This window comes from Tubulanus polymorphus, chromosome 7, assembly GCF_964204645.1.
Source record: "Tubulanus polymorphus chromosome 7, tnTubPoly1.2, whole genome shotgun sequence".
Lineage (NCBI taxonomy): Eukaryota > Metazoa > Nemertea > Palaeonemertea > Tubulaniformes > Tubulanidae > Tubulanus > Tubulanus polymorphus.
The window spans coordinates 14,879,003-15,019,325 of NC_134031.1; the positions used below are offsets into that span (position 1 = coordinate 14,879,003).

The 140,323-nt window shown below is 39.6% G+C and overlaps 9 protein-coding genes across 13 annotated transcripts; 3 read left to right on the forward strand and 6 right to left on the reverse strand.

Annotated features, from left to right (window-relative positions):
- Positions 1 to 15,215: 15,215 nt before the first annotated feature.
- On the reverse strand, positions 15,216 to 15,848 carry LOC141909187 (protein PERCC1-like). The gene has a single exon (XM_074799572.1). It carries the CDS (start codon positions 15,846 to 15,848, stop codon positions 15,216 to 15,218), a length of 633 nt encoding a protein of 210 aa, XP_074655673.1.
- Positions 15,849 to 32,946: 17,098 nt separating this feature from the next.
- Positions 32,947 to 57,809, reverse strand: LOC141907966 (SUN domain-containing ossification factor-like). Of its 3 annotated transcripts, XR_012619562.1 has the most exons (17): positions 57,663 to 57,809; positions 56,269 to 56,326; positions 55,717 to 55,896; positions 53,216 to 53,442; positions 46,741 to 46,869; positions 44,544 to 44,875; positions 43,594 to 43,780; positions 43,000 to 43,107; positions 42,540 to 42,648; positions 41,602 to 41,932; positions 41,082 to 41,237; positions 39,660 to 40,992; positions 37,921 to 38,137; positions 36,913 to 37,132; positions 36,072 to 36,133; positions 34,342 to 35,370; positions 32,947 to 34,180 (listed from the first exon to the last, which is right to left on the reverse strand). XR_012619562.1 is itself a non-coding variant. In XM_074797694.1 (16 exons), the coding sequence occupies exons 1-16, from the start codon at positions 57,749 to 57,751 to the stop codon at positions 34,435 to 34,437; spliced, it is 4,674 nt and encodes a 1,557-aa protein (XP_074653795.1). In that variant the 5' UTR covers positions 57,752 to 57,809; the 3' UTR covers positions 32,947 to 34,434. The 3 variants fall into 3 exon arrangements, 2 of the variants coding, with proteins under 2 accessions (XP_074653795.1, XP_074653796.1); XM_074797694.1 differs by having other exon boundaries at positions 32,947 to 35,370; XM_074797695.1 differs by lacking the exons at positions 53,216 to 53,442; positions 55,717 to 55,896; positions 56,269 to 56,326; positions 57,663 to 57,809 and adding an exon at positions 47,899 to 48,933 and having other exon boundaries at positions 32,947 to 35,370.
- Positions 57,810 to 72,000: 14,191 nt separating this feature from the next.
- On the reverse strand, positions 72,001 to 75,273 carry LOC141908260 (small ribosomal subunit protein uS13). The gene is made up of 5 exons (XM_074798218.1): positions 75,232 to 75,273; positions 74,688 to 74,786; positions 74,053 to 74,139; positions 72,904 to 73,097; positions 72,001 to 72,168 (listed from the first exon to the last, which is right to left on the reverse strand). The coding sequence occupies exons 1-5, from the start codon at positions 75,232 to 75,234 to the stop codon at positions 72,090 to 72,092; spliced, it is 462 nt and encodes a 153-aa protein (XP_074654319.1). The 5' UTR covers positions 75,235 to 75,273; the 3' UTR covers positions 72,001 to 72,089.
- A 72-nt stretch (positions 75,274 to 75,345) lies between these two features.
- LOC141908028 (vacuolar protein sorting-associated protein 52 homolog) lies at positions 75,346 to 84,112 on the forward strand. Its single transcript, XM_074797808.1, has 19 exons — positions 75,346 to 75,371; positions 75,603 to 75,678; positions 75,790 to 75,842; positions 76,215 to 76,290; positions 76,375 to 76,442; positions 77,447 to 77,560; positions 77,653 to 77,714; positions 77,795 to 77,945; positions 78,037 to 78,137; positions 78,258 to 78,390; positions 78,643 to 78,700; positions 78,861 to 78,991; positions 79,090 to 79,245; positions 79,908 to 80,026; positions 80,818 to 80,941; positions 81,017 to 81,220; positions 82,003 to 82,180; positions 82,990 to 83,108; positions 83,303 to 84,112. Exons 6-19 carry the CDS (start codon positions 77,450 to 77,452, stop codon positions 83,447 to 83,449), a joined length of 1,794 nt encoding a protein of 597 aa, XP_074653909.1. The 5' UTR covers positions 75,346 to 75,371; positions 75,603 to 75,678; positions 75,790 to 75,842; positions 76,215 to 76,290; positions 76,375 to 76,442; positions 77,447 to 77,449; the 3' UTR covers positions 83,450 to 84,112.
- A 6,039-nt stretch (positions 84,113 to 90,151) lies between these two features.
- On the reverse strand, positions 90,152 to 100,738 carry LOC141909013 (TAR DNA-binding protein 43-like). Of its 2 annotated transcripts, XM_074799338.1 has the most exons (6): positions 100,401 to 100,738; positions 99,566 to 99,625; positions 98,635 to 98,801; positions 97,519 to 97,674; positions 95,832 to 96,252; positions 90,152 to 93,736 (listed from the first exon to the last, which is right to left on the reverse strand). In XM_074799338.1, exons 1-6 carry the CDS (start codon positions 100,639 to 100,641, stop codon positions 93,639 to 93,641), a joined length of 1,143 nt encoding a protein of 380 aa, XP_074655439.1. In that variant the 5' UTR covers positions 100,642 to 100,738; the 3' UTR covers positions 90,152 to 93,638. The 2 variants fall into 2 exon arrangements, with proteins under 2 accessions (XP_074655439.1, XP_074655438.1); XM_074799337.1 differs by lacking the exon at positions 90,152 to 93,736 and having other exon boundaries at positions 95,210 to 96,252.
- A 320-nt stretch (positions 100,739 to 101,058) lies between these two features.
- Positions 101,059 to 119,914, forward strand: LOC141908689 (lysophospholipid acyltransferase 5-like). The gene is made up of 13 exons (XM_074798830.1): positions 101,059 to 101,165; positions 102,128 to 102,235; positions 103,749 to 103,855; positions 104,358 to 104,489; positions 104,785 to 104,892; positions 104,981 to 105,054; positions 106,821 to 106,929; positions 112,570 to 112,656; positions 113,833 to 113,999; positions 114,071 to 114,218; positions 114,714 to 114,872; positions 114,973 to 115,079; positions 115,574 to 119,914. Exons 1-13 carry the CDS (start codon positions 101,060 to 101,062, stop codon positions 115,593 to 115,595), a joined length of 1,434 nt encoding a protein of 477 aa, XP_074654931.1. The 5' UTR covers position 101,059; the 3' UTR covers positions 115,596 to 119,914.
- Positions 119,915 to 122,108: 2,194 nt separating this feature from the next.
- Positions 122,109 to 128,946, reverse strand: LOC141908231 (acetyl-coenzyme A transporter 1-like). Of its 2 annotated transcripts, none has more exons than XM_074798167.1 (9): positions 128,766 to 128,946; positions 127,119 to 127,786; positions 126,829 to 126,983; positions 125,858 to 126,048; positions 125,097 to 125,281; positions 124,078 to 124,198; positions 123,845 to 123,953; positions 123,663 to 123,769; positions 122,109 to 123,038 (listed from the first exon to the last, which is right to left on the reverse strand). In XM_074798167.1, the coding sequence occupies exons 2-9, from the start codon at positions 127,742 to 127,744 to the stop codon at positions 122,844 to 122,846; spliced, it is 1,689 nt and encodes a 562-aa protein (XP_074654268.1). In that variant the 5' UTR covers positions 127,745 to 127,786; positions 128,766 to 128,946; the 3' UTR covers positions 122,109 to 122,843. The 2 variants fall into 2 exon arrangements, with proteins under 2 accessions (XP_074654268.1, XP_074654269.1); XM_074798168.1 differs by having other exon boundaries at positions 126,829 to 126,979; positions 127,115 to 127,786.
- A 125-nt stretch (positions 128,947 to 129,071) lies between these two features.
- LOC141908750 (cytochrome b5 domain-containing protein 1-like) lies at positions 129,072 to 131,183 on the forward strand. The gene is made up of 4 exons (XM_074798933.1): positions 129,072 to 129,269; positions 129,357 to 129,433; positions 129,820 to 130,038; positions 130,764 to 131,183. The coding sequence occupies exons 1-4, from the start codon at positions 129,149 to 129,151 to the stop codon at positions 130,992 to 130,994; spliced, it is 648 nt and encodes a 215-aa protein (XP_074655034.1). The 5' UTR covers positions 129,072 to 129,148; the 3' UTR covers positions 130,995 to 131,183.
- Positions 131,184 to 131,412: 229 nt separating this feature from the next.
- Positions 131,413 to 138,677, reverse strand: LOC141908708 (uncharacterized). The gene is made up of 8 exons (XM_074798859.1): positions 138,610 to 138,677; positions 136,604 to 137,353; positions 135,351 to 135,536; positions 134,126 to 134,470; positions 133,564 to 133,687; positions 132,891 to 133,126; positions 132,030 to 132,156; positions 131,413 to 131,947 (listed from the first exon to the last, which is right to left on the reverse strand). Exons 2-8 carry the CDS (start codon positions 137,348 to 137,350, stop codon positions 131,808 to 131,810), a joined length of 1,905 nt encoding a protein of 634 aa, XP_074654960.1. The 5' UTR covers positions 137,351 to 137,353; positions 138,610 to 138,677; the 3' UTR covers positions 131,413 to 131,807.
- Between the last annotated feature and the right edge of the window lie 1,646 nt (positions 138,678 to 140,323).

Below are 140,323 nucleotides of genomic sequence, written 5' to 3' on the forward strand. Positions count from 1 at the left end.
GTGGCTAGCGTTCTCGTGTGCGGGATCATAACTTTACAATCTCAACCAGAGGGCGCTAGTTTATTCACGTTCAAAAACATCTCCGGTGGACTATGTGAGGTTTATTCGCAGGCTAATGGCAATAGAAAATCGGTTGCTATCGACTGGGCTGCAGCTGCTGAGGGCGATAGATTTCAAATCATAAAATTCAACAATAACATCAACACCGCACCAAATACAAAATCGACTCATCCGTCTGCTGTTTCCGCAACAACCAGTGCGTTGCCATCGACTACCAGTGCGTTGCCAATGACGACCAGTGCATTACCATCACCAATGTTTAAAAATATCAATGGTTTGTAGTTTAACCCTAGAAATCTTAGAATGTTTGATATTTTGATAATTGTACCATTCTACGATTATTTAGTAATGCTGAGTGTCTTTTAACGTATGTGAGGTGCGCGTATGTGAAGTGTGCGTATGCGAGGTGTGCGGTATGTGAGATGTGCGTATGCGAGGTGTGCGTATGGGAGGTGGGCGTATGAGGGGTATACGCGTATGCCAGGTATGTGCTATGTTAGATATGCGTATGCGAGGTGTGCGTATGTGAGGTGCGCGTATGTGAGGTGCGGTATGTGAGGTGTGCGTATGTGCAGAGGTGCGCGTATGTGAGGTGCGGTATGTGAGGTGTGCGTATGTGAGGTGTGCGTATGCGAAGTGTGCGTATGTTAATGTGTGCAAGAATGTGTATGTGGAGTGAGGGGTCGGGAATGAAGCTTTTAATGGCTTTTGTTCCTCGCATATTGTTACACCGTGTCCGTCTATCTACCTGTGATCAGATGTTTCGCTATCTTCAATCTCTGTACCAATCATTCATGCAAATAAATCTAATTAAATCAATATCCAAAAAGCAGGCATACGTCTTATTCTTACTGATCCCGGAGGCGACAGGGCGAAAAAAAGGAAAGAAATAATCTCATTAAAAATCGATTCGTCTTTTATAAGATTTTACAAGATTATTTCGTTCCCAAGAAAAAAAAATTATTTTTCATCATGTCACCTCTTGGGCTCCGTATAAAAATTTTTTTTTCTTGTTCTATATTTGTGTAGATTGCGTCCGTCTGAAACATGGATGTTATGTTTTCGATCTGAGACCGGTTCAGACCCGAGACGGAGCGGCGAAAATGTGCGAAAACATAAACATGAAATTAATCGTTACTGAAACATTTGATGAGTTCCTGGACGTGAGAAAATACATTAAAGATAAACTTAAACTCAGTAAGTACGAATATCCAGTTGATAAAATATTTTGATTATTTCATTACTCATTTTTTTAGAAAAAAATTTCAAATGATAGAACTACGTATATCTAATGCGTATATCTAATTGATAGATACAAACTATCAGTAAGTAAAGGTTTTTGATAAAGATATCTCGAATACGATTTCATTGATAAAAAAGGAATCTAAAAGTGTTCATTTCACACACACATACACAGAAATAGCACGATTTTTACAGGGTTCGATTTTTGGACGGCTGGTTATCTGGATACAACGGATAAGACGTGGAAGTGGGCACCGGACGGGATTGAATTCAGTTTTGAAATAGTAAATAATGCATGGGCGCCCGGACAACCATCAGGGGGCGCCACAAACACTGCCGTGCATTTCTTTTACGGCGGGAACTGTTTTTTCGACGACGACTCCCCGAAAAATTATAAATCCTTTATTTGCGAAATGATCGGCGGGTGAAATCACTTAACAAAGCGGCCATTTTGGATTGTTATGAGTGCGGATGCACGACTTGGTTGGCAATAGCAACTGACGATATATTTTTCCCCCGAGTGTCTCGTGATTCTGACGCACGTGATCGAAGATGCCGGAAGCCACACGCGACTGTAAGACAACGATAGTTTTGGAAACAACTATATAAATTACTTTTTTTTTCTCGCTTTTTTGCAAATTCTCATTATTGAAATATCACTGAGCGGAACTTTCTGCGCTCTCCCGGTATATATGTATATGTATATGTATATGTATATGTATATGTATATGTATATGTATATGTATATGTATATGTATATGTATATGTATATGTATATGTATATGTATATGTATATGTATATGTATATGTATATGTATATGTATATGTATATGTATATGTATATGTATATGTATATGTATATGTATATGTATATGTATATGTATATTTTATAATTATATATATGTGTATATATATACATATAATTATATATGAAATATTATGTAACTTTGACCATAAACATCATTATTGTCATTAATATTATCTGTACGAGCGCAAACCACCAAATTATTCCTATTCAATAATGATTAATCATGATTGTTTATTCTATGTTTGGTATTGTTTTTGTATCGGTGTAAAAAATTCAAACATCGTTTAAGATGAGATTTCCATGTATGTCGAGGGCAAGCCCTCTATTCGTATCAGTTGGACGTTGTAAAATCAAGCATTATTGGTAAAACATTATGTAAGAGGTACTATCAACCAATAGATTTTACTTCATTTTCGTAATATTGATTACATTTGAGACGTTACATCACGCAGACACGTGATAGGGTGTGGCTAGGTGGATCTTCAGTCTTCAAATATCCAATTCATCGATAATTAGCATTAACAGTAAGTACTTGAGAACTATTGGCTTTAGACGCATTAGTGGTCAGTGATAGAGGTCATTGGTAGCGGTTAAATCAGAGGTTACAGTGACTTGTAGGTCACCATCAACTCATGTACTTCATTCTAATCAATCATGTGATTAGGAACCGTTTGAGAAATTCGAATTTTGATTATTATGGCTAAACAGTTCACATTGTTTGTTTGAGGGAAATTAAATATAACTGAAATTTAGAAAATAGGAAATTTCTTATGTTTTGTGTCTACTGTTTCATTTCGTAAAATCTGGTAAGCTATTCAATCAAATCGAAAACACCGAAAGCATTCTTTTCGTGTTCGTTTCTCGTTGGGAATTTTTCTTCTCATTCCATCCATCTCGCTTTTGTATCATATTAATCATTTCTTTGTTTTTTGGCTCGGTCCAAAGTTGTTACAGCCTGTGGGCTCTGTGACTGCACCCTCACTTATCGATGTTAACTCGGCACCTATATTATTCATTTCATTTTTATCATTAAGTAAAAAATGAATTAAATTGAAAATTAATTAAGAATTGAGAATTTTCTCTTTTTCGATCATCGAAATTATTCGGATAAGATAAAGTCACATGGCGGAAACACAGAGACATTTTCAAATGTCATATCGACATCAGTGATGTTTAAACCAATCCGAGAAAGCGCCGCGGTCAAGAACGAATGCGCGGTAAATTTTTTGTAGAGCTACGACAATTTCCACCATGTTTAACGAAAACACGAGTATATCGAAATGTATCGGTAACGTGAGGTCGCTTGCGCGCCTTTGACATATATCATTAAATATATAAAAATTGACTTTGTTTCTCGAAGTATAAATAAGCGCCGCGAGAGACACAATGAACGTGTGCGCGATACCTAGAATGGATTGATATCCGTTCATCTTCAGTAATTACTAGATGCATCGGTAATTACTGTAATTAATTACTAATACTAGGATAGGACGAGATGTAACCGCATGTGACTACAATTTCTAAGATTACATAGAATCATTGACATCTGCAATAAGACACGCGTGTCCGACCTAACTTTTAACCTTAAACAGATTATAGATATATATATATATAATAACGGCGACCCGTGGTCAGTACTGTGTGGCGTTGGAACAATGATCAACCGCAATCGCTGTAAAGACTCGCCTAACCTCACGTGTACGTATAATATGTATGCGTGTGTGATTGTTACAGTACTCACGTGGCTGTGTCTGTTGTGTCTCCAGCGCGGCGTACGCGTGACCAGCTCGAACTAATAATGATTGCGATAATGTTCTCGGTTTCTGTCGGATGTATTAGCAACCTTGAAACCGTCTCTTCTAACTGGCTGCTTCGGTGAGAGATAGGAAAGCCAGGTCGTGGCACCTTTGATTTTTATGGTTCTTCCAGTACAACTAAAATATCCGGCCCGCGAATTGTCATCGTAATTTCATCTTCTTGGCATATGCAAGATTGAGCATGCAACAGTCGCTCCATCTCAAACGCAGTGAACAGAACAGTTTTCATAAGTTGACTTCGTTTTCAACTCAAATCTGCTGAGGACTACTTGCAGAGGTACACATCTATACCGGTAAGACTTCTCAGTTTTATGCATTGTACAACTGAAAATCAATTCACTTAAAAAAACCATCGCTTTGTGGATTATTAAAAATTTCAGCTTTAATATGGTATTTACGTTAGAATTAAGCCAAAATGCCAGACATCGCATTTCATAAATGTCCATTGTCCGTGTTTTGGGTAAAGTAATCAAACAAAATTGGAATCAGTTTTACAAAAAGAAGTTTTTAAAAAGCAATTTCAAGCAATCAAACTGACATTTTAAGAATTTTCGTAAAATGAATCCAGGCCATATAACTTGTTTTTACTATCCAAAAGCTAGTACAACCGGCTTGACACAGTATTTGTTACCTAGAGCTATCTATGGTCTACTTGTTTAGAACGTCTTTTTGCTGTCTATGTACGAGACCCGGGTTGGAGCAGCCCGGTTATCAGATGTTACAGTCTGTCCGTTTAGTTATCGCTTCAAATCTGTCTTGAAACGAGAAAGCCATAAACGTGTATATTACTTTGTCCTTAGAAATCTTGATCTTGAATAGAAAATAAAAATACTTGAAGTTTGGGGTGAAAAGTTTGTGGTTGATTTAGTTTACATGCAACACAGCAATATTTCAAAAGTTCATTAGTTATATACTCAACTTGAATTAATTAATTTTCAATGCGTTAACTCAGAGTCAAAAATACCTAAAATTTGGAACTGGTTACAGGGTCCAGGATCCAGATATATCGCTTTTTTACGCTACGCAGGAGCGGATTTAGGGGGAGCACCGGGGCGCGGTGTTCCCCCTAAAAGTGTCAGGAAATGTTATGAAATACTTTTTGCGCTCTTTTGAAAAGAAGGATTCTCATGTAGGATTCAATGGTCTCAATATACTATTTGTAGTAAATAGTGACTGTGACGAACACACAAAATCCTAGGAATTGTGATTAAGGCCGGCTGTTTTCCCGATTGGTGCAAGTGTAAATGTGTCGTTTTAAAATAAATATCCAGTTCTTAATAACTATTGCAGGTTTAGAAAATTGGTTTTCAGTTATTTTTGCTTTAAACTGAATCATAACTTCGAGATGAGACTAAAATATATCGGGCGGGCTTCAATTTTCAAAATTCTTCTGGGGACATCACCTCCCGGGATCGTCCATGGGTCCCAGCCCCTCCCCCGAGTGAACTCCTGCATACTCCTGCTATGTTTAAATTCCATTTTAGACGAGTCACCTTACTTAGCAACAGTTGAAATCCACTTAATGTTACTAACTTGCGTCAGAGTCAATTAGCAGAACATACGTCTGTTACATGTGACTGTTACGTGCGAGTCACGACAGTGACTTCAGTCGCTCACGCGTTTATAATTAAAGTTACAGCGGGTGCGTATCATTTGTATCCGCGGCCGTTAGATTTGAAATAATAACAGTAACTCGAAAACTATTCAGTTCTTTTTTGAATTTTCATAACTGTAAAAAAAAACAACCAAAATCTGTTCATGATGAAACAAATGGGCTGCGTGGTGACGTGTGACATTGTCCGCCTCGTCACCGCTGGGAAAAACATTTTAAAAATTAATTCCAAGCTGAAGATTTTTCTATGTTTCTTAGAAATCTGCTCAGGGCATAAATTCACATAGTTTGCCCTATTCTGTTCAGACCTGTAACCAGTTTCACAGTACTAGATCTAGTTCCACAGTTCTGAATCAAGTTCCACTGTTCTGGATCCAGGATCCAGTTCCACATGTTGTGGACCCGGTTCGACAGTTCTGGATCCAGGATGAAAGTGCGACTCAGATTTAGAGATAGTTCACACAACCGCGTGGAACTGTGGAACTGGATCCACGATCAATGTTTAAAAGCCTTGGAGTAAAATAATTATCGAGAATCGTAAAATTCCGCACCGCAACCGTCTCTAATTGTGAACATAATGTAGGCTTACATATACGTTGAGAATAGCGACCAAAGCGAACTTCGGGTTTCCTAGCTCGACTTTGAACTAATAACCGAAAGCACTAACTACATTTCACAATGTCGGCGGCCATCTTGAAACTAGGTCTGAACTTGGTTTGCACAGGCCAGTGGCTGTCGTAAGGCAATAAGTTGATAAACCCACAGTAAGAAAAAAACTAAAAGATATAGTTTTACGTTTCAATTCAATTCTATGGGCCATTTTCAAATTTTCAAATTCTCATAGTTTTTTCCTCTTACCGTGGTTTATTAACTTACTAGGTCCGAACTACAGTGCAGCGTCCGTGCTCAATCCGTGATCGACTATATCCAGACCATACTCCCGACTAACGGACGTTCGATTACACTTAGTTTGCAAATGAAATAGTCGACTACCGAATTTGTAGGGTCATTGTGGCTGCTTCATTAGTGCGTATTGAAATGATCCAAGTTACATCACCTCCAAAGATCAGTCTAAAACCAACTTAGTTCTATAGGCAATCTAACAACTTAAGATCAGTCTTGATATTTAAGACCATATTGGACTTAAGTCACGACCGTGCAACTGGGCCCTGGGGAAAATTATTCTTGACGCCAAGAATGGTTTGATAAACTTGACGGTACGTGTCACTAAGGTTATGAAACCAGGATTCATTGGTGTTGATATGATTAAGGAGTAAACATAATTCCCAAGAAATTTGTTTGTTCGCTGCGTGAGGATTCATAATCTACCGGACAAACATTATTTTTCTGACTGCACCGTTTTGACAGGTACAAGTCATTACACTTTTGGTTTTAGTTCCGCCTAAATTAAATCGTTTGAAGGAACCAAACGTTATCTAAAGAAATATGTAGATCTAATCCTAGAATGCCGTTGTGTGTTTCAATCATTTACCTCCACCCCTCTTCCCCTCCTCCCCTCCTCCCCTCCTCCTTCTTTCCCTCCTTCCCTCCTGTCCTCCTCTCCTCATACATGGTCAGATACTGTAACATGTTCCGGGAGCGAAGGCAATGAATTTAATTTCGCCGGTCAAATTTTCGTATCTGTCAAACTTCTTTAGTATCGATCAACAAATTCGCGATCGACGAACCCGGCCTAACTGAGCAAAACAACTCAATCGTCGGTCGAACTTATGTAAGTTGGAGTCACACTTACGTTCCAAAGTCTAACTCGCTCACTATAAGTATTATCAAAATTACATAAAGAGCTCTTTATGTATTTTTGGTATTATTCAGTAGGAATTACTTCCAGCAGGGAAGTGTAACTAGTACACTTCCCTGCTTCCGGTACCAGGTACTCTTTAGTAGGGGTTAATTAGGTTCGTAGTTAAGTTTCTCGCATCTACATTTCCCGTCAAGTCACGTAAAATTACGTTCATAGGTTTCTCTGCACCCAGTTGCGCGGGTTTTGTATCATCAATTTTGTATCATGTGACTGAGTGGAAATATGTAAATAGTTTCATTAACGACGAAACAAAAACTGTTTTATTTGTAAAAGAAGATAACGTTGATTTAGAAGTTAAGAACCGCGACATTTGGTATCGTGTGGAATTGATAATTAAATTTTTCGAAAGTCGTCAATACCTTTTTCTCTAAAATTTTCAGATTGTTCGATCTTAATTTGTCTCCACGAGAATGGACAATATCGTCGCTAAGCAACGTCAACAATGGGAAGTCAATTCATCGACGTCGTCAAATTTGTTCTATTTCTTCAAAATGAAACGTCACCGGTCGACGTGTTCCGAACAAGCCAGTTCTCCGCTAGTCGCAGAACAGACTACCGCGGAAGCGTGCGGCCCGCCTTCGCCAGACGGTACAAACTCCTCGCCGGAACGAAGATCGCCCGTTAACAGTCAAATGAGCGACAATTCGATAGATAACGATAGTTTTCCGTCAAATGTTAGTTCTACAGGTTCCTCGTCGTCTGGTTACGAGAGCGCCGGCTCTTCAGTCATGGACGCTTTGTTCCCTGCGCCAAACTCAACATCGCCGGCGACCGCGAGAGGCAGTTTATCGAAACAGATCGACAACAAATCTCCTGTCAATCACGCCGAGCAGGAGGCGGGGCTACGCGAGAAAAAACGTTTTCAAGAATTCACCGAAACGGTGCGTAAAGATATCACGTCGATTCAGATGCCTGTTTTTTCGCCCATGCAGAAATCTATGGACGATATCTTCCGCCAGCCGTTACCCCTCGAAATCCCCCATATGCCGTCCTTACCACCTCAACAGAACACTCTCGTTACAAATTACGGATTCCGGAACGATATGAAATTCAGCCCGGGTCCGCGTCATTCCGATTCGATCTTCAGCCAGAAACGAATCGATCAGTTTAGACCGGTCTCGCTGCCCGAAACTTTCCGCTCGAATCCATCGTCTCAGATAATGTTACCAGTACAGTACAATATGAGAAATCCGATTGAGACAGCAACAGATTCGAATCAGTTGGAATCAACTGATAAAGATCCCGATGATTTAGAATGCGGAATATGCGCGGACCGGGCTACCGGACTTCATTACGGGATCGTCACTTGCGAAGGGTAAGCTTCAAAAACGCCCTGATACCTCAATGGGGACAAATCTGAATAGGCCCATTTGAAAAAAAGTTGAATTTTCGATGGAGCCTCCATCGACTTAAACGTATTTCCGACTAGTAAAGCCCCAATCAGTCGCTTGCCGGTTCAGACTGATTTGAATATTATTTGAATGAACATGAATTTCCCAATAATGCACTTCGATTTAAGGAAAAAAAAAAGATAAATCCGACCGCCGAATCACACAACTACCTGTCATTCAATTTCCGATTTCAAAATTTGACCACCTGTTTCGCTTCCGGCAGTTGCGGTGGGTTTTGTAAGGGACACCAAATCAAAAATAAAATCAAACGAAATCTACCAATCAAATAAAAAACAGGGTCAATTCCTATTTTATGACCAATCCGGAATGCGTACGATTGAGACCACCTGCATTACTGTGTAAAATCAAAACCAAAAGTAACATAAGGGAATGATGTAAACTATTCTCGGTTTGTTGTGTAGGGTTGATTATAATTTCATTTCTAGCGATCCTTTCATTCTGGATTCCAGAACCGACATCTGTAGGGAATTTATTTCAACTCGAGCGAAACCTTTACACAATCACATTTATTCATTTATTCATTTATGTATTTACAGATGTAAAGGGTTTTTCAAACGAACCGTTCAGAATAGACGCATTTACAACTGTTTGTCAGGAGGCTGTTGTCAGATCGATAAGTTCCAGCGCAATCGCTGTCAATATTGCCGTTTCAAAAAGTGCCTTAAAATGGGAATGGTGATTGCAGGTAAAAAAAAACCTCGATTCGATTTCAAAACCAATCCCCTGTTCAGTCCCGTTCCGGTGGGTGTGACTGGTGGGTTTCTAATCCAATCAATCAATCGATCAATCGATCAATAATTCATTAATTTAATCAAAGAAACAGTTGGTAGAATTCTCCCATTTAAAGAAAAAAATCTCGCTTCATTCGGTCAGCATAAACCGGCATTTCTGGGGCTCGATTCTACTAATATTCCGCCTCTCCGTTTCAGCGGTACGCGAGGATCGTATGCCTGGTGGACGCAACTCAGGAGCTGTTTACAACGTACAAAAGGTAAATAAACCACAATTGATAATGACGTTACGATATCCTGTATTGGACCCTTTTGACGTCATGAAGTCTATATGGGCCAGATTACGTCGTAGATTCCACCTGATGTAGGGCCAAAGTCCAGATTTACATCGTGGCGTCACTGTACAATACAACATCCCTAAGTCTTGAGGGCTTTGAGACATCCACCGTCTCTCGATGCCTATGACTTTACGAAAATCTTAATGACGTCACCACACATTTTGCGTTTCTATTTTAGGTTAAATATCGGAAACATAAAAAGAAGATGGCGAATAAAATACCGAAAATGGAGAGATATTTGAGAGAAACAATTCCTGTCATATCGTTAGAATCACAGGTAGTTCATAACGGTCATTCTCGTCACGTGTTCACACCGTCCCGCCACCTACATCAACATATCTACTCAGGCAATAAGGGAAACAACGCGGTAGCGGATATTCTCAATCCCTACAACCCGGCGCCGGCTTGGGCTACTTCCGGTCAGCACCGCGCTGCAGGTGTCCGTCAATTGTCACCATCGCAACAACAAAATCAACTCGTCAATTACTGTTTCAGTCCGCGGCCGACTTTTCGGGCGCCCTCTTCTGGTCAATATCAGTACGAATCGATCGGACGCTGTGGAATACAGGAAGAACCAATGGACTTACACGTCTATTAGTCTCCTGGACCCAGTTCCACAGTTGTCAATTAAGATTTGACCCCGAGTTAAAACATTGAAAATGAACTAATCTTAACTCAGAGTTAACTCTAACCCACAACTGTGGAACCGGATACAGTAAGCTGAGTGTTCTGGTCAAAAATTACTTTTTTGTTGTTTTATTGTTTTCTTTTTGTTGAAATCCTGTTATCGTCGTCATGGCGACGTATAGGTAACGGGTGGATTTGTTGTATTGTTTGAATATATTTTGATTCATGATTTTCCACGTTGTCTATTTTCGGGGAACAAACCTGCGAAACTTGGAATAGATCTCGCCTAGTATAAAAAAATCAAGTAATGTTTCAATGGAGAAGGTGCTAAAAAGAAAGTATTTGGGGGCCCGGGGCGGTAGGCGCGGGTGGGGGCTTCGTGAGAACAATTACCTAGATCATGTAGCCGATAGGCCTCAGACGTTATTTTATGATTCATCTTCGCAAAACGCGGTATCGAATCCCTTTGTGTCTAATCGTTGGCTCGTGACTGTTTTCTGAATTCAGTTCTTATCTCTTGAAAACCTTTGTGTCGCCAGTTAAGTGTTGACACCCGCCTGGTGTATTTTAAGAACGATGTTGTACGGTGTTCATTAGTAAATGGCGCAGAATTCATCGCTAATATTCAAAAATGAATGTATACCGGCTGTACACTTTATATGATTTAAACTTGATCTTTGTTTATGATTAGTCTGTGTACAAAAAGTGTCGTACTTTATCAAGAACAAAGGGATTTACGAAAGTGATATTGAATCGAGGGAGTGATCTGAGAGATTGGCAGCAATGGGGAGTGGAGAGGGGGGAGCGTGCGACTAGTTAACTAGTGAAAATCGATATGCAGACTGAAAGTCTTCGGAAAATTATTTTTTTGGTTATTTCCGTTAAAATCATAGTTTTGGCCGATGTTTGACTGAACAGCCAAAGTCAGAGAAAGTCATCTCAGTTTAAACAGCGCATAGTAAGAGTTACTGCTGCTCATCACGTGTGCCTAATGTATCGCTAATCACGTTCCCTGTACACGTGCAGTCAGTAATATATACATTTATACAGATGATATTATATAAATACATCGTTAACCGGATGTCATGCGTGTCTTTTTCTTTACGTCCGGACTAACACGGCTCTTAGAAATCCTTTTGATTACTAGTGACTCGGGAGTCACGTGACAGGATTTTGTTTTGTTATTGCGCGAGTTGATTATAGTGTCTCGATTGGACTCTAGAGGGAGCGCACGCGCGCACATGACTGTCACGTTGTCTGTCGTGTGTGTCGATTGATCACGTTTTTCTTACACACGCCGTCGACAATCAAATTCGTTCAAACGCGTGACAACTTTTGATTATATCGATGACCAGGGAGCGACCTTTAACTAACTCGATCCCGGTCAATACAACTTCCGACCGTACATGTAATTCCAAATACATAATTAACAGTGATGACTAGTGAAAACCTTTGCGAGTCGCGTCTTCTTTTAAAGATATATGATTAAAGTCTTCTTTAAGGAGACGAAAATTTGACGTTACATCATTTCGGTTTTTAACTGGTCGATTCTTCCACCTGGCAGTGAGACTGGACAGTGAACTAGGGGTTTACGGGGTATGGGGATTAGGGCTTGAGGGTTAGGGGGTTAAGGGTTAGGGGTTTAGGATGTATGAGGTTAGTATGTTAAAGGTTTAGGGGATTAGGGCTTGAGGGTTAGGAGGTTAGGGGGTTAAGAGGTAGGGGGTTGGGGTTAGAGGGGGTCGGTGGCATCCCAACGACCTTGATATATATTTTACAGTATTTCCTTGAAAATGTTGAATGTGCTGACATGATGATGGCATGTTTCGAGCCCACTCACACACACACTCGCGGGACCAGCTTTTTTAACTATGTGGTTTATTTCATTCACAATTTTGAATGTAGATCCATGAACGCGTGTATGGTTGGTTTTAAGCCAATATAAATTGTTCAAAACAGTGTATTGTGATACCTGCTCCTGTGAAACCAGTTTCACATTTAAACGTATTTAACTGTGTTTTTCATTCATTCCTAATTTATGTTAAGTAGATATTAGCAATTCTTCTAAAACTGTGAACCCTGCTGATCGACATCCGAGGCCCGTTGCTCAAAATTTGCTTAGATTTTTAGATGGATCTAATTGCACGCCAATGATTTGAGATTTCATTCAGTTAACTCATTTCAAAATTAGCGGATTTTAACTCAAAGTTACTCAAAAGTTAGTTTGAGTTAATCAGTGGATAAATGCCATAGTAACGATTTTACCGACGATTGAATTTACATCGTCAAGGCCCGTACCGAGCTTTTTTGAGGGACAGTACTATTTCAACAAAAAGAGCACTTTTTACCATAACTTGGGGCATTTTTCTATTGAAAAAGGGCAGATCTTAAATATGAAGGGCCCCGGGTACCTGAAAAAATCACTGTGAATGGAAACTTTTCATCTTCCAAAAAGAATACATGAAACTTGTACAAAATTTCGAAAAAATCTTGACCGAAATTTTCTCTTACACTGACCTCTTGAAGGGCACTTTGAATATTTTATGGGGTAGTGCTACGCCCGAATCCCCGACCCTCGGTACAGGTCTGGGTAACATTGGTGCTGTCCACCAGTTAACTCTGGTCGACCTGGTTCCACTTACTCATTGAAAGTGAATTCTATATTTCGATTCGCCAGTTAACTCTAAATAAACTATCTTTAGCCATTTTTGAGCAATTGACCCGTGGTGATTATTTTAGATAATCTTATGTAATATAAATGAGAGAACGTACAAATGATATAAAAACTGTGATCCAAATGATAATGTGCTCTGTTAGTAGGATGTTGAGTATCTCTGTTGTTAACGTTTGTTATCAAAAAACTTAATTGTTGTTTTTGTTGTATGGGCATTTTATTGAAAAACATGATAAATAAAATAATTGCCTTATTTGTATTGAATTTGCGTGTTATTGTTTGTTCGTTTCACCCCACCAACATCAGCAGAGGCTGAGTCCGGTTGTCGATGGTTGCCCAGTTAACGATGGTTCCCAGGTTTTCGAGGATTCCCCAGTTCAGTTGTTGATGATTCCCCAGTTGCCGAGGATTACCCAGTTCAGTTGTCGATGATTCCCCAGTTGCCGAGGATTCCCCAGTTCAGTTGTCGATGGTTCCCCAGTTGTTAAGGGTTACCCAGTTGTCGAGGTTTCCCCACTTTACGAGTTCTCGAGGGGATGGATCAGTTTCTCAAAGCTTGTTAACAGCGTTTGGCATTGAAGATTCCCATTAGATATTTTGTTAAGCCGTTACACCATAATTTGGCCAGTGATGATGTCTGTTTGTAGCCTACTGACCGTCTCCAGGTCCTCACATATTGTTGAATTAATTTCACACGATCGATACTAATAAAGCCTTGTTTTTGATCGCTAAGGAAATGATGCTTTGTTTCTCATTTCTGCTTCGATTAGAACTTGACCCGGCCAGCCGCCTATCTACCATGTATACATTACTTTTTGAAAAATCATGATCAAGCTAACACACAGACCGGCAGCTATAGAAATGAACTGGTTACAAGTCTCATTGCATTCTACAAAACGACGCGGCCGATTTGGAGAAACAAGGTATCATTTTAGCCTAAGAGTAAATCATTTTTTAGAGTAAATCATTATCTGCACTCCATAAATACGTTAGAAACTATTAAATCAGATTCATACTTTCTTGGATACCAGTTAGTGAAGGCAAAAATAGCTAAACATTTTCATTGACTAGTCAGTGAAAATCCCGCCACACCGTTTTGTAGCATCAATTCATCGAGCCACACACGCTCATCTCAACGACTGGCGCGCACATTTTTAGGACTCATCGTCGGTCCCGATGGCCTCGAATGGTTGAAAGTGTTTAACTTGCCAGGTTGCTGGTTCGAGTCCCGTGTATCCGACAACTCAATCATTACCTAGTTCATTTTCACCTAGATCGATCTTTTAGGATTCATATATGGCGCAATTAATATTCTACATTCGAAGATTCTATTACAATTGAATCTCGAAATCCGGTATCGATGATGTCCTTATGCGCGCTTGCGACACCTGGTGGATTTTCGCTTGCTTCAATCGTTACAGTACAATACAATACAATTAACTATATTTGAAAAGAAAATGTTATGTACCGTACATACAATATACACACATTACATGATATGCCATCCTCGCTTGCCGAAGGTCCGGTATCGCTTCCCGAACTCGCTTCCACCAGCCCCCTGGCCTGGCCTCACGACGCGTGGTTTCATTACTGGCGCTTATGCGTGTGACGTCATGATCAACTTGCGAAATACTTCCTAGAGCTCGCTAAAACGTCTGCTGATTGGTCAATCTAACGGGAAATCCAACAGATGCCTGCCGTTTGTTACAAGCGCTGTGATTGGTGCGACAGGATTCTGTCGGCTAGTAACCACCCCAACGAGCCGCGAGGTCAAGGGGTTCGGATCGCGGGAAAAGGCATTAGCTTAGTGAGTTCGAATCCCTTGACGGTTGAAGACGACGCTATTACAGGCTCAGCAAAACCTTAAAGGCTGCACAACATTAGCACCTTATACACGGGGAAAATACTCACACAAAAACCGAAAACAAATTGAACAGACTAGAAAGCACTTGGAAATTAGTGATTGGTATGAATCAAAGTCATTGTGAATTCTGGAGTCCCCTCATTTTCGGAACACATCTAGAATGTCGTTCAATCAGCAGATGGCGCGTTCCGCCACGTGGTATGTGTTTCTAATATTGCGAAATTGCCCACATTTCCAAAATATCGTTCAGATCCGGTGACCCGTAGTCAGGATAGAATCCCCCGACACCGGCACTGCCACCGATAGTGCGCGCGCATCTCGTAACGGCCGTCGTCGTCTGCCTGTTCGGTTCCTGCCAGAAAGACGACGGAAATCTCCGTTCGTTCATTGGTCGATATGTGAATCGTTTGGCCGTTTGGAAATCGAATAATTCCCCGAGTGGTCCGAGGCCTTTCTCCGAGTCGACCTGACCCGTGTACGCTAATTCCCTTTTAACCTCGCTTGCCGCAGCTATATCGTTATCGTCCGTTTTACCGTTGGCTATTTTTAGAATTTCGGCGAAATAAACCTCTCGTCCGGATCTGGCCGGTTGCCAGGTATCTTCGTATATATCGCACGTGGCCACGCCGGGGTTCGAACCCAACCCGTTATTTCCACCACCGCTGAATATATGGCGTATATTGCGAGTCACGTGATCGGCGAAATCCAGTAAATCGTGCGCGGCCTCGTTCTCGACGCTTTCGTCGTCGGAAAAAAATTCATTATTTTCAGATCCGAAATCGTCTTCAAAATCGTCAACTACAATATCGTGTTCCCCGGGAACTCCGACAAATCGCTCCATTTCGCCTTTGATCGCATGAGAAAGAAACTTCACCGAATAAGTACCAAAAGGGTTGATCGTGTCAGTTACTGCTGCTTTTAGACTGAGATATTGTCTCCACAAATTCCGTGCAAAATTTCCAACAAATTATGCTCGACAATTATAATAGATCTATGGGAGGTAACCTTTAATGTCCGCCAGGCGACAACATCAACTTCGAAAAGGATTTAAAAAAAACAGAGTTCGTTAAAAGATATGCTGTAAATTAGATACTTTTCCCCTCGGTGAGAATTGTATCTTTTTAGAAACAACAATCATTGGAGAAGACCCGGCCAGAAGTGTGGCTGTTTTGCCGGAAGTTTGTCTGTTTTATATCTGAAGATTGAGAGCACTGAGAAAAACTAACCTTCAAATAATTTTAATAATCAGATCCGATTTTCAGATGCAGAGAATCATCTCGAACCAGGAACCTGATGTGTTACCGCCGCCAGTGTATAACGGCGATTCAAATCGCACTAAGTTTATTGCGAGGAGGAGAGATAACTGAGTTGTTAAGCGGTGCTGTTTGTGGTCGGTCGTGGTGGATTTTAGCTAATATTTGCCTGGCTCTTAGAATCTGAAGTATTTCGGTAATAATCAGCGGGAGACCGCATGTATTTGTTCACACACGCGCGAGAGAGAGAGCTAACAGCCGCAGCGACTGCGTCACCGTAAAATCCCCCTGCACACTAGCAATAACAAGAAAACTAACTTGAAGGTTTGGTGGCGCCTTGAAAAATATCATTCATTGTTGTCGACAATTCAAGAATAATAATTACAATGTCTCAAAATGTATCAGAAATAAAATAAGAGTTATGAAATATATTTGATTACAAAATAAACGCCGAAATTCACAATATTGTAATTGTAACTTTGAACGGTGTACGCGTGACCAGCTCGAACTAATGATTGCGATAATGTTCTCGATTTCTATCAGATGTATCTGCAACCTTGAAACCGTCTCTTCTAACTGGCTGCTTCGGTGAGAGATAGGAAAGCCAGGTCGTGGCATCTTTGTTTTTTATGGTTCTTCCAGTTCAACTGAAATATCCGGCCCGCGAATTTCAATCGTAATTTCATCTTCTTGGCATATGCAAAATTGAGCATGCAACAGACGCTCCATGTCAAACGCAGTGAACAGAACAGTTTTCATAAGCTGACTTAGTTTTAAACACAAATCTGCTGAGGACTACACGCCAATATCGATGACGTAGTCAGGCGCGGATCCAGACTATCGCACATACATCACGTGCGGTAGTCGCAGTTTTCAAATGCCCCTAGAAAATTTTTGTTTCGGGATAAAAGTGAATAAAAGGGCACACAATTTGTGCGCCATAGAAAATAACTGCCTTTCTTTACCTGGCCTAAAGCAAAATGTGAATGAAAACAAATTGGCCAAAATAAAAAAAGGCAATCTAAGGCATTTTTCTTTACTCAAAAGGGCACTATTCTAAAAGAGACATTATTGTTGCTCAAGTATAAATCTAATCGAAAAGGGGCATATTTCGCAAAAATCTAAAAAAAGGCACAAGCAAATTGAATGTGAAGGCAAATTAAGTGGCGTGATACCAATAAATGGCACTCAAACTCACTCGCTGGGTATTACTGGTCCTTTTCAAAGTTGGTGCCCTTTTTCCACTGTGCTGTAGTCACTGAATGGACCTGGATCCGCGCCTGGAGAGGAACTGGCAGGATAGAATCAGTTGTTTGAATGCGTCGATGCACGCTAGTATGACTGGTAAGCGACGATCTATCTCCAGTTGCAGCCAGTTGCTCATGTTCTACTTTTGAGCAACTGGTTATACTCAGTCACGATCATATATATCCGTCGATGTAAGCGCTCCATAATCAACCATACATGGTTGCAACTGACAAAAACAAAGCGATATGACAAGTGGGATGCCCTCGAGAATATTTGCTAGATAACACATCTCAGTTGCCGTCGATGTTGGATCTAGAGACTGGCATAAGCCATGCAGTTGCTTGTTCATACAAGATTTTCGATGCGAGCGGGGTGCTTGTTAACTAGCGACCCGATATGATCAGTCGCTAGTTCGATGAACGCTATAGGCTCTACCTAGATTAGTTCCAGGGAATCTTCTAATACTGCAGAATCAATTTGTATCTCGGGACCCACGGAGTTCATATATATAACAGTTTTAATTTCTCCAGAAGTATGGCAACTTCAGTCGGAGTCCACTTGTACAATTCGACGTAGTCGAGGCCAACTAACTAAATATTTTGGCCTCAGGGCTTAATGTTGAACGTGTGTGGAACATATATGATATTCAATTTTAAAGAATCGTACAAATATAAAATACTCGATTTTCAGAAACAGCTGAAAATGTAAATACGCGAAAAATAATGATAATTTGAATCGACTTTACACTCGAAAATAGGGATCTGTTTTACAAATAACTAACTCTGAAATCGATTCAATTTTGCGAACTCTGAAATCGATTAAATCGGATTCTACTGTCAGATATAATATCGCATTACATTAGAATTAGGCATCTACTGTGAAAAGTATTACCGATTTTTCTCCCTTTTTTTCTGAGCTGGAAATACAAAAGTTCTGACAAAGTCTTTATTCATCCTTTCATAAAGTGAAACAGTGCTCGAATCGTTGAAGTCATCGAGAATGAGAAGGTCGTCATTGGTAAGTAATCATAATTTTACTGAATTCTAAGAGTCACCGAGAATGAAAAAGTCATCGTTAGCGATTTATCATAATTCATCTGAGCCCTAATCAAAATTTTACTGAATCGTTGTCAGTTGCCATCAACGGGTTACTTTTTATCACTTCAGTGGGGCTGGTTTAGTCTCAAACTTTCTCCAAAAAGCCTCGGATATTAAGATTTAATTGGTTGTAGTTGAATCAATACTGGACTAGAGTCTTGTTCTAACTGTCTAAAATAAAGTAATATCTCCCATTGTGACTTCTAGCCAGCATACCGTGTTATTTCTGCTTCTTGTGTATTCGACAGTCCCTAGCTGTCTGTCTTTCTGGCTGCATTGCTGTCAGCATGTCAATACAACTATCTGTCTGTCTATTTGTGGTAGCAGTCTGTTTTTCTGCCCGATGAATCATCTGAACAGTTTTTACAGTGTTTCATCTCTCAGACCTACTGCTTGTCTCTCCACCCAACCTCCTGACCAATGGATGTTCAGCTGATCAGTCTAAAGTTCTTGCATTTTCAGAACCCGAATTTAAACGGCTGAGTTCTCACAGGGTCTACTGGTTCAATTCGACAAATGTTGGGATGACGTAAAAGGTTTTGATTGCATAAGGATCCGTTTCAATTCATAATCGTTTTACGGAATCGATTTAAAAGTCGACTCTATTGTAAAACCGATGTCTGGTCTCAGGTGTCAGTGTTGGGGTAAAGATGAAATGTAAAGTACACTAGAATAAAATCGAATAATGAATTGCTGCACTATCATTTCCAGATATTTTTGAAACTTATCAACAAATATCATATGACATATGAATTGGTCATTGATCAGACGAATATTGAATATATATAATGTTTATATATGTTTGTCAGCGCTATTCATACTCCGCAATTCTTGACGTTTTGTGTGAGTACATTTAATGAGATTTTATTTGGTGGACACACTCGACTTTGACGACGACGACGCAAATATTCTGGAAAAATCTTGCAGCGTTCAAAGGAAAAGGTAATAAGTTAATGATTAAGGGTTTTCATCCGTTAGGCAGAATTGAAGTTAGAAGGACACGCCCCAGAAATCCCACAACATGGCATCCACGCGGGCATGGGAGATACTTTCCAACGTAAATACCGTCAATCTCTTCGAAGATTTTGTACTCCTAGGCAAAAAACTAGTCCTTTTCAAACTAGTTGTTTCACCATTGTGTCATTACGCGTGGGTCTATCGTTACAGATGAACTACTTCCTAACCCTTGGAGCCGTACTGCTGTTGATGTCGTCATATGTGACGTCATGCCCGATCGTTAAAGGTAGTAAGTTTCATTGTTAATATTATCAGTTATATGCAGTTTGTACGAATCGAATTTTGAACAACTAGCTAACTACAATCTCACGGGTCCCGCATATAAAATATCCATAGACACCCAAAGCGTTGTATTGTTAACCTGACGATATCATAACGATGGTCAAAAATAATCTTATATTTACATGAGAGATGATGCCCGAAATTTGGCAAACAAACTATGACGTCACGCGGTCAACTTCATTGTTGCAGCCAGGTGGATTTTTGTCACGTGACAGCTCATTTGTGCAGACAAACGCTCGAATCCATACGTTTCACAGTTGTATTATTATTTCTGTATCAATTTGTTTCTAAATTATTTGACTTTCTTCTGGTTTTGTTGTTGCGCTTTTCCGTGAAATAGATATTGAAATTGATGAAATATGCTAATTCGATGGTATGAGTAATTTATATAACAGATTGCGATAGTTTCAGCATCCCAATCCTTGCATCTCAACCTGATTTCTATGATCAATATTTTTCGCGGTAAAATACATTCTTGGCAACTTACCAGCTTCCGGGCAAACTTCGTCCTTTTAGCTAACCTAGCATTTTGATTAGTCACAAGGTCATCCGCCAGTTGGCTTCAACTCTTACCAACTGACTCGTCATTTGGTTTTACTTTCGTAGTTACGATAATATTCGTTACACATTTTATAATTTAGACGACGACACGATTACAAGTACTGTAACTACTACACCAACTGCTACTGGAACTACCGAGACTACATCAGTAACTGATACTGAAACTACCGAGACTACATCAACAGCTGATACTGAAACTACCGAGAGTACATCAGCAGCTGATACTGAAACTACCGAGACTACATCAGCAGCTGATACTGAAACTACCGAGACTACGTCAGCAACTGATACTGAAACTACCGAAACTACATCAGCAACTGATACTGAAACTACCGCGACTACATCAGCAACTGATACTGAAACTACCGAAACTACATCAGCAACTGATACTGAAACTACCGGGACTACATCAGCAACTGCTACTGAAACTACCGCGACTACATCAGGTAAGTTTTTAGTCGAGAGTTATCTCAACTTTATTTCAACTCGATCAAAATTGTATATCTTTTTTTCAATTAAATGTCGTATAAATATGGTGTCTACAGATCTCAGAGTCAGAAACTGTGCAAATCGTTTCACCAAGGATAAACATCATCCATGATGTGTTTAGGTTTGTTTCCTATGTGGCACTGTGGAACGAACAATTCAAAGACAGCGTGGGTCAAATCCATAAGATTCACTTAGGTCTCTTTCCTATATACATAAAACGTTTGAAATTCGACATAAGTAGCCAGTATCGTCGTCGGGTTACGAACACTGGGATCCGACTAGAGTTTTTATCAGCCGGGCAATCGTGTCTCGTTTTTGATCACCCTTATTGCGATCATATTTTACCATGAACCTCGCCAAAAAAAACAAACTCAAACGATAGTTTGTGCCTAGGGTAATTTATATTAAACTTGTAGAATATTGATAAGACGGCTTATCGCTGCGTCGACCTCATTCAGATCTTGATACAAATAATATCACCCATGCATTACTAACGACCATACCTATTTGTATTTTCATTACCAGAAGGAATGGAAGTTCAATTTGATATGAATGTATTCACTTTCTTACTGAAATAGCAACACATCAGTTCAAATGATAGAAAAATGCTGTCTGTTCTGCCGTGGTCTTTTTTAGACTGCTTTAAAAAGTTCATTGTGATCGCTCCAACAATTATTATTGTAATTATGCAAAAAGTGGTGACATAATGATGTTGTCGAAAAATATGCGGCCACATATTCTTTAACAGAATAATGCACCGGATTCAATGCCGTTGAAAGTGACGTCACATTTGTTACGACTGTCGTAACAAATCCAGTTATCGCATTCGAATGCTATTGATTAAATATCATTAGGAAGTCGTCGCGATTCTGCGCGTTCGTTCATCGATGATTTTTAGCACCGTCTTATTAATAGATGTCGATTTTGATCGTCTCGGGAATTTTCTTAAATGCCTGGACCCAGTTCCACAGTTCCCAGTTAAGATTTCACTCTGAGTTAACACATCGAAAATGAACTAATTTTAACTCTAACCCAGATCAGTGGAACTGGATCCTTGTTGAATATTGATGTTCCATATTTATTCTCACGGTGATCGTGTAATCTTTAATTTATGTTACTTATAGTCTATTCGGTATCACAGTTTGTTTTTCAAGTGTTTTTTTTTCTTTCAACAGATAAACCTGTTAAATATACGTACAGGAAAGGCCCATGGTTAGTATCCGTATATCATTGAGGAAGGTCAATTTACGCTCGACGATATAATTCCCGGCTTGGCATCGTAGTTAATACAACTCGTGGACCTATTTGCTTAGATTTATTTTTCATTATCTATAACTACAGCAGCCTCCGTCTAAACCGGTACCGGTCTATCCGTACAATTCGGCAAAATGAAAACAAGATTTCAGTTTGCTAGTTTTTCAATACAAAATATCGCCTAGTTTGGTATCTATTGGCTCGATTCGGTAAAATTTTGACATCATCATTCCCGTTCATTGTGCGCCTGAACCGGTAAACGGCAAACGGCTCTATTCGTCTACCGTCAACAGTGCTGTATTTTCAAACCCAGGCAACCGCCTAAACTCGGTAGAAAAATGAAGGCCTCAACACTGTACCGTACTGTTTATAAGGCGGAGTCTACTGTATTATGCTTTGCTCGTGTTCGTTATTCTCATGTTAAGTGTCACTCTCGCTAAAGATATTGTGTTGTTTCCGTATTGATAGTACTGATTCGTCTGATAACAAAGCGACAAATCGTATCTTTAATAAACTAGTGTTAATGTCACATCATAGAGTTAGTTTCCTCGTTGTTTACGTTATCGATTTTTGGAATCCCTAAAAAAGGTTATTAACATTGCTATTAAGATATTTGGTATTCTGATGACTGCGCAGTGTCGTCCTGTATCGATCCTCTCTTCAGATTTTACCAATACCTCATTTAGGGAGGATCTATGCTTCGGCGAAGAGGCAATGTTCCGAACGAACTTACTCGAACAATGAGAGGGTAAATGTTAGATCCTATAACCGGCTCGACAGTGCTATGATAACGTCTAAAATCCTCTCGCACGTTCTAGCACGTTTAAGGCCCTAGTAAACAAAAAAACTTAATCAGTTCAATTCATATTAACGGGTTGACCACCACGGGATGCCACCATTATTATCCTTCGGTCTATCTGCCACTAAGAGGCGTATTGATCTGATTACCTACGCCAAATATAAAAACAAACAAACAAACGAATTTAAGTTCGGAATTTTATTTGAAGTCATCTCTCGATTATACCAGCGGAGAAACTGATATCGTTTCTAAACGAGTTGATACATGACTAGTTCTGCCGACAACGTTTTGAACAGGAAGAGTGACACTTTTTCTCAATGCAGTGAGTGACAACACTAGGTGCCAGTTGCACAGTCATGACCTAAGTCCAAAAGTGGTCTAAAAATTATAAGACCGGTCTTAAATTGTTAGATTGGCTATAGAACAAAGTTGGTCTTAGACTAGTCTTAAGTCTAAGCCATGACTATGCAACCAGCCCCAGGCCCGTTATTGACGTAAGTTTCACACCTCTTCTTGCAGAGCGTTAAACAGGTCGCACACATATCAGAATTAGCGCCGCCAGCGACCGCTATCAGAACTAAAACTACCAGATACTGGAATGAAAGCATATTTATAGTAAAAGCTGGATATTTTCTGAGTAACGAACAATATTTCTATTTTTTTAAAAACAATTCACAGAAATTCTGGAAATAATGTATATATGTTCAGATATTTGAATGCATAAATGGTTGGATGACCCCTAGAGACAGTGAGGACTCCGCAATGGCCAAGGCACGTGGGAATTGCAGATATAGTGAAGATCCACCAGGTGTTACTAGTGTGCAGTAGGACATCAACTACTGCAGCAATAGGGGATTCCATTTGTGACAAGTGAGGATCCACCAGGTGTCGCTAGTGTGCAGTAGGACATCAACTAATGCAGCAATAGAGGATTCCACGTGTGGCAAGTGAGGATCCACCAGGTGTCACTAGTGTGCAGTAGGACATCAACTACTGCAGCAATAGAGGATTCCATTTGTGTCAAGTGAAGATCCACCAGGTGTCGTGAGTGTACAGTAGGACATCAACTACTGCAGCAGTTGAGGATTCCACAGTTTTAGAACAATTAATAAACTACCTTGATGACGACATGTTGCTACGATTTTGTAGGTTTCAGATCCCGATCGCGTTTGTGAAGTCGATGCAATGAGTTTTACTGCACGAATACAAATGTGATCGCGGTTTAAATAGAGCGAATTCATGGTAAAACAAAATTGTTGAAATTGTGAAGATGATTCGATTGGTTCTAATTCTATCCACCATTCACACGTACTCAATTCGGTATCGTATTTTACTGACAGATATAAATATCGCATTACATTGAATTCTTTTAGGCAGCTGATGGTGACGATGTTCTCCATTTGTTCCTAAACCCGGTTTCACGAAACAAAAAACTTATCATCGAGAATGAAAAGATCGTCATTAATCATATCGTTTCTGAATCGTTGAAGTCGCCAACATTCTCCACCGTCTTATGGTCTCTTAAAAGCCTAACGTATATCGACAAAGTAGCTCGAGACATTGAACTAGTTGCTGCTGCAAGGCAGTTTTCGGCGTACGCGACTAGGGCGCATCGATTCACACAGGATTCCTTACATAACGGATACTATCAGTGTACATAAACATTATTGTAACGGTTTTTACGGCGTCCAAAAAGGCGTCCGAAATGTTTCCTACTGCGGAACCTCTCATTATGACGAACTCGGATACAATGATTCATCGGATATAACGAATACAGAATTCCGTCCCTAGTAAGAACATTGGTTGGTTTTAAACGAACTATCGGTTATAACGTGGGTCCCGTGAAGTTCGTTGTAACGAGGGTTCAACTGTGGTAGTTTATACAACGTTTAGACTATTGTTGCCCTCATTATAAACATTGATATGAAACACACTGGAGTCCGTGTTGTATTGTAGAATCACACGCTAAGAATAAAGACTCAATCCTAATAGAGGTACACTGAATATTAAGGTGGCTGATTTGGGCCACACGAAAAAAATGTTTCTGTGCGGCTAGAGGAACGATAAAAACATTTCACATTGGCCCGTTTTTTTGTTTTCTCGCTCGACAGTTTTTTTCCTGAGGCCTAAAAACTATCGCGCGACCCGGGTTTAATTGAAACGTCGCAACGTTGCCGAAAACTATCCGCTCTGAAAGAAAACATTGTGTGGACTCGTCTCATCCTCGTTGCAGGAGGAAAGTATCGGATAAGGGGATTGGGTGACAGAACTGGATAAACAGGAACATACTGCGGAGTGTGGTACACGCGAAGGGCTTTCCTTGGATAAAGTAGTCACGCTGAAGGCTATTACCGAATTCCCGCCCATCCATCAACCGGCATTATTAGAAACGCATCGGAAAAGGTGCAATTTCTGAGACGATGAGCGGCGAATTTATTTTTTCTCAAAGCTTTCTGGATCATTGTCTCGATAAAAAGGAATCACCTCTAGTGGGTTAGACCCGCTCCCTCTCACTCCCTAGATCCGTCCCAAAGACATAATTTTGTCACACATCACAAAACGACGAGGCGGGAAGGACGGGGGTTATAGCCCAACGGGTACAGATTATTACTGTGCTCATCCTGTTTTTAAGCCGCTCTTTACAGATCGGATTATTTTTCATTTTACCCCGTTTAATTTCATATTAAATGTTTGAATAATTAAAATGCGATGGATTTGTCGTGAATCGTGTGTTGAGTCTTGCGGTCGTGCTGTTTTTATATTCAGGGCCCACACGATGCCTGAAGCCGTTTTCATCTTCTGATGTTTCCGAACAAAATCGGAGCGAACGTCGTTTTGAAAAGTACGTAAAAACTTCCATGAATCAGCTTATTATTTATATCTCGATAGAAATGTTTTATAACTCATGGAAATTTCGCGCAACAACTCATTTTTGCACGACCCGAAACTCTGGAATATGATGAAGCATGATACAACACGTTTCATGACGATATTCATAAGAGGTTATTCTAGTATATTCATCAACTACGCATTGTTTTGATATAATACGAGGCCTTTTAGATCAGAAATTACAAACAGGTTTTATGTAAATGAATAATGAATTCGGCTGCGTTCATTGGAGATTCAATCTTACACAGTGTTTGAGACATGTTCGATATACTCCGTGATTCAGGTAAGAAATCAAATAATTCGTTATTAATTCAAAGTGTCCAGTTGGTAAGAAAAAGAGAATTATTATTTACATGACGAGAGAGCTGTGGACGAGCTGAGAATCAGTGAACGGGAAAATAAATTGTTCGTGTTTAGGCTTAAAAAATGATACATTGATTCTCCGCAGCGGCCGGGTCACTTCGTAAACTGAAATAGAATCAGTTCATTTCTTTTTTTGTATCTTAAAATAGGGATTGACCCTGTTATTTATTTGCTTGGTAAATTTCGTTTGATTTTTTGATTGAGTGTCCCTTACAGACCCACCACACCTGCCGGGAAACAGGATGTTTGATTTTGAAATCGGAAATCGAAGTACAGATATAGTTGTGTGATCGGCGGTCGAGTTTACATATTTTTTTGTTCATTTTATTAGCTGTCGGGTCTGTTTTTGTATGCCTGGTCACAATAACTGAATAGATAGGCGGTCAACTTTTGCGTTGAGCAGACGAAGAAACAAGGTATCCATTTTTTGCCTTAAGATGAATTTATATGAAGTACCAGTATTACCGTTTACCCGATGAAGCGCTTGTAGCGCAAAATCGTATTTTTAAGACAAATTTAGTTCTAATCATTCAAGATAATATTTGTCTTTTCGTTCAACTATTCGTATGAACTTTCAGTTTTTCCGCCGCCGCCGCCGCCGCCGCCGCTGCTGGTACTCACGCGAATGAATAAACTAAACACTTTTTTTTTAGAGTAAACGGTAAATCCATACACACATCTCATCCGCCGTAACCTTGAGATCCAAATCTTTGACGATCTGAATAGGCATTTCACCTGAATAGTCGTCACTTTACTATTAAAAAAACAACAAATATAACCGCAATTTCAGCTAAACAATTTGTAAATTAAAATACTGTCTATCATAAGATTCATTCTACTATCTATAGTAGACTGCGCGTTAGTCTCAGATCTCAAAATTCTCTCCGGGAATTCCGGGGTAGTTGGAGTGGCAGTTGGAGTGTCATCATCAGATGACTTGGGGTCTGGAGGCACACAGAGCGCAAAATAATCTGAGGTAAGTGGCATGGTAAGCCTGCAGTCTACTGCAGAGAGTTGATAACTTGGAAATAATGTATAAAATGAATTCTTACGATTGATACATTCTATCTAGCTGTTCGAGCGATACAGTTGAATCCGTATACACTAACTGATATCTTCTATCCGATTGTTTAATGACCGAAGTTATGGAATCTGCCCTTATTATTGAAAATATGGATAAATGTGTTAATTTGAATAACGGTTTTTCAGAAATCTGATTGCCGATTGTCGACCTGCTCTCGAGTCGACAATCGGCAATTGGCAATCAAAAACCTGAATGGTCGACTATCAGGTTTCCGATTGCCGATTGTCGATTGCCGATTGCCGATTGCCGATTGTCGACTTCTGAAAATCACTTCACGTGCCTCCTTCTATCGATCTGCGCGTATTAATACTTTTCTCAGTGAACATGTTGGACCCGCAGATCTACTTTTACCTGTTCTGGAGTTGAGCCACAATGGTCAAACAAAGCGAAGTGGATCATTTCCGGTACCAGTTACAATTCAAACGCAATCATTTGTCTGGTGCTAAAATTTGGCAAGGGCCGGGTCCGACGTTTTTGGTCGGGCCAGATTTGGCCCGGGCCAAACAGGCTCGCGCCGATTCGGCACCCGTGTGAACAGTTGTTCCGGGCCAAATTTGACATGGCCCCAAAAATGCTCGTGTGACCGCGGCTATAGAATTTTTCAATCTTGGCTTCGTTATTGTGGGATTTCTCTCGTTAGTATTAGATAATTCTAGTGATGTGTAGTGACGGCCAGTGACGGGAGTTTATTCAAGTCCCCCGTGGGTCGTACGAAAATATTCCCCGGAATGAACGACTTTGTAACAAATGTAATCTAGGCAAAATTGGCGACGAATACCATTTCATAATCGAGTGTCATTTTTTCGAGAGTTTAAGAAGTCGGTACAAACCGCAACAACGGTAGTAAATGTCCCTAACTTACGAAAATTTATGAATCTTTTTACATCACAAGACCCAAACATCTTAAGGAAGCTAGCAGTATTTATCAAAAAAGGTTAGCGGTAAAAATCCCCTTGGTAAAAATCCCCTTGGTAAAAATTCCCTAGGTAAAAATTCCCTAGGTAAAAATCCTCTCGGTAAAAATCCCCAATTCTTCTAAGTAGATAAAAATCTCCCTCCTTCTGAATGTGTAAAAATGTGTGAAGAAAACACATAGCCTCGTCTAGCCATCGCTGGGCATACACGTCTTAATAAAGAAGTTTCCAGTTTCTAGGCGCCATTTTGTGGCGGTCCCGCGAGGTCCCCATTGTTGCGATAATTTGCGCTCATTTTTAAAACATAAGTTTCGATTGAATATCATATAGTTCTGCAGTCCCTAGCTCGACGAAATCAATTTATACACCATTTTAAAGGAAATGAAATGCAGATATTTGCTGGCGATTCTTGGAATTTTTGAACTCAACAATTGAGAACAGTGAAGATGTGAAACCAAGGACCGCATATCTTAACCGTGCGTAAAAGAAATCGCAATATTTATTAATTTTAAAATATCTAAGTATCTCTTAAAGCTATATTTCCAATTTTCACAGAGGTTAAAGAGGGTTATTTGCAGTTAAAGCCTGCGTTGAATTTTTTTAAATATCTTTCCTGACGACTGATCTGTACCCGCTTGAGTTTGAGATTACGCGCAAAAGGGGTCTCCCACTGCGCATTGCAATTTCACTGAACATTGAGATTTGCGACAAGAAATTTTTAAATGCAATTTGATTTCTTCACATTTTCCATGGGGATATTTTGAGATGATAATCCATATCTTCTTTGTACCGTATTTTGGCGGGAGCAATTCGTTAATCTGGTTTCGGGATCCGGTTTGTCCCGCTATTGAAGTGTGAACGGCCCAGTTGAGGAATTGTCGTATACAGCCCGTCCAGCCTAGCGCCGATTTTGTGTTCGGTGAAATCAAACGTTTTAGAGTCGATGGTGAAATGTGCCAGTCAATTTAAACGCTTAGGACATATTTAACACATATCTCTCTCTGGTAATCCCTCATTCTGGGATCATACGATGAATTTAATGAATCTCAACCTTCTTGCTGGAAAACATCGACCAGAAAACCTTACTGATATAAAATTCCAATATAATATTTAAAGGGGTTCATATCTGTCCCCCATTTGATATTCTGTTTTAGGGGGTCAACGTCCAGTTTGGCAACTTTCAGCTGCGCCGCATATTCAAAACTATATAAAAACTTAGATTTTTTTTCTAGTGTCCAACCATGAGTGGTACATTCGGTTGAAACGCAAATTAGGTTCTCAACTAGGCCACATTTGCAACCAACACAGAAAGTCCCCACTCTAACAAGAAATCCTTTAATTTCCCAACGCTACAAAACTCGAATTCATCAAAACACTCAAAGTCCATTTTCAACCATACGAAAATAAAGGTAATATATAACCATCAGAAGCAATATTGATAATTACAAACCAGTATAAAATCTTATTTTTGCGATTTCTTTTCACAAATCTCAATGTTCAGTGAAATGGCGGTGCGCAGTGGGAGACCCCTTTTGCGCGTAATCTCAAACTCAAGCGGGTACAGATCAGTCGTCAGGAAAGATATTTTTAAAAATTCAACGCAGGCTTTAACTGCAAATAACCCTCTTTAACCTCTGTGAAAATTGGAAATATAGCTTTAAGAGATACTTAGATATTTTAAAATTAATAAATATTGCGCTTTCTTTTACGCACGGTTAAGATATGCGGTCCTTGGTTTCACATCTTCACTGTTCTCAATTGTTGAGTTCAAAAATTCCAAGAATCGCCAGCAAATATCTGCATTTCATTTCCTTTAAAATGGTGTATAAATTGATTTCGTCGAGCAAGGGACTGCAGAACTATATGATATTCAATCGAAACTTATGTTTTAAAATTGAGCGCAAATTATCGCAACAATAGGGACCTCGAGGGACCGCCACAAAATGGCGCCTAGAAACTGGAAACTTCTTTATTGCGTGTATAAATGATATGTACGAACTTCATAGAAGAAAAAGTGTTACTGTACATTGTAAATGAAACTGGAGTAACTGTAATTGTATAACTGTAAACCGTTTATTTGTTTGTATCCTGTGCTCGAAAAGAGAAGAAGGATTTTGTGTTTGAATAATATATAGGCCTATCATGTCAACGCGTATATCATTACCCCACGTGTCAACGCGTATATTATCACCCCACGTGCGCCGGGTGACCTCTACGCATTGTAAGTCTTGAGTGTTATGCGAAAATATTATCACTTCATAAACACGTTGACATGACAGGATGCGATAATTATAATCGTGACGCAGCGGATTACCTGGAAAATAATTAAATCATGCACGTATCAAACGTGTTTAAACCGTTGCCAAAACAACTCGCAGAGACCGTTACCCAGTGCCCAAACAACTCGCTTAGGAATATGATTAATGTAAAAATTAGTAGCCCTTTGTCTGGAGTTTTTGGGAGAGAGAATGTAACTACTAGGATGAAAGCAAATAAAGATAGCAAAACGTGATCATACCAGATAATATACGAAGTGGATAGTATTTAATATCTAACCCAAGAGGAAAAGGCAGGCCGGAGAAACCACTGAGAGAAGATCAGCCGGCAGTACAACATCGGTGAACTGTTAGCTGGTTCTACCTGGATGGAGGTTCACCCGCATGGGTGGAGGTCTTCCTGGATGAGGGGGGATCTACCTGAATGGAGGGTCACCCGCATGGGTGGAGGTCTTCCTGGATGAGGGGGATCTACCTGAATGGAGGTCCACCTGCATGGGTGGAGGTCTTCCTGGATGAGGGGGATCTACCTGAATGGAGGGTCACCCGCATGGGTGGAGGTCTTCCTGGATGAGGGGATCTACCTGGATGGAGGTCCACTTGCATGGGTGGAGGTTCCTGGATGAGGGGATCTACCCAGGGGCGGATCCAGACCGTATTAGCCGTATTGCCCAATACGGTCTAGAATTGTTAAGCGCCCTTCGAAATTTCACCGGCAATATTTTTGACGGCATTATTTCAGCAACCGCTAATTCCGTGTCCGTAATCCGGGCATAATTATAAAATTAATCGGTATATACTGCTGCCGAGAAAGTGAGGAGAGGTAATCATATTTGTAAAGCCTTTAATCATGATAAATTAAATAGGGCACTTTCCTTTTGCAAGGGGCACTCATGCTTTAGATGAGGGCACCTTGTCCTTGCCTTTTCAAGGAGGGCTAAAGGGGCACTCGTACTTTAGAAGAGGGCACTATACGCGGAAAATGTTGAAGAAAAGGGCACTTTTTTGCCTAATTTTTAAAATTTTAGGGGCACTTTTGGTTTGGAAGATGGCACACGACATGAGGATAAATGTGAAGACGAGGCAATTTTTGCCGATTGTTAACAATGAAGGGGCACTTAGCCGTATTCTGTATAATTGTTAAGGGGCACTTTTAAAGATTATAGGGGCACTAGGCGAAGTTGGCGACAACCATTCTTTCATGGGTTCGCCAGCTTCATTTTTTATCCGCATCTGAAATCTTGTCTCGAATTCGTTTATTCTGGATTGCTCTGCTAGCCTCTAGAAGCCCTCTAAAAACCTTTAAATGGTACCATATTTTCAAAATTTTCCGGGGGTGGGCCCCCAGACCCCCCTCTAAGGACTTCGCGCCTTCGGCGCTCGCATTGACCTGGATACTGGGTGTGCCCTAAATCAGAAAGCTGCCGTTCAATTTCCTTCCAATACTGTCTACCCATCCCCCTGGATCCGCCCCTGCTACCTGGATCAAGGGATCTTCCTGGGTGCGGTGTCTGTGCCTGCCTGGAAGGAGTTCTACTTGATGAGGAGCAGGTCTACCTCGATCAGGGGATGTACCTGGATGAGGGGATACCTGCATGAATGGAGGTCTTCCTGAATGAGGGGTCTAAGCTGGATCAGGGAATGTACCTGGATCAGGGGATCTTTTCGCAAAGTTCTTACATATTTCAATAAATCAAGGTTAAATTTAAGAAACCGGAACGGGAATTTTTCACAATCTCACAAACTTTTAGTTATCTATAGTGACTTATGATGAAGGTTTGAGGGCAAGTTGATGTAGGACCTGAGGCTGAGGGCACTTACACTTGTAAGTCAACTCACGCCATTAACAGGGGCACTTTTTCGTCAAACCCATGGATTGAGGGGCTGCATCTCGGAGGGGAATGGAGTAAGCGCGACAGCATTCCGGAACCCACCCTGCTGTAGAAGGCTCTGCTGGTGATAGTGTTGGTTTCTCTCGATAGAGAGCACTGCTGTATTCAGGGGCGGATCTAGCTTTTCGGATAAGAGGGTGCTACTTACATATGGGGTGGGGTCCGGATATGCTCCTCCAGAAAATTAAGAAAAATAAAATGTATTCTGGGCACTTTCCTGGTTGAAATTAGTAATGAAATGTGTTCACTATTTCACCATTTTCTAAACAAAAAGACTTGGGTAGAAAATTCCAAGGTCACTCTGCTGAAAAAAGGGGGTGCGTGCAGCCGCCACGCACCCCCCTGGATTCGCCACTGGTATCAATCTAACTTACAACTTGATAGAACTCCATTTAATAATCAATTTTATTTCAGTGTTTAATTCAAGTATGAACATTATCACAGTGAATGTCCCCTCCCCCTAACAGATACCCCTCATCCCCTCCCCTTCCCTGCACATACCCCCTCCCTCCCACCCACAGATTCTCCCTCCCCACACATATTGACTAGATTAAACCTCTATAGTAATCTTTAATTCAGGATTTAATTACTCTCGAGATTAGACTTAAACGTCCAGACCCCTCACAGTTGAGGAGTATCGCCTCGTCCACGGAGCCGTATATTATTTTGTGACCTGACATTATTCTCATTCTAACAATCATTTTGAACAATCAATTCACAATAGTTTATACAACGCACAATTATTCACTTCAACTCACTAACATACAATCACTGATTCTTAACATTCAACCACTAATTCAACAAGTATAATTCATTTATTTGGTATTTTCTTGTAAAGCAGCACTGAGTGAAACAGTATAGTCTGATCACCCGCCTGTCTGTATCCCCGCCCTTCAGCCCGCTCGCCTGTGTCCCCGCCCTCCCTAAGATCTAAATAATGAATAAATTAAACAAATAAATTAAACATGGACAAAGTGTTTAAATAATTGCCAACAAAATTCAATAGTTTTTCCAAAAAGACTTGTCAGTTGCGTTAAGTTGTAACGTAAGTAACTAAAGCAGATACATTAAATATAAAAATCTTTGCACAAAAATATTTGAATTGTCTAAACATTGATAAGACGAAATTGAAGGTGAATTAATTATTGAGAGAACTAAGATAATACATAAACACTAGAACTAACTTTAGAAAATTTTACCAATCATAACTAGTCATAATAAGACTGAACCTGACACCCCTCCGTGTGGCGGGTTTCCTAATAAAACTGAACCTGACACCCCTCCATGTGGCGGGTTTCATAATAAGACTGAACCTGACACCCCTCCATGTGGCGGGTTTCATAATAAGACTGAACCCGACACCCCTCCGTGTGGCGGGTTTCATAATAAGACTGAACCCGACACCCCTCCGTGTGGCGGGTTTCATAATAAGACTGAACCCGACACCCTTCCGTGTGGCGGGTTTCATAATAAGACTGAACCTGACACCCCTCCGTGTGGCGGGTTTTATAATAAGACGGAACCGGACACCCCTCCGTGTGGCGGGTTTCATAATAAGACTGAACCCGACACCCCTCCGTGTGGCGGGTTTTATAATAAGACTGAACCTGACATCCCTCCGTGTGGCGGGTTTTATAATAAGACGGAACCGGACACCCCTCCGTGTGGCGGGTTTTATAATAAGACTGAACCTGACACCCCACCGTGTGGCGGGTTTCATAATAAGACTGAACCTGACACCCCTCCGTGTGGCGGGTTTTATAATAAGACTGAACCTGACACCCCCTGTCTCACGGTTTTCGATAAGACTTAGCCTGACACCCCTCCATGTCGCAGTTTTATAATAAGACTGAACCAGACACCCCCTGCCTCACGGTTTTCGATTAGACTTAGCCTGACACCCCTCCATGTCGCAGGTTTTATAATAAGACTGAACCGGACACCCCCTGTCTCACGGTTTTCGATAAGACTTAGCCTGACGCCCCTAAGGGTCGTGGGTTTCATAACATCTACCGCAATTGATAAGGCAGCGATGAATCATCTTTATAATTGTATTGTTTATGATTTATATTATTACTATTATTATTATTATTATTATTATTATTGATCACTAGGGGGCGCCTGTGTTTGACGCCCGCACTGCCCCGGTACCCGTTATAATCGCTCTGACTGCAAAAATTCAAGTCGTTCAGTTGTTTCCGCGGCATCCGAGGAGAATTTGACGGCAAGGAATTCGTCGTTTTACGTTGAGACAGAGTTCCACCACCGGGGGCGCCACTGGTCGGGTTACGTTGAGACGTTCCACCACCGAGCGCGCCACTGGTCGGGTTACGTTGAGACGTTGTTCCACCACCGGGGGCGCTACTGATCGGGTTGCGTTGAGACGTTGTTCCACCACCGGGGGCGCCACTGGTCGGGAATGTATCGAACGGATCGAGGAATGCATCCGGATCCCAGTCCGTCGTATGTGATTTACGCGCCAAATCAAACTTTTTATCCCAGTCTTTTTTCTTGTTGTACCGAGCGTAATTCTGCCGAGCTGGGCCCGCGCCCCGGTGAGGACCGATATTATCGATATTTGAAACATTCCCGTTAATTTGAACTGAATGATTTTTACGAGGTTGTTTCGATTGTTGCGGATATCTATGGACAGTTTCTGCGGCAGATCTGTATCCGGTTTGTAGTGTATCCCCGCTCTGACCGCTGATTGAGCTGCTATCGTTCTCGAACACCGGTAACATTTCTCCGGTGCTGTATGATTTCTGTAAACCGTGATTCCAATGCTGTTGCCGCGACAACCAACTGTCGTGCTGTTGTGTTCCGAATAAAAGTCCGGCCGAAACGACGCTGGAATTTGTAGCCGATTTCGATCCGCCGGAACCGCTGTTTAGTTTATTTGACGAACGTTTTCTTTTCTTTTTCTTCTTCTCGACGAGAGCGGGCTCCTGAAATACCAAAAACAACAATTTTCAAAAAATAAATCACGAGACAGGTTTATATGGATAATTATAGATTGGATATCCTCGCTTACCAGGGCTCGGTTGCCTCCAACTAGGAATGAAACCCTGGTAAGTGGTTAACTACATAACGTAGAAAAGGAGAGAGTTTGAGCAGCAGGGCAGGAGGGTTTGGGCAGCAGGGCTGAAGAGGGTCCGGGCAGCAGGGCTGAAGAGGTTCTGGGCAGCAGGGCAGGAGGGGGTTTGGGCAGCAGGGCTGAAGAGGGTCTGGGCAGCAGGGCTGAAGAGGTTCTGGGCAGCAGGGCAGGAGGGGGTTTGGGCAGCAGGACAAGGCGTTTTCATGATTCTAATGCAATGATCCCTTTCAAAGCTTACATTTAATACATTTATATGAAATATCACAACAAAAGTAAAAGAATAACAAAGAAAAGGCACACAACTGATGACAGAGTGAGAAGAATGAAGGAGTGAGGGGAGGGGAGGGGGTGAGAAGAGTGAGAGGGGGTCAGAGTTTATTTACTAACCAACGGCGTCCAGAAAAAACTTAAACTTTTCAAAAGAGCAGCATTTTAATAAAAAACAGAGCAATCACAATAAACAGAGAGCCATGAGACTAACAAATGTGGAACTGGATCCATATTCACCCTTCCACCATGCCCCTCATCCCCTCCCCCTGAGTTTATACCTACCCGTTTCTCTGTGAGGAAGAAAGGTATACTTGGCTCCACTATATACAAGTTACTGTCACTACCTGTCATAGGAATAAATAAAAAATTTATAAATTTTTCTCACTAGCAGCTACAGCTGTAGCTCTAGCTACCAGTAGCAGCAGCAAAATAAGGAAAATAAACGTTGTAGCAGCAGAATTTAATTTAGTTTTCAGTCAAAATTAATCACAAAATGTGACTCACAAATCTCAACAGTTTCCTATAAAAAAGGCAGAGTTTCTTGGTCAAAGGATCCTCTCCGACACTGAGCGGGTTGAGGGAGACCCTGCCTGGTGCTCAACCGGTCGAGGTGACCCTGACTGGCACTCGACTGGTCAAGGGGATCCTGACTGGCGCTCAACCAGTCGGGGATCCTGACTGGCGCTCGACTGGTCGAGGGGATCCTGACTGGCGCTCAACGGGTCGAGGGCATCCTGACTGACGCTCAACGGGTCGAGGGCATCCTGACTAGCGCTCGACTGGTCGAGGGGATCCTGACTGGTGCTCAACGTGTCGAGGAGATCCTGTCTGGCGCTCAGCGTCAGAGGAGATCCTGACTGGCGCTCGACGGGTCGAAGGGATCCTGACTGGTGCTCAATGCGTCGAGGAGATCCTGTCTGGCGCTCAGCGTCAGAGGAGATCCTGAATGGCGCTCGACGGGTCGAAGGGATCCTGACTGGTGCTCAAAGTGTCGAGGAGATCCTGTCTGGCGCTCAGCGTCAGAGGAGATCCTGACTGGCGCTCGACGGGTCGAAGAGATCCTGTCTGGCGCTCAGCGGGTCGACGGAAACTCGAATGTAACTCACTATGGGTTAATAGTTACCTGATAGTTTATTATTGATCGATTTAGCCGGTGATTGTGTTAGCGTACTGTCCGATAAACGACGCAGAGTAACTGAACTCGGTTGTGTCGGCATGTTCTTCAACAACTCCTGTAGCTCGGCTCGTGTCGCCCTCTGACGAGACCTCCGCACACACATAGCGATCACAAATATCAATATAAACGCTTCGATTATCATGAAAAACAAATGACTTTCGAGGGCCTAAAAAATACACAAGCAAATATTCACAAACCGATATTACAGACAGAAATTTTTTAATTGTCTTGTAGGTATAGAAATTTTGTCTTGACTCCAGAATCACAGAATAATTCCATTTATCCTGAGTTAGTCAACTAGAGTTCGGTGTAGGGGTAACAGCCTGGTGTGGAACCGGATCAGTCCACTAGAGTTCGGTGTAGGGGTAACAGCCTGGCGTGGAACCGGATCAGTCCACTAGTTCGTTGTAGGGGTAACAGCCTGTGTGGAACCGGATCAGTCCACTAGAGTTCTGTGTAGGGGTAACAGCCTGGTGTGGAACCGGATCAGTCCACTAGAGTTCCGTGTAGGGGTAACAGCCTATGTGGAACCCGATCAGTCCACTAGAGTTCGGTGTAGGGGTAACAGCCTGGCGTGGAACCGGATCAGTCCACTAGAGTTCGGCGTAGGGGTAACAGCCTGTGTGAAACCGGATCAGTCTACTTGAGTTCTGTGTAGGGGTAACAGCCTGGTGTGGAACCGGATCAGTCCACTAGAGTTCGGTGTAGGGGTAACAGCCTATGTGGAACCGGATCAGTCCACTAGAGTTCGGTGTAGGGGTAACAGCCTGGCGTGGAACCGGATCAGTCCACTAGAGTTTGGCGTAGGGGTAACAGCCTGGCGTGGAACCAGATTCATTTAGTTAGACTGTTATCCCTACACCAAACTTTAGTCTTAATTTCAGTGTAGGGATAACAGCCTGTGTCGATCAGTCCACTGTAGCAAGTGGTAGGGGTGTCGTATATATTAATTACCTGTACATACATCCGATCGATCTGTTTAGTAAGATTACCCACATTATCGTGTAACCCGTGAATCTGTGTCTGTAAAGCTGCTATATTCTCTTGCTGTTTTAGATCTCTCATCTCGGCCGACTGAGCCGTTTCCTGTAGTTTCTGAATCGTTTTATCAAACGATAAATGCATGTTTTCGATTTGTTTTTTGTAACGTTGGCTCAATTCGTCCAAATATCTAGAAGAAAAAAAACCAATCATAAATATTTCGTCTTTTCTTCCGACGTTCAAATGAAAGCCTAAATCCAGCTGCAGCCATGATTTGAGTCCAAGAAATGGTCTTTAATCATAACACTGGTCTTAAGTTGTTTCAATTGTGGCTGTAGAACTTAAGTTGGTCTGAGACTGGTCTTAATTACAAGTCATCACCGCTACGCAACTAAGCCTACAATTGATCCGTTATAAACCTAACAATAGTCAACCCTAAATTAAACTTCAAACCAAAACTGTAAAACTGGACTCAGCTGACCTAGAACTAAGTTAAGGATCTATCTTTAAAATTTACCGATATATCAGGAAGCCTCAGGGCCCACTCGCAGCCTCATGATTTAAGTGAATAGATGATTATTATCTTTTATATCGGTTTTAATCTTTAAAATCGAGTTATTTATGCTAAGGGTAGATTTGATTCAGTGTCCCAAACCCACCACACCTGCTGGGAGCGAAAGAAAAGATGATCTTAACAGGCTCGTCGGTAGCAATTTTCAATTGCTGCGGCCAATCGCCAATTTTCGACAGGTTCTAACATGTTGCCGGGACGAAATTTATTCACTTCAATTTCGTCAAAAACGTGATATTAACAACAAATGTTAGTCAGTAAATTGTTGCCATGGCCATCACTACTGTAGTCGCTGCACTTCCATAGCCGCTCTGGTTTAAATAATCTTATGACTGCTTTAGGAGTAAATTGTTAAATCCACTATAGTAGAACGAATGATCTCAAATCTTATGACATAGAACTAACTTCGCATTTTTTTGGCCAAATGAATTATCGTTTAACTGGTATCAACTATAACTGGGGACCACTGTCCCGTTTAGACTGATAACAAACCTAAGGTTCGGCAATTTGATTAATGGTTTATACATTTTTGAGGTCGTTTTGATAACGGTTTGACCCTCGTCGCTTTAGATAAATGACACCTATAATCAAATGGACGGCTTTTACTGATAAAATACTGAACACCTTCTAATATTCTACGTATATAGAAACTACTGTGTTATCGCAAACACTATTCTACCACTGATTCCATTACAACTCTCAATCAGTTTCTCAACGAAATTACTTTCATTGCTTGCTTGTTTTCCCTCTCCATAATGTAAATCAACCATCTTACATATTTTGTTAGTAATAAAAGTTTTTTGTGGAGAAAAAAGATCATATTATCTGATGAAAGCAGCATTTTCACGAGGTAGCGTAAATATCAGAACGGGTCAGTTGAAGTTAACCAGTAGAAACCACCGACACCCCCATCCCCGTTTAGGGACCACAGACACCCCACGACCCCGTTTAAAAGTTATAGACTGACCTTAAGATAAAAACCCACTATCTATTCATTGACGATGATCTCTAGGGTGAGTATATATTTTAGATTGAATAAATAAATTCTTGTTTTCAAATTCTTTTAATCTGTAGATAGTGGGATTTTATCTTATTATCCGTTCACCACGTTTGAGTGTGGTTATCGTTCTAATAGACTGACCTGTTGGTGAGAGAGAGATTTGCTTCTAAGTTTTTAATCCGATTGTTCAATCTCATGATGGCCGACTCCCGTTTGACGGGGGGTAGACTGGCGTCACTAGGCATCACTTTCTGTTGTTGGATTTTCTCTGAATCTGTCGCCGCTGCCGATGCTGCTGTCGCTGGTGTATGAACTATATTATCACCGTTGTTAACGTGATTGTTGTTAGTTTCTATGACGACATGTGTACTTTCAACGTTGTTATTTTCGACGGACTGCTGAGCGGATTGCTGTTGGTTCGGTGTCCCTGACTCATCTGTTAAAGGAGCGCGGTTTTTAATATTCTCACTAGATGTCTCTGCTGTCTGCTTATCTATGTTATTGTTCTGGTTATCAACGTTTTTATCTGAATTCAAATCGGCACCATTAAAACTTTCGACCTTGACCTTATTCGCCGCACCGTTATCTGCATCGAGTCGAGCAGACGGATCTGATTGTTTCTCTTTCCCGTCGGTAGATGGCGCCGCTGTGTTTACCGGTTGAGCTGTATTGACCGCCCCATCGCCCGGTTTACCTTCCAGAACTTTAGGCCCGGCCGTACTTATCCCCGCGACTACGCTCGCAACTATGGTCGATTGTTGCGGCGTAGTCGTGGGCGCTGAGCGTACTGACGATTCCGCGTTCAGATCCGTCGTCGACAGCGACGACGATAAAACCGGAGTCCGCGTAATTACAGAACAAATGCCGTCGCTGCACTGATTTACAACAATCGCCGGCTCCCCGGTAACCGTTTCTACGGTATTATCGGCCGCGCGATCGACGTCCGTTTTTTGTGATACAGTCGGTTGTATTCTAGTAACATCCATCCCGCTAGTGGCAACCTCCAACGGCCCGGCGGTCTCGACCAGGTTTTCCCCGATTGTTTCTCTATATCTATTCATATCGTCGATCGAAGGTAAAATCGTCTGCCCGTCGTCAACGACGACCGTTTTAGTAATTGTTGTTTTATCCGGGTGTATATCGGCGTCGGGCATCGCGGGCCCCGCCGGCACGCTAGTAGTGCCCTCTATGTCTCCGGACTCAGTCCTCGGTTTCTCCGAGCGTATTACCGCGTTACGCGTGGCTCTACACGATTTCGGCCGCCATGACGACACGGCCGACAACAGGAAGTAGTAATAAATGCACGAACGAGATCCGAAAAACGGAGTTGATTTCACCGGCTGACATCGAACTGATTCGCAAACGCTACAGCGACTAGTTAAACTGGTCGAATCAGTCGAACTGGTCGAGAGACATGCCTCTATTACAAACACTGCTATACCACCTAATGTATTACAATACAGTTCTGTATTACCTGAAAAATCAATGATAATATAAACTTTTACTCTTAACAACAAATCAGTCTTCACAAAAAATGTACCCGACAGTTAAGCTGCTACTCACCTATATAAACAGCTTGTATATTACCAGTAGGTATTTCTGGTAATGCTCTATTATCAGGGGGTACTATAGGGAACGGTGTCGCCCCCTGGAGACAGGGTAACTGTTTACCGTCAGCAGTACGGTTACACGTCACATTGTTATCCGTGCTCGACGAACCTGCGAATAATCAAACGTAAAAACAATGCCTAAATTAATTATATTGAGGGGCAGTTGAGGGCTCTGTTGTAGGAGTCTGCCGTACACTACAATGACTCTGGGGTAGATTTTTAAGAGGGCAATCTGGGAGACACTATGAAAAGATCTCTGAAAAGGATTTGGAGTGTACAAGGATCTGACTGCCAATCTGCTGCTGCTGCTGTATGTGAACTGTCTGGTATGAAGGGAGGGGTTTATATGAACTGTCTGAAATGAGGGGAGGGGTATATGAAATGTCTGGAATGAGGGGTCTACATGAACTGTCTGGTATGAGGGGAGGAGTCTATGTGAGGGGGAGAGGGAGGAGAAGGGGGAATTTTTTTACCTTTACACGGATCTCTCAGCCGATCTGCTGCTGCTGCCGCTACCGTATTTGCCGAATCCGTCTGCTGCGTCGTTTCTTCGTCGGTTCCTTTTAATACTTTTTTAACGAGTTTGAACATGGCATCGGTGGCGCTAGTGAATATATTCGACGATTCTTTCTCGGTATTCACGGAGGAGGACGACGAGGAATCGGCGTCTGCTGCGAGGTGTTCGTCGTTATTCTCTCCACCGGCTACGTGCTCGTATTCATCCTCCGTGTAACTGATACCGTAAGCTCTTAACATACTCAACGGACAGAAATGTTCCTTTCCGTAATAATCAACTACTTCTATCTGCAACACGTCAAACAGAAAATCGTCAATTATTTATGGTCATGATCCGATTAGTCACTTGTTTCGTAGCTAACGTATTGATGCACTTCGCAAAGATTTTCACAGTCTAACTCGTTCCAATTGCAATCGGATAAGTCATCACATTAATGAAGTCATCTCTATTTTCGGTTCCCAACTTATATTTTCTACTCAATTTTCGAAGAGCAAGTCATCGTTTGGATCATCCTCCCTCAGCAGGGATTCAAACCTGATGACATCGAGACTCACCACGGTACGAAACCCTGCCGCACTAGACCGAGTGCGCAGCAGATGATGTCATTATTAGCCAATCAAAAATCTGGTTTTATTTTTAGCCCGGGTTTTTCTATTTATAGTTTATCCATGAAATTTGCTTCAGCGATAACACAATGAGCGAGCTGATTGGTGCCGCAAGTTTTCCCTGCGTTCCCTGTCAAGCAGCAAGCTTTCGGACTGCCTTGCTGCCATCAGGTTTGAATCCCTGACGGGAGGATGTATTTGGATACGCCCTTACATTACTTAAGTTGTAATTACTTCCTATAAAAATTTCAAATTTTTTTCGAAAAATAAGATCGTAATTCGTTCATACCTTGATGAATTTTTTGTAAAGTTCCTGTCCAGGAATCGGGAAACTCTGAATTTTTCGTTCTTCACGAGCGTAAAACGTCCCCAGAAAATCCCACTCTTTCGTCGGGTATCTGAAAATATATCGAATTTATAAAATAATAAATATTTCAAAATTATCGTCTCAAACTGCTGGTGCTTCTGCAGCTGCAGCTGCTACTGCTATATTTGGGTTGAATAAATACAAAATGTAGCTGTCATAATTTACGTAGACTATCTAATTTTCAAAAATTGATGTTCAAATTTGCAGGGTTTAAGGAATTTTGAGGACCTTTTTGCCTCTGGTTCAAGGAATTTCCATCCATCAGACAAGTGTACTAGACCTAATAATACCCCACGATCTGATCGCTATGAACCCTGGACTTGTTAAAATATTCCATTCAAGAATAAATTCAATAATATCAATAAGAATCATAATGAATTACCGTTCACTGATGAAAACGTGGAATGATTTCGGTAGCGATGAAAACAATTCGAAATTTGCGATTTCTAGAAACTTCAGTTGAATTGGTTCACAAAGTTCAACCACAAACCTGCAATTAAACAATCATCATATAACTGACAACACTACAGCTGTGAGGGAAGATATGGTTCACCAAGAACCCATGCAACACTACAGCTGTGAGGGGAGAGGTGGTTCACCAAGAACCCATGCAACACTACAGCTGTGAGGGGAGATGTGGTTCACCAAGAACCCATGCAACACTACAGCTGTGAGGGGAGATATGGTTCACCAAGAACCCATGCAACAATCTAGCTGTTAGGGAAGAGATGGTTCACCAAGAACCCATACAATACTACAGCTGTGAGGGGACAGGTGGTTCACCAAGAACCCAGACAACACTACAGCTGTGAGGGGAGAGCTGGTTCACCAAGAACCCATACAACATTACAGCTGTGAAGAGAGGTTGGAACCGGATCCAGGACTGTGTAACTGGATCCAAGGAATGTATAACTGGGTCCACACACAGGTCAACAGATTGTCGTGGGCAAATTCAGAATAAAAACGTTCAACTAACCATTTTTTCACATTGCACGGGTTGATCATATATTCATCTTTATTATCGCTGAGTACGTAGCTGCCGTGTTGCGCTTCCGGGTTCGACGTTTGAATCTTAGCTCCACACGACAGAGAGGCGTAGTTCGCGCGCATCGAGTTCGGACGCGTTTTTTTATCACCTCCGACGGACAGATGAACGATCGCATCTACACGGAATAAACAACTTCGTTGGATAAAAATGAAATCATACGTAGCATTGAGATTATAAGAGGTAAGTTGGTTAACACCTAAAGGCTCAGACACGTCCATGCCAATAGACCTATCACCCGAGACGTAATTATACACCCTCGCTATTACCGGTATTCATTTTGCCTAACGTCCACTAGATGTCACCGCTCTTCAATTCAAAACAAACATGGCAGCTCTTGGTTAAGCGGAATGTTAACCAGTGAAAATCGTGAATTTTGTGCAATCAACAGGAAACATTGGGATGATATTAAACTCGAAAAAAATTAGAAGCATTTCTTGGGATAAAGTTGTAAACAGTTAGAGTGAATAGTATTAGTGTTTGCTAGTCCACAAATTTTTAAAGAAAAGAAAATTCTCAACATTTTCCTTGATTTCTAGATGAATAAGTGGCCACCCTGAACGAGGTCTAGAACTGACCCCTGATTTCTAGATAAAGTGGCTACCCTGAACTAGATCTAGAACTGACCGCTGATTTCTAGGTGGGTAAGTGGCCACCCTTAACTAGGTCTAAGACTGAGCCTTAATTTCTAGGTGCGTAAGTGGCCCCCTGAACAGTAGTTCTAGAACTTAAACCTGATTAAGTGGCCACACTGAAATAGGACTAGAACTTAACCCCAATTAAGTGGCCACCGTGAACTAGGTCTAGAACTGATCCCTGATTTCTAGGTGCGCAAGTGGCCACCGTGAAATAGAACTGAGTCGGTGAATATTGTAATTTACCTTCTCGTTTACGTTCCTGCTCTTCAGCTATTTGTTGTTTTTTCCACTCATCAAATGAAGGTATGTCTTCTTTCTCTTGTTTCGGCAAAACGTTATTGTCAGTAGCCGGTGTGGTCGTCATGGTAACCGGTGCATCGACGACCGCTTTTTCTTCCTCCGTTTGTGGTTTAGCCTGCCCGGAGCCCGCAGCTCCCGTGCCCATGGCTACATTATTCTCAGCCGTAGAATCGGTATCAATATTTTGTCGCTGGTCTGTAGACATCACCTGGTCTTCAGTTTTTGGTTTGTTCTCTATTTTTATTTCTCCTGAATTCAGCAGTTCATCTTTACCACTGAAAATATAAAAACAACACCGGCGTTCAGTGTGGAGTCAATATGGGACTCAGGATCCAATTCAACAGTATTCAGTGTAGTAGAGTCAATATGGGACTCAGGATTCAAATCCATAGTAATCAGTGTAGAATCAATATGGGACTCAGGAAACAGTTCCATAGCACTAAGTGTGGAATAAGGCTTTTTACAGTTTCCAGGCGCCATTTTTTTTGGGTACCCGCCGGGTCCGCATTGTTGAATTTTTTGTCCCTATTTTTCCCCCGTTTAATTTTTTTATTTCGTTTATATCTCTGGATTGGATTAAGTTAGAAACAAAGTAAAAATATCGGTGAACTCGGCTAATAATTGACTATTTTATGATATCACCCATTTATAAAGTTAATGCAACAATGCGTGCTGGTGAAGTTATAAACATTGGTATCATCTTCCCGATAATTCAACTTGAATTATTGCTCATCCCATTCAAAAGTTCGTAATTCTTACAAATTTCTATCTACATTTTCGAAGTTTTCAGGATCAATAGACATCTATATATAGTCTTATATACTTTTTACCGTTTTCAATTATCTTTATTAGTTTTTAAGTAATTGCGAGTCAAACTTCCAAAACACGTTTTCCTGGCTTCCCTGCATGCATAGTTACTGAAAATTTTGATTTTAACAAAATAGGACCGGTTAGATTAAATTTCTTGATATAAATATGCAAACGTGATACTCTAGAAAACTTTGTTTCTAACTTAATTCAATCCGGAGATATGAACGAAATAAAAAAAATAAACATACGGACAAAAAATTCAACAATGCGGACCCGGCAGGTACCCAAAAAAATGGTGCCTGGAAACTGTAAAAAGGCTTATTGATTTGACTCTGGATCCAGCTCCACAGCCTTTAGTGAGGAATTGACTTGTGGCTCTGGATCCAGTTCCACACTCTCAGTTTGGAGTCATCCTGAGACTTTGAATTTCAGTCAGTGCTAGGGGCAAATATTTGGAAATGAACTTTAAATCCAAATTCATATCAAAATCAAGAACTATGAAACTAGAGCTCTGCCACAAAATCGATTAATTTGCTATGAAATTAGACCCTCTTTCGATAATTCCCGTAAAGGTTTAATGTTCAAGCATTTTTTTACTACCTTTGGTGCCGATCAGCACTCCCCCGAGGAACCGACCACAACATGCAGGGATATAAACTGGATTGAGCCAGTTGAAACCTCACAGATAGTGTTACCAGATCAAACAACAGATTCCCTGATTGAATATGATTCAAATCTCGACCAAATCAATAATAAACTCTTTATCAGTCAGTTCTATGAACAAGGCAGCAAATCACCTTTCTCTCTCTTAACAGATATAAGTTGTTAAAAACAACTTGAACCAGGGCACAGAAATATAGATATTTACCTATTGCATATCAAAGTCAGGGCAAAAAACTAAGTTCAACAGTTGTGAACCCAGTTCAACAATAAACCTGGTTCAACAGTTGTGAACCCAGTTTTACAGTTACAAACCCATTTCAACAGTTGTGAACCCAGTTTTAGTTATGATTGCAGTTCAAGTTAAGAACCATGTTGAACAGTGTGTTGTGAACCCAGTTTTACAGTTATGAACCCATTTCAACAGTTGTGAAGTCATTTTTAGTTTGGAACCAAGTTCAACAGTTGTGAACCCAGTTTTACAGTTATGAATGCAGTTCAAGTTGTAAACTATGTTGAACAGTTGCGAACCCAGTTCGACGATGAACCCATTTTAACAGTTGTGAGCTCTCAGTTTTACGGTTGTGAACCCAGTCCAACAGTTCCCAGTTGATAAATATTTTACTCTGTAAAGTTAACTAATCGGAAATGATGTAATATTCAATTTTACCTTTTTGATTCTTTGTCTTTTTCATCCTTCTTTGTTTCGATGACAATAGGAGGCAGTATAATCGGTTTGTCGGGTATTTTCTGAGCGTCCGGTATTTCTGGAGATATCGACTCTGAACCCGGCTGCAGTCTGAACAAACAAAGAACAACAATTTGATAAAAAATCAAAATGGTTTGTCCATTAATCAACGCATAAATGATACAAATTCCAAAAATTTCCCAAATAGCTACGAATTTTGATTCAGAAATTCAGATTTCACATTCTCAGAGAGTTGGAGTCTTAAATCTTTATAAATAGAAACTGCCAGTTATTATGAGAAAAAAATGGATCATCGGTTCATCAGTGATACAAGAGGAAAAAACTGAAATACAATGTATGTCATCAGTGGAAAAACTAGAACAGTTACACAAAAAACACATTTATCCTCATTCTCACCAGACACAAACAAAAAACACGGTACGCACACACACACACAACCCTACATCATATACAGGGAGAATCCTACATCATACACAGGACCCTTAGATCACACAGGGAGAATCCCACATCACAGGGAGAACCCACATCATACAAGAACCCTACATCATACAGGGAGAACCCTACATCATACAAGGAGAACCCTACATCATACAAGGAGAATCCTACATCATACAGGGAGAACCCTACATCATACAGGGAGAACCCTACATCATACAGGGAGAACCCTACATCATACAGGGAGAACCCTACATCATACAAGGAGAACCCTACATCATACAAGGAGAACCCTACATCATACAGGGAGAACCCTACATCATACAAGGAGAATCCTACATCATACAAGGAGAATTCTATATCATACAGGGAGAGTCCCACATCGCAGGGAGAACCCCATGTCACATAGGGAGAACCCTACATCATACACAGGGAGAACCCTACATCATACAAGGAGCACACAGGGAGAATCCCATATCACAGGTTGAACCCTACATCATACAGGAAGAACTGTACATCATACAGGGAGAACCATAAATCTAATCATACAGGGAGAACAAACAACCCATTAATACAGGGAAGTTCAGAGAACCCTTAACCCAGTAACAAGGGGCCCCAGAGAATCCTATCAGTTCCGCAAGGAGCCCTAGGTACATAAAAGTACAAGTGACCTGTGAATCTTACCTCTTTGATAAACAAGCGTTAATCAATAATAAAATCAGCGATATATGAACGCCCGTCAACATGCCGTAACGCCACCTAGTCGTAGATCGTGTAGTTACATTGCGTTGTTTCTGACGACGGATGCAGAGAAGGGCGGTTGTTTTTAAAATCTGTTCCGTTTCCGTTCCGTATTGAGACGATATGAACTGATTCAACATCTTACAACATCCGAGCAACGAGCAACGAGCAGGAGCCTCTACAATTAACGAGGGTTTATCAAAACGCAGCGAGGTCCAAGGTCTCTCCGTCCTGGTCCGAGGTCTCTCTGCCCTGGTCCGAAGTCTCACCGTCCCGGTACGAGGTCTCACTGTCCCGGTACGAGGTCTCTCCGCCCTGGTACGAGGTCTCTCCGCCCTGGTACGAGGTCTCTCCGCCCCGGTTTGAGGTCTCACCGCCCCGGTACGAGGTCTCACTGTCCCGGTACGAGGTCTCTGTCCAACTGTCTGTTAGAATTTATTGGTTAATGTAAATATCACAAGAGAAAACATCTGCATATCTATATCTACGTAACAGTATATATATATATACATATATATCACTGATTAATCCTCTCTCAAATATTAACTATAGTTATTCAACGCAAGCATTTCAAGTTGTAATCCTAGCAGTAAATATTCCAGAGCTAAGTACTACGAGTACCCGTGTCGGTACGACAGGACTAGATTATACCGGTTCTACCAGCATAATGAAACCTACAGTAATCGGTTTGCAAAACAGACAGATCACCATCAAACTAGACCTCAATTAACATATAATTGGTAGCGACCACTGATTCTAGTGTCCAGTACCGATACCGCCCAGCTCCGGATACTGACCACTGTCCGAGACGCTGACCGCGCTGTGTGTCTCGTACAGACTACAGTACTAGATGCGACCCACCCGTAGATAACAGTCCCAGATACTGACCAGCCCTATACTGTATCCGGTACAGACCACAGTCCGGACTGCTACGACCGCCTGGTCCCGATGTTAACTACTCCACACGTATACAGAGGCTATAGCAGACGGCACTATGTCATACATTCCTGAGTTTAAAGTTTAACAGATTAAACAGAAATGTCAATGTACAGAAGCCCAGTTTGTCATATCAGTCATCAAAAGTGCGGGCTTTAATACTATCTGATAATCAGGTCATTCTGTACATTAATAAACACGTGATTTATTTCAATGTCAAGTTTGATAACGTTCTCAAATCTATTGTTCTAATCATCCTGAATCATATTTTTATGTTTGCCAATTCGGCAGCAGCCACAGTCGTCAGTAAAAACTAGTTCAATACACAGGGAGAATCCCACATCACATGGAGAACCCCATGTCAAACAGGTTGAACCCTACATATACAATTAACAGCCCCAAAAACTGTTGCTAGCTCCTCTGAACATTCGCCTAAAATTCTTAAAAACACTGCTTAAAAACAACTATTTTTCAACAATCTAGCACAGCGTATTTCACCTTGATCTCTACATTTTTCTGAAAGGCCAGGACCCAGATCTAGTGTTCTCCACAACAGGTTTTAGAGAGGCCAGCACCCCTTTTCATTTTCACATCCACCCCTCTAAAAATGAACCACCCCTTATAAAATATCTGTTGCCCCTACCAGAGTGGATGTCAATATTCCATCTATGCTGATAATTGCTTAGAAATATATTGCGCTAATGTGAAAAATAGAAGATTACACCAAAATCAAGCTTAGATTTTCTGTATCTTTTCGGGGAATCGAAAGCCTCGGTGGCATACACTTAACAATGAATGCAGCCCCTCTAAAATTCCAGCCTATAGGCCTATTGCTTTGAACAGGGATCATTCATTTATTACGTACCCATATAAGTTTCAACCCCCTGTATGCAAGATCAGCCATTTTATTATATGCATTACGCATTGCAATCATCGCTCCCTCTCCCCTAACGCGTACGCAATAAATAAATGTCCCCTTACCATGATTTTGACAAAATTGAAATAAATTCGCCGTGGCAACCTGTAAAAAAATCTGGTATTGGACGTGGCAATCGTAAATTGCTCGTAAAGCGCCTGTTGCCTACTTATTCAGAAGTTAACCCAATCAACCGGTTCTCCCCTCATTTTTAGTTATTCCCCCACACCTGACGACAACCTCTAGTGTCAGTTCGAAACGTCCTGTCCTTTTCAAATTTTTCATTTGAAATAAATTCCCAGGCTTTAAAACATTTAAAGCTTTACCATAATGGGGTTGTTTTTTTCATATTATATTCTTTCAAAGTCTAAAACGATTGATAAACTGTTTGCTAAGTTTTCGTGCTTTGATATTGACTTTCTTACCACGAGTTGTTGGATCAATGTCTATAGTCTAAAGTCCGTTAAGTCGCCCACAAACAGTCAGTCAGACACATACAGTACTCGGTATAGGCTCAGTAGAACCTGTACAAACACACGCATCTAAACGTTAATTAAACACGCTTACGTTAATTGGGGTCTAATTACACCGGCCAAATTAACAAACTAACTAATTAATCTCTAAGCCAACAGTTCGACAGTTAGGTCTTTCTGATGGTGTCAGAAAGATGTCTTCGAAAAATTCATTCTATATAATTTAGATTGAATAAATAAATTCTTGTTTTTAAATTCTTATAATCTGTAGCTAGTGGGTTTTTATCTTATCATCCGTTCACCACGTTTGAGTGTGGTTATGGTTCTACTGTTTGAGAGTCTTGAATCAGAATACTGCCAAGAGTCTTAAGTCAGAATACTGCCAAGAGTCTTGAGTCACAATACTACCAAGAGTCTGGAGTCACAATACTACCAAGAGTCTGGAGTCACAATCATGGTAAGAGTCTTGAGTCACAATACTGCCAAGAGTCTGGAGTCACAATACTGCCAAGAGTCTGGAGTCACAATCCTGCTAAGAGTCTGGAGTCACAATCCTGCTAGGAGTCTCAGTCACAATACTGCTGGGAGTCTGGAGTCACAATCTTGGTAGGAGTCTGGAGCCACAATACTGTTGAGAGTCTTGAGTGACTGGAGTCACAATCCTGCTAGGACTCTGGAGTCACAATACTGCTAAGCGTCTGGAGTCACAATCCTGCTAGGAGTCTCGAGTCACAATACTGCTGGGAGTTTGGAGTCACAATCCTGGTAGGGGTCTGGAGTCACAATACTGTTGAGAGTCTGGAGTCACAATCCTGCTAGGAATCTGGAGTCACAATACTGCTAAGAGTCTGAAGTCACAATCCTGCTAGGAGCCCTGAGTCATAATACTACAACGTGACTACATAAAACGTTTGAAAGAAGTGATCGTGCCATTAGGACCTTAACAGATCAGGGAATCCAACATTCTCTAATATTTCCCTGAACTAGGAGTTCTAGGATTATGTTTTGAGGGATTTGACTTGTTTCTAACTTTCAGTTTCAGTAAAATATATTCATTGTGAAATTGTGTTTATTGAATCAGCATTACACATGCCCTATAAACCCTAGCCTGTGATTGGCTGAAGATGGTCACCTGGTATGCAAATGAGTCAATAGCTGATCACTTAATCTATGTCACAATAACCTTAACCCTAACCCTAGCCCGTGATCGCTCGTTCAGAGCTGGTCACCTAGTAGTATTTAAACAAACAGACCATACTTGAAGAAACATGGCTAAATTTCAACATAAATTGACTAGGATTTTTATTGGTCCTGTTCAGAAGATGAAAACCGAAGTATCATCAGGAAAGCCCAAAATCTGAAACTTATTGATTCGTTGGCTGTGAAGTATTCTAGAGCGTTCAAAATATCATGTGATCTTTCTTTTGATTTTCACTAAGAGTCAGAATTCCCCGATGTTCGCTGATATCTGTTAGAATTATGTGTAGTGAACTGTGATGAGACACACATGTTACACGGCACAGATATAGAGACAGTAGGCGAGGGGGGGTTGTAAAATCAGCAGCTGTCAACAACATTCATTCATTCAATGTTAATTCACAATTGTATGTTTAATTTCATCATTAATCTATATATGGTACTGCGTCAATCATTCAAAATTACAATAAAATTCTTCCTATTAAATTGAACTGAATAAATTCATATTCAAACTGTTGAATAATGTTAGAGTCAGTCGTCATTATCTGTCAGTCTGTCAAATCAAGCATTCGGGCGGTCCATCAGTCAATCAGTCAGTCAAGTTTTCATGACCAGAGATCAGGGGCTGCAGTTGTTCAAAATTTCTCTCAGCTAACCAAAGGACAACAGACAATTCCTGGTGGTTTCACCTCACAGTTAAATCACCGAGACCAGATCCACAAGCAGAAAACAGGGTACACACGAGGAGTAGGCAGGGTGCACGCACTCACTCACGAGGGGTAGACAGGGCACACACGAGGAGTAGACAGGGTACACACACTCACTCATGAGGGGTAGATGGAGTACACACTCACTCACGAGGGGTAGACAGGGTATACATGAGGAGTAGACAGGGTACACACACTCACTCATGAGGGGTAGATGGAGTACACACTCACTCACGAGGGGTAGACAGGGTATACATGAGGAGTAGACAGGGTACACACTCACTCATGAGGGGTAGATGGAGTACACACTCACTCACGAGGGGTAGACAGGGTATACACGAGGAGTAGACAGGGTACACACACTCACTCATGAGGGGTAGATGGAGTACACACTCACTCACAAGGGGTAGACAGGGTATACATGAGGAGTAGACAGGGTGCACACACTCACTCATGGGGTAGATGGAGTACCACTCACTCACGAGGGAGAGACAGGGTACACATGAGGGGTATACAGGGTACACACGAGGGGTAAGACAGTTTACACTCATGAGGGGTATACATGAAGGGTAAACAGGGTACACACTCACACACTCAAGAAGGTTAGCCAGGGTACACACCCACAAGGGGTAGACAGGGTTCCATCCACTGATGCACTCATTTAGTCAACATCACTGATGGTCAAATACCGACTAATTACAATATTCTAACTGTAATAATTGATGCAAAATCATGTGAATAATAGCATCAATTATTTGTAGATTACCCACGCGCAGGCCAAGGCGGGGATTATTAACATTCCACCAGCGCAGGACAGGCGGGGATTACCAACTGATTACCCTTCAGTTAAGGAGGGGATTACTGACTGATTAGTATTTTATGAATAATATTAACATATGAATCCAGTTTTCCTAAATTCCACAATTCCACAGTTGTGAGTGAACTGTTTGACCGATAGATTTAAGTTTTGATTGAAATTTCACCGCAAATCTAACTGGAATATTTAAAGAATAAATGAATATTTGTCAAACCTGTTATTGTTATCGTCTGCTAGCGCCGTCTGCCGCTCCGTCTGACTTAGTTGTTGATCATCGATATTTTGTCCGATTGTTTCCGCCCGGTTTTTTTCTAATTCGTTGTCCGTCGAAACTAAAACGTGCGGATCTAAATTCAATTGTTGCCGCTGTTGTTTAATTTGGTTTAAATCTTCAGCCGTCTGAATTAATCGCGGCTCGATTTGATCGGTTGAACTTTGAACCTGTAAGAGAAATTGAATATTTCCGTTCTTCAATCAGGCCTAATGCAGCCGTCAATCTGCTGTCTGTACCCGCCCGCTTGGACAACCGACGTCGACCCTGTCGATGCCTTGACGATCAGTTTTTGTAAGGATGGCGATAACATCCGAAGGGTGCGGCGTTTGGATGTCGAATGTCCGGCATTGCGAACTAGGGCAGCATGGCGAATGTCACTCGAATATATTGCCATTGAAATGACGAGATGAGTGATGTTAAAATTCTATAATAGTGTCGATGATATTTCTGAATTTAATGAGGACTTCGTGCCACCAGCTATCCCGCTAGATGGCGTGCGTAACAGTGCGACAACCCCGTCAAAATCTAGTCCATTTTCAATGAAACTTCATCTACATTTTTAGCCTCCTTCATCAGAAATTAGGCAAATCCCTCCTCTTGATAAACGCAGATGATCTTAAGGTTCATATTTAAGGTGGTTTTTACTGATCACCATTCAAAGAATTTGAGAAATTATGGATAGACTTTAATTGAATATGAGAAGAAATCCGGTAGTTGTCTGAGTGCACACTCGCGAACCTGGTGAATCCTCACTTGCCACAAGTGGAATCCTCGATTGCCGCAGTCGAACGTAGAGTCCTCATTATGAACAGGATTCAAACCGTACATATACGTGATAACTAAGGTACTGTGGAATTCTGGGGCCAGTTGCTCATAACAGGGTTTCCAGTGGTAAGGCCAGGGTAAAACGAAGTACTAAGAAGGACTTTTTCTACAATTTTAACCCCAAAAGGAAGGCCCAAAAGGGAGCATTTTCGCAATGCCTTTGCCGGAATACTATAGTCGTGTAGACCAGTCATACATTTCAGGGTAATTTCATAACACTTTCCTGCATATTCAATCTTACTGATAATTGAATTACCAGGCATGAGTAATAAAATACTTCAACAGTCGAATTTGCGACAAAATTGCGCGCGAAAATTCTTAAAAATCAAATTTGGAAGGACTTTTTCATCAAAAGGAAGGACAAAGATGATGTTTGTCCAAACTTTTTCCAAAAGGAGAAGGACTTGGAAGGACCGCTGGAAACCTTGTCATAAGTTGTTTAGAGTTAACCAGTGGATAGTTGACATAGTGTCAATCAAAAGTTAATTGTTACTATGGTATTCATCCAACCGTTATCTTTAGCCAACTTTTGAGAGACTGGCCCCTGAAAAATATACAGATAACACGAGTGTGAAGTTTGAAATTGTATCAAATTAGGCATTTTACCAAACACCATTCTATAAATACAAGAAACATTCGGTATCTTTCATCATATTCTCACTGCGAAAATAAATCTCAGTCTAAGTGAGAAAGCCGAAGAGAGCTTCTATGTTTGAAATAACTTCATTGCGATGGATCTTTTTGTTGCTTTTTCTGGCGTAGTTTTGACGATCAGTTTTTACGAGGATAACAATAGCCTGACAATTGTCTGAGGGGTGGGGGGTGGATACAGAACAGCAGATTGACAGCTGCGTTACTGACAACAAGGTCGAATTGTGCTCCGCTCAAAATATAGTTCTGATAGGCCGAATTAATTCAGATTTAATGGATCACCGGGTAAATCTAAGGATCTCGCTAAACAGCTTAAGTTGATTGAAAAAAAAAATTTAATGCTCTTTAGGCACCAATACTTATTGCTAACAACTCGGTAGGTTTTCAATTTCTTTACGAAATGAAAAAGCGCCTGTGGCAAGCTAGTCTCAATCAGTAATACCACTTTCTTCAGATTAATTGAAAACGAACAATGAACCAGATGTTGATTAAAGAGATAAGATCGTTTTAAACCCTGGCGCTTTGCCAATTATTAGAGAGATAGTTAAACAGCTAAACGCGCATACAGGGTTCCCAACGTACCCACAAAAGGTTTCCAGGGCTCCAATCGTACGCAGGGTTCCCATGGACCCAGCGTACGCTGGGTTCCCTGTGTACACAAAGTTCCCATGGACTCAGCGTACGCAGGGTTCCCATTGACCCAGCCTACGCAGGGTTTCCAGGGTTCTTATTGTACAGGGTTCCACTCTACACGCTCTCAGAGAAATTAGTTTTTTTTATCAGATTGAATGTTAAGTGTTCATGAACTTCAAATCAAATGAAATTTTCCGATGCAGCATTTATCCAAGCTAAGGAAAAGATAAGCTTATCATTTATCAAACCTACAAGAAGTGAAAATCAGTTTCAAAATTGTTTTACAATTATTCAGTGGGAATTGTTCTTTGTCCCGTCACCTCCGGCCTCACCTCTAAATGTTTATTCTCATCTGAATTCTGCTGATGTTTCGTTGTTTTTTCCGGATGATTTTGATCTGTTTTTGCCGCGTGTTCTGATGGTATTTGTGGTTGCTGTGGAGACCGCTGCTGCTGCAGTTGTTGGGTTTCAGTGAAAGTTTCAGCGCTGTTCTGAGGTTCCGTTTTTGAACTCTGAATAATGAAAATCAAAATCAAATCATTTATAGATAAACAATTTCCACTTAACCCTACCCCTAACCTACCGCCTACCCTGTCCATATACCCCACCTAGACAATACCGCCTACCCTGCCCATACCCTACCCATATCCTACCATCTACCCTGCCCATACCCAACAAACCCACATTGCTACAATGGAACCTCGTTACAACGAATTATCTAATTATATAACGAATATAGAATTTCATCGCAAGTAACGCAATTTGATTTATTTCATACTGGATATAACGAACTATCGGTTATAACAAACATATTTTGTCTGGTCCCGTGAAGTTTGCTGTAACGAGTTTCTGCTGTATCTCCAATTGACGAAATGTAATTGTACCTGTTGATTGTGTTTGACCGACTGACCGCTAGAAAATTCACTATTGGAGTTTGTATCGCTGAAAATAAATAGCAAACAGGTTTGAGACTGGTGGGTGGAAGAAGCTGACACAAGGAGGATGAACTGTTAACAGAGCTGCCAACCTAGATTTTATCTTTTGCTGACCACATGCCCAAGTTTATCAGTATTTTTCAAAAATTTTCCATTTAGTCCCCAATTTTCAAACCAGAAGACGTTTTAGAAATCAGTATTGAGGTCTTAAAAATCTGTATTAAGGGTTAATAACTAGCAACGATTCTTCTAAAAACCGAACGCCGTTTTTTCACATATTCCGGAACGGTTACAGAAAAATCAGAAAGGTTGGCAGCTCTCTGTTAATAAGTAGTAAGTCAAGTGAGGGGGGTCCTCCTTATTACCGGGGTGACGTAATTTTCCGAGATGAACCGAGATGACATGAAATATAACATATTTATTTATTCCTTATCGATTTTAACACTTGAAATCATATTATATCAGTAATAAATACCTTCTAGAATCATATTTTCCGGATATTTTGTAAAAAAGATTTTGACTTCAAATACGTCATCTCAGTTAGCGATAAAATTTCATTGAAATTGATTGATCGACGATCTCATCTTGGTAAAGTAAAAAGTTATTTTTTTACAAAAATATCCGAAAAAATATGTAAAATATGACTGTAGAAGGTATTTATTACTGTTATAATATGATTTCAAGAGTTAAAATCGATAAGGAATAAATAAATATGTTATATATTTCATGTCATCTCGGTTGATCTCGGTAAATTACATCATCTCGGTAAAGGAGGACCGGTGAGGGGGCAGTGCACCAGATCAGGCATCCAATCATACTTGCTTGCCAGGGGGATCAGTATCGTTCCCCGAGCTCGCTTCAAGCAGCATTAATGGCGTTTTTGCTCATGACATCATCGACTTGCGCAATACTTCCTTTGTGTTGTGCGCTAAAATGTTTGCTGTAGTAGTTTAGTTCGATTTAACGAGAAATCAAACAAAAACCTAATAATCTCGTTTGTGGCAAGTGCTGTGATTGGCCCGACTGGATTCTGGTCAGCTAGGAATGACTCCAACGAGTCAAGCGGTTCCAGGAACGGCTTCCAAGACCAAAGCGAAGTTTGTAACTTTTTTTTTGACAGATAGGTGAACGTGGCACCAAAACCCCCTGATTCAGTCGGGGAGATTAATTCCTTGTTTTTTCACACAAACAATCCACTTCATTCCCAATCTAAATCTGGTGGTTTTAGAGAACACATCAAATTTTTAAATGCGGAGATTCAACAAATCAAAATTCAATAAAATCTAAATTGACAACAAGAAATGTTACTGTTAGTAGGCCTATTGTAGTTGAATATTTTTTACCCTGCGGAGTCTGTGGCACTGGTCATTGTTAGGATTACCACGCACAACCAGCAAACTGCACCCGTTGTTACTGCTATAAATTTCGGCATCTTTTACCGTCATAAACCCATCGAAATCCTCATTAAAACCGTCAATATTTCACTGAATTTAAACATTTTTAACTTTTACTTCCGCTATTCTGCTACGTCTAATACGCATGCGCAGTGGCGTTTCGGTGTATTTATAACCGAATATATCTTAAAAAGCAGATTTTCTTGAATGAAACTTTTCAAAGACTTTGAAAAATTAAACGTTTGATCGAAATTATCTATAGAATACGATAGAAAAAATATCTTATATCGCAAGATTTTAACTGTCAAGTGCTGCCCTTCTACCGATCGTTGGCTGTGAATACTAACATGCCACAGTAGGAATGCTGTTAGACTGGGACGAATGGGACAGGCAACCAGTCTAATCATGCTAATAAGATAAAATCCCACTATTTACAGATTAAAAGAATTTAAAAACCAGAATTTATTTATTCAATCTAAAATATATATAAGACACGACGTTTCGATCTCACCCTAGAGATCATCGTCAGGTGTGAGATATAGACTAAAAACAGGCGTTACAGAGGAGGACAGGTTAATTGAGTAAATTGGTGAGTGAGTAAGTAATTCAGTGTTTGGCAAGGCATGAAGTAATATACTTAGAAAGAAGGGAATTATGCGGAGAGAAGCCATTATTTAAATTGGTACTAATATCTGAGTGACGAGTAATAGAAATCCTGCTGTAATATCAGCAGCACATGATGGTCACCATCTAAATTTCAAAGTAATATATTTAAATCAGCTAGATGATAATTTTCTCAGTTTGTAATTGGGTCCTTCCACGTGTTTGATCTCTCCTGTAGTGTAACGAGTAGGCCTACGTATACCTGTATTCATCGTATTCATGGTACGTTTTTAAAATGTTTTTATTCAATTTTTATCTTGATAAACCCGGGTATGTAAAAACCTTTTCCTTCACATACCACGGAAATGGTAAGCTGTCTCCACTGGTTGCGGCCGCAGCACTGCAGCAATTCTTGAATTCTTGCCACCGACACTACAAAACTGCAATGGAAATAATTCAATGAATTTCCTCCCCGAATGCTACGGGTAAAGTTGTATAATAATAGAAAAATAACAATAATAAATATCTTGATAAACAGCATATATTTTATCGAATTTCCGAAATAAATTTTTTCCTCGACCGTTTGGCGCTGTCACAACCGTTCAGATTACTTCAAGGGAGGATGGTCCAGAAGAAAAGAAAAACTAATCATTTTTCGGCGACTAGTGGGGTCCCACGATCTAAGGTTTAACGTCTTTGAAAAAATACCTCATAAAAGCTGTAATTCCCGAACGGATAAGTGTCCAATTTACGAGCTTTTAAAAATGTCTTGATGAAGAGGACAACCTCAATGGGAGGGCAGGCACCCCGTCACTATCCACCCACTACCGACTAGCCTCTGTTTTTTGTGTTCATGGCTGTATTCGTGCAAGAAGGTATGATTATTGGCTACTGCGTGCACTGCATGGCTGAACAGTTTCCGGTCATTCGGTTCTATTCACAATTGTGAACTGGATTTATCCAGGTACCTGAATCCGATCACTGATGCTGTTTGTGTCCGACTGGATCCCGGTTAAAGACTGGTTGATCTGTGGTTAAATTGTTTTATCCAATTTATACGTCAAATAATGTCAAAAGGTAGAAAGGTCGAGCTCATAAAAAATAAAAATAAATTCTCGCACGCTCGAATTTATTTTCATTTTTACTCACTCAACCTTTCAACCTTTCATCTGAACCCCCATTTATCTGATTACTCTAATAATTCCATATATTAAAAGCGTGAATAGAGTGTTAGCATAACGATTTAGATAAATATATTCAAATATAGATTTCGAATAATATAAAATCAATTTTAAACATGAAAAGTGTGAGTAAAGTGTGAGTAAAGTGCTAGCAAAACAATTTAGAATTTCAACATTAAATATAGAGAAATAATTATAGATATTAATTATAAAAGTGTGAGTAACGTGTGAGTGAAATAATTTATATTTTAAACATATTCTAATATTTATATTTGTATGAGTTAGATCTTTAAATATAAATGTGTGAGTAAAGTGTGAGTGAAACAATTAATATTTTAACATTGAATATTTATATTTGTTGAGGTTAGATTCATTTTAATAAAAATCTTGTTATAAAAATGAACGAAGAAGAACCCAAATTCAAAATCGAAATAAAAGAAACTAATAACTTATTTTCATTATTTAACATTAAAAATTATATCTCAGCAACAAATTTAGTGTATGAAAGACATCGTAAAATTGATAATATTACTGTAATTAATCAAATATTATCAAATGAAACGTAATTAATCACTGAACTAATATATACTTTTGATAATGGCGTCAAAAATCCTAAAATATTTAAAACTGATTTAAATTATAAAGGTAATTTAGCTGGAAAAATTATAAATATTCTTGAAACTCCTTTCAATGAAAAAGATAGTGCTTTAATACTTTCTAAAGGCTACAATGATTTGATTAACTTAAGAACTGAAAAACGACAATTATATTATTTCAATTCTAATAATAAACAAATTATCTATAATGAAAATTCATCTAATATTGGACTTCAATATGAATTAGATAATGAATTTAAAAATATTAATCCTAATGAAAAAGTGTATTGTTATTGTGGTGGCAAATATTTAAGATCACATAAATCAAAGCATTATCAAACAATTAAACATATCAATTATGGAAATAATAATAATTCTATATTGAAATAAGATTAAGCTGTATGTTATAATTATACAATAGTTTAATAACTTGAAATAAGTTAATGAATAACTGTTAAATTGTTAAAATGTTGAATTATTACTGTTGAAATGTTTAATTATTTGACTGTTGAAATGTTAAATTGTTATTTGATTTAATCATTTAAAAGTTTTATATTTTAAAAATGATTATAAAACATTAAATTAAAAACTAGTAAACATTTATTAATTTTTTAATTTTTTTTCTTTAATAAATGGATGTTTCATTCCAACCGAAAGTATTGACTTGAAACATTATTTAGTTGGAGCTTTAATTTAAGCAGCATTATACTTTTATTATGAAAATATCAGTAAAGATCTGATTAACGAAAATATGAAATTAAGTAAGAAATGGAAAAAAATTAAATGGAAATAATCATAGAAATAATAATAATAAAACAGTTATTGAATCAGATTTGTGAATTAATCTAAAAAATAAATGAGTGACAATATACTCAATTTATTACACTTTATTTGCTATTTAAACAGTCAAATAATTAACTATTCAAACAGTCAAACAATTTAATAGCGTGAAACCACGTGGCTTGTTTATCAAATTCGCTAGATACGGTCGGAACAAGTTGATTAATATCGGAACCACTCGCAAAGACTTTTGTGTCATCTGCAAAAATTTTTCTGACATTAATTGAACCTTGGGGCACACCGGTAGATATATTCAAAAGTCGTGATTTACAGTTACCAATTTGAACTGTTTGTTGTCCATTTTCCGAATAATTTCTAAACCAGCATAAAGCTTCACCTTTAATTCTATAAAAATCCAATTTTGACAATAATATTTCTTGATCGACTGTATCAAAAATTTTTGACAAATCCAGATAAACACCGATAGTGGGATTTTTATTTTCAAGATTGTTAGGAATTTCATCGTAGATTTTGATAAATGCCATGGCAGACGAATGATTCTTCCTAAAACCGAACTGGTTGGAATTAATGATAGAAAATTTATCAAAATAACATGGGCGTCCCCTGGTTTGTTTAGGGAGTTCATTTTTAGGAATAGAGGGCCGGGGTCTGCGGTCCAACCCCAGAAAATCTTTGAAAATTTCGTGCAAGCAGGTGCGTTCTGGTGCAATCTGAGGCCGATAGGTAGACTGGTTAGAGGCCGTGCATAAAGTACGTACGCTTGACTTCGGGTATTTTTAACCCCCCCCCCTCCCCCCTTGTACGCTCATTGTACGTTTTTTTATAACCCCCCTTGCGTACATACTTTTAGGGGTAACCCCCCTCCCCCCAGTAAAACAGAATTTTCAGGAATAATGGTTTAAAGGAGGCACAATCCACCCTGATTCAACAGAGTTCCTGCTGACGTTGATCAACGATCTTCCATGGCGACGAAATGAAAGACTAAAAGTGGAGAATTCCCGAGATCCAAATATAATATATTGAATGCAACAAACCCAGGGAGACCGGTTTCGCAATTAAGGCAGTGTTTGCTGTACATTAAAGGAAGACAGGTTTACCCACAGACATAGATGTTTATATTGAAATAATGATCACAATAAAAATAAACTATTGTTTGTTTTATTCTACTACCTATTGAATATAATTATGAACAGATGTATCTATCACGTAAGCCCAACAACGTATTAAATTAAACGAATAAGAGTTCATTCTGCATCCTCCCAACGGCTTATGATCGAACCCCAAACAGTCCAATGTGAATCAATAATCCAACAAACTTCAAGTAATATATTCATTTTATTTTCACTAGACACACTTAGGATCGTCGGCAAACGGGGATATTTGTGAAATTCACATTATGTTTCGTGCACAAAGTACGTACTATTAATATTAACCCTCCCCCCTTGGAAAGTACCGGTATGTACGTTTTTAGCTGACCCCTCCCCTCCCCCTGTACGCTTTTGTACGGATTTTAAGAAGATTTTATTTTGCAAATTTAGCATGCAGACCATGTGCCGATGTTCGTCGACGTTTAAAATTCGTTTGAAGGGCGTTCGTTCGAACTATCGAACCCCCCTAAGGACGCCCATGCAATAAGACATAAGTTAATAATATACAACTTTTTCAAGAATTTTTGAAAGGCAAGGCAAAATTGAGAGGCCGGTAGTTATTGAAATTATTTTTGTCACCACTTTTATATAACGATCGGTTTCTAGCGATCTTTAATTTGTCTGGAACAATTCCAGTCTGTTAACTTAGAAACACACGTAATAATACTGATACTTATGGTGGCTGATAAGGGCCATCGCGTAAAATTCCTGGTATGTAAATGAGGGCGCCAGAACGCCAGAACGCCAAAACGAAAAAAAACGTCCAATTTTCCCTGAAAGTTCGTTTTGGCGCGCCAAAACAAAGAAAATTCCGTTTTGGCGCCCCCGCCAAAACAACGAAAAACGTCGAAATTTCTCTAAAAGTTCGTTTTGGCGCCCCCGCCAAAACGAACTTTCATTTTGGCGCCCCCGCCAAAACGAACTTTCATTTTGGCGCCCCGCCAAAACGAACTTTAAACCACGTAAAATAATTCTATATATACGTAAAATATTTGCATATATGCAAATTTATGCAAATTACACACAAGATCAACGCGCCAAATTGAAAAATAATTTTACTGTGGTTGAATGCTTGTTTTGGCGGGGGCGCAAAAACGGAAATAACCGCGCCAAAACGAAATTTTCTTTGTTTTGGCGCGCCAAAACGAACTTTTAGAGAAATTTCGACGTTTTTCGTTGTTTTGGCGGGGTCGCCAAAACGGAATATTCTCCGTTTTAGCGCGCCAAAACGAACTTTTAGAGAAATTTCGACGTTTTTTTTCGTTTTGGCGTTCTGGCGCCCTCATTTACATACCAGGAATTTTACGCTATGGCCCTTATCAGCCACCATACAAACATCAACGCATTACTTAAATCGGAAAGTAGATTAAAAACCAAATTATTTTTCAAATGTAATGATACCCCATCCTTTCTTATCCCATTTCCCTACATCTGAAAATACTTTCGTATCCGTTCACATGTGGCTGTTGTTATTTTGAATAGCCCCAAGTCTCAGAAAGACCAATGCCCGAAAATTTGAGTTTTAAAATATCCAAAATCTTTGTTCATGCTTCGTACATTAAGGGATAAAATAGAAAACTTTTCCTTACGAAAAGGAGAATCACTATAATATTTACAATCTAAACAGTTCTACGAGATATTGTTAACGTTTGTAGAAAAGTCCATTATAATAATGATAATATATCTTTATTGTCAGAGAATATTCTCGTATGACACATACAAATATAAATATAAGCGGATACAGTTAGTAAAGACATTTACACATACATACAACTGCAAAATCAGTGAAAGTGATTACATATTATGATCTGATTTGATTAACAAGATTAATGAAGTGATTTAATATCTTTTACTTCTTTCAGAAACTTTGATAAATTGATACTATTGAGAGGGTTTCTCATAAATTTGGCAACTTTATATGTGTTATAGTATATATTAATATATTCATAGATTTGTAGATAAACATAGAAATTATACAGCTGTTACTGGTGAATCACCGGTAATAAGGATTTTAGAAGCCTGAACACTGTTCGGACTACCCGAAGATGATGACTGACTTCTTGGCTTTTTTGCTCGCTTCAGCCGAGAACATCCAGGAACGTGCGGGTCAGTTCTTTCGCTCCATCAACCGATATGTACACCCCTGATAACAGTACAATCGAACATCGATCGTACCGCTGATCCATGTGGGCAGAATGTTTTATCACTATCCATGTAATGGAGCCTGCTCTCGTTATCACAAAGTTTCTTTATGTATCTGTTTACGAGGGATGTACCTTCATTCAAAGTCATAACGCTTTTACTTTTCCCTTCCGAGGCAAGACACTGGATATGTTTATATTTGCAGAAGGGCATTGGCTGAGAAGGATATTCACAACTTTCGTCATATCAAGCATAACTTGATCGCGATCCTCTTTCTGGAGAGCTATGTCATTTGTCCCCAAATGTCAAATTAGTCATTTTTATATCCTCGCGAACTAACGACTTGTCAATGCTAAATAGTTGTTGACTAATTTCACCGGCAGTGGCGCCCGATAACCCATTCACACAAGCACTATTTGGAATATCAGTGAATATAAGGCGGTGGCATTTCGAATCGCCGATTATCACACACTTAGGCGATTTAGGCGATTTGGCAGCTGCACACGCTTCAGTTACGGGCGGTTGAGTTTGATCTGGCGTTTATTGGACAACGTTCACCAGTAGAGTTGAAGTCCGGTTCATTGAAAAGTTTTGTCTGAACTTCCCGTAGTCTAGTGCAATCAGTTTTTTGTGTCATTCAGTCTGGCAATGAAAACAAACAATGCCTAATGAGCATTTCGCCGCCAGATGATCTGCAGCTTTGCACTTGAAGCACAATTTCCGCGAGCGCAAAAGACAAGGTGATCGGTACCCCCGCAATACCGGCACTGCGTCTTGTTGTTGTCACAATAAATTCTAACATCGAATTTGTCAAATTTAGTCTCAACTGGAACTATATCTTTTACGTCAATCATCTTTGCATATATTTTCCCATTCAAAATCTCAGTATTTTTTATCCTACCACGGCGAATGCTGCCGTTTAATACTTTGCCGAATCTGGACAGTGTGCGGCGATGAACGCATCAGATAGACCGACCGGAGCATCTTTATGGTTACATTCGTAGTGCTGGGCATTCATCAACCATAAAAATTGTTTTTATCTTCGGATTTCTCCTTACAAATGTAGTCAATGACTCTAGATCGGTGAACGTTATTCTACATTCGCCCATTTTCAGCATTTGAGTATAGCTTGAACATTAGAAATGTTGTTTCCGAGAAAAATAACCACATCATCTTCAGAAAATTTACTCCATAAAAACGCTTTGGAACTAGACAGGGAATCTAGTCAGACGGTAGTCGCACAGCCTGGGACCCTGGTTTTGTCCTCTTTGTACCTGCAACGTCCTGTAATGTCCTGTAATGTCCAAGAAGACCAAAAACACGATGATATTGTTCCGCGGTCCCTTTCTCTATTGTCTTTTTCCTCTATTACAAACTCCGGTCCCTGGCGAGAAAGTCGACCATGAACACAGAAACCCGAAAACAAAGGAATAAAAGGAACCCCGGATTTAGATATGATAATACTCAACTTTTATTCTACAATTTAATCTGAACTTTAGTCTCAACAATTTATAAAATTCCCTACCTTTTAATTTCGAATTTTGTTACAAATCCCGCACACAAGAAGATGCAATTCAACCGGATAGCCGAAAGTTATCTGTTCTATAGTCTTCTAATGCTTCCCCTGAAAATGCTCTCTAAAATAGTTTGCTCTCTTTCGAGGTGCGGCCCCTTTTATACGGCTGCGTCCACACCCAAGAAAAATCCAGAACCCTGCTTGCGGCCAGCCGTAAAAGGGAACGAGCAACCAACGCAGCACCACGACGCAGAGCTGGGGTCCTGATTCCTAGACTTTTCATTCGCTGCTAACTTTAACCCGACCCTCGACGTCATGATACCTGCCGGTCTGCTCTCCTTCTCAACCGCACCAAAGAGATAAGATACTATTTTTCCAACCCTCAAACTCATTTATTTTAACTTATCCAATGAACACAATTCCCATAATGAACGATATTTAATTTTGTCTAAATAGTAATATACAATGTAAGCCGAAATATCATCTTTCTTATTTATATTCTTTATCATTATTAGTACATTCAAATCTAAACACACAAACTCTTATTAATTAAAATAATAAAACTCTTTAATATTACTTTTTAATATTACTCTTTAATATTACTCCTTATTATCGATTTATCAGACTAAGGGTCAGCGAGTGTTTCACAAGTTTATTTCATAATTGCTCATTTCCACGAATTCTTCTCATGACTACAGCGCCGTGATTACCTTCAAATGATTTAGAATGCTCGTCTGATACAAGTATAAATGTTTCAGACAAACAACCATTAAGGCGGATAATGTATAATAGTACATAACGAACAATGCGTGAGTTCTCCCAGGACATGCCAAGAAACCTACGTATGTAAATTGTTTGATCTTTTTGAAAGTACAATTCAGCTGCGGATCATCATATAATAGTTGTTCTTTATTATTGAGGGTCCAAAACCAGAATGATTATTATAGTCTTATTATGTTGATTACAAATATTATTTATAAGATAAAGGCCTACATGATATAGGTTTCAATACAAAAACTAATCTGCCTAAAAGATATACACTGTACTACTAGTTTAGTAAAAATATTGCTTAACTCAAGTTATACGGTTTGCTTACCTGTTATGTCCAAGAAGACCAAAAACACGATGATATATAATAGTTGTTCTTTATTATTGAGAGTCCAAAACCAGAATAATCCAGAACGGTCTATGCTGGACCTTCTTGGTTTTGGTTCCGCCTTCTTGGACCAGGCAACCGATTGGTGGATAGAAACCAAGCTACAGTGGTGTTTACACAGTTGAAAGTTTGCCTAATAGTTTGGTCCACAAATGGACGGACTTTTGGTTAAAGTAGTTTCCTTTAACTCTAATAAAAAATCACTCGAGTCAGATGTCACTTTATATCGGGGTCGTATCGTAAACAAAGGCGCGTCAGCTCTGCTTGAGTATGACTGTTTTGATTTACTAAATAGTTGATATTCAAAAAGTCAGATAATATGAAATTGAATATGATGAATGGTTATTTCATACAGATAAAAATGATGCCTAATATAAATCTTCAATAAAAAAGTAAAAATCGTAAATAATAATTTAGTGTTGTTACACCTCCAATGCACATAATAGTTAACGGTCGCTTTAAATCCATCTTGCAGTAGGTGGACTAGGATATAGTCAAAGATAAACGTATAAATAATCCAAAATTTCAGTGACCGATAACGAATCACAACTTTGCCGCCATTTTGTTTCATCCAAGAAGCTTTATTTCGGCAATTTTTTCATTTTCTAGTTTTTTGACGTCACTTAAAAACCGGCCAATATTGCCCAAACCTCAAAACATAGCAATTTTCGAAAAAGATGCCACCGCGTGAAGTCCGAGTAAAATATTCATGATAACATCGGATGCTTTCCTGTTCGATGCCGAATTAGCTCTAGGCGTAGGATAAACGAAATCGGTTGAAAGCATTGTCTCGATTTTGTCTGGATATTGTATTTTCCAGTAATGATCCATGTTACGTATCATTTCGTGTTTTTCATCGTAGAAACATGATTCTCCGCAAACAGCTGTTGATAAGGCAACTTCGGGATTTTGCTCGTTGATAAGCAATAACGAAATGGACGGTGGCAATTTGTACAAGACGACTAAGTGTTTACCATTGCGACCAGACTCGACTCTCGCTGCCATAATCCTGCGTGGATTGAAGAAGAATCTTTGCGTTCCAGTATTCGTTAACTCGTACATTATATGTGAATCATAATATTGGCAGAAAAGACAATCGACAGGTTTTATCATCGAAATCTGATCTAAATCGTGCCGAGATCTCCGAAGGAATGTTCCGCTATCGAGGCCGGAATTTGATCTTTTAGCGATTTGTAACAGAACTCCCTCCGTTACCGAATTCAGATTTTTCGAGGGGTACAAAACGGATTGTTCATATCTAAACTGTTTATAGAAATTTCGAAATTTCTCCTCGATCTCCTCGCACGAGTAAACAATACCGAGCCATTTATCGATGACGTATTTGTGTTCTTTCATGAAAAAGTAGCGCGCCAGTACATTGCTGTAATCTATCTTGAAGTGTACCAGGAAAAACAAGTATTCACTGTCTGTTTTGTAGACTCCATTTATAACGTGTCTATAGCCATTCTTTATTCGAGGATAGTTTCCATTTGACAGCAATAGCGCATACATTTGCATCAAAATATATTGCCGCATTATTTGAAGCTCCGAATATGCCATGATAATCTTAACGCACTCGGCGGATTCTTTGAATGTTTTGTTTCGACAGTTTTGTATTCGAGCGCGTAACTTCGCGAGGACGGCGACGCCGCTGTAAATCGGAATATGCGAATGCAAAATACCGACCTCGTCGTTGGAAATCGTAGACGTGTTTGCCTCCCGGAAGCCGTCCAAAAATCTCTGCGAATCGACGTATCGGGCTTTGACGCCCGTCGCCTCTGCCATAAGCAACTCATTATTACTTCGCTTTAAGATATCGGAAATCACTACTGACATGCTCGTTTGTTTGTTATTACCTTTGAAAACTAACCCCAAAATTGCATTGACGAATGGAGCCGCCAATGCTGCTACTATGCCTACTTTCGGAGGCAAAATTAACGGACCTAAGTAGCCGACTATCCCTAGCGTTCCGGATATAATATCACTTGGTTCACCGCTTTTGAATTGCCCGATGGTCGATGCTACTCCTGTAAGGCCGATTCGCCAAGAAGACAATTTTAACGCACTCGGTATACTGTTCAGTGACGACTGTAACGTCTTCAGTTCTCTGCCGATTTTATCCACTTCATCTGACCGTAATCCTTTCAGATTTTCGACTTCCGTTTTGATCTGTTGGAGTTGCGTGTTTATGGCTTGGCGTTCCGTTGAAAGTTGGTCTCCGGTCTTGCTCGAGGCCGCGACCGTATAATGCAATTGATACACAATGCATTGGATGAATATCAGCCACACAGATGAATTCATTCTTTTGTCTTTAACTATTTCGTTAGTATTACCTCCCTGAAACGATTGTTTCGCGGTTTCCGATAGGATAGTTCATGTCACATGAATAAATTTCAATCTACTGGCTGGGTAATTCCTATTTCGACATAAATACTTAGTCAAAATAATCAACAAACACGTTTACGTACAAGGTACAGAGTATAAATAACGCAGGGTTTCCCCCAGTACGCCGTGTACTATGGTGGCTGATTCGGGCCATGATAAAAAAAAATTTCTGTACATAGGAACGATAAAAAAATTTCACATTGGACCGTTTTTTTTTTGTTTTCTCGCGCAAGAATTCAAAACTTTTGTTGGTTTTCTCGCGCGAAAAAAAAACGAAACATTTTAGTTTTCTCGCGCGAAAAAAACAAAAAACTTTTATTAGTTTTCTCGCGCGAGAAAACAAAATTTTTGATTCTCGCGCGAAAAAAATCAAAAAACGGGCCAATGTCAAAATTTTGTTACTGTTGCTCTAGCCGCACAGAAAAATGCAATTCAATTCAATATATTAATTTGCATAGAAGAAGTAAACATGTATACATCTACGCAGATTATGATAACAAAGTGGCCACCCGTACGTGACTACGTACGCGCATGCGTGAAAAAAAATAGGGGTTAGGTCAGATGAACTTTCATCAACCCTCCTACTCCCGTATCGCTAACCTGTGGAGAACACCGTACGGTCACGTATTAGTAGCCACAGCGTTATGATAAATTGCCCATGGGCATAATGGTTTACCTTGAAAACTGGAGCTTGTTTGGAAAGGGTATTGCCTAAAAAATCTTTTTATTCATGCGTTCAAAGTTCTATTTCATATGATATTTTATCTTTTTCAAAGATTTTTTTGTTGTAAAATAAGCTCAAAAAGAGGTTATTGAAGGTAGGGAAGCAATCATAATGAAATTCCTTGTTATAATTGTTCATTCTCTGATAGAACTATAAAAAAATCATAATATAGCGATATACACTCAGATATAACAGTAATAATATATAAACGTGAAATGTTTTGATGATACATCAGGAATTTTACGTTATGGCCCGATTCAGCCGGTATCCGGCAAAATGTCCCGGTAAAATATGTCCCAGGAAGAAATGTCCCGGTCCATCATTACTAACTTGGTAATGTAGTTAATTTCACATCCTAACGCCAGAGAACAAACTTGGTAGTACATTTTAATTACAATTCTAACATTTGATAACAAATAATGGCTCTATTTTGATTTAATTATTTGTATTATAAATCGAATATTTTTTTTTCAAATTTTACGTAGTAATTGAAGTAACTGTGCATTAACTGAATAACTTTTCAGAATTTTCTCCATTAATGATGTCATTTTTAGCAACTGTGCATTCAATTCGATAGTAAAATCTTCTTGAATTTGAAGGATCATGTAATGAGTTCACATGTTCTCAATAGGCAAAAAATGAATAAATGCCGAAATTCTAGGCCTATAATTCGCATGGTCACACAATGAATTCTTTTTTATGGTTAGTGTGCAATTTACACAATTAACAAGTTTGTTCTGTGGTGTTATTTCGATACGAAATTTACTAGATTAGTAATCAATAGAGGTTTTTTCTACCTTATGGGACATTTTTTCCCTGGGACATGAACAAAATATTAGATGTTGTGCTTCATTGATGTATCGTTTGTTGGATTTAGACGCTGAAATCACCACGAGATCTTCACTTGAAGTTGAAAGGTAGAGGATTTTTGCTGCCATAGCAATTGCAGTACAGGATATTTTGGGGGTCTCCGGCGCATTTAATCGCGATTTTGAGTGGTGAAACGTTATCAAATGGCCTCCAAGTAGACATATTTAGAAAATATAGGATGTTTAAAATTACTAAAAAATTTAAAACAGATTTCATCGAAATCATTTGGATATTTTAGGAGTTACAGCAGTTTTAAAGCGAAGTGTACGAGTTTTATACGAGTTTCCACCCTTTCCTTTTTATATGTATATAGTACCAGGGATACTGAATGATCTAAGCTACAATTCACCCCCTAACTTCAAATATGAGCCCCTGTGGTGTTTGCGTATAGTACGTTTTCTTCGCTTGCTTCGGTCTTTTCTATTTCATGAATACAGGCGATTCATTGTATAGGCTCGATATCTGTACAGGAATTTACGATTTTCCCAGTACTCGCTGGAATTGACAGTTGAATCATATTCAACGCCGTCTTTTCTATTACGTAGCATCGGTAACATTTTTCACGAATCTAATACTGATCATACTACTTATAATCCTCAACGTCGCTCTTATAGTTTTGCCGAAACAAATTAGTAAAAGTAGACCGCATCTTGACACCCAAGATTCAAAGTTTAGCAATCTCGATCGAAAAGCTACTAAAAATGACGCTCGCTGTAGTCATTTTATTCCAACTTTTAGAGTTTGCTAATTCGCTTTCAAGATGATGGGCACAACCGGTCTCTAATTGAAGATAGAGACCGTTAATGAGTCTACGCAGGTTTAAGAGTATTGCGTCGAGAAGATACACAATATCCATTCCATGTAAGATGGATAACGAGAGAAATCCCACAATGATTCAGACCGAGATTAAAAATTCTTGAATCGAAGAAGAGATTCATTTAGAGCAACGTTTCGGCTATCCTATCGAATTCATTTAGTTGCTCCTTTGAGTTCTATTACCGGTACTTCATCCGAAACTGCACAACGAACAATCCCATACTTCTTTCATTTTTTGTAACCAACTATTTAAACCGGCAACATCAAGGACAGAGAATAGAAACACAGTGAAATCATACTAACAAACCAAACACGAGACGGAACCTAAACCACCACTAAAACAAACCAATTCTCTCTTTCTCTTGATGGTAATTTAATCAGTTTTAAATAACCACAGTATAAACTTCGATCATCATCAGAGATATATTGATTGACAGATTAACCCTTCTTCTTCGACACACCCACAGTTCGGCCGCGCCTACCAGTCGTCTTAGTATGTTGACCACGAACACGCAGACTAGATAAATATAAAATACATTCCGAAATTTAGAAACAATTTTTCAAATAAACGAAAGTGAACATGACCGCCCAAAATATGGCGAGGGACTGTCAGTAATGCGACGACTTTTATTAAGAGTTTTGACTGTTTCTATATTTTCAAAAGGACACCATTAATTCCAGCAGAATTCAATGACGGTTTGGTAAGATCTCAGAGTAAAATACAGCCGTGGAATTGGTTTCATAGCGAAATCAAACGGTAATTCCTGATTTTCATCATAGATCTTCATCCAGTAAAATCGTAAACATGTTCAACCTAAAGAATCTCGACTAAGGTAAGTGAAAAGGTGATGGATCTCAGAGTAAAATACAGCCGTGGAACTAGTTTCATATTGAAATCAAACGGTAATTCCTGATTTTCATCATAGATCTTCATCCAGTAAAATCTTAAATATTTGATTCTACGCGCAAGAAATATTAACAATAAATCGTAAACTTGGATCTCAGAGTAAAATACAGCCGTGGAATTAGTTTCATATTTCATAATTCAAACGGTAATTCCTGATTTTCATCACTGATCGACGTAAAAATCTTAACGATTAAAATATTCGCTCATATTTTTTCGGGTAATGGACAAAAACAGATCTCAGAATAAAATACAGCCGTGGAATTGGTTTCATGTTGAAATCAAACGGTAATTCCTGATTTTCATCACAGATCTGATCAGTCGTGGTCAAAAGATCGTCTTCCTTACCCCCAGTAATGACGAAGGCCTCTGTGAGCGCGGATCTTCTTCATACGTTCTAAATCTTCACGCAGCTTGTTGTCTAAAGCGTTGGACATCACCTGGCTGAATTTACCGTCCTTGATGTCCTTCTGTCTGTTGAGGAACCAATCGGGAATCTTGTACTGACGAGGGTTCGACATAATCGTCAACACGCGTTCGACCTACGGAAATAGAAGAAACAGCTTCAAATACCGCGAACGAGGACAACAAATTAAAAGCATCAAATGAGAATTAAAATGTTTTAGAGCACAAAAACTTCTCGGTCCGGTGCTAGGACTCGAAATAACAAGTTCAACGAAATCAAGATCTCAGAGTAAAATACAGCCGTGGAACTAGTTTCATATTGAAATCAAACGGTAATTCCTGATTCTCATCACAGATCTTGATTCGATATTAAATCTTAAATATTTTCAACCTAAAGAATATTGTTAAACGTAAGGTGGATCTCAGAGTAAAATACAGCCGTGGAATTTGTTTCATAGTGAAATCAAACGGTAATTCCTGATTTTCATCACTGATCTTCATTCGATATAAAATCTTAAATATTTTCAACCTAAAGAATGTTGACAAAGGTGGATCTCAGAGTAAAATACAGCCGTGGAATTGGTTTCATGTCAAAATAAAACGGTAATCCCTGATTTTCTTCTCAGATCAACGTAAAAAATATAAATCCTTATTCGGGTTAGCAAAGTTTTTAATTCGGGTAACAGAATAATACAGATCTCAGAGTAAAATACAGCCGTGGAACTAGTTTCATATTGAAATCAAACGGTAATTCCTGATTTTCATCACTGATCTGACTTGACGCGACTACCTTATCTCGGTGTCACCTTATGTAGCAGGCTTAGTTTTGACCGCAATTTGAGATAAAAAATCGTAGTTTCTCAAAATGAACTATTAATCATTCTGATTCTGCGAGTATTACGATCGATTATACTTGTAACTGATCTCTTAGAAATTATAAAAGTTCAGAAACTACTCTTAAATAGTAATTGTAGTCAGGACTGTGTGTGGAACTGGATCCTCGCTACCCTAAGGCTAAGGTAAGAGAGAGAATGATCAGAGAGAGAGAGAGAGAGAGAGAGAGAGAGTTAAGAGGAAGAGAATGATACCGACCTCATCATCGCTAAGTTCACCAGCTCGTTTCGATAAATCAATATCAGCTTTTTTCAACACGACGTTAGCGTAACGCCGTCCAATACCCTGAAACAAAGCAGCACCACGATCTGTTTAACGACTCTAACTCATTCACACAAACGAGAACATTGATCGAAGAGTGGAGGTATCTGTCCGGGGTCATCCTTATTACCGAGATGACGTATTTTACCGAGATGAAATTAAATATAACATATTTATCTATTCCTTATCGATTTTAACACTTGAAATCATATTATATCAGTAATAAATACCCTTCTAGATTCATATTTTACATATTTTTTTATTTAAAAAAATTTTGACTTCAAATACGTAAACTCGGTTAGGAATAAAATTTCATTGAATTTGATTGATTGACGATCTCATCTCGGTAAAGTTAAAAGTTATTTTTCTTCAAAAATTTCCGACAAAATATGTAAAATATGACTCCAACAGACATTTATTATTGATATAATATGATTTCAATGGTTAAAATCTATATGGAATAAATAAATATGTTATATTTAATTTCATCTCGGTAAAATACATCATCTCGGTAATAAGGATGACCGATCTGTCCGGACTTGGAGGGGATAGAGCAGGGAGAGAAGTCTTACTTTGATGGCGGTCATCGCGAACATGATCTTTCTTCGTCCATCGATATTCGTGTTCATCACACGAAGAATGTGTTGAAACTTCTCAGGTATAACAAGCGCCTAAAAATAACAACATGAAATCAGAATCACCAGATAATTCCACCAGTTCGTTCTAACACAAGGAAGACCACATCGTCATTCTCTTCATTCAATGACTCAAGACTTCAAGTCAAGAGTGGAATATTTCCATTTCTTGCAATTTCAATATTTCTTATCGAATGGCGCAAAATAAATCGAGTACTGTGATAGTGGAATCTGAATTACAACCTAAAACTTCGAATTTTTGTGTCGGAAACAAATTTCGAATAGTTGAATGCATTTTACTTCCGGGATTTTTCACGATCGGTTTTAAGACGTTTATCCGCAGAATTTACGGCGCAAAATCGGTTTAAAACGCAGCATAAATTTCACACAATAAATACTGCTAGTTTTCTGTGAATTTAAGCGCTGATAAATACAGATGGAAGGCGATTATTTTAGAATTAACGTGTAGCTGAATACCCACCATTTTGGTAGCTTGCCGGAAAAGGAAATAAACTGCGCGACGAACATTAAAATCCGGATATGGAAGAGTTTACAGTTCGAGTCCGCCGGATTGTAGTATAATCCATCATGGCGGACGTTGACAGCTCGGCCGTTGCGGATGTAAGTTAGTTGTATATTTACTGTTAATTTGTCATCGCTTCATCAGAAAATTAAACTGTTTTGTTATTTTATTAAAACAAACTTCAATCTTTAATCGAAACGAGTTTTGTAAAGATTCATTATGATTAAAGTAATTAAAATTCAATTAGTCGGCGTTGAAGCCTGGTCTGTGTTTACTCCGCTTTGCTGAGGGTGAGGGAATTTTTCATCCTTGTTTTCTACTATTTTCAGGTGTTAAATGCTGACAATTTTAATCTCGGTGAATTGGATCTGACTTCTCAGGATTTCCTTCTCGATGAAGTTGATGGTAAGTCGACTCCGTGCTGTCAGTGTCACTGTTTCTGTTGATGGAAATACATTTTACGTAAATTTAATAAGGTAATCAAATCTTTGATGTTATGTTCTCCTTTGTCAACAGTTCACATTCAAGAGAATTTAGAAGATGAACTCGTAAAAGAAGCTTTAGAATCTGTGAGTAAAAAGATTGTATCCGGATTCAATCATTTCTGATACGACGGTATGACGAAACATTCGTAAGTGTATCGTAGCAAAATTTTGCTAACTGCTGGGACCATCGAGGAGACGACTGTTGCCCTCTGCTCTTGGTCCATGCAGACTAGTTAGTTACCTAATCATTGGAGCGAAGCTTTTATAATCGGATGGGCTTGTAGAATAACCAACACTTGGGGTTGAATGAAAATGAAAATATCGAATCGTGAAACTAAACCACAGACAGGTTACTGACTACATGCAGACTTGCGTTCCATGTTGCCTTAGTGCATGATAAGATTTTAAAGAAAAATTTGTTTCATTGTTCAAATATTTGCGGATTTATTTTTTCAGGGCGTCGATTTACGTCAGTACTCGAGACAAATAGAATCGGAATTATTAGACGTTGAAAATGCATCGATACAAGATTGTATCTTTTTTTAAATCATTTTGATATGAAACTATTAAGAACAACCTGAAAAAGTTCGGAAAATTCCTTAATTCGATTTTGTAGATATTAAAGAAAGTGGAAATATCGCAAATCTTCATAAACAAATCGCGTCATGTGACAACATTCTAGAGGTTTGTTTCATAAAATCGTCGCTCAGAAAGAGTGGAAATATTTCTCTCTGATCCTCAGTTTGATGTTGAGAGCGGAAATATTTCTCTCTGATCCTCAGTTCGATGTTGAGAGTGGAAATATTTCTCTCTGATCCTCAGTTTGATGTTGATAGTGGAAATATTTCTCTCTGATCCTCAGTTCGATGTTGAGAGTGGAAATATTTCTCTCTGATCTTCAGTTCGATGTTGAGAGTGGAAATATTTCTCTCTGATCCTCAGTTTGATGTTGAGAGTGGAAATATTTCTCTCTGTTCCTCAGTTTGATGTGGAGAGTGGAAATATTTCTCTCTGATCCTCAGTTCGATGTTGAGAGTGGAAATATTTCTCTCTGATCCTCAGTTCGATGTTGAGAGTGAAAATATTTCTCTCTGATCCTCAGTTCGATGTTGAGAGTGGAAATATTTTTCTCTGATCCTCAGTTTGATGTTGAGAGTGAAAATATTTCTCTCTGATCCCCAGTTTGATGTTGATAGTGGAAATATTTCTCTCTGGTCCTCAGTTTGATGTTGAGAGTGATAATATTTCTCTCTGATCCCCAGTTTGATGTTGATAGTGGAAATATTTCTCTCTGATCCTCAGTTTGATGTTGAGAGTGGAAATATTTCTCTCTGATCCTCAGTTTGATGTTGATAGTGGAAATATTTCTCTCTGATCCTCAGTTTGATGTTGAGAGTGGAAATATTTCTCTCTGATCCTCAGTTTGATGTTGATAGTGGAAATATTTCTCTCTGATCCTCAGTTTGATGTTGATAGTGGAAATATTTCTCTCTGATCCTCAGTTTGATGTTGATAGTGGAAATATTTCTCTCTGATCCTCAGTTTGATGTTGATAGTGGAAATATTTCTCTCTGATCCTCAGTTTGATGTTGATAGTGGAAATATTTCTCTCTGATCCTCAGTTCGATGTTGAGAGTGGAAATATTTCTCTCATGATCCTCAGTTTAATTTTTTCCTGATTGTTACAGACAATGGAAGAGATGTTGAACAGTTTCCAGGCCGACCTCGGTTCAATCAGTCACGAGATCCAATCCCTACAAGAACAGTCGGTAGCAATGAATATCAAACTGAAAAATAGACAGGTTTTTAAACGATTAATCGACTTATATCCGTTTATCCCAGAGTTCTTAAAGATTGGTTGATGTATGATTATATAAATGTGTATGTTTTATAGGCCGTTCGTGGTGAGTTAAGTCAATTCGTCGATGAAATGGTGATTCCTGATACAATGATCAGGTTTGTAATCAATTCTACCATTTTCCAGTGGTCTAAACGTCGAATATTTCTATATTCAATTAGTATTTTTTTGTCGGTAGTGTAATTTGTGACACGGCCGTCACTGACCGAGAATTCCTCGAACAACTTCACGAACTCAATCATAAAATCAACTTCGTCAAAGAACAATCGTTTAAAGACTCGCGTTCGAGCCACGACGTTAAAGATACCCTCGAAAAACTGAAACTGAAGGTAACTATTACTCTTACTGTAGTTTCATTAAAATTGAGGATTTTTTATTTATTTCAAAAATAATGAAATTCATCGATGTTTTAAATTTCAGTCGATCGCGAAAATTCGAGAATTTTTGCTACAGAAAATTTATTCGTTTCGAAAACCGATGACAAACTATCAAGTTCCACAGAATACGATGTTGAAATTCAGGTAAGTCTAGATACAGATCCACAGTTCAGGACACAGTTCACAACCAAGTAGCAGTTGTGAAGCCTGTAGAACATATTTGCTGTAGAAGTGAAGACTGAAAAACTGCAGAATATTTTGCAGATTTTTCAACGAGTTTCTGATGGCAAATGAACGTCACGTTGCTAAGGAGATACGCGATGAATACGTGGAAACAATGAGCAAAATTTATTACTCGTATTTTAAAGGATACACGAGTCGTTTAATGAAATTACAGGTCAGTCGAATATGGACAGCACAATCAGTCAATCATAGACAGCACAATGAGTCGAATATAGACAGCACAACCAGTCAAATATAGAAAGTGCAATCAGTCAATTATAGACAGTACAATCAGTCAATTTTAGACAGTGCAATCATTCTAATATAGACAGCACAATCAGTCGAATATAGATCGCACAATCTGTCATTATAGACAGCGCAAGCGGTCAATTACTGACAGCACAGTCAAATATTTGTTTGTTAACAGTATGATGAACTGGCTGATAAAGATGATCTGATGGGAGTAGAAGACACGGCAAAAAGAGATATCCTTTTCTAAAAATACGATTTTTAACTTCAAAACATGGTCCTCTTAATATTACCCTATGTAATTTGCATAAAAGAATTGATGAAGTAAGTGGACGCAGTTCCACAGAGTGAAAGTTTGTAATTTTCGTTTGTATTTCTTTGACGTACAAAAAAAACGTTTGTTCTCGAAACCGACATTGAAGAATCGCTCGACGGTATTTACGTTAGGAGATCGAGGTAAAGTAATCGGCGCCGATTTAGAAGCTCAAGTCATCGTTCCGCACATGTCTTCAAAAAGTGACCAAAAGGTAAAACGAAATGATTTCCGATTAAATTATACGATATCTTTCGATTGGTTTTAGAGATAAAAAAAAGAAGAAATATTCACGTGTTTTGTTCATTTCAGTTTTCGTTTGAAAGTTTATTCCGAAGTCAACATTACGCGTTGCTCGACAACTGTTGTCGTGAATATCTATTTGTCAGCGACTTTTTCATGGTGTCCGGCTCGGCAGCTCAGGATCTGTTCAACTGCATCATGGGAAAAACGCTATCGATGTTTCTCGTAAGTGAATGAAGGAAATGGGACTGTTGTGTTTATCTGGGAATTCTTGTTGCCAAGCAGGAATCCTCGATGTCCTTGGTCCGTTCGTGAAATGTAGTTGCCTTTGAAGATCCTTAGATTATCATAACAAAACACCATTCTTAGTATGATATATTTCGATATGTTTTATTCGTGATGATATGTTCTTACAAAAATGTTGAGGCTCTCTGAGATACGTCTTACCCCTACAAGATCTATAGCTCAACTCTCTTTGTCCCTTTAATCTCTCTCTAGTATCTGGTGGGTCTTGTGATGCAACCTACTTCTGGTTTCCCTCACTGCCACACAGATCCTGTTTACTCAAACCCCCAAATCCTATTGATCCTTATTTCCTGTGACTAACAGTAATCCCTATCTAAAAGTTCTGTACCAAATAACTAGATATCAGGACTAGCTTCTGGACTTGGTTTCCAACAGGTTATTTGTATCAGTCGGGACTCGGTTCTTTGAAACAAGAGTTTTGATCTTACGCTCATTTTGATTGTTGAAACTCATTTGACCAAAATACGACCAGTTCGATGATATTTAGACTGCAGCCACTAACTGTAGGTTGTATCTTCTCTTCAGAAACACATGAATGTTTACACAACTGATTGTCATGATTGAATCTCATGTTATTTCAGAAACATATGGATGTCTATACGACTGATTGTTACGATTGTATTGCATTATTTCTGTGCACGCACATCATATATAGATACAGTGACATCATGCACAAACGATTGGTTCCCGCGTTAGACAAGTAAGTACTCTAATAAGCATGTCTGCTACGAGAGTAACTATTCTAGAAATCTAAAACTACATGACACATGTTCTTTTCATATCAGTTACTTCATGTTTTCAACGAGGACATAAATTCAAACTTAACCGTTTTAAGTCGTAAATTAGAATCAGGGGGCCGGTTGCATATTCATGACTTAAATTTAAGACCAGTTTAAGACCAACGTAGTTCTATAGCCAATCTAACAACTTAAGACCGGTCTTAAGATTTAAGACCGGTCTTAAGATTTAAGACCGGTCTTAAGATTTAAGACCACTTTTGGACCACTGTGTTAAAAGTTGAGTCTAGCTTAAACAAAAGCACATTACGATCTATTGATTAACATATACTATATAGAACCCCGGGATATTGGATCATCTGAAATCAGTCGCAGTCGCATGACCCCGCAGACGAGCGACGAGTCGCTACGATTTCCATGCTATTTCTCTCAGTCGCACTGAAATCGCACGTAAAAATCGCTCGTCTGTGCCGGGCTTAAGCTACTATTCACCCCCTCACTTCAACTACGAGCCCCTGTGACTAGGTTAAAGTTGAGTCTAGCTTATAAAACCACATTGCGGTCTATTTCTTTACATATTTGTATAGTACCCTGGGATATTGGATCATCTAAAATTCACCCCCCTCACTTCAACAACGAGCCCCTGTGGTTGGGATAAATAAAGTTGATTCTGGTGTTTATAAAACCAGCCTACATTCTATGAAACAGATATCACCTGATATTGATTACCGGGTATATGTATTGTATATTACAGATATTGGGAGACTGTGTTAGAGATGATGTTGCCCAGATTTCAGTACATAATGGAATTGAACATTCAGAGTATAAGAGATTGTGACCCTCAGAAACTAGGTCACATCGATACGCGACCTCATTACGTTAGTATCAATCGCTACGAGCAATCTCAAACGGTCGTGGCAATATAAACGTTTGAATTATTCATTTCTCTTTAGATCACTCGCAGGTACGCGGAATTTTCAGCCGCCCTGGTGGCTATCAATGAAACTAGTCCGAACGAACTGGTCAATCGACTGCTCGGTCAACTTCAGTCGGAAGTGGAAGATTTCATTTTGCGGATGGCCGGTGAATTTCCGCAGAGAAAAGAACAACTTCTCTTCCTTATCAATAATTACGACATGATGCTAGGAGTGATCATGGTACGGATATATAAGTTCATTTTCTAAAACAGTAAATCTAGAGTCAAAAAACTTTAACGAAGAACTGTGGAACTGTAGAACCATGGAACAAGGTCTTGGAACTGAACTCCTACCGCACATATACAGGGTCCTTACGACTCCTTGATTCCTTGAAGAGAATTCCTTCTAAACAAAAAATGTTTTTAAACGTCCTTGAATATCCTTGAATTAGAGAAAAATACCCAAAAGTCCTTGAATTGTGAGAAATTGGCAATTGGAAAATGTTTAGGGTTAAGGCCTAGTTATTATACACATTGATTACACCGAATTAAATGGTTTACCAGAGAAAAACAGCATTGATTTAGGGCGAATCTACAGTAATTGGAATATGAAAGTGATGCACACAGTCCTCGAAATTTGAAATTTTCTCCTTGTAAACTCCTTGAATTCTCTGTAGGGACCTTGCAATAGAGAATCCAACACGAATAATCAATTAGATGAGGGCCGAAAAGTTTCCTTTAAGCTGATAATTTATTCATTCGACAATTTAACTTTAACGTGATAGTCATCTTCAGGGGCCGGTTGCATAGTCATGGCTTAGACTTAAGACCAGTATATGACCGACTTAGTTCTATAGACAATCCAAAAACTTAAGACCAGTCTTAAGATTTAAGACCACTTTTGGACATAAGTCACGACTGTGCAACTGGAGCCAGGAATACTGATGAACCCACACGACTCAGAGATTCGATTCTCTGCGGCCGGTTTGTCGCACGCTCACGCTGTATTTTTACCGTTTACAGGAACGTACGCAAGACGAAAGCAAGGAATCGGAAACATTCAAAGAGCAACTCGCCGCTAAAACTCACGAATTCATCGAGGAGATTTTGTCGCCGTATTTCGGCGGGATCGTCGCGTTCGTGAAGGACTGCGAGATCGCTTTAGAGAAACAGAACACCGACATTTTACGACATCAAGAACGTAAGAGTTTCAAGATTTATTAATTGAATGGGATTCCGGCACACACCAGATGGCGCAACAATGCACTCAATTATACGTAGTGAAAATTACAGTAGTTCATTTTCAATGAACTTCGAATTGGATTTTTAGGCTCCAAAAAAGAAATTTTGTCGAACATGGCATTGAATATATATATATATATATATATATATATATATATATATATATATATATATATATATATATATATATATATATATATACAGTAGACTCCGCATACCTCGGAGTCATACACCTCGGAATATTGCATAGCTCCGAACAAATCTAAAATATTTTTCTTAATGCAATTATTTCACAAGTGAAAATCTCCGAGTAGCTCGGAGTTGCATACGTCGGAATATCGCATACCTCAGAATGATTTTTTTATAAATTGAGTCCTAAAATCGTGTACCTCGGAAATTCTGATCACGTCCCGACAATATTTTTTCAAAAACGCATCCCTAGCCTACTGCATTGCATTATTGGAAATCGCATACCTCAGAAAAAATTTTGCAGTCCCAAGAATTCCGAGGTAAGCAGAGTCTACTGTATATATAAGATTGGCATCCCCAATGAGTGTATGGTATAGTTTAACCGATAAACGATTTGCCGATGAGAAAAGTTGACTTGAATTTGATCGAAATGCGGTAACCGAGTAACCACTAGCGAACCTGCCATAAGTGGAATCATTGATTGCCAAAGTAGCGGTACCCCATTAATTGTAGATGTTTGATGATTGTTCATTGTGATTCAATTTTTTTTTCTGTTTGATTTTTTTGCGCCCACGACAGAAAGAGTCACTCAACTCGTGCGCAGTTTCAACGGGGAGTGGAAAAAGTCGATCGAAATTATCAACCAGGATGTGATGACTTCATTTACTAATTTCAAAAATGGAACTCAAATATTACAGGTAAGCTCATTTCTTTCACAATGGAGGCAGGTTTGGGTGGTAGAAGTTCACTCTTGAGGGGAAAAAGGTGTGAGTTCTGGCCACTGTATAAGGGGTAGTGGTTATTTTATCAAGGCATCCTGGACTCATTCCCGAAGTCGACGGTCAATTTTATGTTCCAACTAATGAGTCAAATTTGGTTCCGTTTTTTTTAGGGAGCGCTCACTCAGTTGATTCAATATTATCACCGCTTCCAGAAAGTCCTCTCTCAAGCACCGTTTAAGAACATGTCGATTCGCGGAGAACTGATCAACATTCATCACGTTATGGTCGAAGTGAAGAAATATAAACCGAATTTCTAGTCTATAAGTCATTCCCATTGTCGCGCTGAAATTCCAGCTGATGTTTGTTATTGTTAACTTAGTGCGTTATTTCACGTATCGCAATATCGTATACATGTTTGCAGCTATCAACTTCACCAAGAACCTTACCGAGACAACCACTGCCAGGACTGGGTGAACTATCAGCCTGCTGTCTGGACACGCACCCCTTCAGACGTTCGACAAGACATTCATCATTTAACCGAAAACATGTTTGTCCAGGCGTCGCCACCCCATGGCAGTAGTACCCCTGGGGCCAGTAGATAAATATCATAGTAACAATAGTTTTAATTGTTACTATGTCAACTGGTTAAAACTCTATCCAAAATCAACTGGCCCCAGACGTTTTCTTTGAAAATGAATTAGGGTGTCATGTCATCAATTTTTAGACAGAATTTTTTGAAAAATGTGTTTGTTCAGAAGGTGATCGTATCGAGGGGTGGGTACTTTGAGGTGTGGGCAGATTGACACCTGCGTCTGTTCTCGTTGTTGTCAAGCAGTGACCTTTCATCTAGTTGTCGTTACTGTTGTAACATCGTGAATTGCCTCGAGAACCGTGCTGTACATAATGTGTACAGAAGCTTGTAAATTATTAGTTTTAATCTGTATGTTATAATAGCATATACTAGTAAATAAATAATATATACCGGTATGTATGTAATGAATTGCGGTCGAGTTATGTCTTTATCTAGCGTTCTGTGGTAGCATAAAACACTGAGGTTCTTGGTCAAATTTAACCCCGAACTGGGTTCTGCTCGCTGTGGGAATCCTGACCCTTTTCAGCTCACTCGGGCTGGGGATCCTGGACTGACGGAAAGTTGACCCGGCATATTAGTAGTAATTTAGCTTGAACCAATGATTGGAGGCCCGTGCCGAGCTTTTTGGAGGGGCAGTTCCATTTTGAGGAAAATTGCACATTTTTACCGTGAAAAGCGTAACTTTCCTATTAAAAAAAGGACAGATCTTGGATATGAAAAGCCGGGTACCTTGAATAAATCATTTGAGGATTCCGATTTGATTACTTTCCACTTTCCGAAAAATAAAACGCGCAAAATCGTATCGAAAAATCTTGACCCGAATTTTTTGACACCGACTTTGAAGGCAATTCAAAAATTGTAGGTGCTCGTTTGCTGCCCCCGAACCCTCGCTTGGCACGAGCCTGGGCAGAGTTCCCTGAAACCGATGATAGAAAGAAAGGAAAGCTCACTTTCATTTTCAATACAACAGTAATTGTTTTATTTGTTTTTTTTTACTTGTAAAAGAACTCAAGAAGAAGTTTTACACATCATTCATATTCAACCAATCATGCAGAAAAACACACTGTTTTTTTTTAAATATGTATTTTAATAATAATGAATGTCACTCACTGAATACACAACGCTGTATCGTAAATAGACAGTTAAAAACACCAGCCGAGCAAAACTTCAATAATAATACACACTCAACCCGTATTCAAAACACTATACATCATTACTACCACGCCTGCCTGCCTGACCGACGATAGACACCAGGGGGCGTTTATTACCACTTCCCAGTCCAACAGGGGGCATGCATTTCCACAGTTTATTCTCAATAGAGAACTGTAAAACTGGCCTCCAACAGCTCATGATCCATCATCAAAGTTTGTTTTGAATTTTGAGTAGAAATATTGTGCCAAATTATTTAAACTATCAAGGGCGAGCTTTAGAGACTGGTGTTAGTAGTAAGCTGATGCTGGTGGCTAGTCTAGTTTAAGCCTGGTTTATTTCAGTCGAGAGGTATTAAGTAGTAACAATGCTGAGTGAGAACATACTGAAGTCTAATACACGGTAATTATACATTTATATTAAAGCATTTAATATCAATATCTACTGCACATTCTCCTGAGTACCCCACCCCTCTCTCCCCCTCCCTCATCCCCACACAACACACATCTCTACCAGGAGAAACCACAATCTAATTAACAGTCCAACAGTCACAATTTAATTCATCTATATTCATATTATAATCATTAGTAGAAAATATACAAAATAAGAAAAAAAAAGAAAAAACACCTCAAAATTCAATCGAATATCTATTCATCGCCTCAGAATAAACTCTTCAATTAATCTTTATTCATCGTCATCATCAACATCATCACCACACTTTGTGATTTATTATAAAATTACACATTTACTTCGCCCTCTATATCTAGTTTTAAAAACCAATCGATTCAAAATTGAACGAACTCACTCGCCAGCGCACACACGCGAAGAAGCAACAATTTTATACCACTCTCAATTTCTCGTCTAACAGACTGAAGTCATCATAGTAAAGATACATCAAATTGAATTGAATTAGTTGGGACAATCATTATGCTAATGACTTTTTCGAATGACGACTTACACTTAGGGATCATTCATTTATTACGTACGCATAAAATTTGAAATTTTCAACCCCCCTCCCCCTCTGTACGCAAAATCGGCCATTTTTTCATATACATTAAGCATTACAGTACGCAATTGCACTGACAACTCCCCCTCCCTAATGCCTACGTAATAAATGAATGACCCCTTCGTAACTTAAATGGCAAATAAAAAATAGGACGACTTCAGTAATATGCCACGATTTAGAAAATTTGAAATAGAAGATTTGATGAAACGGCCAATGCCAGTCTGTGCGCCTGCTAGTGCCGTGTATGTGCGTCAACGCATAGTTGTCTTAAATATAATCATATATATATCTATATTATTATTATAACTATTATTATTCTTATTATAATTAACACGTACTAACATACAATCAGAACTGTTGAACACTTTATTAACGTCGAATGTTTTTTTATTTTAAGCACATTTGATGTCATACGGAGTTTCTAAACTTCAAAATTCCTAGGTTAATTCCGGTAACAATGAAACCGTTTTTTTTTCCGTCGCTTCTAATTTTGCGCTATTTTGGAAATTTCTAATTTTTCTATTCATAGTCGAACGTAGCACAGAGTTTCTATACAACACAAACAGAGAATGACGCGACGACTAACGAGCTGCAACTCTCACGCGTTAGTACCGGACTGCAGTAGGTTTTTAACTAGTGAAATGAACTACGAACTACACACAGAATTCACACCCGATTAAAAATTGCGGATTTTTTAAACCATTTGTGCTTTTAAACGAAAAAAACTTACTCTCGGAAAACCATACCACAAACACCGGTCAAACTAACTTTCAGTTTTTGAAAATGGCTCATAGAATTGAGTTGAAACGTTAAGCTACCAGATAGTTTTTCTTTTTATTGTGGGTTTTTGTCTACTAACTTTCAAAAGATCACACGTGTATTATCGAACAAGCTCTTAAGGTAGCAGTACCCCAATAAAGTTAAATTTTCTTCAAATTTATTTTTTTGTAAAATCTAATAGTTTAATATGTTAACTTTGATAATCAATGTGTTTTTAGGGTGAACAATCACTCAAACCATGTTTAATTAGCACTAATTAAAATTAAGCCCTTCTTTTGTTTTATGAAATACCTCCCTAGCAACGCATTTGGCCCTTGGATACGGGTATTTCAAAAAATTATTTTTCAAAAATTCAAAAACCTGGGGTTTGAACCCAATGTGTTCTACCTAGTTTACATATTTCTAAACAGATGGCAGCACCTCCTGGTGTATGGTAGTCCACTGAATGCTGTGTACTAACTAACTTGTCTCAGTTGAAAGTAAATAGTGAACTTTAGCGTCAATTTTTTGTATGATTCAGACAAAATCAAGTGGATTCTGATCTATTACTGGTATTGTAAAGACTATAAAACTATATTATAGTTATAATGGGCGATAAAAAACGTTCTGGCAGGAGAAAAAAACGAACTTTTAGTGGAGCTGCACCAAAGAAAAAATCCAAGATGGCGGCGCCCATGACTCCTGTGGCTAATGCAGCAAGTATCTCAAAAATTGGTGAAAACTTGTCCCAAACACCAGTGAATGACACTGAAAAGTATATCAAAGAAGGGTTCATCCTTATTGACAGTAGTATACTATGTGAAAACTTGTCAAAATTGGTAAAATGTCATCAATGTGGTAGTAGTAATGTGGAATGTCAAATCGACCGAGATGCTAAACAAGGCCTTGCTCATAGAATTTCTTTAAAATGTGACGCATGTGAAGAATCTGTGAGTAGTTTTGAAACTTCCAAAAAGACTGACGAAGGCAAATCTTCTACATATGAAGTGAATATACGAATGGTTTCGTTTGTTCGCGGAATAGGAAAGTCATATGATACCATCACTCAGTTCTCAACATATTTTAACTCTCCGCTACCAATGACAAGAAAAAGCTACCAACGCCTTCTAAAGCGTAATCATGCGGTAAATAAAGCTGTTGCCCTTGATAGCATGAAGGCTGCTGCAGCAGAAGTAAAAACTAAAGTTGGACGTGACTGCACAGTGTCCGTAGATGGTACATGGCAGCGCCGAGGACACGCAAGTCACCACGGCATTGTTTCAGTTATTTCTTCAGACACAGGTAAATGTCTAGATGCTGAAGCAATGTCAAACATCTGTCATGGCTGTGTGAAATGGCAGAATGCCGATAAGCAAAGTGAGAGGTATCTAAAGTGGAGAGCTGACCACAAATGTTCAATGAACCACACTGGTACAGCTAATTCAATGGAATCAGTAGGCGCTGTTCGAATATTTGGGCGCTCCGAACTTTTCAACGACCTAAGATATGTCAACTATCTAGGTGATGGCGATTCATCTGCGTTCAAAACTGTTGCTGACTCGAAACCGTATGATTGTGACATCCAAAAGTTAGAATGTATTGGCCACGTCCAAAAACGCGTTGGTGCCCGGCTCCGAAAACTCAAAACCAATATGAAAGGTAAAAAGCTAGCTGACGGCAAAGGCATAGGTGGTTTAGGTCGTTTGACAAAAATGAAGATTGATGTTCTGCAGAACTATTTTGGACTTGCCATACGACAAAACACAGGAAATCTGATAGACATGCAGAACAATCTGATGGCAAGTTTATACCATGTCGCAAGTACTGATGAAAATCCGAATCATCACAAATGCCCTAGTGGCGACGACACATGGTGTAAATTCAATAAGGACCCAAATTTCAAACACAAACATGGTTTACCAGGTGCCATCCTAGACATCATAGAGCCTATATATGATGATCTTACTGATGCCTCACTCCTAGCTAAATGTCTCCATGGTATGACTCAAAACAACAACGAGTGCCTGAATAAGCTCATTTGGGATCGCTGCCCAAAAGAGATATTTGTGGGTAACCTTGTGATTGAGGATGGTTTATATAGTGCGATTAGTTACTTTAATGATGGTGGATTATCTGTTTACCGGCTTTTAGAAGGGCTTAAACTCAATCCAGGATATTACACAACAATCGGTCTGCGTCGAAGTGACAATGTCCGCATATATCATTCCAGACGAAAAAGTCTGGATGAATCGAAAAGTCGTCGAAAAATTATTCGTGGCAAGAAAAAACACTTTCAGGACACTAAAGAAGCACAAGAGGGCGATACCTACAGTAAAGGTGGACACTGACTCGTTTCAGTAGTGCATTGTACATCATATATTGAAAAATACACTAGAAATCCATTACATTTCCATATTCCCTTGTTTTTAATGTCGATTTTCTCGGAACCATTGGTAGCAATACTTCAAACATCATATCTTTGTCAGTTTTCATTCAATTCCCTTGAAATTTGGAATACAACAGCTTGACTATACACATGAAGGAATGACGAGAGCTTTTGTTGATACTTTTGTTTGAAAGGGTCCTATTTGGCCCATGAATATCTAATTAGGTCAAAAAATTCATGATTTTTAGAAATTTTGGCTTTTTTTCTTTTAGAATTGAAATTTCAAAAAGTTCTCTCGTCAGATCATTCAGGATACTATGATGATTAAAGAGTTTAAATTTCATAACGTTGTGATGAATACTTTTTAAGATATGCTGTTTGACGAATTGCTGAATTTTCTGATATTGGCGGCCATCTTGGATGCTAATTTGCATAATTTATGCATAAATTTTTTTAGACTCATTAATTAATGTGTTGTTATTTCATTGGTATTGATAACTTTTTATAATATCATAAGGCATTCTACTTAAGTTCTGTGGGGTACTGCTACCTTAAGAGGCTAAGTTCATAAATTTTTGTGCTTATTTAAAACTTTCGAAAAATGATCAAACAAGCTTTATGAAAGGCGAAGTTCGGAAATGTTCGTGCTTATCTAGACAATCGAATAAACGATTTTAGATCGGAATTTGAAACAGGACCAGTTTCCATAGTTTGCATCGAATTTTAGATGACATTTTTTCCAGGTTTGGTACGTATGGATTTCGAAGCAGGTTTTATATCCAGAGGCGCTAGCACGGTCGCCGCCCACGACTGCGCGGTTACTACGATCGCCACGGCGATGAACATAGGACGACAATGTCTAAAAACTCAACATTCCACATTCACTTTTCCACGACGCGCTCGCGGCATGTGCCGCCGTTGAGAGAGCGCACACACCGCATAGCGGCGGCACACGCTTGCAAATATATGCGGCACACGTCAATATTTTGCTGCCTTATAATTTTTCCCGAACAAGATTTAACAATTTTTATTTATTATTTCTAATATATATCTGTATATTTATACGAAGTATTTGTATGTATATATATATATATATATATATATATATATGTGTATATATGTATTTGTTGCCTATGTACACCACACGTACACATCAAGCACAATCGTTAATCAAACGCACTACGTTTAAAAAAACCGGAGAAGAAAACACCAAATACGAAACATCTCGAAACGCGCGTCGATTTAAACGGGTTATCAACCGAGTATCGGATGTAAGTTCAGCTAGGTCAAGCGCGGCGCGGCGCATCATATCGGTCAATCAGTCACGAGCTACTCTATTAACGACCGTCCTCATCATTCATAAAAACGACAACAGAGGGCGCCGTCGCTGCTAATCACGCAGTCATCCGTCGCATGGCGAGAACGATTACAATATTAAAACATATTATTTATTTTTATTTTACAACAGTGACCTGAGTGTGCCTACTGAACACGCCCTCACGAGATTTGAGTGAGGGGTGCTCGCGCCCCGCTACTCACATTACCCAGTCAATCTCTACAACAAGTATGCATCAAGTCTTCAGACAGTGGTACCATTCAGAGAGTGCCAGTACGCTGCTATCAGGAGGGAGAGAGGGCGGGCGAGGGCGGGATATGGTATTATAAAACTTGCCATTCTCTTATGTACATAATGCATAAAATACATACACACCGGCAGGGCTAGTATAGGGGATCATTCATTTATTACGTACACATAAAATTTGAATTTTTCAACCCCCCTCCCACTCTGCACGCAAAATCGGCCATTTTTTCATATACATTAAGCATCACAGTACGCAATTGTACTGACCCCTCCCTTCCCCTAATGCGTACGTAATAAATGAATGACCCCCTAGGGGGAAGGGAGTAGTGGAGGGGAGGTTGGTAACATCGCATACCGGCACTCTCTATAAACCTTTACCTCTCATCATCAGCGTTATTCTACATGAGACCACATTGGTTTTTTGCCATATTTTTTTGTCGATACATTCATAGTAAATGCTGCCTTGTTTTAGTGTGAACTGCATACATACATGCAAATAATCATCATCATCAGCACTGCATTTAAAATCATACACTGACGTGTCGCTCGACTGCAGAGATCCACGCGATGCGTCTCTCTCCGGCATTGCGGAGATCCACGCTATTCATGAATCTCTACTGCTGACATCCACCCACACCTGCACACGACCACATTATGTATAATGACTAGTTTATCGGACTTATTTCTCTCTGAACTAAAATAGCGTTTAGATTTGTGATCCTAATTACACCGACATGCCGCGACGCGGGGCACTGAACTCACCGGTGGCCGCACCCGCCAACACCGGTCCCCATCAGCTAAGTACCGTCAAACTCGAGCTTTACAGGCGAGACAAATGACAACTTACACTCGGTTTATTGAATTGCAAATGCAAATTAAGACTCGAAAATTATCCAATCGACGACTTTTAGAAAATCGAATAAAAAATAAAAATTTGGATTCAGAAATAGGGATGATTTCAGAAACGTTAACGACCGATTGACGACTTTTAGTTCATTGAACTACGAATACAAATTGAGACTAAAAATTAGAGATAATGTCAGTAATGTGACGTCTTAACCCGAGTTTGACTATGTTGAATAATGAGAAATCAGGGGGGATTCTCAAAGTTGCAGGTGTTGGGAAGGTGGCAGCACCGTACAGCGCGAAGTTTCGAGATGTTTCGCGCGACGATATAGAACATTAAAAACAGCGAGGTCGTCAGTTTTCCGCCGATCAGTCCATCGTCCCCCAATCATCAATCATCCAATCACCATCAACCACTCAGCCGACATCTCTTCCGTTTTAGAACAGACTCTAATAGCAAGGAATTCATCCAATCAGAACCCGCGCCGTTTTACGTTCGTAAAGACGAAACCCACTCGACGACCGCGCCAGTTGCACTAAAAACCCGTCGTCGCGCGGATTGCGCCTTTAAAAACACGTCTCCCTCGACTACAATCGAGCGTCGCTACGACAACGACGACAATAGTCGAAGGCGACCCAGACTCAGACACGCTTCAATCACTTCAACCAAACAAGCAAATCATAAATAAACCAAAACAATATAGACTCATATTCAAACTTCAAACTTCTGTGAATGCGACTGAGACACTCATTCTAACGCGTATATAACTCACGATCTTTCTCAATGTATTCGTTCGAATATATACATTTCATCTCATCGACTTCGCCGAGAAGTAAAACTCGAATAATAATTATCAATACTAATATAAATCGCCCGATTTAATACGGGCTCGAGTTGGTAGGCTTTAAATAGATCCCGCGACGCCCCCCTCTTCCCCGCTCCCCGACCTGAAGGGGGGTTATCTATATCTAACTATCTATGTTTTATGCTGCCTTCGTTTGGACACAAATTATCGACGTCTTAATCGAAAAACATGACAGTACGAAAATGTAGTTAAAACGACCTCCAATAGGTGGCGGTGTCGAGTAATAACAACCCGTAGTGCGGCGCGTGCTCGCGTCTTTAGTTGGTTGCCGCGGTGATGACGAGTCTGCTTGTCGTCGAGGGCGACGATGATGTTCCTTGCTAGTAGATTTGAACGAGGCTGGCTGCGTCAGTTTTTTTTTTTTTTAATTAAGTACAACCGTTCGCGTGACGCAGACAAGCTAACCAAAAAGGCATTGAAGGACATTCCTGTTATTTTCAAATTCATCATTTCTAATCATCCTAAACCTCTCTCTCTCTCGCTCTCTCTCTCTTATAAATACTCAGTTATTTACAGTTTTTATTTTCTCACACTATTCTCGTCATTCAAATTTTACAATTCGTTCATAATTCCAGTTAATCACCTCATCTTTTTTTTTTATTCATCGCATTTAAATATTTTTATCTTTCTTTTTTAATAATAATAATTCGCTAATAATATGTAAAATGCACATATCATTCATCGTTATCATTATTATAATTACGTATTTTCATCAATATAATATTAACAATATAATATAAAGCAGCACGACACGCGCTGGCATCAGATCTGAACCCGTCTCTTAGGACGCCGTAATGAGCGAAAGGGACCCTGGCGATCGACGCACAGGCGGCGCTTTAACAATAAACCTTCCGTACCCTATTCGCACATATTTATAAATTCTATATTTTTTTTTTCTTTTCAAAGATCTAATTCGTCAATCATTCACAAAAATTCACTGGCACACAGCGATCATGGCTTAAAATCATTTCATTCAAAAATGTTTTTCGCGGATTCTCGAAAGTCAGAAAACAGAGGTCTATCTTCGTACAGCTGATGTTTAAACGAGGGATGGTCGGGTATGAAAGTTGTTACCGCTCGGGGTAAACCTTCGAACCCGGGCGACAACTATCGTGGTAACGACGAGACTGAAACCGTAGTAATAACCGACGCATCGTTTCAAAGTGTTTCCCGAGGGGGGAGGGTGTCGATTCCCCACCCCCACCCCCGCGTACACAAATACGTAACTGGTTTTATCGCTAACAAAATTATTTTGTGCATATTTTTTTTTTCAAATTTTCTAAAATACAATGCCTCGAGTTTGTTTAGAACAGGGTGTTGTTACACTTGCATATCCTCCAATGCCTTAATGACGAAGCACTCACCTCGACTGCCGTACATTGGTTGGTGGGGGACGACGTACCTTCGACAACGAGAGCCTGAAATCAGAAAATCAAATTCACCGTTTTCGTTAGAGAAGCGAGTCTTTCGAACGGGAAACCACGCGATGAAAATTCTCATCGTTTCCGTCTCGGTACGGATTTTTACCGGATCCACAATTTAACGAGAAAGTCAAAATTCGACTTTTCTTACGCAGCAGTCAATGATAACCCCCGCCCCCCCCTCTGTCAGACATTGTCACGTTTTAGATGTCGAATTCGTAACGAAAACACATTTCAAACAACAACAAATTCCTGTCGATAATAAATTGACATCACTATTGCAAATCTAAATTAACACGTTCACTGGCGCTGACGAGATAAATCGTCATGGAGGGTGCACCGTAGATTGCCATGACGAGTTGTATCGTCATCGATTCAATGTCATTTCATAGCGTTATGAATGACCTGGCAGAGGCGAGAAACCAGCTAACAATTGTCTGGCAGTATGGAGGGACTAAGATATTATTTATGTAAGGGTTAATGACTTGAAAGGACTGTGTGTAACAACGCCCAGTTGTATCACGTCCAATCCTTTGATGATCTTACGATCAAGTGAAAACCTGGCGATCTAGGGTCATTGATACGAGAGCGTTTTGATGTCGAATCCTGACAGTAATAAAATGGTAATTATTGCGTCGATATTTTAGTGTCGAGTTCCTGACTAGGGGGGATGCAGGATTGTCATTGACCACTGCGTTTATTGATTAAAATATTTTTAAAAATAATCTTCGTTTCAATCCCACGACAATTCGGTCGACTTGAAAATCTGATTATATTCTTTTTCATAAAGAATTGCAATTTTAGTCTTAAATTTCTTTAACCATATGTTTGAAAAATTTTCCGGGAGATTTTTTGCTCTTTTTTCAAGCGAAAAAAATAATTTGGCAAATCAGAAAATTGAGGTTACGTTATCAGCGAAACAGGAAACGGCGAAATCAATCGTCAAAAATAAAAATTTCTTTCGAACGCATCGATTCAGGATAATAAGAGCGGGTCACTACATATTTACAAACACGAAGAAGAGAAGTCAGGCTCAGGAAAAAGGCACGACTATTTTCCGAAAGATAATGCCCTCGAAATCAGCGAGAGAATATGGCAGTACGTATTATCAGAGCAGAGAAAATAACCATTACACAGTAAAATCTAAATCCACTTTATACTATTTACACATTGCGGACAAAAAACACGTCAATTACTGTCACCTCCGGGGCAGAAGACATTTCACATTATTTGGCAATCGTTCAACTTTCTCGCGCTCGATAGTATTTTGGACAGCTGCCAGTTGGAAATATGTCAAAAATTCACCCGACTGAGCGAAACACGAGTTACTACTATAAAACCGACACAATACGCGCGTTTCTCATTTAACTCCACTTTAAAAGTCAGCGGGTCTCCTCGACGAGATACCCGTACGCCACCAGGTGGCCATGACTAACAATGCAGCAAAAAAATCAAAATCTAGTTCAATTAATTTACATCTACATTTTTAGGTTCCGACATCGGAATATCAAGTTCAACATTATCACTAAGACACATGATAAACTTTTAAGATTAATCTTGAGGGTTCTTATAAAGTCTAGTTTAGCTCAGTTTATTTACTCTCTTACTACATTCAAGCAGTACAAAGAGGGATTTAAATTTTACAAAAAGAAATTAACGAAAGTATTTGACACAGTTAGCCCCACCTGGTGGATCCTCACTTGCCACAGTTCCCCCCGCGCTAAAGGATTTATCGAACAATCAAATTATAACAAATTTCCGAATTGCTTTTCGAAATGAATTTAATTCCATTGGGCGCCTTTACTTTGGTTCGTACCCCAGCCTCCCGCGTTACCGGCGTCGCCCTGGCCGCCAGGCCCGCCCCAACCGCCGGTCAGAAACCCTCCGCTGGAACTGCTACTGCCCTGACTGGCGCCCCCGAAGCCACCGCCCTGATTCGCGCCCGGATTATCCGAGGCGTTGCCGCCCTGACTGGCGAGACCGAGTAAACCCCAGCCGGCTTGATTCAGCGCCGCCGACGCCGCAGCGACCATCGCCGGGTTCAACTGAAACGGACCTACATTCATATTCATCGGATTATTAGCGGCATTACCTGCCCCGCCTCCGCCAGCTGCGTTCATATTCCCCGCCGATATACTAGCCATATTACCACCGGGACCTTGACCACCGCGACCTTGATTCCAGCATCCGCGACTATAGCCGCTCGGTCCGTCGTAACCCCCGCCTCCCTGCTGCTGTTGCTGCTGCTGCTGCTGTTTGCGCATGTCGTTTTTGTCATAGTTTTTCGGCGCCGCCTGGCTGACGTGAACGCTGACGCCTTTGATGATGTGATCCTCGCCGAGTAAGCCCTGCGCGACGTCCGAATCGGCGAACGTAACGAACGCAAACGCTCGGAACGGTTTCGGAATGAACACGTCGATCACTTCGCCGAAATCGCTGAAATACGTCCGCAAATCGTCGGCGGTCATTTCTTCGGTCGTGCGGCCGACGAATACCTTCCTCGGGGCGCAATCCTACAACACACACACACATATATACATCACAAATTGGGCTAAAAAAATTGATGCCTTGTTTCTCATTTTTGCTGAAATTGACCCACCCGGGCCGCCTATCTATACACCCTGTGTACATTACATGTACTTTCTTTTTAACCCTTTCAGTGCTGACTAATTAATACCCTATAGTGCTGGAGATAATTTGAAAATTTTGAAAAATTCCACCGTAGTGTGTTGAATAACGGGAATAGCACTATAGTGAGTCTACACCCTGGCGCGGTATATCGTTAGTTACTAGTATTTCACTTTGTTTGACAGGTGCTGCCATTTTTCAAGAGAGATTATTACTAATTATTAATCAAATCAATACACCGCAGTGCAATGTACTAGCAAAATCCATCATCGATTCATACACTGCACTGGGGTGTAGACGCACTGAAAGGGTTAATCATGATCAATTTCACCATAACAGCTAAAGAAATGAACTCACTACAAATTTTATCACATTTCACAAAATGACCCGGCCGCAGCAGAGAATCAAGGTATCAAGGTTGCCTAGCCTAGAAATAGTAATTCAATTTCTATAGCGCCCTATTCACTGCGATTCAGTGTTCAACGGCGCTTTCTATCGAACTGGTAATATAACCCCCAGCCTTATCACTCTAACCATTTATCAGTCATCTCTCTCTGGGGAGAGAAGTAACATCCGAGCAGCTGCTATAGGCGCCCAGGAGTCATCTATCAGGCCAGGTACCCATTTACTCCTGGGTAGAGAGCGGTAATGAGGATAAGTGTCTTGCCCGAGGACACTACGATAATGCGATAATGTACAGGGTTCAAACCCACGACCTGGCTTCCGAGAGTTGAACGCTCTAACCACTCGCCCTCACAACACTCATATACAAGTTTTCAGCTATTCTCTCGGTATGCAGTTGTGAATGACTGATAATTAACATACTTAATTTTTACTGAATGACGAAAAAACACATATGTGGTTGATTAAATCCACCTACAGGTAACAAGTTAATCTTAAGTCCTGTTTTTGGTTACAGGTTTTAAAACATTTAGTTGTCAATTGACCTCATGAATACAACTCAACCAACAGCTGGGGAAATGATAAAATTGATGTATCCTGCAGGAAAAACTGAATCCTCAATTGTGGAACTAGATTGAGATCAATAATTAATAACTGTCGCAGAGTTTATAATAGTTTGTAGGAAGAGTCTTGAGATTTCTGACCAAATTGCTATGTGAGAACTGCGAGGGGCAGTGAAAGTCTCTTACCTCGTGAGTTCCTACTTTAGAATTCGGTATTCGAACCTCACACCATCGTCCGTCAATCATGTGCCGTTGTTTTAAACATTTCCGTTGAGACTCGTAATCGGCGAATCGTATGAATCCGTAGCCTTTCGATTGTCTCGTCTGTAGATCTCGTTTTATCTACGAAATATCAAAGATACCGGTCGTCATTTTCCGAAATGTCTCAAAATCTAGCAAGTTCAATCGCAGAATTCACTGAGCTCCACGTGAAAGAACCTGGGCTGAATTTACAGCACACTCTATCATCCAGTAACCCGAGAGTGGTGTTAAGTTTTACAATCACAACGCAAGTTTTCGATTTTAAACCTCGTTTAACCTTCAAGAATTCCATCGGTAACTTAACAACAATCCTGAAACAGTTTAATGGGATACCAGCAAGGCTACTGAGGGAAGTGCGAAATCAGCGATAATCCTGCCATAATCAGCCAGGATCGCTTATGGCACTGGGCACCTTTCGATTTCTACATTTCAATTGAAATTGGAGTCAACTTTTCCGATAAGTAAATAAATTTTCAGCAAAATCAATACCATACACTGAGTCAGAAAGCAAATCTTAAGTATATCTATCCGATGACTTTTTTGATAATTTTCGAATTTGCAAGCCTTAAAGTCGAGTTCGTATTAATTTCACTGAAAATTAACTGATTTTCTGAAATTCACTACAAATGACCAAGGGACCGGTTTTATAGACAGGTATCAACTTTAACCCGGGGGCTAACTCAATTCATTTTCAGTCAAGTTAACCCCCGGGTTAAAGTTTATACCAGGTCTATAAAACTGGCCCCAGGGCCCAATTTTAAAACACTGGTACTAACTTTAACTAAATCTAAATCAGTTAAAAATGAATTCAGTTAGCCCCAGGACCAAGTTCCACAGTTGTGAGTTAAAACTCAAAGTTAGTTCATTTTCGATGAGTTGTTGGTAACTCAAAAGTTTAATCTTAACTCGGAACTGTGGAACTGGACCCAGGTTTAAGTTGAACCAGTCTATAAAACTGGCCCCGGTGTTTTTGTTGCGCCATCTTGTTCAGTGCCGGTATATTCCGATTGATGTCCCTCGCTCTTGCCGGTTTACTCATACCTGAACCATAATAACTTCGCCGAACTGCTCAAAGTATTTTCTGACGTCATCCTCGGCGCTCTTCCACGGCAACCCGAGTACGATTAAATCGCTGCATTTCTTCTTTTCGACGCGTTTTGTTTTCGCCGTCGGATTTTCTAAACCGTCGTCGCCTTTTCGTTTATTTTCTGTTTATCGAAAAATAAAGTAAGAACGAAAATTCAATCAAATAAAAAAACAAACAAATTTCTTGAAATATTTTTTTCCGGTTAAAATGAAACACTATAAACAACACACGGATGATGATCATATACAACATTTAGATACAAGCAGCTGATACACAGACCTCCAGTTATAGAAACATTCATTCATACAGCACCGGCAGCTACAGCTACCAGCAGCAGCTACAGCTACCAGCAGCAGCTACAGCTACCAGCAGATTTAACTTCATTCAAATTGAAATCATTCACACTTAAAAATTCTCTATAGAGAAAATCTTAATTCAACTCAACTCGAACCTCATTATAACGACAATTTTCGGGCAACCAGAAATTGGGGACCCAATTCCACAGTTGGACTGGCTCATGAACTGTGGAACTGGCCTCAGAACTGGGGAATCAGGTCCAGCAGCACTGTGGAACTGGGTCCGGAACTGTGAAACTAGGTCCAGAACTGTGGAACTAGATCCTGAACTGTGGAACAGGGCCCGGAACTGGCTTCTAAACTGTAGAACCTGGTCCAAAACTGTCGAAGTGAGTCCAGAACTGTGGAACTGGGTCCAGCTGTGTGGCACTGGGTCCTGAACTGTCGTAATGTGCAAATCGATCACATTTTCATTTTGAAATGAAACCTTTACTGAAAGTCGTTTTATCGAGGTTCGACACTTGAAACTCCTCCCCAAATTCTACACTAAATATGTTTTTCGTATAAATTTGTACTTTTTTTTACGCACCTGTGTGCCCCCAATTATCAATGCAGTACGCCCCTCTGTCATCCCTGGATAACTGGAGCCCTGCAAAAATGGTTAACAACATTTAAAATACGTCATCAGAATACTTCATTTTACACCTGTGAAGAGAATTACGGGCACCGGTTTTATCGATCAGGGCCCAGTTTCACGAAGAAGTTTAAGCCTAAAAACCGATAGGTTTGAATTGTTGTCCTCATTGAAAACATTAAGTAACCAATGGCAATTCCACCAAAAATTTGAGTAAAACTTCTTTTTGTGAAACTGTGCCCAGGTGGCAGATTCACTGGGAGGTTCAAGTAAAGACAGTCCAGTCAATAAAACCAGCCCCCGGATGGCAGTTTGGAGAATATAGCAAAAACATTGTCTTTAGAGTCATTGCATTTTTCTACCTTATAAAATACCTACAACAGTAAAACAGCGTGTAGCTCATAGTAGGTCTGATTGAATCAGTAATAATAGCTACTGAAAAGGCTAGCTACCAATCGGGGTAGGGCTTAAAAGTAACCGGTCAGACTGGTAGCCTAATTAGATAGTGTTCTTAAAATGACTAATTGTGTCAGAGCATCTTCCATCAAAATATAGGTCACGCTGGTAATAAGTAAGTCAACTAAAAGTTGATATTTCAGGGTAGAAAATAGATATTTGTGATCTTCACTAATTGAAATTGATAATTAAACACAAATAATCAAACAATTCCACGATGAAACGGTTACAATTCGAACGTACATAACAAACGGGCCATAAACCTGGCACGGTGCCAATAGTATGTTTACACGATATCTTGAGTAGAATTCGATTGGTTTCGAACGGATTTTACCTTTTGGAAACACGCAGATGAATAGAATACTTCCCCAGCGAGAATCGGGCGGATGGAGCCGACCATCCACCAGTCGGATGCCTCTCATAGCTCCCGTTTCAGGATTACGATATTTCAGCCCGCACGCCCCTGGATACTGCGCTGCCAGCGTCGACAGCGTCAACGTTCCATCCTCTTCTGTCGGCAATTCAATCGGTTCATCGTCATTTTCCTCTTCTGCGACCTGAACGTATTGTAGCATGATTGATTATTTACATCAGCCGTCACTGGGTCGTCTCTCTTATCAAACACAACGCCTTCGAAAATGACCCGAAATATTCGCAGTTTGCGCGAAACAAGATGGCGACCGACGACGCTTAACTGAGCTGCATCATGGGAGATACATTTTCATCCGACTAGAAATATCCTTAAATCCATGAATCAAATTCACATTTAATTAGAGACGAATAATTACTGCAATTAAGATTGTAGATTTGGGTAATTAGTAATGTATGGACTCTTACAGGAGGCGCCAGGGGTAGTGTCGTAAGTCGTATATCTGATCAATCGACATCGTAAGTCTAATCCTAGTTCGGATGTCGTAAGACTAGGTGGCGCCAGGTGACGGTGTAGTGTAGGTGGCGCCAAGTGACGGTTGTACGATACGGTTTATTGAGACGATGGCGTCGACCGTGGATGGTGCGGATATAGGATCCGTCGCTAAATTAGCGACTGTTTTAAGCACGTCGGAACCCGCGCTTAGATTGTTTATATCTCTGTTATCAGGTAACGTCTAGTTTTAATATATTCTCAACAAATGACGGCCTGTGCGACGCTATGAAGGGGATGACAGGCTGAATGTTTATCTCATTGAGACTCAAAAACATCTCTTATGCTATTTTGCCACTTGGGACTGGAACAAATTCATAAATTCTGCCTAACCGGCACCTGTTCTCCTCGCCGTAGAAAAAGAGTATCCACACAATTTTACATGATTTTCTTCCTGTCGGTAAATTCTGAAGTAGCAAATCTTTGCCAGAATCATAGCATGAACATGACATCTTGAAACTAGTGAAAATAAGCGCAAGGCCATGGCGACTATAAAAATCTGATTATTTACACTTTCTTTCAATATGGTATTTTTTCTATTGATACAGAACAACGCTGGTGTTTTTAGTGTCTTGATATCTCGAAATTAGTCTCAGGGCGGCAAAGAATTTGAAATACCGTGAATTCTATTCGGAGTGGATATTTAACCGTATACGGCAAAGTATTTACTTCCGCTATTTTACCGTACATTATTTCTATATATATATCTAGTATTAACTAATAAAAATAACAATAAAATCATTATATTGGGTTTAGGGTTTTGATAGGGTTAGTGTCGAGAGGGTGAAAAGAGGGTCCAGAGGGTTCCGTTTTACCCCTAGGGATAGGATTAGGGTAAGGTGAGGTACTATAGCTAGTTAAAACATTCGGTTGGTTTTCAGCGAGCTCGGTGGTCTATTGGGGACGTTCTGCGAGTCTCGCTCTATCCGCTCTATTTTCTCTAACTCTGTTCTCCACACTTTCCTTGAATTTTCTAAGTCGCGCATGCGCGGCGTAAACCGGCCAATCAGCGACGATGTACACGGTAAAATAGCGGAAATAAATACTCAGCTGTATACGGTAAAATATCCGCTGCCTATTCTATTTCTTTCGACAATCGGATATTTGATAGTATTTTCTATTGATTGATATATTTTCAGCGTATCCACTGTCATTGATTCATCGTTATACTCTATACGGTAAAACGCCCTTCATCCAACATGTCTACTTCGCTTTATTCGGATTCTCATTCATGTATTTCAATTTCGGTAAGTTTTGCGCATTTTAGATTTTAGAATATCGTTTTCTTTTGTTGATACATTTGGTAATTAGAAATTATTTTTAATAGTCGGTTTTCAATCAATTGGTTCAATCGCATAAACCAGCAAATTAATATAAATACTTGATTGAGTCGGCCGACAATTACAAAAAAATGTTTACAAATCTGAATAACAGAATCATGTTAACAGTTTGCCAGTGGCGGCCCGGCTTGGTGAGACGTTTAGGCACGATAGTTTCAGTGACATCTGGTGCCGCTTGTGACACATTTGTAGATTATGACATTCAATTTACAACCGTTAAACTGGTTTCGATTTTGAATGGCCCTTAATATATAGTTCGACTGTAATTGACGAAGTCTTTTTCGAATGGAAATGTGAAATGATGGTCATTAAAATCATTTTGAAATCGCTCTGAAATAATCAATTTACGGTTCTGATCAATTCTCAACAATTAGAGCTATAACTAAGCACTTCAAGCATTTTGAAAATTGCTCTTAAATTCATATAAAATGTTCTAGATCGACTAGGGGTTGATTGAAATCATTGAAGTTGTCACAGTTATGAGAATCATCATGTAAAAATGGCTTTTCAAAATGAAGACTTGCGCTGTTTGAATTAGGACTCAAGAATAGAGTAATATGACGACTTATTCAAATGATGACTTACACTAAGTGAATTGAATTGGGATTATGATTTTGGACTCAAAAATAGAGATGACTTGAGTAATATAATGACCTAGGCCTATCAAAATGATGCCTAGTGAATCAAATTGTGAATGTAAATTGGAACTCATGAATAGAGATGACTTCAGTAATGTGACAACTTATCCAAATGATGACTTAAACTGTTTGAATAAGGACTCAAGAATAGAGCAATCTAATGATCACTTACACTTACGCCTAGTTGATTGAATTGGCAATTAGACTAAAAAATAGAGAAATGATTTCAGTTATTTGAGTGATAGCTTATCCAAATGATGACTTACACAGTAGTTTAACTGTATGACTTACAATGTAGTTTGACTGATTGACTTATACTGTAGTCTGACTGTATGACTTACACTGTAGTTTAACTGTATGACTTACACTGTAGTTTAACTGTATGACTTACACTGTAGTTTGACTGTATGACTTACACTGTAGTTTGACTGTATGACTTACAATGTAGTTTGACTGTATGACTTACAATGTAGTTTGACTGTATGACTTACAATGTAGTTTAACTGTATGACTTACACTGTAGTTTGACTGTATGACTTACACTGTGGTTTGGCTATATGACTTACACTGTAGTTTGACTGTATGATTTACATTGTAGTTTGACTGTATGTCTTACACTGAGTGTAGTTTGACTGTGTGACTTAGACTGAAGTTTGAGATGACTTGCGGGTCTCAACCGCAGAAGGCACCAGTACACCAATAGAACTAGTCCACTTGACCAGTGGTTATACAACGTATCGACTGTGTGGCTGATGTAATACATAGCTGTATTGTAATTTCAGGTATTGATGCAGTAAATAGTATTGTAAATGTGCTCGCTGTATATTTGATACTACGATTTATTAAAGATAGGAAATTATGCGTTGGGATCATTTTCTTTTTTAACATTGTAAGTATTCAATATTACTTTGCACAAAAACTACTTGTGTTTTATTCATTAATTTGCTATATTGAATATTTTTCCTCTCTAAACTCAGATGTTTTCGAGTTAAACTTGGAACACGAATCATCCAATGAATATATTAGAATAGAATTTAATGGAATTCTATTTTCGAACTTGAATTTTCACAAAACTCGAACAAACGTTGACAACCTGGTCCTAAATTGATTCGAGAGTTTGAACCTTATTTGCGTCGTTACGGAACTAAAATGCTCGAAATCGATTTCGAATTTTAAGCCATCATTTTATGAATGGCGCGTTTCAGTAGATCGCGTATAAAGCGACTGTTTCGCGTATAAATTCTAAAATAGTTTGATCTCTCGTAAAATCATCTGAATTTAAGCCGATTTCGCTTTGAAAATTAATACGACATTAAAACCCCAGTCGCAGATGTCGCCAGATGACGAGGAGTAAGGTGATCGTTAATTTTTTCGATTCCGATATATTTCAGGTTTATTTAACTCTGTTGTATTATTTAACCGCCACGAAGGAGTACGATATAAAATGGACGACGCCTCATTGCGTTTTGTGTTTAAGATTGACCGGATTAGTGTTCGATATTTACGACGGAACCAAACCAGAGGTATGTAGGTGGCGACGCCCGGGAGGGGGTTAAGTAGGTCGCGACGCCCGCAATTTACATTCAAATTTCGCTATAAACCAGTTCATTTCCACTGTTTCAATCCTACGGTTTGAATATTAACCTGGAATTCAGGGAAACTGGTTAATAATCCATTATCATCATCGCCGTAGTAACCACAATCGGCGCTTGTTCACTCCCGGGACCGATAAAACTATTTCGATGATTATCCAGAGTCTCTGAACCAATGAAAAAGATACCGGTATTGTTGAAATTTTTTTGGTAATTCATTTTTCAGCACGAATTAACATCGGAACAGAAACCGACCGCTTTGAGAAAACTGCCATCTCTACTCGAAATATTCGGTCACATGTTCTTTTTCGGAGGCGCTTTAGTCGGACCGCAGGTTCGTCAATTATTTCACCCGTATCGAAATGGTGATTTGCATTTTAATTGCATTTTTATTTTTATTTCTCAATTCTCAATGTTTCTAGTTCCCGATGACGCGGTATTTAGATTTCATAAACGGGACGTTATTGGATAAAAAGTCGAATGATTTGCCGCGATGGTAAGCTTGCATTTTATCTTCTCTTTTCGTTATTGAGATGTTAGAATATATTGATGATCTCTCTAAAGTCTTTTTGCTATGTTGAAATTTAATTTATTATTAAGTCTATTTGTGATAATGATATTTGATTATTGAACCTGATGATGACTAGTTTAAAGCAGGCAAAATGTTACGGCATTATTGAGGACTCTAAAGGCAAGCGAGGATCCACCTGGTGTCGCTAGTGTGCATTCCGGCAACAACTCCCGGATTTCTTTTCAGATTCAATTGAAATCTAATACATTAGTCATAGGCGCCTAAATGTATTTTGCTTGGAATGGGCTGATAAGTATTCTACTGGTACTGTTTTATGTGTCAATTAGGTTTTCGTCATGAAAAATGACCCTCAAATTTGGTGATCATACCCTCATAAACCCCTCAAATACCCCTCAAATTCCATATCGATGGTCCTGTAGGAACCATGTTATTTCTCAAATTCTTTGAACTGTGATTAGTAAAATTCACCCTTTATATGATCATCTGAGTTAATCAAGGGCAGTGATTTGGCTAATTTCTGATGTGGGAAGCTAAAAATCCAGATGAAACTTTATCGAAAATGAACTAGATTGTGACAGGGTTGTTGCACTGATTAGCGGGCCATCTTGTGGGATAGCTGGTGGCACGGAGTCCTCATTAACTTTCGAATTTAAACTTTAAGATTTCGTAAAATTTTTCAAATTCAATTATGCGATCTCACTGTGCGGAATTATGATATATTTTACTTCAGAATTAGATATTTGAAATGTAGAGATTTTCGTTCAGAATCTATTTCACAAGCTAGCAGACGTCATTTCCAAAATAATAAGATATATTTCGATATAATGTATCTAAAATATAAACGATATTACATAATATCGTTTAAAACCTAAAAGAGTCTACTTCAAATTTTTCCTCGCTCTCAAATTGTTGTATATTTTCGTTTTTAATTCGAAGTTGAAACGATCAGATATTATAACCTGACAATCTTGATAGATAGAGCGACAATCGCGTATTTGATAAAACCGTTCTTTGAATCAGTTCAGTTCAGATAAACAAATCTTCTATTTGTAGATGATTAAATATTTTCATTCGTGTCGTCAAAAGTTCATCGATTCGTAAACTAGTTTTAAGTCAACTTTCGATCTTTGACTTATCGATGGTCGCGAAAGAAATATCGCATAACTAGAAAAAAAAGTACAGTTGAACCATTTGGGAATGACAGAATTCTTCCGATTTAGGGGGATTCCGGATTAAAAGTCATTTTCTTGTATGTAAATAAACAAAATGGACTGCAAATAATGTTCGGATTAGACCTAGATCCGGATTAAGCTGTATTTACATTTATGGGAATGTAAATAAGATCTCTAAGGAGAGGTGTGGATGAGTGGATAGAGCATTCGACTCCAGGAAGCTAGGTCGTGGGTTTGAACCCTGTACATCATCGTAGTGTCCTCTGGCAAGACACTTATCCTCATTACCGCTCTCTACCCGGGAGTAAATGGGTACCTGGCCTGATAGATGACTCCTGAATGCCGAGTGTTACTTCTCCCCAGGGAGAGATGACTGATACATGTTAGAGTATTAAAACGGCTGGGGTAATAATACCAGAAAATGTAAAGCGCTCTGAGCAGCTTTGCTGGATTTAGCGCTTTATGAGACATATAGTTATTATTATTACTATTATTATTATTATTATTATTATTGATATAAATAATGGTTTAACTGAAATGTGAGTATTTAATTTTCAGCGTAGTACCAGGATTACAGAGACTAGGGGTCGGTATAGCGTTGGTCTCATTCTACCAGATCGGATCGATATATTTTCCCGACGATTTTCTCGTGTCCGATCGATTTGACGTAAGAGCGATTTCGACGAAAGGAAATATATTTGTTAAACGCTTCTATAAATTTCCACCACCGCTGCTTCCCGTACAATCTATATGTGGCAACGTGCAGTGGAATCTCGTTACGACGAACTTCACGGCATCAGAAAATATGTTCGTTTTAACCGATAGTTCATTATATCCAGTGTGAAATAGATTAAATTTTCTTACTCGGGGCAAATTTCTTTATTTACAGTCAACCCCCCCGATATACCACCCGCATTAGAACAGAACTATTTTGGCAGTATAGAGAGTATGGCAGTATATCGAGGGTGTACTACGTATTTGTGTAGAGATGTACATTGAGAAAACCTGGCGGTAGGCGGGGGTGGCGGTATATGGGAGGGCGGTATATCAGGGGTTGACTGTAGTAAAATCACGCTATAAATGAATTAATGTCTAAAAAGTTTATGTGTAAAAAGTTTATTTGAGAATTAGGAATATTTCGGGTGGTCACTACCACCCTTCTTCTGTATGAAATGAAGAAATTTAGATTGAAGAAGGGTGTTGTAGTAACCACCCGAAATATTTCTACTATTTTCATTAACTTATTATGCATTTCTTCATTTATTGTGGGATTTTAATATTATGGTTTTATTACGGATTTTTATTTAGCTACAGCCGATTCATCTAGCAGTATATTTGTTATATCCGATGAATCGTTGTATTTGAGTTCGTTGTAACGAGGTTCCATTGAATAATCATGATTATTATTAGCATGGTAGCATGGTGGCTGTTATTGCACTCTATCAGTGGAACTCTCAGTGTCATGGGTCTCCCTCCCTCCCTCTTTCCCTCCCTCCCTCCCTCCTATCTGTCCCTCCCTCCCTCCCTCGGCCCTTCATTCTGTCTCTCCCTCCTTCCGTCTCCCCTCCCTCCCTCTTTACCTCCCACCCTCCTTCCTTCACTCCCTCCCTCCCTCCTGTCTGTCTCTCCCTCCGTCCCTCCCTCCTGCCTCTCCCTCCCTCCGTCTCTCCCTCTCTCACTCCTTCCATCTCCACTCCCTCCCTCGCTCCCTCCCTCTCTCCCTCTCAGTAAACAAGAGGAATCTATGGAAAAATTATTCCGAAAAGACACCTTTTAAATTCATCCACTTGAATCGGTATAAACAATGTGTTTTATGTGTTTTGTGAGCGATGAATATATGTTCAGGCATTTGTAGCGTTTGAATGCGTGAAATGTTTTTTCAAGGGTGGCTTTCTTTTTTTGCGGTAGAATTGGTTAGATTGAAACTGGTTTAGAATTTTGCTCAGTGTTCGGGTAAAAAAAAAAGAAAATGGAAATTCGAGTAGATTTTATACACCGTTATCGCTTCAAATTCCATGGGAGATTTTTCTGCTAAATTTCAACAGAAAAATAATCTCGATGTACAATGCGAGTGGTTTATGTCAGCATTATGTATTAATAACACAAATGTCTGAGCATGATATTAATTGTTATATGGTCGCCGGGCTGCTGCTGTCACTCTCGCTGCTGCTGCTGCTGCTGCTGCTGCCACTGCTGCATCCATTCAATTTGCTTTATAGTCGTGCTGTATCTTGGCAACAGATTTTGTTTATAGTGTGGACTTAAAGAAAAAAATATACCTTTGTTACGATTGATGGAAAATGTGAATTGAGGGATGTGTGCCCTGGTGGATCCAGGGTATCATCTGTGGGAGGGTCCGGGGGCATACTGGCAGTGGTACCTCTTCCTTAGACTAAAAATATTTTGACAAAATGTTTTGATTTGATTAACTTTCTTTTTTATTGGAGAGCATTTGCAATTATTTTGCAACATCGACTAATGCCCCTATCCAATGTTACAGTGCATTTGAATGAATGGTAACCTCAAAATTTTGACCTGATTCCACTGGCCCCTCTGGAAGGAATCCTCTGGATCCACTCGCCCCCGAGGGAGACAATCACTGCAGCATGTGACAAGCACGGGAGAGGGCTGGGGGTGGTATGGTGCTGATGGCATGCACAGGGGGAGGGAGGGGGTTAATGGCATGCACAGGGGAGGGAGGGGGTTAATGACATGCACAGGGGGAGGGAAGGGGGTAATTGCATGCACAGGGGAGGGAGGGGTTAATGGCATGCACAGGGGAGGGAGGGGGTTAATGGCATGCACAGGGGATGGAGGGGGTTAATGGCATGCACAGGGGAGGGTGGCGGTTAATGGCATGCACAGGGGAGGTGGGGTGGGGGTTAATGGCATGCACAGGGGAGGGAGGGTGGCGGTTAATGGCATGCACAGGGGAGGGTGTATCGTATTGTCTGTGATCACATTATTTTTATTTGCGATTTTTCAGTTTTCGCCACGGTCTGAAACGTCTTGCTATCGGTCTGTTTTATACATTTCTGTTTGTGGTTGTTTTGAATACGTATTTTCCTCAACAGTTCTATTTTACACCTCAGTTTGATGTACGTATTCATCGTATTCATTCCTGCTGCACCTGACTGGTTTCACTTTGGACCGGTTCCATTTCAGTTTTTAAAGTGACAAGTTACCCAGAACTGTGGAACTGAGTTCAGAACTGAGGTACCGAGGTTCAGAAATGTAATACCGAGTTCAAAACTGTAGTTCAGAATTATGGAACTGGATGCAGAACTGTGGAACTCATGTCAAAACTCAAGTATCAAGTTCAGAACTGTGGTACCAAGTTCAGATCTGTAGTATTGCCGTGTTCAGAACTGTTGTATCGAGTCCAGAACTAATGGAACTGGATCCAGAACTGTGGGACTGATATCAAAACTGTAGTACCGAGTTCAGAACTGTGGTACCAAATTCAGATCTGTAGTATTGCCGTGTTCAGAACTGTTGTTTCGAGTTCAGAACTAATGGAACTGGATCCAGAACTGAGGGACTGATATCAAAACTGTAGTACCGAGTTCAGAACTGTGGTACCGAGTTCAGATCTGTAGTATTGCTGTGTTCAGAGCTGTTGTATCAAGTCCAGAACTAATGGAACTGGATCCAGAACTGATATCAAAACTGTGGTACCAAGTTCAAATCTGTAGTACCGAGTTTAGAACTGTAGTTTCGCTGTGTTCAGGACTGTGGTATCGCAGTTCAGAACTAGTACAGAGCTCAGAACTGTGGAACTGGGTCCAGAACTATGGAACTGAGTCCAGAACTAACTAATGTCAAAGCCGTAGTACCAAGTTCAGATCTGTGGTACCACTTTCAGAAATATGGAACTGGGTCCAGAACAGTTTTAATTTTGTTGTGAATTTCTGACCCCAATAACATTATTAATACTTCTAATAATAGATATCCGCTGAATGCTGTTCACGGTTCTTGGTTAGCTATAACTCATTCATGTTTCTATTGCTCCATTATAAATATCTCGAATAATGACTTTGGTTTAATACACGTAATGTTTCTATATTCCTCAGTGGTGAAAAATGTTTTTGAATTAACTCGGTCCATACAGAGACCCTAACCTGGAGAACTAGGCTATAGAGATAGCCCCCGCCCACCATCCCCCCTCTTCTGGGACCAGTTCCATAGCCAAGGCTTAGACTTAAGACCAACTTAGTTCTATAGCCAATCTAACAACTTAAGACCAGTCTTAAGATTTAAGACCACTTTTGGTCTTAAGTCTTGACTATGGAACCGGCCCCGGAGCGTTCCACCATGTGGAAAGCTTTCAATCTCAATTTTATCTTTCAATATCAATTATATTCGCTTTCCGTTCTGTTCTGCTTGCTTTTGTTTTCACTCTGTTTGTTTCATGCATAACGAGACATTTGACCGTGTGGCTTAGATTTTACCTCTCCCTGAATATAACAACCCCTGTGATACAGTTAACCAGGCTTTATCTAACTGAGCAACGTTAAGACAAATTCAGATCGGTAACTTTGTTGTGATTGTGGCTTATAATGGATAAAAGATTTACACTAATTTGAACTATTTTGAGAATGAACTTATATTTGGTTTTGGATTACAGTTGAACTGTTTAACCGTAACTGGTGTCCTGTCTCAACTCTCTCTCAATAACAGTTAACATGCTTGTACTGTATTATGCTTTATGTTTAATGCTGTATTGTTCACCGATGTTGATATTATATTATGTTTAAGCTGTATTATGTTTAATGCTGTAATATGCTTAATGCTGTATTGTTCACCGCTGTTGATGTTAATTAATTTTGATCAATGATTTATTGACATAGCATGATGATCGATGACAATAAGTTATTGTTAAAATGTGAAGCTGTTTCTAAGTCTGTGATAAACCAGTCAATGATGAATCAGTCAATGATAAATCAGCCAATGATATATCAGTCTATGATATATAGGTCAATGACATATCGATCAATGATATACCAGTCAATGACATATCAGTCAATGATATATCACTCAATGTTATATCAGTCAATGACATATCAGTCAATGTTATATCAGTCAATGTTATATCAGTCAATGATATATCAGTCAATGTTATATCAGTCAATGACATATCAGTCAATGTTATATCAGTCAATGTTATATCAGTCAATGATATATCAGTCAATGTTATATCAGTCAATGACATATCAGTCTATGTTATATCAGTCAATGATATATCAGTCAATGTTATATCAGTCAATGACATATCAGTCAATGTTATATCAGTCAATGACATATCAGTCAATGACATATTAGTCAATGATATATCAGTCAATGACATATCAGTCAATATCAATTTCTGGTCTCCGTTCTATGGTTTGTTTGGGTTAAAATTTGCCTCTAGAGTTTGAATTGGATCATTTTCAATGTTTTTGCGAATCTGAATTTTAGCCAACAAACTGTTGAACTGGACGTATCGGCCCCACTCCGCGCGGTTGCACCACCGCGCGGGATTTACGCGAAGCAGCAGAACACAAACACGGCCACTCTCTCAATTTTCAATGATAGAAATCGTGTGTGCATTTCAATTATTTCCGCTGTTAGGGTTTTAAGGCACAATATAAGTTGATGATGTGATATGGCGATGTTAATTAATGATAATTCCGCAGTGAAGCTAGTCACGAACGGTTCCGATTGAGTGTACAGCTGCCAAAAACACTGAAATGTGCGTAGTTGCGTAACTATTTGCAGTGAATTGCAGACGAAACATGAAGCCTTAACGGCTGTTTAAAAAAAAATTATACCAATCGCAATTGTGAAATAAAAATGAGATAGAACCTAAGTTATAATTCTGGCCATTTCTAAAATGTTATTAATTATTATTACTAATCTTTAGTCAGTGCGGAACGTTTAGTTTTCCAACAATAATGAGGGGTGGTAGGTAGTCATGCAATTCAAGTCATCATTTATTACACGTTACTTCCGTGTTGTTGAAAATCTCGCGAGTCCTGGACTAAACCCCAATGAACAATGTGATCTGTGTGCTGGCCACAAATGCACACAGATCACACTACACTACCCATTACACACTCCAGTACGCAAAGCTCTCATATATCCATCCAAATATTTAGTGGCTTTCTTCCTGGATCTTGAGTTTTATCTCATCTCATTTTGATCTCGTAATTAATGGAATTTCGTCGTAAGATCACCATTTGGACTTAAATTCGAATCTAAAGTCTTGGAATCTAAAGTCATATTATTCATGTTGCCTTGTCTTGAATGAGATTTGTTTGTTTTGTAGGAATTATCGCTATGGAAGAAACTCGCATTCGTCAGTTTGTGGGCAAAATTAACGCTGTATAAATACGTATCATGTTGGTTGATATCGGTGAGTATTTCTTTCCATCATACTTCATTTAATCAGTGTGTCTTTAACTTGTATCCTAATTCATACATATCTCATTTCATACATATATTCATACATAGTATACAGTTCCACACTACAGGAACCCAAAACTGTGGAACTGAATCCAGGGCAAACTTCGGTTATCAGAGTTAGTCGAACTAAACAAAATCAAATGTCAGTTAGTCGGAACTTTGGTCCGTAAATGGTAGACCACAGGACTGCGGTCACTGTAGTTCAGGCCTAGTTCCAAGATGGCTGACTCAGTGAGATGCATTACGACCGAACTAGAGTGCATTTGGTTATTAGCTCCAGCCACTATTCGTCAAGCTACAAAAAATCAAAGTTCACCCTGAATGGTGGAACTGGATCCAAAACTGTGGAACTGGGATTCAGAACTTGAAGAAAGCTGTATTGTGATTGGTTTATTTCTATGTTTAGGAAGGAAGCTGTATAGTGATTGGTTTATTTCTTTGTTTAGGCAGGAAGCTGTATTGTGATTGGTTTATGTCTACGTTTAGGAAGGAAGCTGTATTGTGATTGGTTTATTTCTATGTTTAGGAAGGAAGCTGTATCGTGATTGGTTTATTTCTATGTTTAGGAAGGAAGCTATATTGTAATTGGTTTATTTCTACGTTTAGGAAGGAAGCTGTATTGTGATTGGTTTATTTCTATGTTTAGGAAGGAAGCTATATCGTGATTGGTTTATTTCTACGTTTAGGAAGGAAGCTGTATTGTGATTGGTTTATTTCTATGTTTAGGAAGGAAGCTGTATTGTGATTGGTTTATTTCTATGTTTAGGCAGGAAGCTGTATTGTGATTGGTTTATTTCTATGTTTAGGAAGGAAGCTGTATTGTGATTGGTTTATTTCTATGTTTAGGAAGGAAGCTGTATTGTGATTGGTTTATTTCTATGTTTAGGAAGGAAGCTGTATTGTGATTGGTTTATTTCTATGTTTAGGAAGGAAGCTGTATTGTGATTGGTTTATGTCTACGTTTAGGAAGGAAGCTGTATTGTGATTAGTTCATTTCTATGTTTAGGCAGGAAGCTGTTTTGTGATTGGTTTATTTCTATGTTTAGGAAGGAAGCTGTATTGTGATTGGTTTATTTCTATGTTTAGGAAGGAAGCTGTATTGTGATTGGTTTATTTCTATGTTTAGGAAGGAAGCTGTATTGTGATTGGTTTATCGTATAATGGTAAAGATGAGAATGGTAATGATCTATGGGATGGTTGCGCGAATATCAAAATCCGCAAATATGAATTATCGATTTCGTGCCATGATTCGATTGCCTCGTTCAATATCAATACGAATATATGGAGCGGCAAGTAAGTACATGCGACCTTCGTCTATATGCTTGCTGGGTTAAGATTTCAATAATGTTCTCGTTTGATTTCAGGTATATTTATAAGCGGTTAAAGTTTCTAGGAAATCGTAAAATATCTCAGATGTTTACGTTGATGTACCTCGCGTTGTGGCATGGACTTCATTCCGGATATTTCATGTGCTTCATCTTCGAGTTTGTAGTCATCAAATTTGAAAAAGATGTAAGTATTACCTCCGAATACCTCCTTACCCAGAGGTTAAATACCTCCCTGCAGAGGTCAGATACTTCCCTACAGAGAGGTCAAATACATCCCAACAGAGAGATCAAATACTTCCCTACAGAGAGGTCAAATACTTCCCTACAGACGGGTCAAATACTTCTTTATACAGAGGTAAAATACTACAAAGAGGTCAAATACCTCCCTACAGAGAGAGCAGAAATCTCCCTACAGATAGATCAGATACATCCCTACATAGAGGTCAAATACTTTCCTACAGGTAGGTCAAATACATCCCTACAGATAGGTCAAATACCCTCCTACAGAGAAGTCAAATTCTTACCCTGCTGAAAGGTCAAATACATCCCTACAGGAAGGTCAAATACTTCCCTATAGAGTGGTCAAATATTTCTATATATTGAGGTGAAATGCGAGTAGAGTTTTGCGTAATAGTTTATTTCAGTTTCCGCGTATGAATCAGATGTCTCTCTATTTCAGTTGATATATTTGTGTAACCGATGGAGTTTATTGTCGTCTATAGTGAACAATACGACTTTAAAACCATTGCTGATAATACTGAGAAAGATATACCACTTGAATACGATAGGATACGCAATAGTCAGCTTCAGTCTGCTCAAACATGCAAAATATGGCAAGGTAAATGATAAGCCACCAGGAGGGAAGGGGGGCATTTGCAAGGTTGAACTCTTCATAATTTCACTGAAGTTGATTTTCATCCTTTGTGTTTATTTTCCAGGTCTATGCATCTATTTATTATTGGGGTCACTTGTGGTTTTTTGTCATTTGGCCGTTGCTGTTTATTGCCATTACAAAACTTTTACCGAAGAAACACAAAGAAGAAAAGTGAGTTAATTTCCTAGATGTAGACTTCCTCGTTTCCTAGATATCAGGACTACGTTTCCTAAAAATCGGCGCCCGATTCTGCATGTTCAGCTGAGGAAATATATTAACTTCCGATTTGTAAACTCTGAATTCAGCAGACAACGGTTGAACTGGGTCGAGAGTTAGATAAATGGTCACTTCATTTTCAATTACATTTACAACTCATTGAGTCAAATCAGAACCCACTTCAGTAGTTCTCAGTCAGAACCCGGAATCGTGTAGCACCAGGGGAGGGGGCTGTAGAATGAACCGGATCCTGTAGCCCCTGGGGGAGGGGGCTGTAGAACGAACAGGATCCTGTAGCCCCAGGGGGAGGGGGCTGTTGAATCGGGTCCTGTAGCCTCAGGGGAAGAGGGCTCTTGAACCGGGTCTTGTAGCCTCAGGGGAAGAGGGCTGTAGATGGGGAGGTGATTAATCTCTTGATCAATGAAATTTTTCACTTCAATTTATTTCAGGCCGATCGAAAAAACCGAGTAAAATATTCCTCGCACACGGATGCGTCGCTTTGGGAACAGCTGAATATAATCATCATTGTTACGATCAAAAATCGATGACGGAAAAATAACGAAATAATTCATCAAACACTAAGAGCCCCGCCCAGTTTTTGTCCATTATTTAGGCCTCTACCCGGTACGGATTAGATTTTATTTTTGCTATACATGTATTAGATGTATTTTGAATACTAGTTTACGGATGAAACTGAGAGCAATTGAATGTACGGATCGAAGATTACGGTTTATGTGATTGATTTTTACCCATGATTCATGACGGCGTTTTACTCTTTGAAAGGCTGCAGATTGATGGTGTTACTTGCAACAACATGGGAGTAAAATTGCGATATCTTTGTATTAAATATTATAGAAATATGTTTCAAAAACACTATTATTTCAACGATGATACCGTACAAATATATATCGTACCTGGTCAAGTGTCAGTTCTACTGATGCCGAATCCAGTTCAATATTTCTTGACTCTGAAGTCTAAACTTCAAAAGTGAAATTATTATAACTCTTTTGAGTCGAACTAAACCACGAATTGTTGAACCGGGTCTAGCAGCCAGGTCTAGCAGCCCAGTACATCAGGTAGGTCTAATAGCCCAGAACATCAGACAGGTCTAGTAGCCCAGTCCAGCAGGCAGTAGCCTGGTCCATCAGGCAGGTCTAGCAGCCAAGTCCATCAGGTAGGTCTAGCAGCCAAGTCCATCAGGCAGGTCTAGTAACCCGACCCATCAGGCAGGTCTAGTAGCCCAGTCCATCAGACAGGTCTAATAGCCTGGTCCATCAGGCAGGTCGAGCAGCCAAGTCCATGAGGCAGGTCTAGTAACCCAATCTAGTAGCCTGGTCCATCAGGCAGATCTAGTAGCCCGATCCAGCAGGCAGTAGCAAGGTCTAGTAGCCTGGTCCATCAGGCAGTTCAAGTGGCCCGATCTAGTAGCCTGGTCCATCAGGCAGGTCTAGTTACCCGATCCATCAGGCAGATCTAGTAGCCCTATCCAGCAGGCAGTAGCAAGGTCTAGTATCCCGGAATATCCAGCAGGTCTAGTAGCCCGGTCCATCAGACAGGGATAGTAGCCTGGTCCATCAGGCAGGTCTAGTAGCCTGGTCCATCAGGCAGGTCTAGTAACCCGATCCATCAGACAGGTCTAGTCACACGGTCCATCAGGCAGGTTTAGTAGCCCTGTCCAGCAGGCAGTAGCCAGGTCTAGCAGCATCACCTGCAGCAATCTATGAAAAAACTTATATGTGTTTAATTAGGTATATTTTCATATAAATAAAATGTCATTTTCAACAAAGTTGAAAAAATATTTGCACGCGATGAAGTTCTACAGAAACAGAAAACCGTGTAATAGTGTTTATATTTTTAGATCGATTATAGTGTAACATTCCCTGTATCGGTACCGTTGGGTATTAGTAGGTGTCGCCACTGCATGTGGTACAAAGTTACGCGGTCATCACTAGGGAGAGAAATATTTTTTTCCATTTTACCAGTTAATGTTGTTTAAGATTTTTCGATTTGGAGAAAATTCTCTTAACACATCGAATCAATATATTTAATTGAATCATTTACTTGTTAATTTGTGAAATTACTTTTTGATAGTTTGAATTGTTTTTTGTGGTTAAGATTTAAAGTAGTTTAAAAGACATTTTTGTGACTTTTCAAACCCGGCTTACGCAGTTTATTTCGATTTCAACGACTCTTGTAATAAAACATGATATAACACATTCACACTATTAGATCGAACCAGAATGGTTGATCTTGTAGGCAGTGATAAAACTAGTTATTTTTCAAAAGGGATAGATAATAAGCCATTTCCACAGTTCTGAATCCAGTTCCGCCGTTCTGGATCCAGTTCCACAACTCCGGACACAGTTCTGGATCAAGTTTCAGTTCTGGACCCAGTTCCATATTTCTGGACCCAGTTCCACAGTTCCGGACCCAGTTACGCGGTTCTGGACCCAGTTACGCGGTTCTGGACCCAGTTCCGCAGTTGTGGCTAAAATTTGACTCGAATTGAAACATCAGAAATGAGTCGTATTAGAACCAACAATTGCGGAACTGTGGATTTATCATGTTGATAAACTCATGCACCTTGTCAAGAAGAGAGATCGAATGTAACATGACAAACAGTAGTCAATCGACCTGTTCAAAATAAGCCGTTGACTGGTTAAACTAGGTGAAGGGATTTTAGTTGATATTTTAATAGCCAGCGATTGAATTTGAGCTATAACTGAGGCCTGTAATTTATGTAGTAAGTTATTTGATGTACTTATTTGATAATTTCCTCCTTTTCTTTAGATTAAATCTCCTTCAATTATTCTTTCCAAGTTTTATACCGATTACTATTAATCATTGCTTCCTATTTACTTAATGCCTCTGTAACTCTGTGCTTTAGTCTTACCAAGGGTCGAGTTTTTCAAAGCTATAGAATTAGATTCGGTCTCTCACTACCTCCAGTTGGTGTCAAATACTGACTAAGAGTTTGTGAAATACAGAAGACTCGGTCTCTTACTACGGTAAAGTTGAAACTGGTAAAAGTTTATCCCGATTTGGGGTCAAATACTGAGTTAGATTTTGTGAAATACAGTAGACTCAGTCTCTTACTGCAGTGAAGTTGAAACTGATAAAAATCTACCCTGAGTTGGTGTCAAATACTGAGTAGTGAAATACAGAAGTTTCGTTCCGTAGTTAGAGAAATATTCTATATTGTGAGACGTCTATTCGTATTTGCTAGAAGTTCAAAAACTCTTGACCCGTAATCTGTAATCCTGAAACCTGCTGATTTAGATACTAGTTAGATTTTAGTCTCGAGTTTTCTTCCTATTTTTCTGTTATCACGAATTTATGTAAATCATCCGTACGATTGATTTGTATGCAATTTTTCTAAATGTGTGCGACGATATATGAAAAAATATGATTTATATTGTGTTCAAAATATTCTTTAGTCGTGAAGATTTCGTAAGCTGCTAATTTTACAAAAATCACCATAAAAATTCTAAGTCAAAACTGTGTTAGAAATATAGTACATAACTTGTAATTTAAGTGCATGTAATTTCTGAGTTCTAGGATCGTCTGGTATTTACATCGCTGCATCCAGTTCCACAGTTATCAGTGCGATTTGACTCCCTTAAAGTTGGTTAATTAGTTGAATTAGTTTATTTCAAATATTTTCACCTCAGGCCTACAAAGAAATACCCTTAGTTTGTAAAGAAAGTCAAATGCTGCCCACATCATGAAAAATGCCCCTAATAAAAATTGAAAAGACAAATGCGCTCGCCCGCATCGGCAAAGCATCAATCATCTTTTTTTTAAAATAGAAATTAAAACCCGCTCGCCTGCATAGCTGTAAAGTGTACAACAATGGTATTTTTTCTGCGGGCGTTTATATGTTCATCCTCGATGTACCGGTAATATCCACATTTACTGTGACAAAAACAGCGCCAGGTTCGTTTCCTTTTACATCATTTCGAGGTGTGAAACTAGCGAAAATGAATGTCTCAGTTTCGATTAAATGAGTCGATATAGTTTGATTTCATAGGGAGCTTCTTAATTCTAAATTAAGTTTTTTGCATATGTTCAACTCGCATTACTGGCATTTGTTAAACTTCCCACCTGTGTCTGTTCTATTAGTCTCAAGTTGAGCTTTTGATTTCAACTTTTTATCTAAAAAAAGCAGTAAAAATAAAATTCGCCCGCCCTTGTCACTTTCCAGAAAAAAATCTGATGAGAAACTATAGGGTATTTCTTTGTGAGTTATGTTTTAACCGAGAATTGTGGAATTGGTTCAAGGAATATTGGATGATTCAGGCATAAAAGAAAAATCCATACCTTGATTCTCCTTTCTGCTGAGCTTAATGGGGAACCGTAGTAGAACATATTCAATATGTACATGCGTTTGAAACCTTTATAAATACTTTTTCACGAGAGCAGAAAAACATTCTTTTTTGTCCGATACTTTTCCAAAAAAGAGGGTTTTGTTGGTTATACGGTTTTGCGATTTATAAAATGGCCCAGCCGATTAGGAGAAACAAGGTATGATTTTTTTTAGCCTTACATGAATTGCTGTGGATCAAAGAAGGTGTCACCTCCTTCACAGGGGAGGGAGGTTTCTACTAGTCACCTCCGTGACCTCCCTGAATAAGAAGAGTAAAAGACAAATATTTAAAATGACTGTGACCATCATGTTTTCACTAATTATATATATATTTCCTACTACCACTAGAAAAACTTATAGATTTTGTACAAAAACTAAACCCTGGTCGCTTCATATAGATTCAATATCCCGATATGCATATCAAATGTCAATATTTAATTGGTATTTTATTCAATAAAATTGTGATTTTCAAAGGAAACGGTGATTTCTTTTATTTGCTTCCGAGTCTGACTCATGATGGACAGTGGTCGTTTCAACTTAGGACTTGAGCAAGACCTCGAGGGAGAGGAACTGCAAAAACAAGTTGCAGAAGATCTCAGGAAAACGGCATTCATTTATTACGTACACATCCCGGGTACGCATTAGGGGAGGGGTCAGTGCAATTGCGTACTGTTATGCTTAATGTATATGAAAAAATGGCCGATTTTGCGTACAGAGGGGGGGGGGTTGAAAAATTCAAATTTTATGCGTGCAATAAATGAATGATCCCCAAGTAGGTATAAGGTAAAGGTAAACGCCGGAAAATAAGACGGCGCTGGGTAACTGAGGAATTGCTCAAGAAATGTGAAAACTGCAGAAGCCTGAAGTCGACCCGCTTTGTTCGCAAGCTGATGCCGAAATTTTACCGCAAATCAAACCACCACGAGGTCAAAGCCAGTGGCGGAACATAAATCTCTAACAGGGCCCCCTCCCCGACACAGCCCTAGATCCGCCCCTAAAAAGTTGAAGTAAACAAGCTACGATTAAGTATAAGGAAAGACATAGGTAATGTCTCCCGATAAAATATATAATTGTCCTCCGATAAAATCTACAACATAGCTCACAAAGACAAACTCGCCAAAGCTTATCGAAGCGGAGGATGAGATATTTCAACCAGACCGCGGCTGATATCACAACTCTTCGGTCGGAGTACTGTCGTGAGTTGTACAATTACCAAACGTCGGCAGATGCACAGATACTAGAGGACCTGGAGTCAAAAACATAAGATGAGATGGAATATGCAATTTGCATATTCCATCTCATCTCAATTTGCAATCTGGCAAGTCTCCAAGTCTGGCAAGGCAGATTGGGTTTTAATCTTATAATACCAGCTAGCCGAAATACCACAGGCTGAAGGTGATTCCATACCAAAGGTCTATCTATACGATTACGTAACAGTATATTCTGAACTGGGCAAGAGACGAAAAGACTATAGTGACAACATCAATCGTGAGTTCCTTATCCAAGAAGGGATTCTTCGAAAATGCCAAAACTATCGCACCCACAGGGACTTGACACAAAAGTAGGATTTTGACCCCAGTATCCTAGGTACTATATAAAAAGACTTTGTATATCTAGTACCTAGGATACTGGGGTCAAATCCTACTTTTGTGTCAAGTTCCTGTGATCGCACCATCAGTGTCATTAGCCACATGAGTAAGATGGTCCACCACTGGCCCTCTCACACCAGAAGGCGCAGATGAAAAGATCACATAGGACTAGTGGAAATTTCCTCAGCCTTGTGAAAAGGAGGCCGAGGTGGTCCGCTCCAACGGAACACTGGAAACACCATACAAGCATTGCCTGAAGCCAGGGAACCTCAAGAAAGGACAACGACACCGCTCCTACTGGACAGCCAGACCTGCGAACTGGCACGCTACACGCTTTGCGGAGAACCACAGTGGAGGCTGCTTGTGGAAGATGTTTGAGAATAAACTCGTTTTAACGTTTTCTACTATAAACTCGTCGAAACGAGAATTTAGGCGATGCCATTAGGTTCGAATCCCTGCCGAGGGAGGATGCATCTAAGGGGTCATTTTTTCTCTCAAGCATCGACATAACCGCATCTTCTTCAGTCGAGATCGATATTTTGATTGCGCAATAGGAGAATTGTTTCAATCACCAAATCCATCAACGCTAATGCTTTGTTTAATGAAATAATTCAATTTAAACTCTGAAGCCTGTTTTAATTAGAAATGATTTTTTTCAATTTATTTCATAATTTGTATCTTCCAAGAAAGAAATCAGATTAAACTAAAAACTACTCGGAATTTATTCATCCAAATTCATCAAATATAACTACAAACTATGTAATGATAATAAATCTTTCACCAATAATTCAATAATTGACGTTCAATAAAAGTTTACATGAATAAATAAAATTACATTTACAAAATTACATTATATGTAAATTACTAAGATAACCAGGATACTGACATTTACTCTTGATAATATGACTCCCCACCTCCAACAGCTCCCACCCACCTCCAACAGCTCCCTCCCACCTCCAACAGCTCCCACCCACCACCTACAGCCCCACCCACCCTCCAGCACCCCCATCCCCCTACAGCCAACATGAAACAGTTACTGTAGGTTCATTTTGATTTGTGAAACCTGTGCCTCTAGATATGATTGTGATTATTTTTTTCTCCTATATGAGATTGTTTGTAGGCCTATCTTAATTTCTAGGAGATTTCAACAACATTGTGACAAAAATGAAACCATCGTTTTAGCCTAGGACAATGCGAACAGTACATAGACAGAAAGGAGAGAGAAGGGAGAAACAAGAAAGAACACAGATCACATTTTGACATTCTGTAAAAAGAGGCCCCTTATAAAGAACATAAGCATACAAAATTGGGTTAAAGATCAAGACCACCTCTGATCCCCTTCCCTCAACACATCCCCGCACAGATGTTAGCAGGATGAAATGGGCTTCCCCCTCTCCCCCTCGGCTTATGATTGCGTATGTACTTTATGAACAGGTCCAAACACCGCGGGGAAAACCTGTAGAGTTTGAGCAACTGAACCTCTCGGACCCTGAGACCAGTTTCGCAGTCAACACTTAAATGAGAACAATCAAACTAGGATCGAATTTAGAACCAGGCTTAGATCGAATTCCATTTTTACGTCTACTAGGATTCATCGACTGCTGTGAATTCTAACAACTAAACCTTGCACCGGGTAAAAATTCAATCTTAATTCGTAGTCACCGACTACAGACGGCGCTATAATTCTTCATTGAATTGCTAGAGGGCGCTGTTGAGCTATAGTTCTGTTATATAGCACCGCTGACCGTGTTAAACCTGTGAAAGTCAACTGGAATGTTTCTGTTTCTCGACGACCCTCGATTTCGGTTTCGTCCACGCCGATTCCGGTAGATCTTGTAATCGCATCACTCGATTCCACGCCCATCGTAACCATAGACACCCGATTATAACGCATACGATCGATTCGATGTAATATCCATCGACGTCGGTCGAACATTTCCCTCCGGACGTTTCACAATTCTGCGAATAAATATAATCATCGAATATTGAATCGCGGTCCCGACAGATCAGTCATACAGAATTCAAGGATAAAATTTCAAATTTCGAGTAGTGTATGTATCAGTTTCATATCCCAATTGCTGTCGACTCCTCCTAAATCGGTTCTGTTTACCTCAGTAAACTGTTAATTCAGTTAGTTTGTAATTAAATATAATCCTTTACACTAACTAAACTCAGTTTCTAATCCAGTAACCGCCTAAACCATTGAATTCAGCGGAATCTGTTTGTATAAGGCTTATATGACTACTAACTAGGCCTAAAACCTAAATATTTTCAAATTGCCAATTTCTCAAAACTCAAGTAGTTTTCTCTCAAGGATTTAAGGGCATTTTGCTCAGCTTCAAGGATTCAAGGAGCTTGAAAAACATTTTTGGTTTAGAAGGAGTTTTCGAAGAATCAAGGAGTCATAGGGACCCTGAGAATATATTCATTGAATACTTCAGAACGAGAATCATGAAAATCAGGGAAATAAGACTGTTTTTCCAAATAAATTCATGTTGACTCGAGATTGGTTTAAACCCCCACACCCCGAGTTGACCGGGGGTAAGCGCAGAGTCTACCATGATGTTGTTATGAAATACTTACTTTCACTTGTTCAGGATTACTACAAGTTCCGCCCTCTGGTCCCAGACACGATTTCCAAGTTAAGGCGTCTACGAACCACAGAACTATCGACACCGGCCAATTACCCCCTAGAAATACAAATACACATCGGTATATAACTACACCGACATTCCACCCTAGATCCGCCGTGGAAACACACCTACCTAGATTACTGACAGTATTCAGCATTGTCATATACGTTCCGCCGATAGCGGGATCACTGATCCTAGCGCTAAACGACATACTCGATACGAACATACAATACAACGCCACCTAGCGAGAGAAAAATAAACTAATACATCAACCGGTCGCTGCGGTGAATATGAAACCGTACAGTGAGATGAGAGGCACCCCTGTCAGCACCCCCGGGGGGATGGACCAGTTTTTTAATGATTACCTGGTGCAAAGCGTAAACGAATATCAACAATCCGTAGTAGAACATCGGATAATCACCGTTTAGTAACCGCGTAAACGGCGTCACCCAAACAACACCCGCAAATATTAAACCTAGAAATAATCTGTAAAAACAAAAACAACCGATTAGATATTTTACTGACTCTCTTCACTAACTACGCATCACTGAAATTATCACTCGATTAGAATTTTACTCAAAGAGTTAAACAACTCGAAATTTTAAATCCATAGTCAAACTTAACCCTTTCAGTGCGTCTACATCGCAGTGCGGTGTACAAATCAGTGATAGATTTTGCTAGTACACCGCACTGCGGTGTATTGATGTAGTTAGTAATTATCTCTCTTGAAAAATGGCAGCACCTGTCAAACATAGTGAAATACTAGTAACTAACGATACACCGCGCCGCGGTGTAGATGCCCTATAGTGGTATTACCGTTATTCAACACACTAAGGTGGAATTTTTAAAAATTTTCAAATTATCTCCAGCACTATAGGGTATTAATTGGTCAGCACTGAAAGTGTTAACCAGGAACTTTAGAACTGGAATCTCTTGAATCACGATAAAAGTTGATATTTTTTGTTTACGCATTTGAATCGATAACACGAGAAAACAAATCGTACTTAAGGATCCAGTTCCACAGTTTGTGAATTAGGGTTAACTCTGAGTTAAGATTAGTTCATTTTCAATGTTTTAACTCAAATCTTAACTCACGACTGTGGAACTGGGCCTAAAGTAGGTTAACTAGTTTATAAGACGCACGAGCTTTCACTACTACTATTGTATATAGTGGAACCTCGTTACAGCGAACTTCATGGGACCAGAAAAAATGTTTGTTATAACCGATAGTTCATTGTATCCAATCCAGTATGAAATTAATTAAATCGTCTTAATTCCGATGAATCGTTGTATCTGAGTTCATTTTAACGAGGTTCAACTGTAGTAGCTCCTTCAGTGAGTGAGTCACTCACTCTGAATTTAAGAACTGTAATGTGCACGGTACCTGTATATATAAGATTTTAGGTAAATGCTCATCGGTTTCGGACCCGCTGTGTATTTACTGATTATCACTGGTAACAGTATCTGTATCGGAACCATCGGCACAGCTAGCATCGCCAGCTTCTCTTTAGGAACTCCGGCTTCTATCAGCTTTAAACCGGTTACCGCATCAGCCGCCGCGAAACCCATCTGTCAACGCAGAAAGGAAATCCTCATCAAGAACTGATATAATACGTCGTCATTATCGTCAGATTTTAGCAATCGATGGCAAATTGTCTGATTTCAGAAGATACCGTAGTTTGACTTCGTGTACATCGTTACTGAGTGAAGAATACAGTGAAGGTGAAGCAGGGTTTCCAGTGGTAAGGCCAGGGTAAAAAGAAGTACTAAGGACCTTTTCTGCAATTTTAGACCCAAAAAGGAAAGAAAGTACTAGGAAAGAAGTACTTTCCAGTAAAATGAGGGCCCATAAGGGAGCATTTTCGCAATACCTTTGCCGGAATACTAGTCATGTAGACCAGTCATATATTCCAGTGTAATTCCTTGAGACTTTCCAGCATATTCAATCTTACTGACAATTGAATTACCAGGCTTTACTAATAAAATACTTCAACAGTCGAATTCACGACAAAATACATAAAAATTTGGAAGGACTTTATATCAAAAGGAAGCACTTGGAATCAAAAAGAAGGACAAAGATGATGTTTGTCCAAACTTTTTCCAAAAGAATGACTGCTGGAAACCCTGTGAAGAATTTAGATTTACCTTAGCCGTGAGTAGTACCGACATGTACGACAAGACTGCTGGCAGTTTCATGATTGAGAACAGTTGTCTATAAGTAACCATCACGTTCTGTAATATACTACCTTTTATTTCTTCATCAGTTTTCTCATGTTTAAATATCCAAACTAAGGACGTCGACAAAATGAAAATAATTCCCCAGAAAAATAGAAAACCTAAAAATAAATAAATTAAACAATCAAATTGGAATTGTTATATTGGATCCAGTTCCACGCATTCGTGAGTTAAAATCTTTGATTACTAATCTTTCAAATTTCAAGTTAAACTTCAAATTACAAACTGTGGATTTGGATCCTGAACTGTGGAACTGAGTAGAGAACTGTGGAACTGAGTACAGAACTGTGGAACTAAATCCAGAACAGTGAAACTGAGTCCAGAACTGTGAAACTAAGTGCAGAACAGTGGAACTGGATCCTGAACTGTGGAACTGAGTACAGGACCCAGTTGGACCACAGTTGTGAGTTAGAGTTAACTCTGAGTTAAAATTAGTTCATTTTCAATGAGTTAAATCAGGGTCAAATCTTAATTCCGAACTGTGGAACTGGACCCTGAAATGTGGAACTGGGTATCAAACTGTGGAACTGAGTACAGAACCGTGGAACTGAGTCCAGAACTGCGGACCGGAGTCCAGAACTGGGGAACTAAGCGCAGAACTGTGGAACTGGATCCTGAACTGTGGAACTGGGTATCAAACTGTGGAACTGAGTACAGAACAGTGGAACTGAGTCCAGAACTGGGGAACTAAGCGCAGAACTATGGAATTGGATCCTGAACTGTGAAACTGAGTACAGAACTGTGGAACTGAGTATCGAACTGTGGAACTGAGTATCGAACTGTGGAACTGAGTATCGAACTGTGGAACTGAGTATCGAACTGTGGAACTGAGTACAGAACTATGGAACTGTGTTGTGTATCTGTGATATCTAGAGACTTACTTGAGAATGTTATGACTCCATCTTTCTGCGGAACCGAACGAAGGTAAGCGTTACAAAAATCAGGAGATTCCAAAGCAAGAAATACAATATTTCCCAAACTATAACCAACTGTTTGTCCTATAGTGTTACACGTAGAAGCCCATCCTACATTCTTCCTGAAATACAATAGAAACTCTGAACACAGTAAATACATCCCCTCAACTCCCAAATCCATAATAATACCACATTTCAAACTTAACTGGGTGTGAATGGCTGCATTTTAGACTGCTGCCCAGTGAGGGGTAACATACCTGGATAACATAGTCAGCGCCCAACCATCGACAGCAATATCCTGAGTCGCAGCCAGAAAATACAGCGAAAAAAACACTATAGTCAACAATAAAACGTTCACCTCTCCGCCATCTTTATCATCGCCTAGCAACTCGGTAATATGACCGGACATTACGAGCATGAATATACCCATCAGATACTGGACCGGAATCAACCATGTTTTACGCTTACCGAACCGCGGTAAAAAAACAGCGTCAACAATCGGCGCCCATAGCAACTTTAAACTGAAAGGCCAGAATATAAAACTGAACATCGCTTGCTGTTTATAACTGACTTTGCGACTCTGTAAGATGAGCGGGATGCTCCCGGAGAGACCGAGGGGAATCCCCTGTAACACGTAGAGGAACAATAAAACGGCTACGTTCGTGTAGTCACCCTTTAAACCCATCCAGCCGTCCTTATTCCTGTCCTCCTCGGCGTCATCGTTCTCGTCCTGCGAGTCGTCACGGCGACTGGACCCCGTGTACGATATGTGTAACGGTACATGTGGAAAATTCAACTCCGAATCCATCTCAATATTTTCGTCGGGGAAATTGCTGAATTGCGGAGACTTTCTCGATTTTGACCGGCGCGCTTGAACTGGCATCGTAGATTTCGCTGTGGCGCCCCCTGGCGTCGTGTTTAAGTGCTGAAAATACGCGAGAACTTATTGTGGATTGTAATGATAATCTGATTAATGATGAGGCGCTTTTACGAAAATGAATCCGATTCGGTTAAGCTAAATCCGATTCGATGGCGGAAAACGAAAGGATTAGTAAATCCATAGAACTATAATCGAACGAGAAGGCCAGTAATCATGTGTTTTGTTCAGCGCCCTCACCAGTGGCGATAAACAATAGATGTTGTAGACTGGTTGCCGGTCTCTATTCTTAATCTAGCGTTTTTTATTGATTTTTTTAAGTCTTAATACCAAATCTTGAAAAACGGTAATGTTCAATGCTCGCAGAGATTAATATAATCGAAAATATTTTCGAGAACCTATTGTTTATCGCCAACGGTGAGGGCGCTGATCGATTTCGAAGATAGCAAAGGCAAATGTATAGTGACATCACGGAGTTGGCCTTCCCGTTCGCTTATAGTTCTATGGTAAATCGAATCCTTTTTCGTAAATGATTCAACAAATCAATTTATCAATTTAAAGGTCGCGATTCAAGAGAAAATGGGCGTCAATGGTGAATGAATTATTGATAGATGAAGGTCTGCGATAGATGTCTTTAGCCCGCGGTTGAAGAGGACGCCATGTTGAATTTCACTGACTAAATTGCCACTAACTTGCTCGCCGAGCAAGTTAGTCGATTCAATAAATCAATTTACTAAACCGTTTCCATAAACTTGTTGATTTACTAAATTGGATTCACTAAACTGTGTGTGCCGTAAACGTGAAACTTTAATCGATGTACAAAGATTCAGTTTCGTAAAAGCGCCTATAATCACACATGATTTATAACATATGTTGTGATTCCTGCACAGGGAAGCGAGTATCACCGGGACAGGTTTTCAGCACATTTAATCGGTTTTCTGCAGCTCCTCCAGAAATGGTGAAATCCCAAACGGACCTAGATGATAAATAGAGTTGACATAAATCCTGCTAAATGGTTAAAACTTACTCGATTGGTTAATTAACGGAATTAATCGAGTTTTAATGGAAAGATTGTAAGGCAACGTCAGCGTCTATCAACAACTACCAGCTGGTGCTGCCATCTACAGCGCAATCGGGAACGACACGGTTCGATTCTCGAATAAATTGAATCAAACAAAAACAAACTGAATTTCAATTTAGACTCTCTCATCTTGTATATCTTTTTAAGTTAATTGCATAACTAACGATCTCAGACTGTATTTAGCATAACCTAAACCTTCCCGCTTCCCAGATTCCCCACCAGCGAGCACTTGTTCACTTCCGGAATCCCCGGTTCCCTGGTTACTGTTTACGGAAGTGAAGCTGATTTTTGACAGTTTTGACTAGGATTTCGTTCACAAATATCAGATAATGGGTCGCGCCAAGTATTTCACACCTCTAGAAGTGTCGATACACAACACGATCGATGATCTGTGGGTTTCATTTTTGGGAAAAGTTTATGATTTGACGACTTTGTGTCAGAAATCAAGAGGTAAAAACTGCAACAATTCAATTCAATTTAAAAAAAAGTTGATGATTGTTTCTGTACTCATCAATTTCTCATTGTAACTCATTTCAGGGGATGTTTTATTGAAACCGATTCTGAACTCGGCTGGAAAAGATATTTCACATTGGTTCAATCCGAAACTGAAAGATGTAAGTCACAAGCAAAGCCTCAATAATAATGAATGCAACTCAACTCCAGTCTGTGTCAATGCGAGCCTGACCAAGAATAAAAGATTTAACAGAGTATTCTACTAGATACCACCTTTTAAGAAACAGGTGGTATAGGCCTGTAAATCATTGATTTTGGGCCTCAGACCAAATGTGATGCAGTGGCAAATAGCGTTTTTTTCTTTCTTTAATGTTACTATGTTTTTGATGAAATTGCCGCAGCAATACAAGAACCTATCAAAAATCGGCAATTGCTTCCAACGATTAAGTTTCCTTCCTCAATTCACCACCAGGCAGGACACAAACTGTGCGCATTGATGGGATCTCGGTATTGGTACAAACTCAATTGTTTATTTTCTAATTTATAGATTCGAACGCATGTCGACCCGGTAACAGGCTGCGTGATACCCTATACTCCGCACGGCAGGTTCGTTCATATTCCACCTCCATGCCCGCGGTCCGATTGGGCAAATGATTTCGGACGTCCATGGTGGAAAGATGATTCATACATGGTCGGAATTCTGTCCAAGAAAACCAGATTCATAAACATTGTGAACACTTTGACTTCTCAGGATCAAGTTATCGAGGTAATTACTTATTTCCACAGTTCAGTATCCAGTTCCACAGTTCAGGGCACAGTTACGCAGTCCAGCACCTGGTTCAACAGTTCTGGATCCAGTTCCACAGTTCTGATTCCAGTAGCACAGTTCTGGATCCAGTTCCACAGTTCGGGATCCAGTTCCTGTTCTGGACCCAGTTCCACAGTTCTCAGCTGCACCCACTTCCAGTCCAGCACCTGGTTCCACAGACCCAGTTCCACAGTTCTGGATCCAGTTCCACAGTTCTGAATCCAGTTCATAAGTCCAGGATCTGGTCCTACAGTTAAAATCCAACTCAAGTTGAAATATTTGAGAGTCAAACTCAATCAAGAACTGTGGAGACGGATCCAACATAAGTCTTCACTGTATTAACCCTTTCAGTGCATCTACACCGCAGTGCGGTGTACGAATCAGTGATGGATTTTGCTAGTACACTGCACTGCGGTGTATTGATGTAATTAGTAATTACTAATTATCTCTCTTGAAAGATGGCAGCACCTGTCAAACATAGTGAAATATTAGTAACTAACGATACACCGCGCCGCGGTGTAGACGCACTAGTGGTATTCCCGTTATTCAACACACTAGGGTGGAATTTTTAAAAATTTTCAAATTATCTCCAGCACTATAGGGTATTAATTAGCCAGCACTGAAAGGGTTAACTAGATCCGTTTTGATGACAGGTTATTATTATATGTGTGTTTAATTCGTAGGTTTGTTCCGAGGAAACGATCAATGAAATATTGACGCGATATTTAATCTATAACGCTCACGCCGCGAGTTACACGTGGAAATTCGACGGAGTCGTTTTAGATATGGATAAAACTCTCGAGGAAAACGGAATCATCGACGAAGACGAACAGTTTTACGAGTTACGAATCGACGATCGAGAATTCAGACAAACTATTCACCTTTATTATAACGACGACCTCACCGAAGCCTAGAGATAAAAGCGCGCGCACGCGGAGGATTAGAGGCGAAAAATATCGAAAATTATTCTTTTGAATTTGAACGTTCTAACGAGAATTCTGTTTATCAAAACTTATACCGTCGATTTCGATTAAATTTTGTTGATTTTTCATTTCTCTACGATAAATCTATGGAAACTTGATTTTTTGTATTCTATTTCTTTTTTTTTCGTTGTAAATAAATAAATTCATGTAAAAAGATTGAAAATAATGATAAAGTTTTCACAGTTAAACGCAAACGACTTTCCGAGTCTTCGTTTTATACAATTAAATTATCTTATCTACTAAGGAGACTTGATTATCAGAGGGCCAGTCAGGTATTGAAGTCACCCCCCATCCCCCCCCCCCGCCCGAAGGTCACCTGGGGCCGGTTCTAGTCTATAGTCTAGTACCATCTTAGTTCTTGAGCCAATCTAATAATTATTAAAGACTAGTATTAAGATTTAAGACCTCTTTTGGACTTAGATCTTGACTATGGAGCTAGCCCCTGGCTTACAACCCCCAAAATGATATTGTGAGAAGATTCGTAGAGGAGCCGTGTTAACCGCATTTAGAAAAAATAAAACGAGACGAGTAGTAAAAGCTCATTCACCTGATGAAGCTATTATACATAAGTAGCAAAATCTCGTGCTTCAAATAAATAGTTAACCTATATAGTACTACTCGTTTTGTTGTATTTATTCAAAATAAAATTGTGAAACCATTCCACGCATCAATTGCAGCTGCAATTTTTTAAATCATTTCAAATTTTTCTACATGCAATTTTATTTCGAATAAATACCGAGCAGTTTAAAATCGATAGTTCAAATAGAATATATCTTCGACGAGGCATTGAATGATCTTTCGTTTATCTCTGACGATATTCCGGTGATCGAGAATCACTTGCTGTAAATCTTCGTTCAGAATATTCAAATTCTCCGAATAATTAACTGAAAATAGAACGATCATAGCATTGAAACCCGCTTTATGAGGGGGAGCTAAACTGGGTCTATTTTTTTTTTAAAAACTTACATTTATTTTTACTACACATGATGAACACGGTCCAAACAGAACCGGCAAATAGATCTTTCGGTTTCGGAAATTCGTGTTCCAGGTATAAAAGTTTCGCCAGAAAAGCATAGGCATATCTGTAGAGAGCCTGTAAAGCAGAACAGTTATATAGGGACGATTCATTTATTGCACTTTAAGTTTTAGAATTTGGGTTTTTCAACCCACCTCCCCCTGTACGCCAAATCGGTCATTTTTTCATTTTTAAGCATTACAGTACGCAATTGCACTTAAACCCCTCCCTTCCCACTCCCCTAATGTGCACTTAATAACTGAATGACACCATAACTTAAAACCTTGGTAACAGTTTTAAAGACTAGATTTTACTTTAACCCGACTTCAGCTCTACTAGGCTATTAGTCACTAACCCTTGAGTTCAGGTTTTCTTTTAACCTCCTCAACCCGCTAAGTGCCACGCAGGGCATTATAAGCGGGTTCGATGTTTCTTTTTCCCAATGGGGGAGAGACCAGAGAAGAACCTTCGACCAAGAAACTCTGTCGCCACCAGGGTTTGAACCCATAAACCCCGGATTGACGAGACCAGTGACCGGCGGCTTAAACCACTCGGCCACTGCACCTCTCGTTGTTCAGGTAAAAAGATTGGATCCAGTTCGCCAGGTTTGAGATCGAAAATGAGCTAATTTTAACTCACACTCAAAACTGCAATTGGATCGTGATTTCTAAAACTGGACCTTGAATTCAAATCGAATAGATAAACATACCAGTAGTTGAGGATAGGCCCTAGATCCAGTTCCACAAAATTATCATAAACTGAAATATCATGAAACTGTATCCAGGGGTCAAAGTTCAAAAACACTGGGTTACCTGGAACCAGTTACTAATAGTAACGCAGCGAACGTCTGGCTTCACTTCAATCGACTGATACAAGTTTAAATCGACGACGCCGGATTCAGAGTGAAATAAACACGCGACTAGCGTTACAAACTCATCCTCGCTTAAACATAGGTACCTGCCCCAGTTCAACTTCAGAAAATACCGCAATAAATAACAAATAAATCCGTTCCAGCGACCGAACCGATTGAAATAGTCTCCTTTAAAACCTGGAAAAACACGAAATAACAGTTAAATAGCATTTTAATGAATGAAATTGATTTTTTTGTTAACCCATTCACTGCAATGCGGTGTATAAATCATTGATTGACTTTGCTAGTACACCGCACTGCGTGTACACCAAAATCTTTAATAAAAGATGGCAGCACCTGTCAAACACACCAGTTGAATTTAAGTAACTAACAATACACCGCGCCATGGTGTAGCCGCATTATTTACAGCTGATGCCTGTTATTTGATGCACTGGGCTGGAGTTTTTCAAACATTTTCAAATTATCTCCAGCACTTTAGGGTATAAATTAGTCAGCACCGAAAGGGTTAACATAAAACAATTCATTGATTTCATTAGGAGAAATGTTTTCTGTCTTCAAAATAGAGAAGATTTGGCTAATCGATATTTCTCAATCGACCGCGAGGTTCAACCTACCCGGAGATTCTTGATGCGTTAGTATTTGTTGTAGCATTTTTAAATTCTGCCACACCCGATCTGGTTGTATATAGTCAGCGGTTCGTATCGTGGCTCCATCCGGTAAACATTGAGCAGCTTCGATCTAAAACCAAAATGCAAAAGTTTGGTTTTAAAAATTCTCTAAACATTTCTTGCACAGGCTGCATTCTAAGTCAGGCCTTTTGGAACTGGAGAAAATCTGTCCAACTTGAGAATGATACCGTGCAGTAGGATGGTATATTTGAGTACAATCAGTAGTGATGGAATGACTCGGGTTTTAGTTTTACTATCAGATAAGCTATGCAGTTTTCATTAACCATAGGTTAAGTTCAAGCTACTTTTGACAGCAACTGACCCCAGACCATCTGACCCCAGACCAAATGACCCCAGACCAACTGACCCTAGTCCAATTGACCCTAGACCAAATAACCCTAGATCAACTGCAACCCCAGACAAACTGACCCCAGACCAACTGGCCCCAGACCAATTGACCCTAGATCAACTCACCCAGAGACCAACTACTGATCTAGCCCAGACTCACCTCAGTAGTCTGCATTTGTTCTTGCGGAGTCCTGCCATATTCTATCACTACATTCTCATCAACGGGTAACACTATTCTATAGATGAAACTGCGTAAGTCCGATAGAACAGATTCGATACACGGGTGTCCGATACTCATATCTTCGATTAACATTCGATGCCAATAGAAATTATTATGCATCGCTAGAACGTTACTGGGTAACGATCCGTTAGACACGCATTCCACGAGATAGTCCGTTAAATGTCCTGCTTTTAGTGAACGATATTCCGTCGTCGATTGAGTTGATTTCAACGAGTAGAAATCTCGAGAATGATCAATAGCGAGTTTTAAACGTTCGTTTTCGAGCTGAAACGAGATAAAAGAGAAATTTGGATGGGATAACTAATGACTAATCTCAAATAGTAGCCGTAGTCAGGTCTATCCCTCCCTAGTCAGTAACTTGTCGGGTTTAGTTTCAGGAACCGATATTTTCATGCCATTGATTGTGAACTGAAGTCAATAAGAAAGTATTTTCAACCCTTTTTCAAACCTTGTCATCCCTAACGTTGGTATAAGCCCATCCGCATTATAAAAGCATACCACCAACGATTAGGTAACAAAATAACCCCCTCCCGTACCCTCTGTAAAACGAGAATTTGGCAAAATTGAACACTCAGGAAGACGACAAAATAAGATACTGGTAGAAATTTACAAAGTGGAAAATGAGTCCGACGCACTCCAGCGGACAGAACCAGATATAAACAGAATTTTTAGCATTTCTGTCATTTTCCAATGCAATTCAATAAATTTAGTCTATAGTACCTAGCTGTCGTTACCCAAACAAGGAACCCGTAACAACGACTGGTATTCAGACTAGATTCAATTCTATCTGTACAAGTTATACTTTTTTGCAATCCTTCATTTACAATGAAGAGTGGATAAAAAAAGCGATGATTTATCCGGACTGCACAACTCTGCTGATGTGAGGTATGCACACCCAAAATTAAGAGAAATATCCCAAAAAGATCATGGACAATCAAAAATAAATAGACTTTAGCTGGATACATCTTGCGACGAGTCGGAAGGCGTCGGGTTGCCGCACCCATTTCGCAGGCCATTTCGCCTAAGATGTTTTTTATCGGGTATGTACATGTACTACCAAAACTGACTGAGCTAGGCCGCTTGATGTGCTCTGAAGTCGAGTTGAAATAGACATTAAGAGTAAAAAAGCCTAGGCGATACGTACGAGCTCAGAGTGCATTAAATGATGATTCTCGAGCGCGCGATGTCTGACTATCCATCCGGCGAGTTCTCCGAAACTAGCGTTCGTTCGTAAACCGAGTTTATCTCTGACGGACGACGTTAAAACCGGTTTCGTAAAATCGTTACCCGCGACGATCGCGAACTCGATCAACTGTTCGTGATCCCGAAACTAAAATGAAACAAAGTATTCAATCTTTCATTTAAAAATTGATCAAACATTCGCAAACATCGTTTACTACTTAACCCTTTCAGTGCGTCTACACGGTGTATTGATTTAATTTGTAATTACTAATTATCTCTCTTGAAAGATGGCAGCACCTGTCAAACATAGTTAAATATTAGTAACTAACGATACACCGCACCACTGTGTAGACGCACTATAGTGCTATTCCCGTTATTCAACACACTAGGGTGGAATTTTTCAGAATTTTCAAATTATCTTCAACACTATAGGGTATTAATTAGCCAGCACTGAAAGGGTTAATACTACTTACTACTCAATTATAAAGTTCTACGTATGGTTTTTAAACTTATAAACAGTATTGCGCCATTTCACCTACAAGAATATCGTTGTACCGACCTACTAGATCTCTTCGATCAGCTCAAAACAATACCAGTTTCACTGTTCCTAAACGCTTTGCGACTCTAGGGCTTTTAGGTTTTATGCACCCACTCTACGGCATTCTCTTCCCCGGTCAATAAGGAAATGCCCATCAGTAATTAATTGTTTCATGAATCCGATCTCAAAACTTATCTTTTTAGATTAACTATTTTTTCTGATCGCGTGCTTTGTTTGTTTTAAAATATCTTTTAGAGAGATTATTTTATAGTTTATATATATATATATATATATATATATATATATATATATATATATGGGGCGGTGTGGCCGAGCGGTTAGTGTTCGACTCTGGGAAGCCAGGTCGTGGGTTCGAACCCCGTACATTGCCATAGTGTCCTCGGACAAGACACTTATCCGTATTGCCTCTCTCCACCCAGGAGTAAATGGGTACCTGGCCTGATAGCTGACTCCTGAGCATTTGTTAGCAGCTCGGTGTTACTTCTCCCCAGGGAGAGATGACTGATACATGTTAGAGTATAAAATTGGCCGGGGTAATAATATCGAAAAATGTAAAGCGCTCTGAGCAGCCTGGCTGGATTTAGCGCTATATAAGATACATATTATTATTATATAAATAAATGAATTATTATCTGATCATTATTACCGGTACTTACCCCTAATAACCGCTGTACGGCTGTAACCCTGATGACACCAGCTAACAATCGTGTCGGTTTCTCCGAGTAAATTGTCCTCTCGCCGAGTTGTAAATCGTTTTCCAAATCGAATAACTTCAACGGAATGAAAACCGAATCGCGAAACAGAAAGAAATCGGAATCGTTGCTTAAAACGGCGAAGGCTTTCGGTCGCCGGGTTAGATCGCGCGCCAGAATCGAATCGGCTTCCTCGGCGATGCAGTGCACCATCTCGACGCGTAACCGTAGCAACGATTCGAATATTTGAATCTCCAAACAGACGGGTCGAATGTTGACGTGCGCCGCGAGTGTCAGAACGTCTGTCGAGCCGGAGCAGACGTTTAAAATCGTTCCCAATTTATCTAGATCGTCGCGGTGACGCGAACGCCATGTGTCCAGTTTCAAGTCCGTTTGACGGCGATTCACGCCTTTACCCGCATCGACATAAAACACCGGATGTACTCCGATCCGACGCAAATCCTCGACTAACTTCGTCACGAAATGATGAAGTATTTCATATTCGCCGCCCGCAAAACGCAGATACGCATTACCGCCGGTCGCCGCAGTTAGGCTCTTCCAGAACAGGTCGACGATGTGGTGTTGAAACGCGTAGTAATCGACGAGAATCTCGATTCCGTGGTTCTCTCGAGATTTCTCGACTAAATCGATAAATTCTACGGTTTTGTGTCGATTTTGTAGAACGTACGACATCAGACCTCGAACACCCATCTTCTACTAAAATATAAACAGTAATTACTGAGTGAGGGGTCTCTATCCCCCAATGCTAGGCATAGAGATACTAGGGGGTCTTACCAGATCTTGAAAGGAAACTACATATTGACAGGGGTAGTCTGAATAGACTTTGAACAGGCTTTTTGGAACAATGGCTAGATACTAGACTAAGACTGAGGGACTGGATTGCAGGCAGAGCACAGGGACACAATCATCATCATCAATATCACAGACTTATGGATACCTGTTGAGGCCTATTGGTGTCTGGCTCGTTTGGTAATTAACATAAATTTAGGTGACGGTTTAAAATATTTCTCATGCAGCCATAGTTTGATATGCACCTAGCCCATCTTAAAGATGGGCGTTAAATGTTCTTTACATCAAATAGAATGGTTGCCAAGTATTGTAACATTACATGACTAGTTAAAAATATTGATATCAATAATCTATCATTTCGAGTTTAGATTTTAAAGAATAATAAAGTTATCTATATATAGTTAATAAGTTCTAATAGTTTTTTAGAGAAAGACTTTTGAGATTAGTTATCCATACTCAAGTTATCTAAATAAGTTTTTTCCACATTGATAAAAAAATGTGATATCAACATTTAGATGTAGCATGAATATTATAAATTAAGTGTCGTTTTTTAGGTATATATTGTTCTGTTCCGGTACACATCCATGCTGTAGTTGGGTTCCACTCTTCTTCTTGACATGCTGTTGTTGCTCCTTTTTTGTTCTGTTCTTAGCTAACTGGATCCCGTTGAGTGTTGAAGGTTCGGTCCTTTTTAATTTTATTGGGAGATGAATTCTCAATAAGAAACGGAATAAGGAACAAGTAATGAACCTCACTGGGGTCAGGAAGATGTTGTTTCTGTTAAATATGTAGAAGTTACATGGAGCTAAGATGTTCATTCTTCCTTCCATCCCCTGGTCACTAGGCACCTTCAAAAGTATTTTGACCCCAGTATCCTGGGTACTAAAGGCTATATGAAGTCTTTTAACATTTTTTCTATGGTATCTTTCTTTTTTAAATTTTCCAGGATTCTTAATATCTCTTCTAGGATACTGGGGTCAAAATCCTTTTGTGTCAAGTCCCTGTGGCGGTGGTGCTTAAAAATTTAAAATAATTTTGATTGGTTTGTAGTCTTAGTAGAGCCATACACAGGCTACCACAAGTCGAAGGCCACGTATTTTATGGATCATTTAGGGCACAGGTGGTTAATGGTGTATTCGGTACTGAATTCATTTTCTTACCTACTTCATAAATTCATTTTAACCGCAACAAATGCAAACAAACACACGTGTAGGTATTTACTATCAGGGACATACACTAATAGTGGACGGCTTGTAATGTTCAGCCGTCCACTATTCGATGATGTCCCCTGTGACCAGGTGACGGTGGGACTGAAAGTTCATCCATAATGCGCGGGTAATTTAGACGTCGCTTACGAGAATATATCGTAAATCTTCGGAGAAAGGAATGCCGAGAGGTTTTAGCTTCTTGGGTAAGGGTTATTGGGCTGTTTGCATCGATTCCGACGATAGTCAGTAACTTGTCTGTCTGTGTAGTTAGTTTCACCACCACGTCCACAATCCCACATTTTCACAAGACGCAAGCCCATCTTAAATTTAGTCTCAGGCGCGGATCCAGACTATCGCACATGCAGCACGTGCGGTAGTCGCAGTTTTCAAACCAAATGCCCTTGAAAAATTTATGTTTCGGGAAAAAAGTAGCCTAAAAAAAAGGGCACACAATTTGTGCATCAAAAAAAAATAATTGCCTTTCTGTACTAGGCCTAAAGCAAAATGTGAATGAAATAAATTGCCCAAAATCATAAAAGGCAATCTAAGGCATTTTTTACTCAAAAGGGCACTATTCTAAAAAATAAATTATTGACGCTCCATAAATTTAATCGAAAAAGGGGACATTTTGACCAAAAAATCTAAAAAAAAGGCATAAAGCGAATTGAATGTGAAGACAAATTTAGTGGCATGATACCAATGAATGTCACTCAAACTAAACTCACTCGCTGGGCATAAACGCTGGCCCTTTTCAAAGTTGGTGCCCTTTTTTCACTGTGCTGTAGTCACTGTATGACCCTGGAAACGCGCCTGAGTCTAGTACCTAGCCGTTGTTCCTCAGGGAACCCGTAACAACGACTGGTATTCAGACTAAAGCCCATCCGATTAAAAGCTTACCACCAAACGTTTAGGTAACCAGGGAAGTGTAATGGATAAACCATTACTGAGGAGCAAAATGAAGCCCCAATGAAATAAAAAGGGCGGAGGGCTCGACTCCTGATTGATTGGTCAGAGCTGGTCACTCGTCGGCCTATAGTTAGTTACCTCAGGGAAGTGGTTCTCCGCTCATTACACTTCCCTGGTTTATCTGAACATCAAAGGCAGATTTTAGGGTCCGTCGTTCCCAAGCAACCCGTAACAACGACTGGTATTCATGACTAGGTACCGGGTATGTCTCACATAAGTAGTCTGAATACCAGTTGTTTTTACGGGTTCCCTACCAGGGAATGATGCCTAGGTACTAGACTCCTCACATGAGACACTCAAAAAATCTAAACTGACCTTTTTGGAAAGGCAGAAGAAAATTCGAAATGAATGTGAAAATTTTTCAAATGTTTATATCGGGCAAAATTTCCTGAGGGTGTGCCCATGACTTTTACAGGTCGCTGGGGTCGATTCCTGTGCTTCTTTTTGAGAAAAGTGTCCTCTTCTCTTTGGTGAGGCAGTCAAAATTGGACTCTGGATCCGGCCCTGAACGTTGAATTGTAACTCTTCAATCCATGCCTACAAATGAAGCCCCAGACCCCTGTGAAGCCCCGCTAGGCCTCTATTGAAGCCTCAAACTAGACCTACCCACCACCCCAAAGCCTCCAGACCCCCCACTAGATAAATCAGTCTAAATATCGGTCCATTTTTTGCACCAAGTGGCAGTAATTGAGAATTATTC

Excerpts from the sequence above, each read along its gene's own strand:
- LOC141909187 (XM_074799572.1), bottom strand. The coding sequence starts at position 15,848 with ATGGAGCGATTTGTCGGAGTTCCCGGGGAACACGATATTGTAGTTGAC.
- LOC141909013 (XM_074799337.1), bottom strand. The coding sequence starts at position 100,641 with ATGCTACAATACGTTCAGGTCGCAGAAGAGGAAAATGACGATGAACCG. Across the intron at positions 98,802-99,565 it reads TGATAATTGGGGGCACACAG|AAAATAAACGAAAAGGCGAC; the intron begins GTGCGTAAAAAA and ends TTCGATAAACAG. Across the intron at positions 96,253-97,518 it reads CTAAAGTAGGAACTCACGAG|GATTGCGCCCCGAGGAAGGT; the intron begins GTAAGAGACTTT and ends TGTGTGTTGTAG.
- LOC141908260 (XM_074798218.1), bottom strand. Across the intron at positions 74,140-74,687 it reads TCGCGATGACCGCCATCAAA|GGTATTGGACGGCGTTACGC; the intron begins GTAAGACTTCTC and ends GCTTTGTTTCAG. Across the intron at positions 72,169-72,903 it reads GGCCTTCGTCATTACTGGGG|TCTGCGTGTTCGTGGTCAAC; the intron begins GTAAGGAAGACG and ends ATATTTATCTAG.
- LOC141908689 (XM_074798830.1), top strand. The coding sequence starts at position 101,060 with ATGGCGTCGACCGTGGATGGTGCGGATATAGGATCCGTCGCTAAATTA. Across the intron at positions 101,166-102,127 it reads GTTTATATCTCTGTTATCAG|CGTATCCACTGTCATTGATT; the intron begins GTAACGTCTAGT and ends ATATATTTTCAG. Across the intron at positions 102,236-103,748 it reads ATTCATGTATTTCAATTTCG|GTATTGATGCAGTAAATAGT; the intron begins GTAAGTTTTGCG and ends TTGTAATTTCAG.
- LOC141908708 (XM_074798859.1), bottom strand. The coding sequence starts at position 137,350 with ATGGGTGTTCGAGGTCTGATGTCGTACGTTCTACAAAATCGACACAAA. Across the intron at positions 134,471-135,350 it reads ATTTAATGCACTCTGAGCTC|CTCGAAAACGAACGTTTAAA; the intron begins GTACGTATCGCC and ends ATCTCGTTTCAG. Across the intron at positions 132,157-132,890 it reads CTATTAGTAACTGGTTCCAG|GCTCTCTACAGATATGCCTA; the intron begins GTAACCCAGTGT and ends TCTGCTTTACAG.
- LOC141908231 (XM_074798167.1), bottom strand. The coding sequence starts at position 127,744 with ATGCCAGTTCAAGCGCGCCGGTCAAAATCGAGAAAGTCTCCGCAATTC. Across the intron at positions 123,954-124,077 it reads TCGTTTACGCTTTGCACCAG|GTGGCGTTGTATTGTATGTT; the intron begins GTAATCATTAAA and ends TTCTCTCGCTAG. Across the intron at positions 123,039-123,662 it reads GTAATCCTGAACAAGTGAAA|AATTGTGAAACGTCCGGAGG; the intron begins GTAAGTATTTCA and ends ATTTATTCGCAG.
- LOC141908750 (XM_074798933.1), top strand. The coding sequence starts at position 129,149 with ATGGGTCGCGCCAAGTATTTCACACCTCTAGAAGTGTCGATACACAAC. Across the intron at positions 129,270-129,356 it reads TTTGTGTCAGAAATCAAGAG|GGGATGTTTTATTGAAACCG; the intron begins GTAAAAACTGCA and ends AACTCATTTCAG. Across the intron at positions 129,434-129,819 it reads TCAATCCGAAACTGAAAGAT|ATTCGAACGCATGTCGACCC; the intron begins GTAAGTCACAAG and ends TCTAATTTATAG.
- LOC141908028 (XM_074797808.1), top strand. The coding sequence starts at position 77,450 with ATGGAAGAGATGTTGAACAGTTTCCAGGCCGACCTCGGTTCAATCAGT. Across the intron at positions 78,701-78,860 it reads AGAAGACACGGCAAAAAGAG|GTTTGTTCTCGAAACCGACA; the intron begins ATATCCTTTTCT and ends TACAAAAAAAAC. Across the intron at positions 83,109-83,302 it reads ATGGAACTCAAATATTACAG|GGAGCGCTCACTCAGTTGAT; the intron begins GTAAGCTCATTT and ends CGTTTTTTTTAG.
- LOC141907966 (XM_074797694.1), bottom strand. The coding sequence starts at position 57,751 with ATGCCGAAATTTATAGCAGTAACAACGGGTGCAGTTTGCTGGTTGTGC. Across the intron at positions 46,870-53,215 it reads GCAGACGATAACAATAACAG|ACTGCAGCCGGGTTCAGAGT; the intron begins GTTTGACAAATA and ends TTGTTTGTTCAG. Across the intron at positions 41,238-41,601 it reads GCTGAGAGATCCGTGTAAAG|GTTCGTCGAGCACGGATAAC; the intron begins GTAAAAAAATTC and ends GATTATTCGCAG.